A 120085-nucleotide genomic window follows, 5' to 3' on the forward strand; every position below is an offset into this window, starting at 1 on the left:
CACTTACTTTTGTTGTTCTCTCCTGTCCAGAACCTTGCTTGTGATGTATGAAAATCTCATATGTATGTCGCTTTGGATAAAAGTGTCTGCCGAATGACAAATTGTAATTGTAATTGTAATTAACATGTGCTGTTTTCTGCCAGTCATTCCACTGTGACCAAAAAAAAAAGAAAATAAATGTATATAGGCAGACAGAGAGAGTTATGCCACAGAGTGATGTCATTTCACATTATACTGAGAAGTCTTGTAAACACGAGGAAACATAGCAAAGGATGTTTGCCAGGGTGTTGAGAGAAAAGAGGATATTAATTTAAATGACGAAAATTAAAAATACTCATCAGCAGCATTCTGACTATTCATGAGGTCAGAATAGACTTTACTGTCACTTGCATCAGCATGACCAATGATTGTTATACCCTGCACTGATTGCTGCAAACAGCTGAAACTTTTTTACTGTTGCACCATGACTGAATATACTTTACAATTCATACATAAATCATGCTAGTTTTGTTAAATGATTTGTCTTTGTTTTGTACAGTTCTTTTTTCATGTCATCATTACTTAAGATGCTATTGTTTTTGGCATAGTTTGATGAGGAAAAAAGTACAGTACTCTTTTAATTCAGTAAAATCACCGTCAATCACAACATCCCCGATGTCTAAGTACATTATTACAAAGAAAAGTTTTGTAATCAAAGTCCTACTTCAGTAAAAGCGCAAACTATTATCAGCAAAACGTGAAGTATCAAAAGCAAAAGTTGGCTTTTTTTTTGTCAGTTTATTGTTAAATCTTAATCTGAAAGCTAATCAGTAACATCAGCTCATCATAAATGTATGAGTGAAATGTTGAGTGAAAGTACTTCCTCCACTGGATGAGCTGCGAGATAAACAGTATGTACTATCTGCTGTTGCTGTTAAAATCAGATTTACTGGAAATCTTTTGCGGTCAATGCACACACACACACACACACACACACACACACACACACACACACACACACACACACACACACACACACACACACACACACACACACACTTAGGAGGGTGTGTGTTGTGGCAGAGTGATAGAACAGTGCCATGTGAATGCTGTGCATTTCCTGACTGTATAGCATATACTTTGACAAGGATCTGATGTGAGATGCTGAGATGAGCTGATGTTTCTTCCTGCAGAACGAGTTCTCAACCTTATTGAGGCTGTTGATAACATACCTGTAGTTTATGTGCAATGATGGCCAGGAATATATTTTCCCTTGTGAATATTTCACTTTACCAAAAAGGACTAGCAATAAATGGTTTTCATTGGCTAAATGATGCATATTAACACAATGAGGAATTAACAATTGACATTGTGAATTAATGTAATGGGTAAAAGAGCACATTTTGTAACCTGATGTGATTTCCAGAACAGAAATAAAATCAGATTTTATTGGAGTTATACTGGTGCCATCCTCATGAGGACAAAACGCAAGTCCCCGTAATATAAATCATTACATTTTTGTTTGAAGACTTGAGTTAAAGTTTAGTTTAAGGTTAATGTTAAGGTTAGGGTAAGTTTCCAGGAAATGAATATCCCTAAAAATGATGGAAACACAACTGTGTGTGTGTGTGTGTGTGTGTGTGTGTGTGTGTGTGTGTGTGTGTGTGTGTGTGGTCCTCCACAGGCATTTCAGTTTCAGTTCAGTTTCAATTTCTATAATGAGCTTCATTCATGGTTTTTTGCTTTGAGTCAGTATGTTACAGGTAAAAGGGCCGTAGTTTTATTTTGTATTTTTTATTTTGTGACCACACAAGTCCATAAAACATAAGGATTGTACATTACTGTCTAAAAAAATCTCAAAACATGTGATGCTAATGTCTCTATGACACACTAAGGGCATACAAACATTACATTTACATGTATTTATTACATTTCAGTGCGATGCTCAAACCATTCACAACATTCATCTTCTGTGCTAAGGTCAAACACACATCCACAGCTGGGATGTAAAGTGTGCCCTGGTCTTACTTGATCTTTATGCAGTCCGCTGTAAGAGCGAATCCTGCTCTACAACAAAATAAAGTACTAATTGAGGATAAACAGTATGTGTTTTCTTCTTTACATTTGATTTTATTTGTGTTAATAGACCCACAGCTTTTACATTTCCCCAGACAACCACTTTGGACACAACAACCACGACGTTACCATGTTGAAAAATGAATCATTATGATTTATGCCTCATTGTTTTAGGTAAGCACCGTGCCTGGATTTGAACTCACATGATGCGTTTTGGTGAATGGATCCCCATCTACAGGGTATACATCAGCAAGGCCACTAGATGGAGGCAGTGCAGCATATTTGAACGTGTCTTAATTTGACACCTATTTTGTTAAACTTTGTGTCTGAGCCTTAAGTGATTCATTCTTTGTAGAAAGAAATGACAATGAGTTCATGCTTCACCCATTATTTTATATGCACCATTAAGTAATGTCTTTTACAATATCTTACTGAGATTGACTTAAATGATAAGATTAGATAAATTTTATTGATTCCATGTCACAGCAGCAGAAGTACAAGAACAGAAGCAAAGAAAAGCGAGTTAAAAAAAACAAAAAACATTTATAAACATCTATATAAAATGAAATCAACATTAGTCAGGTCAGTGACAACATCTGTATGATTGGCTGTTCGGACATTTTAAACGAGAAATCATGGTCTTTAACAATACAGACACCCATGTACTATACAGAGCATGACAGTCATTCATGCTAACATGTTTTCTGATGTCCTTGAATGCAGCATACAGTCAGTAATACGCAGTCTGTTGAGAGGAACCTATGTTTATTTCCCTAAATAGACTTTAAAATATATTTTCATATATTTAAAGACTTATTGTGAAACATGTTCCCTGCTCGCTCTGGTGAAGTAGCTCTAGATAACATGAACCCTTTCTGTCTGAACTGGGACAAACATAAATAATAAACAACAGCAGGAGCCCGCCTCTGTCACGTGCGCTCCGACTCAAGCAAGGGATTTGCGAAAAACTGCGTCGCCCGTTTGTGTGAATGGGACTCCACTTCCTGCCACATTGTGACCAGTGCTTCCGCTTTGGCCGGCGTACTGGATCTACACAACATGTGTGCTGCCTGCTCCGCCCGCAGGGAGCGGCGTAACACCATCCCGTTGGCTGGACGTCAGTGAAAGTGCTCCGACACGCCGTGCCTGAACGGAACCATTGAATTCAAACCGTGGATCCGGGGACGCTTGTGCCTCTGCGTGTCGACTGTGAACTCCCAGCCAGGGACCCGGTGACTCCCCCACTAGAGGTATTTGGTGATTTCATTCACGAGTTTTGACTTTTAAATTCACATTTCTTGATGATGCGCGTTATTTTGTGGCTGCATTTCCTTGCCTCACCTGCTCAATGCTGCGCACTGTTTCCACATTTACGAGGCATAGCTGCCGCTGTGAGCAGAAACTCCCGACAGCCCTTTATTCACATATTATAACCTTGATTCGTAACATTTTGTCCTGCAGCTTGTGAAAACATGCAGTCTCGTCCGGACTTTACTTCTCTGGGACACCGAAATAGCTGCAGCATTGTTTACTCTCAGTGTTTAGTCATGATACGTCATGGCCAGCCTGCAGCGCGCGGTGCGACAGGGACAGCAGCACTGCTTTACTCTACCATTAGTTCACGTTGTATGTTTAACAAGTTGACAGGGAGCATTTTCTTTCATTCATTCTGTATTAATAACTGTCATATTTTCTAAAATGATGCGTGTTTAATGTTGGAGGGAAAGTTTATTGTTCCTTTATGGAGGAAGGTCAAAGGTCAGGAGGTGCTGCTGCAGCTGATCCACTCAGACTGTGTACCTGCTGATGGGGAAAAGGAGAGTTTAATGAGCCTCACTGTTTTGTGCTTCAGATGAATAGAGAAAATAAAAATAATAAACAATTAGACAGAGTATAAAATAAAAATAGAAATGAAATTCAAAATTACAAGGTAAGAATGAGACAGTGTGTCTGATTCTTTGGGCTTCGGGTTGCTCTCAGTGACAGCGTGTTCTCTGTTGCCACCACCACGAGTCGCCAGAGAAAGAGATCTGCAGCTCTTACACGCACACGCTGAACTGCTATTTGAACAAGTTTTATCCAAAGGAGAACATCACTCTCAGTCCTTATGAGGTGTGCATGCTTTACATTTAGGTTCAGTTGCTCTATCTTCAGTTTAACTTGCAGTTTCACTTCAGGATGCAGTTGTTTCTTCATGGCAGAAACTATCCACCAGACTAACTCTCCATACTTCTTTCTCATTATTGCTGTTGCTGAGTTATTGCAGGTTATTCTTAAATCAATGTGATGTCATGCTCATGTGTCATGGAAACCTTTCACTTCTAGTTTGTGTCATCAGTGCAAGCTGAGCCTGGTTACTCATTGATGTCAACAAGTGCAGCAAGCACAGTTTAGGGGATTATAATATCTCTATAATGTCTTTTTACCTTTTCTGCTGGATGACTTGTGGGCGTCACTCTTTTCTTGCAGACAGCTCCTTCCGTCTTTTTCAGCTTCCTGCCTTTTCACCTCTTGGTTTATTTTTTTCTTCCCTGATTCGACTCTTTAATAGCTTGTCATAACCCCAGGTTCTGCAGATCAAAAGTGCGCCCCCCCCCCCCCCCCCCCCCCACCACCAAACCATCCTTCTCTCCCTCCTCAAATCGCATGTTACCCATGAGCACCTCCCTAGCACCTCCGGCTTGTTTCTCAACCTGTAATGACTCTCCAAGGATATCCATTCCCATACCAAAGAATGGCCGTGGGGACTTAAAAAGGGCCCAGACAAATATGATAATTGTCTCCAAACGGCCTGCAGTCTGACATATTTGATTTTTCATTCCTGTCTCTTTTTTTCTCCTCCATTATTTTGTTCCACTGAGCTCTCTGAAAAGCTGTGAATGTTCACCATATGGACCTGAAATCTAAAACGGTATTCCCCTCGTTCTCTGATTTACTCGGATGGAAGGGGGACCTCACTCAGGATCCTTCAGGGACTTTCTATAGGTGAGATGTTTAACCCAGAGCCAGTGACGGAGCAGATAAAAAAGGCAACATTTATTTTTCCTCCACCTCCGCACATCCTCTTTGATGTAAGCTCCATTTTCTCTCGTGTTTTGCTGCGGGTGTTTCACAGCGTCCTTATGAATATTGCAGATGCATGGGACTCGAAGGAGGCAGGATGGTGAGGCTGTTAGTCCAGTTAAGTAAAGAGGAGGAGTATTAAATGAAGGTTTTTTTAATATGAAAACTTATTGATCATGTATTGTACAGAAACTAATTACACCAGTCTCTTTAATGTAGTCCCAGCCTTTTTCTGATGACAATGCCATCTTCACACAGCTTCAAAATACACATGACAGGCCCATCAGAGCCCCCTCATGCAGATTTTAGTCTCAGTATCCTGGAGCCATTTAATTGCACTTTGGGTTTAAAGACCCAAACTCTCATCTCGTCTCTATTACCCCCCAAAATGATTTTATTTTGTTCTGCAGAGCACCATCCTCAAGCCCTCTTGGTATCCTTAAAATCCCAGTCTCTCAGTCCACAGTGATGACTCAATTCAGAGATGTCATGCAGTTACATTAGCATACAACACACTATGAAACTGTCACACAACTGCTTTTGAAGAGGAGGCGTGCCAAAATCTCAAGACTCCGACCGCTAGCTTGCTGAAGAATGTGTTTGTGACATGAGTGATTAAAATATACTGTGTTGTTTTGTTATTTGGTCATTTGGCCAAGCAGCTGTGTCAAAATAGTGCACCAGCCAATTAGAAATTAGTTTTCTCCATAGCCACGTTGTATTTGTAATCGGCGCATAATGTTGACCTTTACAGTCCTTGCAGAATAACATTTAGATGGGGAGGGGTATCTGTTGTCTCAACACATCTGCAGCAGTCTCTCTGTCTGAGCTGCTTTCTCTTGTTTATTTGCTCTGCTCTAATGAATGGTTTTATAACGACCCGAGGCATGATGAAGCTCCGCTCATCTTAAGATCCATGCCGAGACACAGGAAGTACAGTGTCCACTATGGTGGAGTAATGGAGTCACGGCCTCATAGATTAATAACAGAGTGGCAAAGACTGGTCGAGTGGGCGCAGTGTGCAGGGACTGTTAATGAGGCGTGTCCATAGTAAGACGTGATTGCTTGGGAATGTTTTGGGGAAGCAGGAACTGAGGGAGATATGAAGGGAGAAAATATTGGATGAAAGTAGTTTTTCTGTTCTTAAAAGCTCCTTGAGTGACAGGTGTGTAGAAGATGATGAGGTGTGCACGTGTTGCAGCTCCCTGTTGTTGTCTGGTTTTGATACCGACTGCAAACTTAAATAAAATGTTTTTGTGCTATCATTTTTTTACTGCGTAGCAAAATAAAAAAAAATAAAAAAAGCATATGTGTGTGTTGGTGAGCCCAAAGCCTTTAAAAACGCACACGGCCCAGTGAATTTGAACCTGTCCAGAGGACAGAGATGACTTCATCATTACCTCACCCTGCTCTGCTAGAGGACTTATCAAAAACATGTGGCTCCACTCTCCCTGCACACTGCAAATTGATTGAGTCTCCAATGTTTTTCCTTTGTTAGAAGATGTGTGTGTGTTTGTGCGCAAGCGGGCTTCATTTTATTATCTTGGGTTTTCTCGTCTCTCTCTGGGTTTTGACTTCATCTCTCATTCATTTGGCTTGTTTCAGCGTTTAGCTCTGGGTTTGGTCAGACAGGGTCGAGGCCTGCTGATTTGGACACGATTATGCACCGTGCCTCGTGTCTACGTGTCTGTTAGGCCTATTGAAAGCAGATGAAAAACACTTCATTAATCAGATTCTTACACAACCATACAATACAGTGCTAACTTTGATTTTGTTCCTCCTGGATGGAGCAAAGCTAGCAATTTCCCTCTGTTTCCAGTTTTTGTGCTAAGCTAACTAGTGCCTACAGTAGCTTCATATTTCTGCTGCTGTACAGACAAGAGTGGTATCAATCTTCTCGTCTAACTCTTGGCAAGAAAGTGAATAAGCATTTTTCGTACTCCTGCCTTCAGAGACTTTGTTTGAGCTAAACATCTTTCTGATACGACACCTCAGAGGCTTGAGGAGTCAGGTCTTTGGATCCAAACGTTTTGGCAGGAATTGGTCCAATCACACCAGTAAGTTGTTCAGCAACATTAATCTTCATGTCATATTTGAGACAGACACTGGGTAATGTATTGATTACCTGCAGGGGAAACTGTTGAACTGCTGTAGCTGGCGAGCTAACATGCTTGATGCAAAAATCACATCTGTGGGTGAATCCACTAATCACTGTGATTCCATGGGAATGAATTGATTATGCTGTGAAATTTGTTACCAGGCCTCAACTCATCACAAGATTTCATCCCGGAAAAAAAATCCCCAAATGAATGATTTTGTTTCGACATGCTGTGTACCTGTTGTGTGCTTGTTTGTTTATGTATACCAGTTCTGGTCGACTGCTGATGTTACTGTGATGTTGATGATCTTGATAAAGTGACATTGAGCCGCGCTACTGATCTACAACTTCAGTGTTTTATTTTTTATGCTCTGACTCCTCTGACTGAAGGAGTCAGGCGAAGCTGAACAGGCTCTTGTTTCATGCTATTGTGCAGTCGGGGTGCTGTTTGATGTGATACATGTGTGGGCCGACTGTTTAGATTCCAGAGTTGTTTGGTTGCCAGAGCCAGAGGTCCCAGCGGGGTGGGGTTAGAATAACCTTATTATACACTTGTGGGTGGATGAAGTACCGAAAGCATCCGGCCCGACGTGGAGTACAGCTGACGTCTGTCCAGCTCGGGGAAGTGCGTGCATCCACATGTGCCTCCATATGCCATCACTTTGGATGTGTGTGTGTTGATATGTACACGTGTGTCTATTTTGCATTGACTGTATGTTTGTGTCACACAGGCTTGTCTCTGTTTGTGCGTGCGGGGGCAGTCCCTGGCAGAGCGTCAGCCCCGACCAGCAGAGCGTCTTCCCATGGCAACGGGGTCAACATCTGACCATGGGAGAAGTAGAGGTGCCAAGTTTTGAGCCAAATGAGCTTTTGAAGCAGACAGTGGCTCCTTTGATCCCCCCCAGCCGTCACCTTATTAAAGTGGTTCTCTGAGGGTCAAACGTTTGAGATCAGGAAGGTTCGAAGGAGACGTGAGAATGTCGTCTCCGCTCGATGGCTGGACTTTTAATCATCCAGAGGGTTCATGAATGATGAGGCTGAACAAGTTGTATCTTACTTGAAATCTCACTTTCATTACACAGTCACTGAATGTATGAACTTGTGCAGATGTGAGCTGAAAGTCAACAGTGCAGTCATGTGGAAATACCAGTGACCTGCTCTTTCAATGTCAGATGGTTATGATTATATAAGCAGAACAATCTATTGATTATGTCCTTGATCCATGATGTCTTGAAGCCTTATTCGGCCTTTAATCCGTAAATGTTGATTTTGCTGTTGATGACCAAAGAAATGCTGCCATTGTGAGCAGAGAATGGCACTGACTCGGTATGCTGTTTGCCTGGGCTGCTTGCCAGTCATGAGAATGAGTGTGTTGCCACTGTTTGTGGGGGTGGGGGGTGGGAGGGGCTTCCCCATTACTGTGCCCCAAGGCTCTGCTTAATATGGAGATTAAATCAGAAATCTTCCAGGTCACCTGTCAATTAACTGACTGTCATTTCACATATTTACTGGCAAAGGAAAATACGAGTAGCGTGTTCATGTGAGTTCATTTATAGTGTGTGTGAGAGGGTGTGTGTGTGTGCGAGAGAGAGTGTGTGTCTGGCCATGTGACAAGCTTCTGTGGATGCCTTCATTACGGGTGTTGATCCCTTTGCTGTGTGGGGATCTGAAAAGGATGCACTGTCACTATTTCTGAGTGTGATGGGAAGCATGTGTGTGTGCACATGTGTGCACGCACACACACACACACACACACACACACACACACACACACACACCATATCTAATTCTAATTATACTGCCCGGTCGTCTCTTTTATTTTCCTCTCCTCTCTCTAATTCTCTGCTGCTTTGTTACCCCGCTATAAAAGTCCTACAGAGCAACATAACTCTTCTACACACACACACACACACACACACACACACACACACACACACACACACACACACACACACAGCCTCAGCCCTGAATCCTGCAGTGACATTCAGCTCTGACGGCATGCTTTGTTCTTTCTGCGTGACTTTCTCTGAGTGCACCCTTTATGTTCTGATCATTGTGCAGAAAGGTAAATCACTGTGGAACTGACCTTCTGTGTAATGGTCGTGCTGGTTTGCAGTGTGTGTTTCTTAAGGAGCGCTCTCTGAACTTTCTGTTCTTACCAACCATGGACACAACATGTCATCAGCACTGCGCTAGTCATAAGATAAAATGTGGTGGCACTTGTTGCACCGGTTACCTTCTCGTTTTGGTTGATAATTTTGATCTTATGTCAGGTTGATCCACTGTATTTCAATGTGGATGCATTAATTGGTTGTTGTTTGGTTTTTAAGGTGTGAGAATGTTAAATCTACATCAGATTTAACCTCAGTAACATTAAACTCTACAGTAGTTTTTGTTTTTGGCGTCGGTGGATGTATTTCCTTTTTAATGCTGCATCAGGTTGATCATTTTCTCCTGTCTTAGCTTAGCTGTCGGCTAATTAGCTGGTTGAACTTCTTGTTCTATGTCTTAATAAACCTTTATTTAAATTACAGTAAACGTACATTTTGTGCAGCACAGTACATTAATGTAATGATAAATGTGAGAGTTTTGTGGATGAATTGGAAAAGCTAAAACATCGAGTGCATTCATAGATCTGCAGCTAATGATTATTTTCAGTATCGATTAATCTGCCAATTATTTTCTCGATTAATCGTTTGATTTGTAAAACGCATGAAAACGTTGAAAAGTGCCCATCACAATATCCCAGAGACACGATGTCGTCATTAAAAGTGTTATTGGATATTCAATTCACCATCGTGTGTTACCATGAACCAAGAAAATGAAAATTGTTGCAGGTCTTCATTCATACCAGTTTACTCTTATTCAGCTTTTTGGAAATGCAGCTAATGAAAATGTGCGCGTGCGTGTTTTTGTATGTGCACATATGACCTCTTGTTGGCCTCCTGTGTCCAGGAAACTTGCTTTATTGCATCTCTGAACAAACAGCTGCATTTACCAAATCATCTGCCACTGTTTTAGCAGGCACACCCATGCCTTGGTTCCTGTTTTTGGACACACACACACACACTCACACACACACCATGGTATTGTCACAACACACACCCAGTGACAATCCCTGTTGGCAGTGCTGTGCCTGGCTGGCTGCTGAGTCCTGGTGCTGCTGTGGGTATGTACTGTGCTGTCCTCCTCTGTTGTCTCATCTCTATCTGGGTCAGCTTGTGTACTAAATGTTGATTCTCATCCCCGCTGCCACTGAACTAAAGCGCTGAGTCAGCACTGCCCACTGTGGTCTTAATGTTGTGTTGTGACAATTACTTGTTGTCCGTAGTCATGGTTTTAATTGATTTATCGCTCTTTGTTTAGATGTGTGGTAGAAAACAGTGTTGTTTACGTGGAAGAGAAGAGTGATCACTGTTGTTGTTCTTTCAGTGACATCTGAGATACCGCAGGCTCAATATTCTGGTGTTTCTGCACTCGTGGTCGCCAGAAATCACTTGTCGATCAGTCATGTGTTAAGTTTATGTGTTTTTAAGTTGCAGTGCATCACGAGCAGAGTGGTGCCGGTGGTGGAGTGCGAGCTATGTGTGTGGTGACACTGGATCTGCGGGACCACCGTGGTGCTAATCCACAGAGTGTTTATTTCTCCTCCTGCTGGATCACAAATAGTCACGTTGCCCTTGTGTGTGTTTATTCAGTTACATCTGCTAATATGACCTCTCATTCTTGCACACATGGCCAGAGATACCACACAGGGCATCATGCATCTGAATATAGCCCAGTGGTCGCAGTGCTTGTTTCCAGTGTTGTTGTTGATATCAGTAATGTAGCGTATCACTGCATACGTTAAGATTTGTCTGGATATTCCAGTTCTTTGGTTGAAATGTAAAAGCAGGACTCTTGTGTTCTATCAAAGAGGGCAGACACACGTTTTAAAGTGGCCTCTAACCCTCAGACTACTGGACTGTATATGGTTACATCTGACATTTCAAAGGGACGTTAGATATCTGGAATTAGCTCTGTCATGTACGTAGGCATTTTTAAAGAGTGACTTAACTGCAAACACTGCTGTTGTGATGTAAATTGCACTCCAGGGTATGTCAATACACCATGACATCACAGTTGGGTGTGGTCAGAGGTACAGCAAATACTACTTTACAGCACCGTGTGAAGCTGCTCTTTGAAATTTGCCCCATGTGCACATTGTGACTGAATTACAACGGTGCTGATTGATTGATACGCTGAGCAAAGAGTAGTTTTGTAGCTAATGCGCCCTTTTGTGACTTGATGTCATAAAAAATTATAAGGACGGGGCATAAGATCGCAAACCATGAGTCAACCTGTTGGCTGACAGGTGTGTAAGGCTCAGGCACCTGAGGATACTGTTCAGATGGAGGGAGGAAATGTTGGATGAATGTAACATGGTAATAGCTTTATTTTCACACACAATGCATAGGAAGCAGCATGAGTACAGGTGAGACTGTGCTGATATCACAAAGCAGTGTCTGCTCCATTACGTATTATTATTATTCTTGTTATCATTATTATCATTGTGTTGTATGTTGAGTGATGGCTACTAACTTTAGCTGGTGCAGGCCAACCGTCTTGCAAATCAAGCTATATTTCTCAAATGCATTAAAGTGTGTATAACTAGAAGAAGAAGGATCAGGGAGACAATCCCCTTTATTTGTCACACATTTTACAGACACGCTGAACACGCCATGCAAATTGGTGAAATTTGTCTTCCTGCTATATACAGCCGCCTGTGTTCTCACCTCCGTCCAGTATTCAGGTCAGTGTTTCTGCAGGACAAATCCCTCCACTGTACGTACAGGGACACTTTGTCTTCACACTGTTGTTGACGTCGCTGTGCTTCTCTGCTGCAGGGTCGATGCATGTCATTAGTGACGCATGTTGCATTCTGCTCAGTAGCCCCCTTGGGCATCACCGAGCAGCCTGTGAGTTCATGCGTGCCTGCGGGGTGCGTTTGTTTGTGTGCATAGTGCACAAACTGACGTGTTTTTGTGTATGCATTGTTAACATTTTGATATACAACCAAGCGATCTCCCTTTGGGTGCGTTTGAATTCACTGCCAGTTCTTCTGTGGGCTATAAATGTTTCTCTCTGTTGGTTCTTTTTTTTTATTTGCTGAGTAAAACTGAGGTTTGTGTGAATTTTTTGGGCCCTAATTTTAAACTTGAAGGTCATCATTCCTCCAGAATCTCTTGTCAAGAACAGTATACAAATGTCAGCAGAGCTCTCTCCATCTGTCTCTGCTCCCACCAGCTGTCACTCATCCTCTCCAGCCGGGCTGTGATATTATTTCCTCAGTTATTACAGAGGAGAACCTGCTGAGGCTGAGCAGAAACAAGCAAGCTGATCATCTGATAGCAGACTGCAGCCTCTCATGCCCATTATTCCCTGTATGTCACCAGTTGCGGTTACTCAAGGAGTGATGTTGCATGATATCCTGTGCATTCAGGTGTCAACACAGTCCTTCCTTTAAAGGAAGGATCCACCCTAAGATTATGATTTAGAAACTGAGAATCAGCTTTAAATGCATGTATGACATGTCATACACACATAAGAACAAGGATGTGCGATGAATTAATTCTTTTATAATAGTCATTCCCACTGTAAACTGTAAAGAGAAATAATTAAATCACAATAGAAATTGCCCATTCCTGGTACAGCACATACAACAAAGACAGTTTTAATCTTTAGTTTTATTTTGAAAGGAAGCCCCCATAGTAAACATGACAGTGGGTGCTTCTGAGCATTTAAACACAGATTTTCATGACCAATATATTTTCCGCCTTATCAGTCCCCCGTCCTGATGGATCGCTGCCACCTCAATCACTCAGACTCACAGATTCCACTGAGGAAGTATCTGGTTGGAGTCGGGGAGAGATACCCCGTCAGAGGTGCGTGGTGTCATGTCACATGTTTCAGACTCTTGTCGCAGGATGGGAAGTATGGCAAGGCTCCATTTCCTTTACCTCAGCAGAGGAAATCGCTGGATAGGACCCATCTTTTGTTCTGTCCTTCCAGGACGGTCACTGATACACTTCGGGTGGGAAGTCAGACACACACAATGTGTAGCACAAGGCCATGTGATATCCCCTCATACCATGTTCCTGTGCCCTTTATGGGCCATTTACACAATGTGATGTTTGAGCAGCAGTTGTTGTGCATAACTTGGACGAGTGATGTCATCTGTCTTGTGGTCAAAGGGACTGCGGTGGTGTGTCCTAAAGATGATGTCATCAGCTTGAGCCTGACTTGTGTTCTGGAAAAAATGTGTTTCATGGCCTCTGGGACATGACAGTAAGTGGAAAAAATGACAAATAGGCTTGTGGCGTGGTGTGTCTATATGTGTGTGTGGGTGTGTGTTACGTTTTTCAAGTCCAAAATGTTCCCAACATGAACTGAAGAACAGGATCTTTTTTAAGAAGTTGAGTAAGTGATTGTGTCTTAATGCAGTCTTGCCTCCATTAACTGGGAACTTGCAATCTGTCTGTAACTCACGCGTCGTTGTTGGTGCTCCTGTGATGTGTTGGTATGATTTTCATTGGCAGAGCAGAAATGCTGCAGTGTGAGCCTCAGCTTGTGTGAACGAAAGGATGTGTGTTGGAGAAATAAATGTAGGAACTGAAGGATTTCACAATCAGCCGCAAAGAGAAATCACGACTACAGCTCAACCTCACAAGCTTAGGCTTGTTTATTTTCTTAAAGATACCTGTTTGGCACCTTTTCTCCATCACATCTTCAATTAGTGGCTTCATGTGAATGTTAAGGATTTTTACAGGAATCAGTAGTGGCAGTAGCATTTATAAAACTGGTGTCTGATCAGGAGGCGTTATTGTTCTCTAACAATTTTTGGCAGTATGGTGGGCAGTTGCATTTTTCAACTGCGTGACCCGTGTCACATCGGCAAGCACTCGCCCAGCTGATGTGCCTTTGAGCAAAGCACCGAATCTGCACGAGCTCCAGAGGCTCCGCCGTCGTACGTCTGAACACGACCCCCGACCTCCCTGAAGTGGAGTGTTTGTCCGCTTGGATTAATGGCGTATCTCATTTTCCGAGTTGTTATCATTAATACGACAAATGAAAACAAAGCGGAGTGTTTACTTGGTCTGTGTCCAGGCAAGTCGGGTCATGCACTCCGCCTGAACTCATCCTTCAGCGAGGGCTTCTTCCTGTTAATACAGCTGTCTGGATGATCTGCTCAGAAGGGCTTCGTAAAGAGAACACAGATCAACCTGTGAGGAGGAGACCACAACAACAGACAACATTCAACACTACCCATGACCGCTGAATGCTAGTGTAAACAAACGGACAAGTTATAAATTCACAGTGTCTTCTCAAAGTGTGTAAGTGATGCTCTCCAGTCAGCTTTGGTCAGGGCTCTAACTCGTGACCCCTCGGTTAAAGTATTGTCTTCCTACCCACAACCCCAGTGCTTCTCTGCAGCCTGTGTGGTGTTGTTTCTTGGGTAAACATGCAAATTGGATTATCATGTAGCTGGTCTGGGATGGAGAGGTTCTTGCTGGTCTGGGGTCTGTGTTTGTGACTGTGTATTGATGCATGTGTGTGACCCATTGTTGCCACCAAAAAAGGTAAAATCTGGTTTGATCATTTGCAAATATATGATTTCTCGTGCATTTACAGTATATTTACATTTGCTTTGGGTTTGCTTATGTTAATGTGGCAGTTTTCATCCCGAAGACAAACTCTGTGAGGCTGATCCACGGTGGAAAACATGTGGAGGGGGGCTGCAGCGCTTCAAGTGGCTTTGTGTTTGTTTACGGGCGGGGTTCCCCTTGTGAAACGAGATAGCTAGTTGTAAGAAGTGAACACTGCTGTTTTTTGTGAGGGCTTAGAGATGAAGGGGACAACGCTGCTGTTGCGTCATAGATTGCCTCAGTGTTGTGTCACCAAGATACAGTTGTGTTTATTGCACTGGAGCACTGCATGATTTTGCACAGTTTGTTGTGATATTTACACCTGTGCTGCTAAGAGATCTGCATGTTTGTACATGCATACTCTGTGAACTTATGTGTGCTTGTGTGGACTGTTCCACCTGAGCGGCTGTGTTTATCCTCTTTTATTATTAGTGCCCTGTACTGTTGTGCTGCTGTTCTCTCCAAATTACTGGAAGACAACGTCTCACAGATTCACCTCCTGCCTCGGGCTTCCATCAGCTGTGCAGTCAGTGTTGCAGATTTTGGCAGGCGAAGCATAAACCCCATTTTGTGCAAATAGTAGCAATCAGTGGATGATGAACTATACAGTCAGGTTACTGTGATTGGTTCATTTTGGCTTTCATTTCAAGGAAATCAGTTGGTTATGTTGTTTACGACTATAGAATATTCCAATACATTTGAATAAATCTTGATTTAATTCTTCTTTGCTGACCTGTTTGCCTTCTCTAGTCATTGTCAGTAATTACTTGGTTTATGGAAAGTAGTAACACAGTGGCAGACACACACACACACACACACACACACACACACACACACACACACGCACACACACGCGTCCCAATAAAGCAGAGTCAACAGTAGTCAGATTAGGGGGCTTTCAGTGGGCGGCAGCACAGACAGTCACACCGTCTGAAAAACAGCTGTCACCAGGTGCAGACTGTGCTCTTCAGCCAGGCACCAAGGTTACATCCCATTCACATCCACATCTGAATATTAAAAGAAAAATGGGCAAGATCATAGATCCAAGTCTGAAATGTGGAAGAGATCATTCAGGCTGGATGCTGCACAGGTTAACGTAGCATCTGCTCAAGTTGGACCTGGTTTTCTTGGAGAGTGGTTTGGCTTGCGTCCTTCAGTATGAGCTGGCTTGTTCCACTTCAGGTTAGTCTCGCTTTAACATACTGCATCACACTGAAGTAAAAGATTTTGGAAAAGATTAAAATCAGACTCGCCGTCACACGTATGCAGCTATTGCCTTGTTAACCTGTCATGGCGGGATGCTGTCGCATTCATGTGTGATTACTTAAATGGGTTGATTTTCACACCCGAACAGACTTTTTTCAGACTGTCATCTGCTGATGTTTCCTGCTGAATGAACACAGTCCAGACGCAGTGTCTTATCTGCCATCTGCTCTGTGACAGAGAAGATAAACAAATTCTAACACCTCCTGCATTTGCTTTAGGCTCCACTAAATAGTTTTAGTTTGGAATTTGGCCTCTGCTCTGATCTTGGCTCAGACCTCTGCCTTTCGTTTGGCCATATCCTCATCTCACTTCTCCTCATTCAATTTCAAAGTCACAAGTTACACAAATGAGCTGAATAGCAGTGAAGGGATCACCTGTCATCCCCCTCATACCTCCGAATTAACTGAGTCTCCAACCACCACGCCGTCAGAGAGCGACAGGGCTGAACAGGCCGCACACTGCAACTCTCTGAACCCATCTGACAGAATCAGATTAATGAGATGTTGGGATTGTTGTATAACTGTGGCAAAACTAACAAGACGCACAGCAAAGTTGACTTTCAGCCCATCCATGAGTTTTTTTAAACGGAGTGGTGTCTCTCCAAGCTTAGGTCACATGTCAGGCCACTTGTTGAGTGCTTGAAGGTACATCCTGTCTAGTAGAAGTGACCCCAAGTCCCCTAACGTGGCTTCAGCAATAGTTGCTCACAAATAACACTTTGAATTTGTCTGGACTTTATATGATGAGGCCAGAGGGGGTCATGCTGTGTGGCTGGACAGTCACATCCACCAAATCACTGAGGCCACCACAGCGGTCAGCAGAAAAGGTTGTTATGTAACTGTGCTGGTTTTCCTTGTCTCTCTGCATCTCGTTCAAAGAAAAATAATTAGTATGTCTAGAGCAGTGCCCGGCTGAGTTAATGACTTGGAGTGGAATTCGTTCTGGTTGTTGCAGTTGCTCTGGAACTGGTTTTTAATACAGCAAACAGTGTGAACTCAGGCATTGTGTAGAGTTAGAGGTAATGATGGTGGCCTCGCTGTGTTTCCTGATAGTTTCATGGTTAGAGTGTCATGGATGAGAACACCCGTGTTATTTTAAAGCGGTGGTCAATCCAGGATGTAGGGATTGAAGGACACTTTCGGGACTGTTTATTGGTATGCCACCCACTAATCTGAGCTTCCCAACCTGCTTTATCTCCTGAACCACAACCGCCCCCCTAGTTGTCGAAACATGCTTGAAATTAAGACTCTGATGCTGATGCCAGGTGTGAGCTGCCGCCCAGCTCAGCTAGGTTTGAACAGGCCTTGGGCGCATAGATAACCAAGCTGAGTAGAATCTGTAGTCCACTGAAGATGTATTTACTCTGAAATTCATCCCTGTATTTTTCAGGCATTCACCATTAAACTGAGCCATTTGCTGACTTCTTAGTGCTTTTTATATAAAACATCAGAGCTATGAACGAATGTACGCTTGCTGTCAACAAGCTCGATGCTCCTCACATTTCTCATTGTCATTCCACACCTGAGAAATGAAGGAAAATTCCTTTTTCTGCCTCCGCTCACATGAAAAGCATCCCCACCAGATTCAGCAGGTGCTTTCAATTCTTGTTCATTCAGCCAACCTGGACCGTGTTTCCACAACTGCTGCGCCATCTGGGGTTTTTCATATTTCAGGTGTTCTACAACCTCTTGCACAACTCCCAGAAGCACCTCCACTATTGTGCCTGCAGTTACATAATATTGATTCAGCTTCAGCTTTCAGCTGTTCTGCTAAATAATACTACTAAAACTAATGTGAGTCCTGTGGAACCAAGTCATGTGCACAATTAGCAGTAAAGCTGTCTTTGGCAGTTACTGTTGTTATTGTCAGGTTCTGTCCAAATATTGTCATACATTATGTATAAAAAAGAAAATCAGGCATGTAAAATGAGACATGAGAAAAGGAGAATCCAGACAAACAAAAGACAAACAAAAGTGTGGTGACTACACCGAGTGTGTACAGTAGTAATGAAATAGATAAACTGTAATGTAGAAAGAATGTGCAGAAATGTAGTTATGTATGTATGTGTGTGTGTGTGTGTGTGTGTGTGTGTGTGTGTGTGTGTGTGTGTGTGTGTGTGTATGTGTGTGTGTGTGTGTGTGTATATACACATACATATATACACACACACACACACACACACACACACACACACACACACACATATATATATATATATATATATATATATATACATACTGTATATATATACTGCAATGGTTTGACATCTGATAAACGGGAGTAAAATAAATATATATGTGTGCAGGTATGAACAGACACAAACACACAGATGTAAGCAGGTAGTAACATTAAATAAAAGCAGTATAAAGTGTAGCAGTGCAGTGTGAGTACAGTAACATCATAATGAGCTTCAGAGGAACAGTTGAACAGTCTTATAGCCTGCAGGTGGAAGCTGTCCCTGACCCGAGTGGTGCAGGATTGGACGCTGCAGTACTGTCAGCCAGACGGCAGCAGGCCGAGCAGTTTGTGACTGGGGTGGTCTGATGGTCCTGTCGGCCTTCTTCCTGCACTGCAGGGTGCAGACGTTCTCCGTGGATGGCAGCTCCGTCTCGGTGTTGGCCTGTGCAGTTTTCTCTGTAATGCTTGCCATGTCCTTGTGATGGTTCTGGTACGGTGAGTCCAGGTCAGGTCCACACAAGCAGCTCTTTTTTCGCTGATGTTGACGTGGTTGTTGGCACCAAGATATCAGGGCTCTGACCTTCTCTCATCATCACCAGTGATCGGGTTTAGTGGTGGTGTTGGAGTTCTGGTGGCCAGGCAGTCACGCATGAACGGAGAAGAGACGGAGAAGTTGGCTGTACACACTGCCCTGAGGGGCGCCGACGCCTGACGCCGACGTTGAGAGTCAGGGTGGAGACTGTGGTGGTGCCTCTGCACAGCCTGGGGTCTGCCTGTCCGGAAGTTAAGCATCCAGTCACAAAGAGTGGTGTTGAACCCGAGATCTCTCAGCTTGATGATGGCACACATTCTTTCATCCTTCACACATTTTTCCATTTTTTTTTTTATACACAGATTTAAAATATGTTTTGACGTGTTTTTTTGGTCCGATCCCAAAAATTCCCAGTAGCCAATTATCGTTGTAATGGAATGCAGGCGCAGCCCCCTCAGCAATAACACATCTCACATGCTATCAATAGCTCTCAGTGTTCTCCTACGGTGAGCCACGCTCGCTGTGTTGACACAGTTGGTGTTTGTGCAGATGACATAGATGATTATCAAGGGCAGACCGAGTCCCTAAGGTCGCCTGGCGCTCGCAGCAGCCTCCGGTACAGTACGGAGGTGCAGCCCACTCTCTGTAGTGGAAACTGCTGATCACGTTGACCGAGACCACACACACTGACGCCCATACACTCCTGAGATTTAGCAGGACAAACACACGTACGTGGGCAGTAATTGAGCCACATCCAGAGATGGTAGAGGTTCCTGTAGCAAAGCAGAGAGAGAGATGGACATTTTGACGACATGTCCATTCATCTCCACGGAGTCTTCCTGGAAAAGAGTCATATTGTTCAAGAGGAAGACCGACGTTTAACATTATAAGATCTGCCGCATGTCAAAATTGGCTTGTATGCTTAAAAAGACACCTAAGGCAGGGGATGTATAACATAACATAAAATTACAGGTATTTGCTAACATGGGATATCTTCTTTTTGATGAGATTTTTTGAGTCAGATATGCTGAATTACAGAGCAAATGAAAGAGTTTTCAAGGATAATGAAAAAGGCTTCATGCTATGAAGCAGACTTTATTGTGGGAGCTGTCTTCCTTTAATTCCTGGTTTTTATTTCACTCATTCCTAGCTAATTTGTGTTTTTGTGTCCCGGCATTGCAGACTTCAATAAACACACGATGCGTAAATAGTATTTAAAGCAAAAGAACGCGTCTGCTTCTAATTGTGACAGATTTCTTCTACTCAGACACAGAATATGTCAGAGTTTTAGTAGATAGCTGTTGGCAGAACGCTTGGATGCAGAAAGTCATAATGTGTTTGTGTCTGTTTTTGTCCTAGTTGGCGAGACGTCATTAACGCGAGCTGTCCCCTGAGAGGTAAGAACTTCATCACGCATCATTTCAGCTCCTTCCTAAAACACCTGTTGAGTGCATCAACAGGACAGCTCTGCTCTGAGTAACACTCACAGTTGATGGGAAATCTAGTGAAAAAAGGCTGAAATGTAGTGTCGACTGAAGCTTTGGTCCGTCGCCCTTACGCCTCCGCCCTCCTCGTTGGTTTTCTCAAGGACGCAGAAGGTAAGAGGAGAGTGATGGTGAGCTCTTTTTGGAGAGCCTTGAATAAATGACATGGCTGTGGTCAGCGGTGAGCTTACAAACTGCTTCTGGCCAGACATTTTACTGTGCTGGAAGTTATCCTGTAAAGGAAACAGTGACGAGCCTCTCTCTCTCTCTCTCTCTCTCTCTCTCTCTCTCTCTCTCTCTCTCTCTGTATATATATTTTTATTGTGTTTTTCTGGCATTGTCAAAACTTACATTTTTTTTAACCACCTGTCAGTAGCTCATAGAAAGAGCACGGATGAGAGTGTGAACCACTTTATTTGAAAAGTGCATTATGGATGAATTGCCTGTTGAAGGCAGGGCATGTCGAGTGCCACAACACAGCAGCACTTCCCGACGGCGGCTGTGGCTCTTGCAAAGTACTGCAAAGGTTTGGCTGTTGAAGTACACTTTACCAGCACTCCTGGTGCCTGAAGTAAAGCCTGTGAATGCTTGCATTATTCACACTAACTTTTTGTCCTGCCGAACTCTTTCGTCTTTGTTTTTCATTCCAACGCTTTCAAAGCCTCATCACAAAGCCCATTCGGCTGTAACAGCCCTGCAGTTGGAGAAGACCTGTCGATTTCACTGTCGACTTTTCAGTGTTTGAGAATGAAGTCGCTTTTACAGCACGTGGCTGCACAGGCCACACGTGGCATGCTTCATTTCCACTTTTTGAGAATTGCTACCCTCCCCTCTTCAGACGAATTCACTTGTCAGATTTGAGATATTCCCATTTGTTGCAGCAGCACTCACCAGTTTACTCTGATTTCCTTCTGAGGGCTGGTTTATATTTAACATCTCATTCATTTTTTTAGTTTCCCTATTCTGTCTTTGTGGTTCTTATTTGTTCTGTCTTTCCCTTCCTCACCCCCTCTGTGACTGTCTGTACCTGTCTTGTCTGTCCTGTTTTTTGTTGATTCCCTCTGTGTGTCTCAGTAGTGTCAGTATGTTACCATGAAACTTCAGAAAGGCCTCTGAAAACAAATCTGACATGTTCTCGTGTGCAAGAAAGCTGTAGATCGGTTCAGCATTTTAGTGTCAAGCTGGACTTTGGTGCGCGTGTGTTGCGTTGAGTTAAGGATATGTTTTATGATGCTGGATTCTTAAAGATCCATTGAAAAAGGTGATGAACCAGAACGTGTCTCTCTTCACCCACCTTGTCTCTCAGCGTCAGTCTTATCGTCCCGCTCTCCCTCTTTCTCTGTCAGATACTTTTAGGGCATCTCTCTCGTCGTCTCAGTGCCAGTTTGGCACATCTCCCAGGTGCACGCCTTGCGAGGTCGAGGAGGGACAATGCAGCTTGCTGACGTGTCTCATAATGTGTCAGATACGTCTGGGAGGACTGCTGCTGGTGCTGCTGTATCCCTGCATGGGATCATTTGAACATCACCAGGTTTAGCTGCTAAGGGCTGAAGTTGTGCTCAAGACTCTGTGAGTGTGTGTTTTTGATGACTGCTGTGGCTCCTGTGAGCTGATGATACTGTGCTTTAGATTTTGGTATTACACTCAGCATGACCGGGAATTTGATTCTTTGCTCGTCTTTCCGATGCACATGCATGTGTGTGTTTCATCAGGACACAGAGGCTGATAGCAGCAGCAGCCTTGATGAGGCTGAAATTAGTTTTTTTTTTTTTCCATTTTCTAATTGGCACCATCAAGCACTTGCACCCATATAAAGTTAAGCATCTGCTCCCTGCTCAGATCCAGATGTTGCATATGATACGATTGATATTGGTGAAATGTCTCAGATCGATTCAATAGCAGTGTTCAGATTTTATGACTGAATCTAATCTTGCTGTAAAAAAATGTCACAACTCTTTCGAAGTCATTCAGTGTAATTACCAACAAGGACTCAAGGACAGGATTCCCATGGGAGCTGATAGCTTTGTGATTGGACATGTCTGCCATTAAGTGTGCAAACGACAGCTAAGCCATCTGGCTAAGCTCCTAATGCGCCATTTACAAATTACACCACAATAGAAAGTGGATTAACAGCTGTTGATGTAATCCATTAATGAGTTTGGTAGTGCTTTCTGTGATGTGGTTTATCCTGCACTGAGAGCAGAATCCAGTAATACACACTGTTGTACTGAATTCGGCATGTGGACGTCGTCCAGTGATGCAGAAACCTGGTGGTAGTAAGATGAGAGTGGAGACCTTTGTCACTTTGGGGCAGCACAACAAGCTGTGAACACAGTATTGACATATTATCATCTTGTAAAGTTCATGTGGTGAAACTGTTTACACATCAAGTGGAGCAACATTATCTGTCATTTGGAGTTGAATTTGTGTCCAGCTGGCGATTAGAAGTCCAATCTTCACTGTCTTTTCGCTCTCCTGAGGGAAATATCTGACTCTTTGGCTGCTAAATGCTCAGCTGTGTTCGCCAGCTAGTTGCTACCTGTGTCTGTCTGCAAGCAACCCCAGTGACAGTGGTGAAACCGTGAAGCCATAAAAACCAAAATATTGTGCTGAAAAATGCAAAAATGTCATGTATTGTTAACATACAAAATAGTGATGATAGCAGCTTTAAGTATTATGTATCTCTAAAACGATCACATCCTTTCTCTCTGACTAAACATTTCTCCAAGTCAGTCTTACGTGACTAATGTCTATGAGAGAGGTTGAAGGTAACAAAGCGAAACATTGCATTAAGTCGTCAAGGTGTCCAGGTAACAGAGACACAAAGAGAGGTGGGAAAAGAAGGACGGGACCAGGCATTCCTGAGGCTTTAGAGGGTGTCTGCAGAATAAGGACGGCTGAAAAGACGATTTGAGGGCCAAGCAAAAAATACAAAGGAAGAGGAAAGAGATATAAAACCGCATGACTGCTAAACCGCTCACTGGAGTGGGGACGCTTAGGTCAAAACTTTCCACTGGTCATTGTCTTTCTCTGTAAGTCTTTGGTTTATTCGTCTCTCTCTTCTCTTGTCTGTCTCTACTCTTATTTTTCCATCCTTCTGCAGTATATACTCCTCTCAGCTGTCCTGTCTGTGGCTGTTTGTCACCTGTTCTCCTCTTGCCTCCCTCTCCCTGTTTCTCCCTCTCTCCTCTTTCACATTTCCTTCAGTAAGACAAGCTGTCCTCTACTCAGCGTCTCGCGTCGCCCTCATTTAGAGTCTCCTCATCTTGTGACTTTGTGAATTGCCTCAGCGCTCTGCCCAGTTTTGGCTTCCTGGCCCTGTTGATGTCATGCACCTGATTGAAGTGTCAGTCACAGCGAGTTTCTACAGAAGAAAAATGAAATCGGAGGCTTGTTGGGATCTGCCTGCTCTTACTCAGTAAGGCCCATATTAATACAGAGCGTGGCATGTTTCCATCCAGATAACTTCCTCAGGCTGAATGCGTGCTGACGTTCATCAGCTCTGTGACCTGAGCGGCTGGTTTGACTCGCTGTCTCCTCTGCAGGCGTGTGAACGGCGTCACAGCTGCGCCTATCTGCCGGCTCGTCCAAACTTCATGCACTCAGCCGCCCACATAACCGTCTCCATGAAGAGACACATACGTAGTGGAGTTGGTAAATTCATCAGGGTTCAGTGTAGGTGGAAATTCCTTTGCCAGAAAAGCACCTTGATTTTCAGTCAGGAGTGCACCAATATGGTTTATATGACGATGACATTTTTCCACATGATGACAGATATTAATCTGCTTTTTTACAAAAAATCTCACTTTCAATGCAAACTTTTCAGACATACCTCTCTACTGGCACGTTTTTCTTAAGGAATATTATTTATTTTGATTTATTATTACAATTTTATTCTTTGTTTATACGACTGTTGTCACTCCACAACTGGCCAAAAACAGGCAGGAATATTGAATATGATGTTAAACCCAATACGAGCTGACATAGCAGGTATGCTAACATATCCGTGGTTTATTTAGTTATTTACTGTAATTTGTAGTTTAGCACATGACAGTTACAAATGAAATCTAATTTACCTGCCTTTAATAGTCATCAACTCCCCAAAGTATTTGATTAGTTGATTAATCATCAGAGATGTATCAGGTTTTGTCGCCCAGCAGCAATGATCAGTTCTTGTCAAATAGGTTTCAAATGTAGGCGTGACTAACCTGCATGGAGGTGAAATAGCCTTCACTCTTTACAAAGGAGCCGCGATCTGATTGGACCAAACCTCCAGCAAGCTTGTCTAAACTGGAGAAACTGTTTAACTGCAGCTAACAATGAAATGGCTTTCTTAGGAGGATAGCTGGAGTCCTTCCTTCTCTAAATACCTTAAAGTCATCGACGACTCTGTGAAACATCTTGCTCTGGCCCCAAGATTTCTATCTGCATGTACCCTCCCATTTGAATATTTGTACTTTTTCGATAATGCACTGCAGTTTGAAACGTAAGCATGGCTTTTTTTGGACCGTGTGGTTTTAAACTATAATTTAAAGTGCAAAAATGATGCTTTCTGGTGCAAAACTCCAGAACTCCATTATACCCTTAACAGATGGGTGGATTTGAGGATCTCTGCCCACATACTGTATGTATCTCTTCTGGTTTTTCCCACACACATCCGGAGTCAGACGCGTCCGTGCCACACGCTCACTTGCTCAGCCAGAGACCAATCAGCACACACGCTAAGCTGGCTTCAGTTTGTGGACTACTGGGCAAATCTGCAGGACGAAGGAGGTTTTGAATTATACACGTTTTTCCTGCAGACACCGGAGGCTGTTGGTGGGTACAGGCCCCGATACAGAAAACATAAAAAGAGTATAGGCTTCCAGCCAAAGTGATGGATTTTATAGAGGGTGGAAACAATAAAAGGCGGGCTGCTCTGGGACTCTTTGGTGTAAATCATGAAAGGCGCGGGGCACATCTGACATGAATAATCACATAATGATGTTCAGCCCAGCCCTCCAGCATGAGAGGGCCTGAGTTCATTTCCAGTTTATTCTTGTTAATCTTGTAAAATGTGTCAAATTTATTGACCTTGAGGTATTGAGTAAGTGTTCAAATTCGAGTGAGTAAGACAAACTGAACCATTTTAGCTTATATTTTTGTTTTTATAGAGGTTGGTTCAGCCGCCATGCAAAAGATGACAGCATGGTTAGAGAGAGATGAATGTGGAAAAGGTCAAGTTCACACTCTGATGGACCTAGCAGAACACACACACACACACACACACACACACACACACACACACACACAGATTTGTGGTGACCACGTGGATTGATAATAATTTAAAGGGGTCTTTCCAAGGACTGACACATGCTGATTTGTAGTTACAAACCGTTTTAATTATAATGAGAATGGGTGTCTCCCTGATAAATAGCAGCTGTCCTCTCAGTGACTCATCAGTCTTGACAGCAGCCAGTTTGCTTTGTGTGTTTGTGTCTGTGCCTGGTTGCGCGTGAACTGTGCTTGGTTTGTTTTTTATGGCCATATATGATATGATTTGTTGGCCTCTATTTGTAGTTGTGTTCAGATCTGAGACAGAGTTCTGGTCTTGTTGCAGCGGTCGTATATCTTTAGCTCCGTGGTTGTCTGTCTGCGTGCCGTGGTTTGGTGGTTGAGTTTGTGTTCTGGGCCACGTGATGCGTCTTGTAATCATTAGGCGCATCTCAGTGAAAGGCAGACTGGGTGTATGTGGCCACGTCTTGACCGCACACACACATGCAAACACAAGATATGGAAAAGCTGCAGCTGATTTTAAACATAAATATATGTACACACACACAACCACATAGAGCTACAGTCAAAGTCAGACTTACACACATTCACTTTCAGCTCTGGTGGCCTGTGGGGCTTTTGTAGTGCTGAGAGGCCACAAACGACAGCTTTGTGTTCTGGGAGGCTGGGAAAAGTTGGACCGCAACACACACACACACACACACACACACACACACACACACACACACACACACACACACACACACACACACACACACACACACACACACACACTTTGGCGGTGTCAAAGCCTGTGCACAGTTGTTCCTGGCTCAGTAGGCTGATTCATTAGAGCCTCCTCATGACACCAGAGGAGAAAATGGTCTTGCAGTAATGGGAGGATGAGGAGGAGACAGGAGTGTTACAGCTCAGTACTCCGCTGCTGAAGTCTGACACGACCTGACAGTGGTCAGGTCAGTCTTCAAAGAAAAATCCACACTTAAATACTTGGTTTTTATGTGAGTGTGTGTGTGTTGCATTTCCAGCGTAGCATCAGTTTAATCAGTGTAAACTCTATGAAAATATCTGTCTTGTGTGTACAGTGAGTGGCCTCTTCACTCAACCTCACCTAACCAGGTTTTTTGTAACACTGATCCAGATGTCTAATAGAGGATTTCACGACTCACCTCATTATGGTTATCGTGAAAGTGCACCATGAAAACATCATTCTGTTTTATTTTACTAGCTGTACATCCAAAACCCCCAAATTTTAAAGGGTACTGACAGCCACAATTGCATATCATTATTCGCGATGGAGCCACACAATGATTTAAAAATATTTACGCTCTTCAGTCACTCTGCCTTAATGCATAAAAACACTCAAAATTTCCAAACTCGTTTCTTTCCAATAGCTCATCTCAAATTAATTTCATTTGCTCTGCAGGAGAGTTTTTTGTGTTTTTTATTATTTTTTTTATCTAATATCATCATTACAGAATCTGGCGACTGGCAGTGGAAATGTGCTGTGGAGTGGGTGTTGTAAGTAACGATGCTTGGCAGCGAGCTGTGTTTGTCTGGATCTTACCCTCGCTGTCTCCACTGGAGCCAGGCAGACTTAAAACCCAGGCCTCCTGTCGACGAGGGTCTCTCACAGCCCCCCCCCCCGATACGTGTGAGATTTACTTCACGTCTCAACAGCTCCCTCTTGACCACGCTGGGAGATTAGGGTGAATGTCCATATTTTTACGACCTGTTGTAGGTAGAGGACTTTTATGCTTTTGCTAAACCTGACATCATTATTATGAAGCTACCAACGCGAGCATTTTTCTGTCCAAAGGAAAGAAAGGTAATAGGTGTTTATCTGATCTAAGGTCAGTTTTAAACAATGTGCCTTCATTGCTAGTTTATGCATTGGATTATTCATTTTAGAGTGAACACGGGTTAACCCTGCAAGCATGTTCTACCCATCACACGGAGATGTTGAAGTCCCTGTCACAGCGTGCCTTTTTCCCATAATGAGCACCTCCTGACCTTGTGCCAGCCATGGATTCATTAGCTGAAACACAGTGTTTACCTCTGTCACATGGTGTTACAGTCAACATGGGGAATTAAAGAGGAACCCCTCCCCAATGCAAATAGGCCAAGAGTCTCCACACCCCACGCTGGGAGGGGAGGTCGCCTCAGGACTCGAGGTGACCGAATTCTGCGAATAAATACGGAAAAATAAATCTTGATGATTAACAAAGTGGAGTGCTCTGGGCCTTTTTGTCAGGTTTAGTTATTATAAAATACGACGTATATCCATGAATTATTTATTAAATGTCATATTTTGTTAACATCAAGAGCTATGAAATGTGAAACCTGAGAGACTTCTGAAGGAGTTTAATAAGTAATGCATGAACACAACATACATACAGTTCCACTATTTCCAGGTGTGGCTGTGTGATGATATGCAGGGACTTTTATTACTAAATAAACTATTATCTGAATTACCTGCACAGTTTCACATCATATGGCTCTTATTTCTGTATGAAAAGGACAGGCAGCCGCTGTGATGAAGTCCCTCACTGTTACTGGACGCAGACCAACAGGCCACTGCACGCCGCTGCAGGTGGATCCCAGCACTTCCTCTGGCTTTTTCAAGGCCTTTGAGCTTACGTCAGCAGTTAAATTGCTCCGCTGTCATCTGGTGTTTGCAGGGAGTAGAAAGGGCTTATTTACTCTGCATGCACAGAGTCGAAATCTGGGCACAGACATTATGTTTCTTTTACTACTTTTTCAGATTTTTGGGCACATTGTGTTCTTTTCCAGAAGACTATAGTCCGACAGAGCTTTTGTATTGTTTATTCTTGTTGATGCTGCAGTTCTGATGATATGGCTTTTTCTACTGCTGCAGGCTGCGTGCTTGGTTGTTTTTGATTACAAAAAGCTATTTGTGCGTGTATGGATGTAAGATTCATGTATGGTGTTACTAAATGGAACAAAAGGCAGATAAAAATGGGGGAGAGGGAGGCGGGGGTTGTGTGTCTGACATCGTGACATTCGGCAGCATGTGAAGTCGGGGACATCTGGCAAAAGGATCATCACACATACATGTAAACACAATCGTGGAGCAATGTCACGTCAGGATCAATTACTGGAAGCATAGTGACAGACAAGCACTCCACAACGTGATGATTTATAATGTATGAATCTTACCATGGTGTGCAGAGATCATATGTACACAGCTAAATTAACAAGCAGCCTAGATTTACAACTTTATACTGATTAAGAGCTCATCCTGTTCTACTTGAACTATAATTACCCAGCTATGAGCGCTTATTAACATACTGTATGTATACACCATCTGCCTTTTGCAAAGTGCACTGCTCCGTCTTCCTCCATCCTCTCCTTAGAGGAGTTACTGTCGAAACTTACAACTAGCAGTCCTGCTCATAAATAATCTAGACGTGCATCCCTTTTTAACCCACGGAGACTGCCGGGCCCCTGCACATTTCACTCAAATATGTGCTAATGTTAGACCAGGCATCCAGCTCTGGCTCTGCTGCGGAAGGCCAGAGGGCGAGGTTTATTCTGGGACAGGTATGCACACTCGGAGCTGGAGCTGGAGGGAGACTCTGAGAGGGGATGTGGTTCTGGTTCTTGTGTTTAATGGGCTGTTTCGGGGTCATGAGACAGTGCTGGACTATGCAGGTTGGAGACTTTCCTGCAAGCAGGAGCCATTAGCTGTCAACTACACATCATCCCAGACGAGACTGAGGATGCCGTTTATTCCAACACACCAAGACTGAACAGTTTCCTGGATCGAGCCTCTCGTCTGAGACGTAGTTTGACAAACATAAAACCACACTCACCGCACAGACAAGCAGGGAATCCCTGCCACGGAGAGACTGACAGCTGGGTATACAGGAGCCTGGCCAGAGTGTGTCTCCCATACTCCCCCTCTTAGCTTGAATAATTGATTCTGAATTGATTTAGTCTCAGCTGGCTCACTTGCTTCTTCTGCTGTGTTTGGACAGTAGAATATATTTTTGCTTCCTATAATTACTGTCTGCCTTGTTTCTGTGCTAGTCAGCAATAAAGCCAAGCTTTTACCCTCCAAATGGAAGCGTCTTTGAGGAAGCAGTAATTAAAAATTCATGTGAGATTTGTTTATTGCTCTAACTGACCCTAAATTACATACATCAACAATCTGCCTTACATGAGGGAGTGAAATGTCCTCTGATGCCCATTTTAATTCCTCTAAACAGAGTTCTGAGAAACTTAAGGCCGTTTGGGAATGATTTTCCTCAATATCAATCTTCTCTCGATCTGCTGGAAACCCGATAATGAAATGATGTCCATGAAAGCCTGTAATGTGCCTGATGGGCCTCGTTTGTCTCTGAGAGTGCACAGTGCTGATCAGGGGACATGGAGGGAAAACATGTGAAGGTGCCTCCTCAGCTGCACCATGGACAGCCTGGTCAGTGTGAAGTCAGTGAGTGAGCCTTTCACATGCTAATTCAATGTCATTCCCCTGGCCTCTTTTCTATCGCCCCGGTTAACAAATTGACCAATTGTGACAGCACTGGAACAAATTAACTATCTGTATCCTCCCAAATCTGCTCAAAGTACCCACAATGTGAACAATCACGTAGGATTTAACATTTTACCACTTACATATGTGTTTAACAGAATGCTTTTGGAACATTTAGGACAGTGCACTCATTTGCTGGCTTGCTAAGAATGAGGTGAGAATATTGTTAGCTTAGCATAACAATTAGACCCAGGTAATAGCTAGTCTGACTCTGTCCCCAAAGGTAAGAAAAATCTACCCACCAGCACTGAAACTCACAAAAAAACAAACACATTATATCTTGTTTATTTACTCTACAAAAATGCAAAATCTCCAGTTTATGTGCCAGACTGTTTCTACAAGCTAGCAGTTTCAGCCTGTATGCTGAGCTAAGCTAAGCTAATGGTTTGCTAACTCTCTCTTCATTTACATCTTTGCACGATAGTGAATAAGCATATTATGCGTATATTTGTATTCTGAAGCACAAAAAAAGCTCACAAAATATTCAACATCTTGATTTTATGCAGATTCCCCAACTTCTAAATGCATGAGAAGGTTGTTAAACTGCAAAGTGCTGAATTTCTTTTGTGTGATGGGGAGGGAGGGACCCTTTAATGTAGGGTGCATAGGGGAAGTTCTCTTGTCAGACCTCGCTGAAAGAGGTCTTTCCAAAGTCCTTGTGCCTTGCCAAGGACTTTGGAAAATTTTTCAACAATGATGGAGAGGAGAAATTTAAATGTAAAAATGTCATTTGAAAAGAAAGGAGGGAATGCACAAGAAGGTTTAGCTAAAGAGGGAATGAGAAGAGAAAAGAATGAAATAACAGAAATGGAGGGAAAAGAACCAATAAGTGTTTTTATATCTTTTACTTTTCGTTTCACTATGAATCCTCGATTTGCCCTCAAGAGTCTGAGCTGATGAATAAAACATTTTGAACAAAGGAAAGGCACAAAAACAAAAAGGCAAAAGATCTGTGAAGCACCCCGAGGGGGAAAGACCATATCATGTCACCCCTGTGCTTGTGTGTGTGTGTGTGTGAATTTAAATCATTGACCCTCCCCCCTTCCCCTCTGCAACCCCCCTCCGCCGTCAGCACCCACTGAATCCCCCCCCCCCCCCCCCCCCGCTGCACGCTGGCTAGTCCTCCGCAGCTCGTGCAGCAGACAAGTTGTGTTTTCAGTCAGCGCTGCTCTCTGCACAGAACCAGATCCAGCAGAACGGCTTCTGCTTTAGCAGGGAAGGAAAAAAATAAAGGCAGATACTGTAGGAGGAGCGTGAAGGAAAGAGCCGGCGCAACAGTTTTACACTGCATTCAGTTAGAATGGGAGAGGCGTGTTAGAGAGAGAGGGCGAGAGAGCGAGCAGTACAGGCAGAGGACTCGCTGCAGTGCAGGTGGATCACAGCTGTGTGGTGAAGAGGAAGGTTCAGAGGCAGCAGTTTAACTCCGACTGGCTGTCCAGCAGGTTTGTAGTGCGATTTCTTTACAGTGCGAGCTGATTGTTGCATGGTTTATGCTTCTGTGTGTGTGTGTGTGTGTGTGTGTGTGTGTGTGTGTGTGTGTGTGTGTGTGTGTGTGTGTGTGTGTGTGTGTGTGTGTGTGTGTGTGTGTGTGTGTGTGTGTGTGTGTGTGTGTGTGTGTGTGTGTGTGAGAGTGATATAATAGATGCTGTGTTCTCCACCATCAGGGCTGCTATCTCTCTGCTGTCTGCTCTCGTTGCCTCTGTGCAGTTGTGACATTTCCCAGAGCTGACAGTACCAAGAGAAAGACCATGAATCTGTGATAAACTCATACATGTTTTCAAGCTGGAGGGCGAGCATTTTTATGAGTGTCTCATGCACATGTTCAGGCTACAGGAGAAACTTGGGAGCTGGAAGGAGAATAGAGGACTTTCTGCTTTGATTGCTTTGCGCTAAATGAAAAAGCAGAGGCCCTCTTCCCTCCTTTCAGATGGGCTCTTTTTACTATGGAGAAGAATAGAGCCGGGAGCTGTGAATGGGCCTGAGATGAGGTGCCGCCCTCTCAAGTGTCAGCATGCTTAGTGGCGGGGGGTAGGCACATGGGCTTGTGCTTTATAGAAGACTCTGAGTTTTGTGCATTGAGAAAAGACAGGGTTTTATCTGTATTTAGTCCTCTACTTGCTTGAAATTTGTCTTTAAAGTTCAGGACTTCTAACATTTGCTCCTGTCTCGTGGCTCCTACCTCGCTCCTCACCCCCCGAGGGAGAGGCGGAGTGATACAGTCAAGTGCTTTACTTCATAGGTGTCTGCTTACTATTGACTGAGCAGAGATAAGGAGCCGTTAGGAGCTGCTCGTTTCTATTTCTGGCTGTTGTTTTCTGGGTGTTCCTATGAAAGGCCCCCTTTCATGGTTGGATAACTGACTGACTGATGGGAAAGTCTGTGGTTCGGTTGCTCTTTGCTCACGTTGTTACTTGAATTTGCTGTCTTCAGTTGCTTCACTCTATTCAATTTTCTATATTGCTTGAGGTGTTTTGCGTGACTGACGATACCCGTTCCAGGCCTCGAGGTTGTACACCATTTCAGCTCAGTCCTCTTGGATTTTGAGTTTTGCTGCAATTTTTTTTCTCCTCTGCTGAGCATTTTATCTGACAGCGACCTGAAATTGTATGCTGGATTCGACAGTGAAGTGTGAAGATTTCAATCCAAGCTGATTGTTTGTGCTGCAGCTTTTGTCGAGGTTCTGCAGTGCAATAAAATAAACCAGTGTGCTGAATTGTGATAAGACAACAAAGCTTCAAAATGTCAGTGTCATGTCCACATAGATCAAACACTACAAAGTGCAAGCACAAGCACAGACGGAAATATTTTCCCAGCCGCTGGCAAATGAAGTCTGACTTGCTGTCAAGCTCATCTCGTCAGTGCTGAAATAATGAAAGCTGATGGATTCACATCAGCGACACTGACACCTGCGTCCATGCCGCTGCCTCCTGACGGCTGTGAGCTCCTCGCATGTTGCACACACGCTTTCCTCCTCTGTTGTTCGTGTTGTGTTGTCACCAAGGAGCACATTGCTTTAAGCTCGAGGTTGTCTGAGAATGTTATTGATTACAGCCGTATAGTAACAGGATAGGATGGCATAATGCTACAGTAATATAAAAGATCACAGTGGCATGCAAAAGTTTGGCAAGTAAAAGATGACCTTATTTGCAGACAGCATGTTAAAGATGGCACATTTCTTTAATATTTCAAGTGAGATTCCTTTCTTTATTTCCACATTTTACAGTTTTAAAATAGCAAAAATAGAAAAGAGCCCAAAGCAAAATGGCTGGTATTTAATTGAATCCATTCTTCTCTCGACCAGTGAAATGTTCCCCTACTGCTGGCTGCAACACAAGCCCAAAGCCGGATCGATCCACCCCCCTGCTTGGCAGTTGGGGGGGTGTTCTGTTCATGAAATTCTGCACCCTTTTTCTCCAAACATGCTTTTGCTTATTGCAGCCAAGACGTTGAGCTTCATCAGTCCACGGGACTTGACTCCAAAATGCATCAGACTTGTTTAGATGTTCCTTTGATAACTTCTGATGCTGAATTTTGTGGTGAGGAAGCAGGAAAGGTTTTCTTCTGATGACTCTTTCATGAAGGTCATATTTGTGCAGGTGTGACTGCACAGTAGAACAGTGCAGCACCACCTCAGACTGCTAAATCTTCGTAAAGGTCTTCTGCAGTCAAACAGGGGGTTTGATTTGCCTTTTAAGCAATCCAACAAGCAGTTATCTCTGAAGGTTTTCCTGATCTTCCAGCCCTCGACTCGACCTCCACCATTCATGTTAACTACTGTTTCTTAGGCATGTGTTTAGAGGAGCCCATGGCTGCTGATTGTTGGGACATGGTTTGAGGAGTCAGAGTATTTATAAAGCTTTGAAATTTGCCTCTCCTAACGATGACTGTGATCAAGCCATAGCCATAACAAGCCGATAAAGGAGACGGAGATCTTAGTAAAAGTTATGAGAGCTCAGATCTCTTGGGGTGCCTAAACTTTTACATGGCGCTCTTTTCCTTTTTCCACTCTAAAATTGTGCCAAACAAAATACACTTATCTTAAAATGTTGATGAGGATGTTTCATATTAAACTTTATGCCTTTTGGAGATCAGTTCATCTCTTACTCACTTAACTATTCACAGTAACAGACATTTTGATCTGGGTTCCCAAACCTTTTCATACAACTATAGGTAAAACATTTTTTAAATTAGTTTGACTGAACATACTTTGGATCTTGTCCGAGATTACATCAAAGATTGCTCACTAACTGTGATGAGGTGGTTTGGAATTGGATGTTGACGTGCAAACTTACGGTGCATGTGCATGGTCATTTCAAGTGCAGTTTCAGTAATAGTCTTGCTTTGCAGAGGTTTGAACAGAGTGCAGTATAGTCTGCTTTGGAATTCAGCTCTCACTGCAGAGCAGATGTATAATCTGCGTACACATCCTGCCTCCATGGCACTCGCTGTCATGGTGATGGCCTCGGTCCTCTAATGAATCCTGAAACGTCTAATCAAATATTTGTCCAGAGTTCTTTTGCAGAGAAGTAATAAAATAGGACCCTTGCAACAGGCTTTGTTTGGTCTTCATCTGTAGGCCACTCTCCAGGGTTTTCACATTGTTTCAGGAAAGACTTTGTGTGCGCGGCCCTTCAAGAAAATATTGCTGCTTCAGGCTGAATGATTTGCAGTCACGCTGGCCTTGATTTCCTCTCCTGAGGAATGTCTGCTCTCGGGTCAAGGTTTTTGATATATATCTTTGAGGCAAATTAAGACAGATTTCGCTCTGTTACATGTGACTTATTGCACTGCAATCGTGTGCATGCAGTTCAGTAACATTTTAAAAGCAGCCAAAAGAGGTTACCTTTCCCCCATGCTGAGGCTGAGGAGGTGAAGTATTGTCCCAATCAACCCCAGTGACCCGAGCACCTCTCCTTATGTTTCCACTTTAGGACAGATGATGTGTTTGTGTGTGTGTGAATGAGTGTGTGTTTTACAAAGAGAGGGGAAGGGGTTGTCTTATCGTCCAAGAAATGGGTGTTACTCTTCTTTCTAACTTGTGTTGTAAATCACTGGTTTATGTAATGTGTGTGTGTGTGTGTGTGTGTGTGTGTGTGTGTGTGTGTGTGTGTGTGTGTGTGTGTGTGTGTGTGTGTGTGTTAAATAGCTTGGCTAGCCTGCCTGCAATTATGTCATACAGCATGGTTTCCAGCTGTCCGAGTCTGCTGCATTTAATTTAGTTTTCAAGAAAGTCATCCCCAGCGTGTGTGTGTGTGTGTGTGTGTGTGTGTGTGTGTGTGTGTGTGTGTGTGTGTGTGTGTGTGTGTGTGTGTGTGTGTGTGTGTGTGTGTGTGTGTGTGTGTGTGTAAACTATATATTTGTGTGTTTTAAATGAGTGCTTCATAATTTGTGTGGAGCTGCACACTCAATAAGGTCTGTGGAGTGTCACCTGTTGGCCCGCCAAGCCAAGAAATCGTTGCTGTCAGATTCTGGCTAATGGAACTTTTTTTTTGTTGTTGATTTGGTTCTTTTTGATGATTGTGATTCGGGTCTGATTGAACTCTGCTGTCCAGCTCTAAGTTAAACCAAATGTATTTGGGCTGGGTCCCACTGAGGGGCTTAGATCTGAGCTCCGACAAAAGACTGCACGCATTTCAGCTTTAATGCAGGTGCACACGCAGGGGCCCAGACTCATTGTGATCAGGTTTCTATGCAGAAAGCAAAGCAAGAACATGCCATCTCTACAGTCTCGGTCCTTTTATTTAGTAAACAGTGAGCTCTTTTAAAGTTTGATATTCCCACGGACATGGCTAAGTGATCTTCAATTTCCTCCAGACTTACATTCATATCTGGTGGTTTGTTGACATAGGTTCACTCACTCATTGTTGTCCTCTCCCGTAGGTGGTTGAACCATGTCATGAACCTCAGTCAGACTCCTGGAAACTCCTCAAAAACAGGGATTGATGCTGTGAGGTTGAACTGTTGTTTGATTTACTATGTTCATTATATGCTCCTCTGGATAATGATATCAGATCACTGGCTAAATGTCCAGCAGGGGTTCGACCCTTGTAACCCCAGGCTCCCATTCGGCCTTCACCACACTGAGTTGAGGCTTGTAGGGTGAAACCAATTACGGTTTGAACTTCTCCCGACACTTTATATAGACTGCCCTGGCCAGGTCAGAGTTCATGGGAAAGCTTTGCTGAACCTGTCTTCACCCAGTGGCAGGATCTGCCAACATGTTTCTCTTGTGGCGCTAAAATTGGATCACGCTCGTCTCTACAAGAAGAAGAGAGAATCCGTATGCACCTAATATGCTCACCGTAGGTTAGTTAATGTTGTTTCTGACCTCATGAATGTCACTATGACAATTAGTTACTGAATGTTGCAAGACCTCATGAGTGAAAGTTTCCACCAGATGAAATATTGGTTAATTTTCCCCAGAAACAAGACATGAGTCAGGCCTTCAGGACACGATGCAACAGGACGTTTCTCCTCTTAAGTCATGACCAACTTTCCCTGATGCTTACCTTCCTTTTGTGCTCATGTCTTACTAAGCTCCATATATTACTCCTTTACTGTTCACTCATTTAATGTGCTTGGTCATAAGACCTAGAGTTATACCTCAACTTTGTTCTGAGATGTGTGAAGAACATTTTATCTGCAGATGTAACACATTGTTTGCAGCTTATAAGTACAGTTTGTGTTCAGTCTCCCTTTTGTCAAGGACAGCTTCCCTGCTTGTCTTGGCAGACTAATGCTGAGTCACAGGGACTATCATGTGTCTTACACCAGTTCAGCTGTTTGAAGGGTGGAATTTCAGGGGTTCTTGTTTGTATAAAACCAGCATCAGCCTAGCTTTTTGTCAGCTTTGGTTGAGAATGCTGAGGAAAGAAACCACCACTTGGCATCAAACTGAAGCCGTTCTTGGTTTTCGGTAGCTGTGGTAAGTGCAGAAAAAAGGTAAGGAACAGTTTGAAAGTTGTTTTATGAGTTTTTTTTTATTGTCATGTTTAATGCACCATTAACTTTCACTATAATTGCTAACAAACGCAAGGTAGTAAGTGCTAATTTCTCAATTCCCTGCGATCAAGCCTTCAATAGTAGAGACTTTTGAAACCCTAAATTCTACTGTGTAAGGAAGAAAGACAAGGGGAAGCCTGTACTTTGAGCTCTGAGAGGAAAGTGAGGATTTCAAAGAAAAGGGAGAACTTCTTTGGATGAATCATTGGATTGCTCCAGATGTGACATTTGTCTGTGGGGATTTGCAGCTCTAACGTGATGCATGGCAGGTTGAGCGATTGTAAAAGGAGCAGTGGAGCGCACAGGAGGGAAGGTGTTGCTTTACTTTTGCTGGCTTGGTCACTTCTTACAGAACTAGGAGTTGTACCAACCAACCAGCACAAACACATGTGAACGGACTAAAGTACATCCACAGTACATCCCCGGGATTCTCTGTAAAACCATCTAGGACCTTGTTTATTAAAGTGCAAAAACAATGACTTCATCATTCAGTGGGAAGCTTTTCTGTCCTGGCAAAGGTTGACTGTGATGGTGAGGAGGCTGGGCACACAGCCTCCCAATTTCCCCTCAAATCTCTTTCTCCTCCTTTGTTTTTTTTTCTTTGTATCACTTCTTTCCTCCTTCCTCCCTCCTTCTGAACCAAAACCTGGAAGTCATTTATGAAGTCAGGATGGGGTTTCTCTCATCCAGAAGTGGATATTTGAGTAGAGCCCAGTGAGAGGGGACTCAAGTTTGATGTCCCACACCTCCCATCAAGGGAATTGAATCAGAGTGAAGTTGAAGATCTCAGTGCTGGAACCAGCTGTGGGTTGATGTTTGGATTTAATCAAACCTAGTTACTAAAGCAGAGACTGTTTACCACAGTCACAGTCATCTTAATAATCACAGTCTCCCCCAAATCAGCAAGTGCAAGCAGGTGTTCTGCTGTGCGTCAGTAGCATTGGCATAGAGGCTCTGTACAAGATACCGTGAGGGGAAATTGGGGATTCACCCCTTCATTTTAGCCTGAGCAGGCTGTATTGCATTGTCTCATAGGGTTAACTAAAGCATGTCAACTGACTCTAGAGGGTTAAAGTATAAGCTTAGGAAGTTTTTTGGTCGTAAGAAGAAAAAGAAGAATGACTTTATGGACTTTGAAACATTCTTTTGATGAGTTTGTGCTATGTGTAGGCATGATATTTCAATGGGCAGCCCCTTGTTTTCTGTCTGGGCTTAGCTTAAAGAATGAATTAAGTTACTTCTGAGGGAATCAAATCCAAATCATCTGTCACTCAAATTGCAAATTTCTCATAGATTATCCATGTTTCAGTTCCAGCCTTATGTTTCTGTGAAAGCCTCAGTGTAAGAATTACCTAACTTTCCTTTTGACTCCAACATTTGTCACACAAACTGGATTAGAGCGAGAGGATGACTAGTTTTTACCAACATTGTACACGCTCATCATGATCTGCCTAAACTGGTTTACTGTAAAATACGCTAATTTGATACATCTTAACTCTGTGTTTTGGTCTGAACCTTTGTAAATGAATAAAGTGATGGAAGTAGATGGAAGAAATACGTAAAGTGTCAGGGGAATAGAAAAGAGCGAAGATGTTTTACTGCTCAAACACACAGATATAAATCACTTGATTGTGTTGAGCCATAAAGCTCTGACATCAGAAGTTTGAGGGAGTTCTGTGGCTCCACTCCCCAAGGCCTGCTAATCATGGTGGACTTGAAGTTGGGGAACACAGCCCAGATTCCTCACGCGTGAGAGAGAACAGGGTTTACAGAGGGAAAGGAGGGGAGAAACTAAATCTGCAAGTGTGTGAGCCTCCTGAGTTTGTGCAAGACAGAGTGACGTATCAATTTCATGAGTCAAGGGTCGCAACCCTGCAGATGAAACGAGTAGAATTACAGATTGAGGAGTGGGGCGGGAGGTCGAACAAGCCACATCTACAGAAAGAGACCAGAGTGGCATACATGGATGGAGAAATGGGCAATCGAGTGGGGAGTGTGAGTAGGTGGGAGGAGGTGTTATTAATCTCTGTTGTTTTCCCCCTCATATTGTCATTTCCTCTGCAGCTGGTCTGGGGTTGAGATGGAAAGAAAAACACAACTGAGGAGATCAGAAATCTAAACAGTGATCCTGCCAGTGGGCTGGGTGTTCCCCACCGCTGACACATCTATAATAAAACACATTGTCTGATTTCGTAATGTCCTGCTAATGAAGGTGAAGAGAAGGCCAGGCAGGAGAAAAATGCACAGATGTAACGCAGCCCTTATGTTAAATAAGTCAGCGTAGTGAACCAAAGATTCACAAAGTTACAGACTGATATTAATGGACATGACGGACCAACAAATCTGTGCAAAGCTGTCATCAAAGCAAAAGGTGGCTACTTTGAAGAATCTAAAATATGAAACGTATTTTGCTTTGTTTACAGTTTTTTTGGTTACAACGTAATACTTTATTTGTTATTTTATAGTTTTGATGTCTTCAGTAGTACTGATCCTGGTTCTTCTTTTGTCTTTCTATTTCTTAAATAGATCTCAACATTCACTGTGACAAGAGTAATCCCACAAATTTATTGCCCTGCCCTGGCCCCTGACAGAGATCTCCAACCCCTCATCCACTCTCATGTCAGGTCACTAGAGTTTGACCTGACAGTCTGTGGGTCATGGCCCCATTAAAATACACTCCCAACAAGGGTTTTACCACCTGACAGTGAGCCTCTTGTGGCCCTCAATCACTGCAGGTCTCACTCTCTCATACAAACATATGGTCATGAACAATCATGTACACTCACACACAACAGACCATCCAGAGGAAGGCTATGGTGGCAGGATTTTCACCCCATCTTCAAGATGGACCTTCTGATCAGCTATCAACGCTTTCTCCTTAAAACGTGGTCAGACAGCATGCCATAGAAACCTGCATGTTTCAAGCAAACTATGCCCTTTATCAATATCTTTTACAGCAATTACAGCGTGGATCAGAAAATAGCTCAAAGAAGCAATTTGGGAGTGAGGCTCCAAGACTCCAAACCACAGAGGCTTCCCTCCACAGGACCGACAAAAGTACCACAAGTTGAGCATACGGAAGCCTTTTTTTAAATGCCACTTTCTCTGTAGTTTCCTACCTGACCACAAATGTTGAGCCAATCACTTAAGTGCATTGACACAGCTCAGCTAAGGACAGAGATGGACATGGTTCGGCCCTGCTACCTAGTAGGACCACAGTATCATTGCGTCACTGCAGTTGTTCCCTGCTGTGAGGCTGCACTGGTCAGCATGTTTAGATTAATGTTGTTTAGTTGTAAGCTTTATTTTGCACTTTTTAGCCCATAGATGTGTCTATATGGTTTCTCGCTTGAATAACCTCCGGCCTCTTTTAAAGCTGCTCAGCTCTTCAAAGGATACTACTTGGCTCAGGCTCACAAAGCTCGTCATCAGTGCCGCTAAGCTGGCTCGTCCAGAGTCCACTGTTTCCCTTATGCTGCCTGGGGTTTGGCAGGTAAAGAAGCCAGAGTTATGGAAGTCATTAAAATTCCTTGGGAACATGTGGATGCTTGTTTATTTTTCCGCCTAGGCAGGGAGGGTGGAGAGCTGCCAGGACTCTGCACTGTCCTTCTCTCAGCAGGACGGACCATGGACAGAGTGTGAGAGAGAAGGAGTATCTGATTGAGGAGGAAGGAGATGAAAGACAGATAAGGCGAGAGGGGAGGAGTGAGTAAAGCAGAGGATTGACGGTGGAGGGAGAGCAGAAGTGGTTGAAAGAGGAAAGTTTAGGGATGAATGGAGGGGGAGAGGCAGACACCCTCTACTGGATGCCAAATAAAGAGTCACACAAATGAACGTTGAGGTTTCAGTGAGCCGTACAGGAAGAGGATTAGAGACGGATGGATGCACAGACAGGCTGGAGGCGCGAAGGAAGAATGGAAGACGAGAATGACTCGAAGAGATATAAGGCCACATTTTGTCCAGTTGTCACGTGAAGTGCTGGGTTCTTTCAGCTTTGGTTGGAAAAAATAACTGGTATTCCTGGCCCCACAATACTGCGCATGAATTATACTGCACATTTTCCAGTTTAAAGTGTGGCGGGATGTTCCCCATATCATTTTCCCCCAAAAAATATCAAAGAAAAGGGAAGACACCTGTAGCATACCGCTAAGTCTTGCAGAGGCTGCTTCAGTGAAAGGAATAACTGGCAGTGGCGGCCATAATTCACAGAGTGTATCATGGGACCAGGAATAAGGTGGATATGAAATGACTTACTCCATATTGCTTTGCACTTGTTGCTGAAATTATTGATTCAGAGCTTGTAACAAAACAAGTTGTCCTTTAAGGACCCTGAAAACTTGTTTTCTCCATCAGCCTTTTATTTTGAGGGATGGGCTCGGACATGAACGCACAGAGTTTTACCAAAGTTAGACCAGGTTTGATTGTTTCGCATGAAAGGTTGTTTGTCCTTGTGTGTCTCGCTTGTTCGAAGTGGGCGGGACATCAGGTGTTTTAATGCTAACAAACAACAGCTAATTAGACCATCAGACCATCACCCCTTGCACATATCGGGCCACTCGTTACACACCACTGTCCTCTGTTAAAGCCATCCAGCACTGTCGGCTGTTAATAAGAGACCTCGGATGGTGTTTCATTTTCTGTGATGAGTTAGTTCCTCCATATGCAATACACAGTCACGCTTTACGTCGCCCACCAACTAGCCATAAATCTTCCCTGCCTTCATTTTAAATGTGGAAAGATCCCTTCATGCTCGTCTTTAAACACCAGATCCAAAATGGCCTGCTGCGATGGTGGGCGTTTTTTCTGATTGGTTAAACAGAGGGGAGGAATTGAAAGGGATATTGGTGCAGAGTGTTACTGATACTGTAATATACTTCTGTGTATGTGTGAGAGTGTGTGGGAGACAAAGCAGAAATGACCAGTCTGCCTGTTCTATCAGGCACCTTGTAAACTGAATGAAGCCATGACTTTAAAGAGCTTCAGTACTCTCCTTTTTCTTGTCGGTATTCTGTTCACCATCTGCTCTGACAGTAGCTTGATCGTAGGAAAAACCCACAGTGAGGCCAGCTGCAGTGCTGAGCAGCCTCCCATCCGTTTATCTTTCCTTCATTTTTTTATCTAATAACCCGTGATAATGGATGAGAAGATTGTCAGGACACCACAGGGGATGAGGGATGAGGATGGTGCAGTCAGTCCAGGAGGATGAAGAGGCACAGAGAGAATGAAGGGAGTTGTGGAATTTCTCGGTGCATAGTTGCGGCATCGACTTGCGCAGCTGAAAAATGTATGAAAGCGATTTTTCTTGTTGCTGATACTCCCCTCATCGAGGGCCAGGAGATGGAGATTTCAGCAACAGGGCTCCATTGAGGTCACTTTCCATCTCCATCCCTTGTTTTTCTGCTTTTCCTTTCTCCTTCTCTATTTCCCTGTGTCTGATCATGCTAATTGAATGTGACACTGCAATGTGGACCCCGAGGGTGATCCTAGAGTCTACCTGCCTCGCCGACAAATCGGTGGCTAATTGAAACATAACTTGAGAACCTGCATCTCCCTGCCGCCTGAATGTTCCCTCCCAGAAAGCTGTGGCCTTTAACATTATACCCAAGTATCAAGTATCAGCCAATTTAAATCATTATGTGACTTGTGTGCATAGCTGACACCAGTACCTTGGGTCGGGCTCATTCTTTTATGTTTAGAAATGACAGTGGAATATTGTAAATTGAGGTTATTACTTGAAGACAAATGCCAAGGGTTTGCTGGGGTTGCCCTCTGGTTTCACAAGCATCTTTGAAAAAGCTTCCACTGCCAAGTTCATTTTGGGTGTTTACGCCAAAGATCAGCTTTACCCAAATTGTTGGCAACATCAAACCCACATGCTGAAGTTACTAGTTTTAGTCATCAGTCAGACTTGTGATGTTTATCATTCTCATCAAGGTTTTCCCTTGATCTATGTTAAAACTTACCCAATCAAAGAAGACGGTGCCCAGTTCGGAGGCGGAGGGATCCAGCCAGTAAGAAACTATGATGGTAGAGTTTTTACGCTGCGTTCAAGTGAAACTATTCAGACGGTATAAACGTTGTGTTTTTAGGCGTGGCTGAAAAACTCGTCATATGTCTGTTTGGAAGCATGCTGAGGCTTTAAACTCAGGAAGTGGTTGACTCTGTTTTTACTGTTGCTCTCAGTGAGTCGCTTTAAAGACGTGATTGCTTGGGTGACGATGTGTTCAGCTCCCACTGGTCGTTTTGTGATGAATGTGGTGATTAATACTAATGGGGACAAACCTATTTCATACGTTATGTTTAAAGGCACATAAATGTCTGATCCTTTGAACAGTTTACTTGAATCATTGGTGAATTAAGCTTATTCTGCTGTTGAACTCATTGTCATCCACTGTGGAGTTTAGCAGGTGTTTATGGTTTAACTTTTGAATGTTGGCCATAAACAACTTTGCCTCAGTAAAAGGGTTTTGTCACACAAAATGACTCCTGATTTATCTTTAATTGTTAAACTCTCAGATAAGTGAGCGGAGTTGACGCTGATGCAAAGTGACATGCTCTAGCTGCTTTGAACCATTAGCCTGCAAGAGCTTTTGTTGAGTTAACGTCTGAGTGATCTTTATCCTGGCGGGAAAATGATCAGACATCGATGCTCGAAGGTTGAAGAAATAATCCCTCGTGCTTTTTGATCTGCCATCCGTTGTGTAATCCTTCCTTTGCCTGCTTTGCTCTTGTTCTGTCTTTTCTAAGGTCTCACCGTCTACAGTAGCTTTAAGGTATCTGTCACTAGATCCTTTGGTATGTTCCCTGTCTGTCTCAAGCTGACAGTGACTCGTGTGATGGCAGGAGCGGCATGCTGCAAGTCAGCTGTGGAAAATCTAAAGATCCTGCTGTCAACATGCCAAATAGATGAAAGAGGAAGGCAGCGTTTGAGACAAAACAAACCAGGTGAATAGCATGAGTAAGCACTATTGACGTGTTTAAGCTTTCTGCAAGTTCAGAGCTGTACTGTTCCTTCATTCTGAAAATGAAAAAAACGCCATGTTGCTGGGAAAAATATGGCGCTAAGCTTCGAGCTGCTGTTTATTTTTTGAGGGCTCAGTCCACAGAGAATAATGTGGTCTGTGACATCACCTGTAGTTGTGAAAGGATGTTTCTAAACCTGGATTTGGGTTTTATTGCTTTTCACCACCATTACTGGAGCCTGACCGTTCAAATCTGGGGAGTGAAAGGGGAGCCTTGGTGGAGGTAAGACAGATGCAAACGCCTACAGCCGTAGTTGAATTTGATCGGCTGAGATTCCCTAAAATCAAATAATACATTTTTTTAATCATCACGAGGCATTCAACAGGAAAGCTGCATTTAGCTGTAAAAACAAAGTTACTTCAGTAAAAATGTTCTTGAAGCTCTAGATTTAGCCTCAGTTTTACAGAAAGTGTACTTTAGCGCTCAGCTGTGGTGATTGTCACAAAAAAGTTTTCCTTCCTGATTGCATCACTAGGCCTCGGTCTCCGTGGCAACTGTGAGTCATATAGCACACTGATTGTCAGGAACAATGAGTTGCCACAATGATAAGCTGCTTCTCTGGATATCCTTTAAGCTCTTCCTGACTGGGAAGGATGGCAGTCGTGTGTGCACTGGTGTGTAAGTGGGAATGTGAAGGCTGTGTGAGGAAACAGCTGGACGGACTCGCACAAACATACACAGAAACAGTCATCTGCATCCGTACGATTGGTCATGAATATGAGGTCATTTTTACATTTGTGCTGAAATGTACCAAGGTATATAAATATATATAATGATACTAGTTGGTCGTGGCCATTTGTCTTCCTGACACTTTGTGCTCTTAAGGCCTAAAAGTACGAGTACTACAGAAATGAAAACATCATATGAATCCTCCTGAGATCTCATGTGATGGTGAAAAGACTGCAGTTTTCCCATACAGCCAACAGCCATAGACACTGACTCGGAAATTACATGGTTCTGAGAAAATTAGAGAAAGTGACTCTTAAGTTTCTGAGTGTCATGATGTAAATAGTTCTCTACGTTTTTCTTCTTCCCTCAGCACTTCCCTTAACATCACATTTCATGGCCACTAAAGCATAACTGTTTTTCAGAACATCAAAGGTTGTGCACTATTTTTGCTCTCTTTGTGCAAGTCGGAATGATTTCTATGCATTTCATCTGGCAGAAAGATGGAGAGGAAAAACAAACATGAACAGTGGCGAAAAGAAGAGAGAATGCTGATAGAGAAGGCAAAGGAGATTAATGGAGAGAGTAGACAGAGGAGAAGCCGGCGGAGAGGAAGAAAGGGCCCAGGCTCTCGAGTATTTCTCTCCTCCTTGGTGGTCTAATTATCTGTAGAGATCCGTGAAGCCTTCCACTATGATTGTGGTGTGAGAGAGATGTTGATAATTGGCCTTATTCAGGTTCATCTGAAGCTCCGCTGGTCAGGAGTTTATGAATGAAAGCCCCGCTGCGGTACGGGCCCGAAATCTCTTTGATGCCGGAGAAGAATTTCCTCCAGTCGATGAAATGACTCCTCCGATATGAAGTACGCTCGCTCAGTGGTCAGAGCAATCAAGACACGGACAATTGCACATGAATGCACCGCAAGGACACACACACACACACACACACACACACACACACACACACACACACACACACACACACACACAAATAAACACACACATTACGACACACATGGTTTCAGCAGAAAGTTATGGCTTCTGGCTAAGTACCACTGTCCCCCTGCTGGACCCCACATCCTGACAGGAAGTTTGTCCTTCCTTCACACACACACACACACACACACACACACACACACACACACACACACACACGCACACACACTCTTGTATGTGTGACTGTCACAGAGGGAGAGAGGCTCTGCAGGCTACACATTTGGACAACCATGAAATAACAGTGATAAGGAGACAGGGAAGAAAAGGATGAATAGAATTAATTACGCAGACCACAAATGGGGGGAAATGGTGCCTAAATGACACCAGGACCTCCTATATCGAGAGCTCTGACCCCATGTTGAGGGCCTGGCATTCCAAAAGCATCGCTGCACAATAATTTGGCTTCAAGCTGAACTAATATCTGATGCTACATGAAGAGGACTGTGGGAAACAGATTTGCAAAGCTAGAGGTCAGGTTGAAAATCGTTTTGCTGCTCTCCAGTGGTTAAAGTTGTCACCTTGCTGCAGTGATGTAGAGGTAAACTCGAGATGTGGTCAGCACGCATCACACCACACACACTTGAAACTTGCAGTCAGACGCAAACAGTGAAACAATGCTTTGTGTCATATGTCAGATGAAGGGATATTATCCTTCTGTTTGTTTTAAGGTCGCAGCTGCCAATGATCTTCTCGATTGATCATTGTGTGTAAAATGAAAAACAGTCACTGCAGTTTCCAAAGAGATGCTCAAGGAGATGTCTTCACATTGCTTGTTTTGTCCAGCTAACAGTGCAAAGATATGTCCATCTCATCAAATAATTGATGAAGTTCTTAAGCCCTGCTGTTCAAAGTGTGTCATTTTGTCTGGTGTTTATTCCCATGAAAGAAATGTTGGATACTTACATGTCATGTTCCATCGTTCCTCTCAATGCGGACACAGACTCGTACTTTGGACAGCTACTACAAGCACTAGCTGTTTCCTTATTTCCTCCTCAAAGCTGAAACTCTTTTATCTTCCGCCATGAGTGCTGGACTCTCATGACAGCAAAACTCAGTGAATGAGTTGTTGACGAGGCGAGGAAAGACCCTAGGGTCCCGTGCAGCAAAATGCCTCGATGTCATCAGCATCAGTCGCGGCCACTTTCCTTTCCGTGATGGATGCTTTGTATGGATTTGTGTCGCAACCCCCGAGGCTTGAGCTTGACAGGCCCGGAAACATGGAGGATCCCGTTCATACTCCTCACTGAAGGCTCTTTTCCCGCTGCTCTGACAGCGTGTCGTTGGACGGTCAGATGTGATGGAAGGGGTCAAAGCACAGCACAGTGACAGTGACTCACTGAGAGGAACTCTGCTTCTTTCCTTTCCTGTTGTGGTAGAGACATGCTGAGATTTCCTTTCAAATAAAGCAAGAGCTCATCAAAGCGTCCTGGCCAACATCCAGTCTGTGGAGACCACCCATTTGATCCACAGGTCCGCATGAGTCCATGCTGCAGTCCAAAAAATCTTGCCCAGAGAGCAGCTTTTGGGGCTGAACCCTGCTGTCAGTCCCTATTTTCTGCAGGAAACTGTTACCCTAAACCTTTAAGCTTGCCCCAGCTTTGTTGATTAATCAACTAAATGTCCGTTTTGATGGTGGTTGGCTGCTGACTTGACTGACTTACTGGCATTGCTGCTTCATTTCACTGTCCTTTGTGGTAGGACAGCAGCTTCCTTTCAGCCTCTTTGCACAGAGATGGTAACACTTCTTCTTGTCAAGTGTGTCGCGCACACCACCATCTACTGGCACAGGCAGCTGGCAGTGATGATCTGGGTGGAGATGACGGTGGCTGTCACAGTGCAGGGACATCAAAAAAGCAACTACAGTGGAGAGATGTGGGCGAAGAAGTTGATTAACACGACTTGTGATATTGTATATATTTCTTACTGCCAACAGGCTAAAAACCATAAGTGAATTGATGCTGGCAGGCCGCTTTCAGGCTGGTTCATCATAGACAGCTCATCAAGCTAAGTAGCAGCTGTTATGGCAGGAACACACTGTAGCTGAGTGGGAAGGAGACATTATTAAAACAATGCCTTTAATGCTTATTTGTGAAAAGAAGCATATCTGTAAGGTAGTGCATGGCTGCACAATCAGCAGTGGTCGGTCACAATGTAGGATTTCAGCCGGAGACACTGTGTTTTATGATGACCCCATTGTCTAACCTGGGTCATTTGTTCTTTATTCATATGACCACGAAGCAGTGAAACATATCTAAGTTTTGGCATCTCCCACGCCTGGTGCCCGCAGGTGCTTGCTGCTTCACTGGAATCTAACCCGTGACCTTTCACCAGCAACAGCAGAGTCACAGCTTTCATCCGCTCATGATGGACTTTAGAAAACACAGAGGGAAATGTCAGAAGTCCAAGTGGTCAGAGGTTTCGTCAACCAAGAAAACATCTAAATGCCAGTATCCTTTTAATGTGTGGAAGTGGGCGTCCTCAACCTTGATTGACCTTGGAAGCCACTAATCCTCCATAACCGGCCTTTACTTTGGTACAAAGCTGCATGTCTATTGTTGGTTTGTTCCCTTTTCTGATTGTGGGGCTCGAAGGTGAATGAAAAGGCCTTTTGTGGAAGCTGGTTGTCTGTGTGGTCACTGTGTGCTCAGGCTCCGACCTGTGTGGTGGAGCAACATAAGAGGCCCATGGGATACTGGTGGGATGAAGTTATTTCACCATTCCTCTGTCTTCATGTGAAATCAAGTCTTTCCAAGGGACTAAAAGGGAGACTCTAGTTTTAGGTTGTTACCAAATGTGAGGATGGTTTTAGGAATTTAAATGCCAGTTTTGACCAAAGGTTCAACACAGTTTAGGATTATGGGCAGCAGCAAATGTGTGCATATGTTTTGGGGTTTCTTCTATGCGTGTGATGTTGTGTGAAGTCTCTGCTATGAATAAGACATAGAGCATGCTCAAAGCGAAGCGTATGCAGCTGCAGAATGCCTTTTCGTGTCCCTCGCCTTCATCCCCGCTCTCGTTTTCTGTCTAACTTCATGTCTGTTTTTGCCTCGCTGTCTCCGTTTCTCCCTCTTTTCTGCCGGGGTGGGGTCAGCAAATGCACGGACTGTTTGTTTGGAGTTGCTATAGAAACTCAAAAGCGTGTGGCTCTTTGTGTGTATATGTGTGTGTTTGCGCTGGTGTGACGGGGCTGCAGTTCTGCTTCATGCGTAATGACCTCATCCAGACACAGACCCCGACATATCAAATCCGTCTGCTTCCTCGGATTGTGTAATGGATAGTACCCACACACACACACACACACACACACACACACACACACACACACACACACACACACACACACACAGCTCCCCGGCCGACGCCCCCTCAGTATTGCGCCTTGTTGCTCGACCACAGACGAGCATGATAGCTTGATAATTTGATTTAATATACTTCATAATTGTGGAATTGGATTTTATTTGAATGGCGTTCTGCATCAGACGACTCTTTAGAAAAGAGAAACGAAAGTTCGTGAACTGACGATGAACCCTCGTACTTCAGGGCTCTGCACCAAACTGTATGTGCTGTATTTCAGTGTTTCATGTTGTTACAGAACTGCTCCCACTCCCACCTTATCACCCGGGGTCAAACACTTGACGTTCCACAGCTGCTAATCTCGGGCAGTGTGAAAATGTGGAACAGAGCCCAACTCTTGATGTGCATTTGTTATAGCTGAGAGTCAAGTCAGTGGGAAGAAATCTTTTCCGTGTGGAAAAGAATGCCGCTTTCTCTGAGGGGAAAAGTTCTGCTTCATTGCGCAAAGATTTCTGGTAGATCTATTTTCCCCCAAAGCGTAAATGTACACAGTTATTAAAGGCCTTATTATTGATCCACCATGTGACTGTGGTCTTCCACAAAAAGGCTGTATTCACAGTAATAGAGGGCACATTCACAAACACTGCCCCGATGCACGCTCGACTTGATGGACCATTGCTGCTGCTTTCAGTTTGGCTTCTCGGTGGTTGTCAATTCTCCTTCTACTGTGTTTAATAAAGCTGGAAAATCAGTTACATTTGTATACACACGACTCCTGATCCTGTTATATGCAGCTTTACAAGACTGATTTCAAATTTGATTCAGTTTTCAAACCCGTCCACTCTGAGAAGTTGTTGCAGGATGTCAGGGATTACAAGCAACATGCATCAACTCAATAGACAACATTCAAAAAAATCCCCCAAAGCTAATACGGTGCAGCGCGGATAATTTGTCTATCTGTTCCCTCATGTCAGTTCAGGCAAAGTGTTTGCTCACCTGGTGCAGACAGGGCTCAGATTGATGCGGAGGGATTGGCACAGAGATCATTTGCCTTGGAAATGAACCGCTAAGCTTTAGGGCGCCACAACCTCGCTGTCTCGAAGCCGCAGTTGTTCGTTTTCATTTGCCTGTTTGGGAGCATCAAAGACAAATTCCCTTGTATTAGCTGGTGCATCCCACACGTTCATTTATTCCCAAACATGCAGAATGAAACTTTTCACTCCAGTATGAAATATCTACTGTGTCTGTTACAGTGACACACAATTCTTTTGCAGCTTTTGCCCCTGAGACCGCCAAGAAGTAACTTCAGCTATCCATTGGAAATCCAGGGCAGAAATATATTTTTGTCCTTTACTGCAGGGAGTCTGTATTAGCTGCTGCAGCATAGAGAGGGATATCTCCAGGGGCTTTGTAAATAAAAGGAAAGGTTAGGAAAGGTTTCTCTGCACAACCTTTGTTCTCACAGCCAAAGAGAAACTGCAGTTTTGGTACAGCCCAACTTTTCTAATACATTAGTCATGTATGACTAAACTACCCATCAAATTGATTGCACTTACTATTTACATCCTACAAAGCATTATGGGAATTAAAATTCCATTTGGGTTTGTATGTCTTCTAACCCCTGGGTGAGAGCATTGGCTGCATATACAGTATTCTGAGAGTATGTCAGAGTAATGCAGGCATGAGAGTTGAGAGACGTGCTTGCAGGCTCGCGAACTGATGCCAAGTGACGGACCAGAAAAGTCATTTGGAGCTACTAAATACTGCTGTACGTCTCTGCAACACTGAGTGCTACTGCGCCTGTGAGCAAAGCGGCTCAGCTAAGTATGTTTGTCCCTGGATAGTCGTGCTGAGGCTGAGTGACACACAGACCTACGGAGCACAAACCTGTGATGTGAATCTAAAACAGGTACCGTGAAAAGTTTTCTACAGTGTGTTTGGTTGTAGAAACCATCAGGGCATAATTAAAAAACAGTGGAGTCAAGTTCAAAGAATCTCTTTCAGTCCAGCATTGATGCCAGTAAGAGCTTTGAGAAAATGTCAAGTAATTCACACCGCAGCTAATTCAGCATACAGCTCCCCTGTAAAAGCGTATTGTGTTGTGTAGCCATGGAGCAGCTCGGACCGCCTGGCTACAGAGCCAGTGTCTGGACATACGGTAGCAGTTAGCAGCTACGACACCCGGCGAAGGATTGTTTTTGTTTGTGTGGCTAAAGCAACGGGGTCCTGTTAAACTGTCATTACCGGCTATAATTACAGGGTGATTAGCGGCCAGCAGTGTGTGTGTGTGTGTGTGTGTGTGTGCATTTATTCCTACTTTTTACTTGGGTGTGTTTGTGCAGTCCGTTTTAAAATCAGTGTCATAATCACTTAGTTATCAGGATACTTTATTTAGCTTAAATGCAACAATAATAATCGACCTTCAGCCAGTTTTGTAGTAAACTAAAGTAATATTCAATTAAATATTTCCATGTCATGTTAGACATTCATATTGCAAACACTCCATGATATTGATATGGTTTTTACAAGAGCTCCAGGCTTCATATGACTTTTACAAACCATTACAAACCCACACACAAAATCAAGTGTCACAAAAATTATTACTCACTGCTCAGCAGCTTTGGCTGATAGTGATCATTGTGTTGAGATTTTGGACATGCAGACACACAGGGACGTGCATACACACACATTCTCCAGGTTTTAAGGTCATTGGCTCCTTTCATCCTGGGTGCACTGTGCCATTCAGTGGCAAAGATGAAAGTGGGTGATCCCCCCCCCCTTTCACGGCTTTGATTCAGAGGAATTGGCCAATGGGGATGTGACAGTGGTGTGGTGCAGGGTATATGCAGGTATACAGCGTATACCCACTTATATTTTGAGTTGGGCATTGCATATACCCACTTACAAATCCCCCCTGTTGTGCACCATTTAATAGTGTGCAGAAAAATTATTTTTTCCTAGGATGGCAAAGGCATGACCTACCTTACTCTACCTCTGATTAGCTACTACTTGTTGTCTTCGTTGGTTGGAGTGGCAACATGAAAACCTATGAACATTTGGAAACCTGTAGTTGTGATATTATCTTAAACGTTTGTCCTTTTCTGTTGACTTAAGGAGGGTATGACATTCTCTTGTAAACAGGGAGTGGAAAAGGTGTGTGTGTGTATTTGTGTGTGTGTGAGGTTATCTGGTATGCTGTTCATTTTATGGGAGTGAGGGCAGTATGGTAGGGTCTGTGTAGAACGGGTTTCGGGACTCCACATGAGAAACAGAGCACACCTAATGATCCCACCTGGAAACCTAACCCCAGTGCTTTACAACAGGCCTCCTCGACAAACCATAAATCCCTCAAATATTTTAAGCCTTAAAATATTGCGAGAGATATGTAATCTTTTAGTTTCAATGCAACTCCCGCCTGCTTTTCTTCCAAATCTGCTGAGACATAGAAATGTGACACACCATTGTTTACTGGAAGCTAACCTTTGCTAAAGCATCACTGACTTCTTCCACACTCCGTTTTTTGTCAGCACACAAAACAACTCGCTTACGCCTTCATGAGAATTTAAACCGAAGCTGCTCTCAGTCTGCTTCGTGATCTGCTTTTCCACAAGAAACCTAATAGAAGAGAAGCTTCATTTGTACTGTCACATGTGGTGAAGTTACGTGCTGAGTGTTGTCCATGGCCGACGTGTGACCAGGACAAGAAAGAGTGAGGAGAAATGAATTGGTCCTTATCGTTAGCTGTTTCCGTCCTTATCTTAGTTTTAATTATGAGCTGTCAGAGGTGAGTCATTGTTAACTTTAGGTTCTAAATTAGCTTGTGGGAGCACAGAAAAGTTCCTGTTTATTCTATAAATTTCCTACAGAGAAACACTGTATTTCCTATGCGCTCTGTCACCGAGGAGCATTTCGTTCAACTCGACCTGGAATAGCACATTTGACCGAGGTGGCGACTGGGCGGTGCCCTCCCAATGTCACTTCCAGGCCTCGTTTCATCTCCTTCGACAGAGGAAATGAAGGGCTAACGGTCTAACTCCTCAAAAAACACACACACAGTTTCCTAGCTCGCTCGCTTTTGTCTCTATAGAAGTCTGTTATCTCTCTACCTGAACCCTTAGACAGAGGCAGACTTCCCTGGTCACGCTTGACTACATCCCTGCAATGGCGTGTGCGTATGTGTGTGTGTGTGCGTGCACGTGTGTGTGCTCCTCGCTCAGTAGCACAGCTGCTCAGACAGTGACAGCATTGTTCTTGGTGAGCGCTCCAGGAAGTGAATCTGAACACGTCTTAGTGCGTTAAACATTAGCTGCTCTCTAAATGCCTCTTTACCCCTCAAACATGGATTAGAGGCTACTTATGATCGTTCCCATACAAGTGTAAAACTAGACAGGCCGTTAAGAGCCGGATAAACAGAGGAGTGACAGCGACACAGGTTTTCTGTGTGTGTGGGCGTTCATGTTTGTGTGTGTACACAAGGCAATGGGAACGGGACTTTTTTTTCAGCCCTGCAGGCTTTAAGTGAATGCCAATGGATGTTGTGTATTTTCCCGCAGTGTCTACTGTTTCAATATAGTGTCGCCTTTCTGCTAAATTCACCACCTCCAAATAAATTGTCCAGCCCGATGCCGTTTCATTGCGAATGTCAGGAAACGTGTGAAAACCTCGAGGTGAAGTTGAAACGCTCCATGGCAGATGTAAAGTCAGTCTGCTCTGTAGGCCTGCTCGTCCTCAATCTTTCCCGCAGGTCGACTGGTGACGCAAAACGTGATGTCGAATGTGAAGTGACGCGCTGTTGCCAAGAGTTATTTTAGAAGCCATTGTGTGACTCTAAACTGTCCTCCAGGAATCGACTTGACCTCGGCAAAAGGCGTTTGAAGTGAAAGTAGTCAAAATAAGCTTCGTGAAAAAGTGCTTCTCTTATGTCGGTGTGTGTGTGTGTGTGTGTGTGTGTGTGTGTGTGTGTGTGTGTGTGTGTGTGTGTGTGTGTGTGTGTGTGTGTGTGTGTGTGTGTGTGTGTGTGTGTGTGTGTGTGTGTTGGGGGGGGGGGGGGTGCCTCGCCTCGCCTCGCCTCACAACTATTAAACGAATCAGTTTTATTTTCTTAAGCATAACCACGTCTGTCAATTGTCCCACCGTGGGGTCTCCAGCGCCAGTCGGGCCATTTTCTCTGTTCTTGGGAAAAAACTTGGTCGTCCCAATCATGAGCTCGAGTGTCTGTACATTCCTGAACGGTTAGCGTCAGTGAACGAGCCCCCTCACTCCTCTCCTGTTACTGCTTGGCGTTTGGTGGGAAACGCTGACAGGAAGCTGATGGCGGTAAATGGAGAGCAGTGTGCATTTAGGCCAGCGCATGCTCAGGTCTCCTCCTCGGTTGTGTTTTTGTCCACAGCTTGTGACTTCGACTGGAATTAAGGATTGCTTTAAAGCGCCGCGGTGTGCAAAGGACTTATTAATCATTAGACTTAATAACAGTTGCGTGGAGATGGCAGAGGATCAAGCACACGTTGGACCGCCTGGCTTTGGTCTAACCTTGTCTGTAACATGTCACATGAGTCAGTTTAAAGCAGTAACAGTAATATGGGTGTCCACAGGGTCGTGATTAGCTACCGTTAAGAGACGAGCCTGCTGTGAGACGTAGCTGCTTGGACACTGTCCTGGGACTGTCCCAGTACGATGGGTTCCCTTTGCTCTGGCCCTCTCTGCACTCGCCGTAGCAGAAAACCAAAGATGCAGTGAAGTTCGTGTTAAAGTTTCGTGATTTCAGGTGGTGTGTCGTATTTCAGAGTGGTTGTTCACAGCAGTCCGGGCGGAGTGAAATGGTTGGTCATTGGAATGCTTTTGTTGTTTGTTGTCTAACTACAGGCTTTAATAAATATACAGTACAAGAGCAGCTGGGGCCAAACATACTGTGTCAGTGTGACAGTGTCGTGTCTTTATACTGTGGCCTGTGTTTAGAGTCTGCTTTAAGTGGCCGCATTCGGTATTGTGTGCGTACGCGCGCGTGTGTGTCGAGCTCTGTTTCCCTGAGTCAGGCCTGGCAGTGACAGCTGGGGGTGATGTGAGCGTGTGTGTGTGTGTCTGTGCGCGAGCCCATGTATAACTCACGTTGAGGGGACAAAATGCAGGTCCCCATAATGTAGATCGTTAAATTTTAGGGTGAGGACTTGAGTTAAGGTTAGAGTGTGTGTGTGTGTGTGTGTGTGTGTGTGTGTGTGTGTGTGTGTGTGTGTGTGTGTGTGTGTGTGTGTGTGTGTGTGTGTGTGTGTGTGTTTGTGTAGGAAAGTTGGGCCTAAACTGCTGAGTGATGCACCAACATCCAGGAGGAGGGGTGTCGGTGGTGGAGGTGGTGGTGGTGGTGGAGGGACATCAGTCTCCTTTCTATGCCAGTCTGTACTTGGCATATTCACTGCACTGCGGATGAGAAGGCTTGACAGTACAGAAAAACCCGGGTTATTGCAGTAATTACTAAGTAACTATGTATCTTCTGTCAGTAGTACTGCAAACAGACTTGTATTCTATGCAGAACATTTACAGCTTAGAGTAACACACTTCCTCAGCAATGACTGCATTGAAAGAAAATGAACAGCAGTGAAGTATCGTTCAGTCCTTTATAAGCACAGAAAATATCTGCTCTGTCAGCATTTGACTGGACAGAAAACCTGCACACTCTCCATCCGGTGTGTATTTCTGCTGCACTTTGTGTTTCTCCACCAAGATAAATCTCTTATCGCACTACAAGAATGTTTTCTTTAAGACGGCGCTGCAGAGCACAAAGGGACATTTTCTCTAACTGCTGTTCATAATGTCATATCATAGACCAGCAGCTCAAGGGACTCCTGGCAGCTCATTTTTGGTCCTTGTGTTTTCCAGAGGAGATGGTCATGGGGCACTGCAGGATGATAGCTCTTCTTTGTTGGTAGGAACCAGCTTCAGCCCCCCGAGCAAACACTCTGCTGGTTTCCTCCACATGCATGTGATGCTGTTTAGAGGAATCAGCCTGCTTCACATAGCCAGCAGCACCCAGTCCTCCCATGTCCGTGGGATGCATAACACAGTGTGCGTGCGTGCGTGCGTGCGTGCGTGCGTGCGTGCGTGCGTGCGTGCGTGCGTGCCCACATGTCAGCACTGTCAGCCAGTATCACTGGGTATATGATCTTCCTCTGCTGTAAAGATAAGCTCAGTATTGGACGATGTAGTCCTGCATCACAATATAAAACCTTTAATAGTCTTTTGTATTTGCGAACTGATATTATCAAATTGGTTATTATTAAAGAGGTTATTATTATAGTATTTTTAGACATGTTATACTCAAGAGGAGAGACAGTTTGACAAAGAGAAACTTAAACTTGAATAATAATAATAATAATAATAATAATAAGCTTTATTTATACCGCACCTTTAATACAAGAAATGTAGCTCAAAGGGCTTCACGACAAAGAAACGACATGCAAAAATATGCACAATGAATAGAAACATATAACATAAGAACAAAACAAAATCAATCTACAGTAAAACAACATATAAATTCAACATGTCAGTCTCTAGAATTTGCTCAATGTCAGCTTGGAAAAGGTTGGCAGGTTCACAGCTTCAGTGCTTATCATCAGAAGGGTTCGGTTTGGCGTCTGTTGTAACAGTGTTGTTACAGTTTCTCTTCCAGGAGTCTCAACAAAAAGTTTGTTATCATCTCCTCTATCAGGTGATGGCGGCCTGTGTGCACTGCAGCTCTTTATTGCACAAAAGCTCTCAGCCAAAAAGCTTTGGCACTGAAACCTGCAGATCTACTCTGGTAAATTAGTAGCTACATTTTATGACAGAGTTTCGTGCCAAAGAGCGATAGTGACATGTTTTATAAGACAGTTCAAAGTTCAAAATTAATCCTTCTAAGAGAGACGGCAAATTCACATACCAGCTCTGTGTCCTACGCGAAAGCGGGAAAATAGAGTGTATGTCACGGATATTTTTCGGCATTTTGAATTAAAAGCACCTGTAGGTGACTCTTCAGCGCTGCCATCCATCACACCCGTGTGTGTTATCTCTCTCTTCACTATTGAATCTGGAACAATCTGAGTCAGTGTCACGCAGTGTTTGTGAGAGATCAACTTGTACATTTGCATAACAGTCGGGTTGAAGTGTAATGCTGTGAAAGCCAAACAGCATCACTCACGCGTTGGCTGACAGGTTGTTGACATCTTGCCGGCTGCCTGGATTATTTGTTTTTCTTGTGCATGTGTGACTTGTAAATTGTTTTTTCTCCGGTGGTTCAGTCATCTGCAGCTCAGCTTCTTCTCCTCTGGGTGGGTTCAGATTGTGGGCTTTTGTTTTGCGGTTGTGCAACTTCACTTCATTTCCTGCTCTGGTGGATCAGCAGATGGAGGAACTTCCCTGTCCTCACTGTACGCCCTGAAGCACAAAGACCTTGATTTCCATCCTCTCAGTCAGTTTGAAACACAATCCAAAAATCAACCTTTAACACAGTCTGACATGTCAGTTCGGCTCGGTAATAATTTGCTATTCAAAGCCTACCATTCAAAGAAGCATTTTTTATTTTACTTGTTCAAATTCAATAAATCAAATGCTCTGACAACAAAAAGAAAAAATCTGGTATCTGTGGCTTTGCAGGCCTGTAATAAACCCATCCAATCATTTCACTGGGCCTCACTTTGAACTGATTGGATGGCCTACCTGCCTCCTTCACAGCGCGAGACTGGAGCCAAAATTCCCCCAAACTAACATGCTAGCATGACAGCTGTGAGTGCGAACAATAGCCGCCTTCCTTGTTTCCGTTCATTGTGAAAATGTTAGCTTTGTGTTTTCTTACACGTGAATGAGTTCGCGATGATGGCAGCGATGTGCGCTGTCTCGTGGACTCGTTCTCCAGCGGTCGTCAGGCAGCGCGCCTTCATGTGTTTTGTGGGAGTGGCTTTGGAGGGAGGGGATGGGATTTTTTTTCAGGTGGATACATGCATACATTGCATTCACACTACCTTAACAATATTGGTATGAAGGCAGTGACGTAGTCATATTGCCCAAGTTATCGGTGTCATCTTTTCATCCATGTATCTGTACTGTGTGTCAGTCTAGAGTGCAAGAAACGTTTGAGCGGTTTTGTGGTTGTTTTTTGTGGGAATCTGCAGTAGAAAAGCAAAATGTAAGTTGGACAGTAGTCGCAGCGTAACAAATATATATGCAGAAACACGGCTGGGGGAAGAGAAGCCAGGTTTATAATGGGGTTTTTGTTTTCAGCTGTTATGTGGCTTATCCCGACCTCTGACCTGGGATGTGACCTTCAGTCATTTAACTGTAATGTTTTCATTTTAAAATCTTGTTTTGAGAGTTTCCTGTGACTTTTTTTTAAGGCGTCTGGTATTGCAGTTCTCCACAGAGCCAGATATCATTGAATCTGAGGGGCCGAAGTGACTGAAAAAGCCGTGCTGCTTGTGTGGATGTTGTTCCACTGCTGCCACAAACTCATAAAAACAGACCTTTAGTACGGTCGCCCGCAGAGGTGGCGAGAAAGCAGGGGGTGTGAATGAGGGACATGAAAAGATAGAAAATGAGAGAGGATTGTGGAATGTGGGAGAGGGAGACCAGAAAGTGAATGGATCAAAGAAAAAAGACAGAAGAAAAAAGATGACGAGGGAGAGAGAGAGAGAGGGAGAGAGAGAGCAGGCGAGGGAGGAGGAGGGGTGATTAGTGTTTGTGAGCCTGAGCCCTGATTGGTCTAGAAGCTTGTATGTGTGTGTTTGCCTGAATCTGTGTGTGTGTGCGCTTCTAGCCAGTGGGCGGGGGATTAAGCCTGCATCACGTGGTCCCTTTAGCTTCTTTTCTACACAAACACACACCCTCATTCGCAGAGGGCACGCACACACACATACACACACACACACACACACACACACATATCCTCTCACATACACACTCACAGCTGTTGATACTCCTCTCTCTGATGAGCGCCGGGGCAGCCGACGAGCAGAGCCCGTAGGAATCTGGGAGAATCTGCTGGCAACTCGACCAAAGAGCATCTATGTGGAAAATCTGGACAGACGAGTGACCCGACTGGTTTTCTGATCGCAGCCTGGCTCTCGCTCTCTGCCGTTCGTATCCCGCGCTCTTTCCCTCTCTCTCTCTCTCGTCTTTCCCGGCTCTTCTCTGGGACTCTGCGCAGACCGTGAGCAACAGAGGAAAATAGAGACATGTGTTTTGCCTCAGCCGCCTGCTACTCTTGCCTGTTCTCTCCCATTCACTGACTAAAGAGGAAGTACAAGGTTGGTTGGGCTTGGATTATTTGTTTATGCGCTGGTTTCTTGTGTCATTCCACCTGGTTGGCTGATTCTGGTTCCTCTGGCATAAATATATATTTTAAGTATTTGTGTCTTTTAAAGACACAATCCTCCCATTCATTACTTGTAAGAATCCAGCTTGTCGTCTGTTTTTGTGTTCCCAGCAGCCAAAGCATGCGTCCAAAGATCACCATCCCTGGAACTGATTTTGTAGTTTTAGGGGAATTCCATGGTAGTATGGATGCTTGGGCACACACACACCCACACACACACTCCTGCACTATAAACACACTTGGCAGTAACAGTGCAGTGAGTGTGAGCACCAGGGAAGATTAGCTCTGGCTATTATCTCTCGTGTGTACAGCAGAGGCTGTATGTGAAGGGAGACGCAGTTAGGTATTTCTGTTTCAGCAACACAAATCAGCCATCAGCATGCTTTCCTTGAACATATAAATCAAAAGTTTAGAAGGAATGCCTGTCAGAAGAACCCAGATCAGTTTTTGGTGTGTTGCAAGCTGCACAAGACGCAAACGCTGCATTGAAATAAGGTTGCACAAGAAAACCAAGACCCCAAACTGCAACCAGCCGCTGCCATGTGTCACTTGCAGACAAAAACACTGACTGCTGGTGCATTGGTGGTCTCAGAAGAAGAGTTTTCTGTGTGTCGTAGTAAAGCCGCGGGAGGATCTGTAAGCTGCTGAGCATTTGGCTCTCACACGTCCTCCAGCTCCACTGCTGGATCTGTCATGCTGACATCTTTGGACACACCTAAACACACCTTGTGTATGTGTGTGCCCGAGTTGTCTTCACAGGGTTGACACTGCAGGTTACTTGTGTGCAGATTTGTTTGTGTGCGTGCATGCGTGCGTGCGTGTGTGCTCACTGTGCCATTTACAGTGTGTGTGTGGGGTTATAATTAGCCGACATACAGATTCTTTCCTGGTATTGTTGCCGTTGGGGTTGTAACACAACCCAAAAGGCGGCGTGTCTATTTTTATGGGTGGCAGCTTGGAGAGACACAAGCAAGCCACGCTTTGAAGCTTCCCCCAGGCAAGATAAAGATATGAGGTGTGTGTGAGTGGGTGGGTGGATGGGTGTGTGTGTGTGGTGGTGGTGGTGTTGGCAGGTGCCTTATGCAGCGTGTTTGTGTTTACCGCCTGTGATATTAATCAGCATCATTGTGACGTTTGTCGTACAAAGTTTTCAAGGACAGAAAGCAGAAGGTGAAGCGAGAGATAAAGTCAGAGACAATGATGGGCAGAGAGACGGAGCAGACGGAGAGATGGAGCGACAGATACACTGGTAGACGTAGGTTTCCAGATTAGCTGGCTGTCATCAGATGAAGATGAGAGCTGTGTGTTGTCTGAGCTGCTGGCTCTGCTCCAGCTCCAAATATCAGATGACGACTGAGGCATTATGAGTGAGCACTCTGTCGTAGAGATATACAGTAAGCTCCCATAATAGAAATGAAGGAAGGGACTAATTGGATTGGACTGGAATGCATCAGCGTGATTTCACTGAGGTTTCGCAAGACAGCTGCAATTTAAAGTTGTTCAGGGTGTGACACGTTGGTAGAGCTGCAACAAGTAGTCAAATAATTGAGTATTTGATTGAAAAAATTATTAGATAGAAAAATTATTAGATAGATTAATCAATCAGTTGATCACTAGGAAATAAATCAGTAACTGTTTTGATAATTTTTAATAACCGTTGTTACCTCTCATGCAAAGATACCAAACATTAGTTCCTGCTTCTTAATTATAACAATTTGCTGGTGTTCTTTGTCTCATGTGGCTGTAAATTGAATATCTGGCTCACGTCACACATTTGATTTAAAAAATATGTAATATATAATGAACATAATTAGTGGTTAGACAGTAGTTTCATCTAAACTCATGTTTTTTTGCAGCCCGGTTGTGTTCAAAACATAGAAGAAACCCGCAGAGAGCTATAAATCTCTCCCTCTTCACAGCCCATTGTTAAGGTTAAGGCCATTCATCACACCATTCATCATGTAACTCTGAGTAACCAAAAGCACGTTAAGCATGGCAAGTTTTATAGCGGTAATTAGTTTTATAGCACTCTTAAAATAATTGTTTATAGATGAGAAAGTTTTCATGGACAACTTGCCCACTGATGAAGACGGCTTATGTCTGCAGAGCTGCTGAGCATGGGAGGGAGGGAGGAAGGGGGGAGGTCACTACAGGTCACGGGGTGAGAGGTTGTGGTCACCTTGCCCCAGGCTGCGGTCGCAGTCTAGCGCCCTTCAGTAAACACAGCCAGCCTCATCTATCTGCCACAGATTAATGGAGCTTAAATCAATTACAATACAGCGCTCTCCTCCAGTGGCGTATCGTTAAAGGGCAATTGTGCCTCAAATTTCCAGTCGGTCAGTGAACTCAATCTAAACTTCTGGCATTGTTACGAAGCTTGAATGTGTGTCATTCAAGAAGTGTGCAAGCGAATCACAAGAGAGCATCTGCCGTGGAGCATGAAATTTGAATTATAAACATTGATGCTGTGATGCAAGGATCAGATTTCATTCTTACTCAGATTAATTGTGCACACTCTCACATGCAAACCACCAACACCACTCTCCCCCCTCCACCCTCCCAAGCCTCCCAACCGTCGATCTCTCTGGATGAGACCAGGCCGAGGGGGTTCTGGACGGGGACAATGATCTATTGACAGAGGCAGGGGGAGGGAGGGTGGAAGCTCATGCTGGGGACTGCTGTAGTTGTGTGTCTTGTGACAGAGCAGGGATGGGATGGTGTGCTGGTGTGTGAGTAAAAGGAGGGTAGAGGCAGTGGTTAGAGCTCGGAGGGGGGGGTGTAACTTTATTTTGGTGATGCTACAGCTGTTGCATTCGGCCGCGCAGAATTCCACTCATTCAGCAAAATTTCAGGCATGAGCCTTTGCTGTCAATCACATCTTGTCATATGTGTTTCAGAGCGTTGTAGCCGATCTGACCTTTCATTAATGCTGCAACAGAAGAAGAAGAAGAAGCACAGCTTGTGACAAGTTGATGATCTTCATTTTTATAGTACAACGCTGCTCCCGTCACCAGTTGTGTTGCAGTCTGATCCTGCCTGTCCAGTGCAGGGTTGCTCAGTAAGCAGAGCAGAGCAGAGCCGGCAAGCAGGAGGATGGATTCAGTATCAGGTTGCATAACCCTGCTCTGCCCAGATGCCTTCAATTAAAGAGGATTTTTTTGGCCGGCTTTTCTTCATCTTCATAGTATAATCACAGCTTTAGTTGTGGGATCAGGTAGAGAGCGAGAGCTTTCCCGTGTTCCTGTTCACAGATAACATGGATGTTTTGGTATTTTCAAGCATAGGGATTTTTCCACAGTAGAGGTGGACTTTTTTTTTTCTACTTATTCCTAAAACTTGTAGTTGTATGTCCCTGACCTGTCACGTCTATAAAATGCAGGCATCATCTGCATAGAGAGGTTGTGACAGGGTTACCAGGTCAAGGTCCCAACAGTAACTTCAGCTGGTAATGCTGGTATTGGAGTAAGATTTGAGAAATTGTTCATTTCGATAAGTGTCACCAGTTATTTTATTGAAAAACCTTGAATAAACGTTACCATGTACATTGGAAAGGCATTTTTTTTGGTCTTTGGAAAGGACGTGTTGACCGCTGTTGCAGGCTCTCTTTCATGTTTAAATTGGTACAGGAACAAGTGAAGGCATGTGGTCATGAGAGGAAAATCCCTTTAAAAACACACAGTGCACCTTCATCCACTTGAAAGGATTTCACTGTTTGTTTGGTCTGAGTATGACTCTTCCATACACTGAGCTTTGTGCCACTTCACTAATCTCAAACATCTTTTTAGGTGCCATTTGACCCGAGTGAGTAGCTTAGCAGCGTGCGCACACCAAATCACCTCTCCAGCCCCCTGTTTCCCATCATACAGCGTTTAGAGCAGAAAAGGCTAAAGGGGAGCAAGAGTCACTTCTGGCAGAGTATCCCCTAAATTTTGATCCCCCTGCTGTCAGATTACCACTGGGCTTTTGAAGAGGGAAGCAGCGGGATGCCTTCCTTAAACTCTTGCTCTCTCTCGCTCTTGTTCCTCTGCTCTTCAAGCCAAAACACCATCTGGTGGAGCTCCCATAAGCCCCACCTCTCCCTAATACACCACCAGCTTATCTTTGGCTGCTACAGCAACAGTGTTGCAAGGGATTGTGGAAGATGCAGTTTTCTGTGTTTTGTCTGTCTCCTCCTGTGAATTCCTCTTTTTAGCTCTTTCCAAGGAGTTTATGTATTTGATCTTGTGTTTGCCAGTAACATTTCAGGATATCTAAGAAGAAAGTGGTGGAAAGTTTGAAGTTTGATTTTGTTTTATTATTATTTTTATTAAAGTTTATCTCGCATCACAAAGTCAATTCTTTCACATCCAGAAAGCAAGAAACTTTGGCACATTTTCAAACGCATTTCCTTTGTGTCCCTTGGCGGGACAATAAGGCATTGAGAGGGTCAGTCACACCTGTTGCTTTTACTGTAACAATTCCCGTATCCTGCAAAATGCTTGTTGTCATGCCAGCTGACCTGAGAATGAACGGCAGGAGTGAATGGAGGTTCAAACAAACCTGCTCCTGTCCTCCTTGTACACTTTGTTGGGCGGTGTGTCAGTGTGACCTGACTCATGCCTGTGTGCGGCTGTGACACAGTGTGTTTATGGAACAAAAGTCGGCCGTCAGGACGGTGCAGGCGCTTGTTATTTGCGTCAAACCAAAGAGCTTCACCTCTCTGAAGTCCACCAATAACAGGGCTGTGCTCTTCCTGTTTGACAAACACTCACTGTGAACGAATGATAGACAGTTTGTTTTGTTATCTGTCAGTAAATTGGATTGGAAAATTCCTGATGTTTTGCATTAGTTTTGAGAGTAATATATTATTTTTGCATACCTGTTGAGTAATTACTTGTGCTAGAAAGCTCTTGTTGAAAGAATGACAACCGTCATTTAACTGAAAGGTGTGGGTGGGGGGAGCAGTGGACACTGAACATCAGTAGTGTGTTCTTTAGTGAAGACATTGTTGTTTGTGTGGTAGTTGATTTGTATAACGTTGATGTTTAATATCATTTTCTAACGTGTCCTCCCTTCTGCCTTCTTCTCAGGAGAGAGTCAGAGCGGCAGCCATAGAGTGAACCAGTGAGGTGAAGCAGGCATGAGTGTGGACAGCCATCAGGAGGTGGTGACAACCCCTCCTCCGCCCAGTGGAGGGACTAAGGAGCGCTACTTTGACCGGGTCGACGTCAATGATCCGGAGTACATCAGGGCCAGGAACATGTCACCCGACCTCCGGCAGGACTTCAATGTTCTGGAACAGAAGAAACGTGTCACACAGATCTTACAGAGCCCCGTAAGTCAAAGGAGGAAAAAGGGGACGTCTTGTCCAGAGAACATCCATTTATACTTTTGGCCTTCAAATGAACTGGACTAGTGGTCATGTCTCAATTTTAGACTTCATTATTAGGGTAATGCATGCAGTTGCTTTCTGAGGGCAGATTGTCTAGAGGAGAACAAGACCTACAGCTGGTGAACTACTTAAATGTTTGGTGAAGAAGACAGTATAATGCTATCAGCTAAAGCCACCATGATGTTACACAATGCATGGAAGAGATGGGAATGGGTGTTGAGTGCAGCTTTAGATGCATGCTTACAACACAAGTCATACACAGCCCTGTTAGGTTTGAAAGGTGCTTTCTCACTTAAAAGGTACACTGCATTGAGCTTAGAGAGTCCTGAAAGTCAGGTGAGACTGATCGTGGAGGTCCTGTCTAGAGTGTCTTGATCACAGATGCAGCACTTTCCTCTGAGGTCCTACAGAGCTGACAGGCGCTCCTCAAGCTGAGTTGAACTTTGTGGCAAGCGAAAGTTAATTGCTGTGATTAGCAGAGTCACGGCACAGCATTAAGGTCCTGGGTTCTAATCCATTGACTGGCTCAAGTCTTGTTGTCTCTGGGTGCTCTGGACTCTTGTAGGGGTGAATGTAGGAGTAAATGTGTTTGTCTGTCTTGGCCTTGTAATGACTGTTGACCTGTCCAAGGTGTACCCCACCAGTTCCTCAGTGTATGTTGGAACAGCCTCCAGCCCCCCATAACCCTGAGTAAGACATGGTTTAATTGAAGGACTAAATAGTAAAGTGTGAAAATTATCTCTATCGTAGAGTATCTTTTGCCAAAGAAGCCGACGGTTGAGTTTGCACAATTACAGAAGACCCGATGGAGAACTTGCTGCAAGCGAAGAACTTTTCACCTCACTGACTACTAGTTTGGGTAATCAGTTCCCATTTTTTCTTTCTGTCAGTTATCATTCCCCAATCAAGTGATTTCTGAAGACGCTACAGCAGCGAGTGCATCACATCTGCTTATGTGTTTGTGCTTGTGTTGCCGTTGTGACACTGGCCACAGAATCACAGCAGTCAGCGGCTTGCTAAAACCCTAATATAACCAACAGCTACCACACCCTCGCTCAGAGAGAGCCACTGCTGGAGCTCTTCAAGTGCCCTCCAGGCCAGAGGCTCTCATGTTGGGTCAGGTTTTGCTGAAGTAAACAAGTCTGTGAGTACAGGGCATATTTCAGCCAGCATGCACAATGTTGTGGTTTGATTTTCTTTCCCTGGAGGTCTGGAGAATTACTGCTGCTGTTCTCGCCAAACTTGACTGCACTGCTACAGTTAGAGGTTTAAGCCCCTTTGGGAACTCACACACTAATTACTCAGGCACCAGGATGCTGTATCTTTGCTGTAGGTTTGTCATCAGCTGCAACCACTGCAAAGATCAGAAAGCAGTGCAAAGATTGTGATCAGAACAGGGAGCACAAGCTGCAGCAACAAAGCTGTGAGCTCACAGAGAAACACAACAGATGGCATAGTTTTCTTCCATTTGCTGAATATTCGTAATGCTTCATGGATCAGCTTGTTTCCTTTTTGACCGTGAATGCATTTGCCTCACTGTTTCATCACACAACTCTGATAATAATACTCCAACTCACTCTGCTCATGTAGCTATAAAAGCCAAGCTCATGTAAAGACGACACAGTGTTGTCCTGTCGGGCTCTTTGTATTGCGCCCTTTGAACAGTTGCGTCACCTTGTGCACAGATTTTACAACAAGCCCTCTGCCTTTCGGTTCAGCCTGCAGGTATTAAGAATATTTACTCTGCACTATTGACTCAAGGCTGCTCTCTAACTGAAGTACTCCTCGCTGTTTACAATGTGGCCTTACATTTGGAGAAGCAAGGTGTGTGCCTGTTTGCCTTTGTACTTTGACAGACAAATGTCTGGTGAAGTCAAAGTTAGGTAAAACATATGGTTAGATGTCGCTTCAGCAATGAACGTCATGAATGACCGTTGCTCACAGGTAAAGTAAGGTTAGCCTGTGTGTGTGTGACTGTCGTAGCTGCCGTGATCTGACTCGTTCTGTTTAAGCTTTAAATGTGATCTGCATTCTGCACATGCCCTGTGTGGTTTTCTTGGCAGGCTGTGTTTTGTGCCAGATGTCTGGGAGGGCAGCAGCGTGGTGCTGCTGATGCAGGTTTCCACTTGATACTCTGCATATGCCTGTGAATGTCTGTGTGTACATGATTGAGTACCGCAAGTGCGGTTGGGGTGAGCAAATGAGTGAGTACATTTAAGGGCCCTGCTCGAAGCCGCCTGCAGGACACTGTTGGGTCGTCATTGAGCGTCTGTGGCTGACTGATTGTTTGCCGTGTGTCTGGCACAGTTGGCTCCAGTGTGTCCTTATCAGCAGCTCCGACTGGCTTTTGAGCCACACGCAGAGGGCCACAAACTGACAACGCCAGTGCAAGGCAAAGCAGGAGAGCGCCAGCCACAGTGCTAGTGCTGGCTAGTTTGTTTTGTTTGTGTATTTTGTGATGTTTTTGTATGAGAACAGAAGCCACTTACTACTTATTATGAGTGACTTATACTAGAAAACACATGGATACTGTCTGATCATAGGTTCTAGTCTTTGTGTTTGGTTCAAATGCCCCATTTAAGCCATGTTCTAGTTCCTGTTGGCTGTAGTTCTTGGTTAAAATGTATAGACTAAATTTATGCTGTATATCAGAGTAAATTAGAATATATTAAATTGGCATGATGTTAAATTGCATTCTAGCTGCTCTAATCAATATTTTTTACTATATATTAACAGTAGATCAAGTGATCATATGTAATGTGAAAGACATTGCTAGTAGAGGTGAACCCAGAGAGAATTATCACTCACACTGCAGTTCCCAGCAGCTCTAGAGTGTTGTAGCATCTTTCAGCTCATTGTTTCGGTGTTAGGACCCACGACTTTACTGTTCTGGTTCACTCTCACTGTTGTCATCAACCGAATTTGCTGTCTTGGCAGCTGTACAGCAAAAACGCTCTGATAAAACTATGGACTGTATGCTACCTGCTCAGCAACACACAGACAGTGTTAGCGAGTAGCTGGTGAACGTAGTGGAGCATTTAGATGCCAAAGCCAGGTGTTTTTCTCAGGCGTTGGTGGTAAGAAGGCAATTGTTAACACTGTAACAACTTTATATGATGATGATTTGCCAGTATTGTACCAAGGAATGCTGCTTTAAGTATATTTTTTGCTCTTCTCTCTCTGGTTTATACCACGTATACCATTATGTCGAGTACCTTTTTTTGACAAGTAAAGGCCATTTGCTATCACCAGTGATAACTGTAATTTCACCAGCTGGACATTAGAGGTTACCCACTGCTGTGTTACACTTGCGGTCATACAGTGTTATGTATATTACTCCCGCTTCATGTGGTTTTGGGCGTGAGCCAACCAGCCCTCAGTCAGCAGTAACAGGTGGCTCCCTGCAGGCCGCAGACGGTTTCCAGCCTTTACATCAGGACGGTTGGCCTCTGAGCACAGGTTTACTCATATTCAACAACAACAATAACAAGTGTGTGTCACCAGCTGGACATGCACATGTGTGCCTGTCCCCCGTCTCTTTCTCTCTGCTATTATCTCCATTTCTGTCTCCATCTTTCTCAGCCCGTTGTTTTGTCGCTGTCATGTTCATCTCCAGCAACAAGTGTGTCACCAGCTGGGTGCCCACACATGTGCCACCTCTCTCTCTCTCTCTCTCTCTCTCTCTCTCTCTCTCTCTCTCTCTCTCTCTCTCTCTCTCTCTCTCTCTCTCTCTCTCTCTCTCTCTCTCTCCATCTTCATCCCTTATTCTTTATCTCTGTTTGTTTTCATTCCAGTGTTATGGGACTAGTGGCGGCTCCAGATTACATGTTTCTAGTGCTCAGATGGCAGGTTGTATTTAAAGTGGGACCAATATAGACCAGGCAGGACTAGATCAACTCAGCAAACCTATCCACCCTCTTCATTCATGCAGCAGTGTTTACCTTTAGAAGTCAAAGGCTACAGCTGAACCTTGAACCCCGTCGAACCCTTTTTTTTTACCATCTAGTCCCACTGGCCTGTGTGGACACTGGCAGTGCCTTGATGTATGTGTTTTCACCCCCTCTATAGAAATTAGAACAAGATTTTAGATGCAGTGCAGTCAAGAAACCTTGTGTGTCAGTCTGCTTTCAGTGTTCATATTGCTTGATTTATTTGATTATTTTAAGTCATGTGAGGAAGCTAGAAAGAGGAAGTGATGGATTTTTCAGAAGGCTTGCGGTGGTAATGTTGGTTAACACAAAGCGCGTCCTGTATGACATGCAACGATTGAAATTTGCCTTGAGGTGGTTTGGGAGGCACGCTGAGATGGTTTCCCATTGCATTTTGTACGCCAGAAGTAAGTTGGATGCAGATTTTGGCTGCAAATCCAAGTCTCATGATGTCATGGATGGTAAATCATGATATTCATTTGTTGCTGTTTAAGTCTGTGGTTAAGCGTCTCTTTGTGTTTTGCTGCTTGGAACTGTGACTTTATCTGCAACCTAAAAAGTCAAAAGGTCAAAAGCTCTCAGAAGCTTGAAATTAAATCAGATGAAATTGAATTTGAGCCATCCGTCCACATGCTGCTTCTATTTTCTGCACCTCCGCTCATCTTGCCTTTTCCCCTGCTATTAGCTTTTCCTCTCCTCCCTGCGTCTTGTGGCACAGTTTGTTCATCTTCCATAGAAATGATTTAGTGATGCCAAGCGGTCAATTTACTCAGCCTCATTTGCACTAGTCCCGTGGTTTTCAGAGGAAGTGCACATTTTCTCCAGCACCCCCTGCCAGAAAACACAAGTGGATAATTTATGGTGCTTCGGCGGGTTCTGCTGAGAACCCCCTTGCGTGAGGCAAATGTCACGGCTGCTCCGTACGCTGTTTCCCTTTTTCTTTTTAAAGTCCTGAAGGGCTCATTTGATAGAACATTAGTGGCTGAACTCACTCCAGAGGCTCTTTTTTTAAAACCACTGTCTTTCCCCTTGGAGCCTTGTCTCGGCAGCTGTGTTGCACTTTGGCATTTCACGACATCTCTTGGGTGCTGAACTTAGCAAAACCTCCAGCAGTGGAGCAGTGCTCTCAGGATCAGAGGGCAACATACTGAAATGTTACTCGGTCCACTTTAGCTCATGCAACCTCAAAAGCATCATCAGTCAAAAGATTCCCCTCCGTGCTTAGTGTGTTCATTTTATGCTATTTTTGTCATCTGGCAGCTGAAATCAACTTTTTTCCTTCAAAATCAGAAACAGAAACATTTTAGTCACTAAGCAAAATAAATGTAAAGATTTTTTCTTGCTGAGACTGATGCATGAATCTGTCTGCACCCATTCAATGAGGCCCGATCCACATCAGTGCAGTACTTTCCAGATCAATGTCATTTATCAGTGACATTCAGTCAGTCGCATCAGAGTCAGCCCTCCACACACATTATACAGGTCATCTGCAAACACAATGTGATCAGTGCAAACGATCTCCTGCGCTCCAATTTTCCCGCACTTTCTGTGGGGTTGAACTAGTTCATCCCTCAAGAAAAAGAGCAGAGAGTTCATGCAGAGTAGGGAGCCGTTGCAGCTGCAGCCGGGGGGCCGGTTTCACTGACTCTTAGGTGAGATGAGGACAATCAATAGCATTGGCAAGATTGTAGGCAGGCACTCTCCTGTTTTGTAAAGCTGTCACGTTGGTGGTTTGAAAGAACATCGTTGTGCTGTGGCTGAAATTACAGGCCTCACGCATCACACGTGTGTTTCTACACGCTTTAGGATAATGTGTGTGTGTGTGTGTGTGTGTGTGTGTGTGTGTGTGTGTGTGTGTGTGTGTGTGTGTATTTGTCTTTTATCTGCCTTTGCATGTATGTTTCTGTATATAAGAGTCCTTTCATGCCAAGTATGCTTGACCAGTTGAGATTGACGTAATTCGGCCTTGACAGCTGAAAATGCAGGTCACTCTTCTTCCAGATGAACTGCGGTGCAGTGTTGTCGGAGTGAGAACGTAATCTTAACCTGCTACGGGAAATGACCCCAAAACACAGTGTGACATTTGATATTCAGCTGATGAAGCCTAGTTTCAGCTCTGCTTACTAAAAGCTGCTCCTGACTCTTGTTTTCGAGCCCCGGTTGCTAAACAATAACCAGATTTTTTTTAAATGCACCTAATTAAACTCTGCTGTTGTGAGTCAGATAATGCTGTTTCACATGAGGACACGAGTGTGTGTGAGGTAATGCTGAAACCACCAGGAGTGACACGCACGTCTGTGTTGTGCACTGATCAACAGGATCATCGGCTTCGCTTGCAACAAAGTCATAAAACGTCCCGTCTTCCTTTCCCACAGGATGACGCACGGCAGTTTAAGTGTCACCTGTATCTGTGACAACCAAACCAGAAACGTGGGAATCACGACAGAAAGAAAGAAACTGGAAGTTATATAGCATGAGCTCTTGGAAAACCGGAAACTTCCTTTTGTGGTGTGAAATCGAAGAAAAGTTTCTTTTGTCTCTGCGAAGGTGACCCAAATGATCGAAAGTATCCATGGGAAAATGTGTGTTTGTTCACTGTTGAACTAGTAAAGCCTGATAAAGAATCAGGAAGCTCTGCCCTGATGTAATGTCCTTCAGCAAGGCATGAATCCTGACGACTCATCCAGACTGATGTGAAAGAAAGCGAGGAACTATTCCCCACCAGTGGCCATGTTTTCCTACCCTCCCCACTCTCAGGCTCCTCCACTGAAGAGTTGGCTGAGCTCCAATCTGAATATCACCTTAATACGCTCAAGACTGCAACAGTTCCATTTCGAAAGATTAGCGCTTGCCGTTTCGGAGCGGGCACGGAAACACTTTTTCATTTCTTTGATTGGATCACATTTTTCCCTGCAGTAAGTGGAGAGACCTGCTCAGCCTGCTTGCCTGTGAGTGATTTTAATCTGGCAGGACGGAGGATGGACGTTTGTGTTATTTTTCTCTCCAGAGGTGAAAGTGCTGCAACCGCAGGGATGTAACGTGGTGTCATTTTGAAAGTTCCCTTGACTTCCTGTCTTTGGGGTGCTAATCAGAGTTGAGCAGTCACACCACAGCAGCTAAAAAACACACTTGATGGGTGATGTTATTTTCATTGATGCAGATGTGGGGGTTGCCCTGAAATATTAATGATAGGATCCACATTAGGCCCCAGGATTAATCTGTTTAGATGATGGGAATCAAATCCCTGCTGTCATAATCTTCTTGAGAACACACGCATACACAATATTTTTTGTGTGTGTGTGTGTGGGGGGGTGCGTGTCAGTGTTTTTGAATGTGTGTGCTATTGTGCTCATGTGTTTTCTAATAGGTTTCATTCCAAAAACACAGATGTGTTGAAAGTTTGTCTGAAAATTGATTTGTCTGTAATTGATTGAACCGTATTTTCAAAATAAGATGATTGTGAGGGAAATCTACTGCTATATTCAAGCAATAGGCTTTTTTATTTCCAAGGTGGCTTATACTACACCGCCGGGCCACAGCTTTATTGTTTTGGTTCAGTCTCACCTCTTGCATAGTGTCATTTTCAGCCATAGGGGCTGCTTTCAGCAAAAAGCTCTGAAAGTCCACTGAGCACAACCTGCTCAGCTCCAGACAGCAGACAGACACAGTTAGCAACTAACTGGTGGACACAGTGGAGCATTTAGCAGCTAAAGGCAAGGTATTTCCCAAAGGAGCTGGTAGAGACCGAAACAGAGCTAAAAGGAGATAAAGACTTGGTTTTTGTAGTTTCATCTTTGCTGAATGAGTAAATAAGCAACTGTCAAGAAGGTCTTAAAAGATGTTAACATGACAGTATTCACAGCTCGTATCACTGAACCCAAGTGGCCAGAGAAATCAATGAATGCAGGTTCTAAAGGACCAACTGATGTGATTTTCTCTTGTGCTTGTTGTTATTTTGCAAGAGCAGCCAAAAAATGATGACTTTGACAGAAAGGCCAAGCTGGGCTAGAAACAGTGTACTATTTCTAAACAAATGTGTTTTGTTTTTGTTTTTTTTGAAAGGAAGTCCTTGTGAAATATTTTTTAGGAGAAACCAGTGAGTAGCTAGTAGCGGACAGGGTCAGTATCTTCACCACAGACCCAAAACAAAGTCAGGAGCACAGAATCTGCCTGAGGGTCAGTAAACTGCATCTTTAGCACTGCGGCTTCAATGATGGCACAACAGTCTGAAACAGAAACGCCCTGAACGGCAATTACAGCCGAAAACCGAAAACCCTGCTGACCCACCACTGTCAGATACCCGCAACAGGCTGGTTGCCACAGCAACCTTGCCACTAGGGACGGAGGAATGTCTGGCTTGGGTTCAGAATCAGCGGTGCTCCGGGACTCTGTGCGTCCTGTCACGGGGGGTGCTCCACTTTAACAAAACAGGCCCACATGGGCATAAAACACAAAGCCCAGACTCCATTCGCACAACACTAATGGAGCATCCCATGTGGTGACTTGATTGGGTGGGGGGGGTGGGGGTGGGGGGGCAGTTTGACGAGGGGACGTTTAGCGTCAGAGGTGTTTTTGTGCTCCGTCTGGAATGTGTTGACTGTTACAGGAGCGCCGAGATGAAATAAAGGCATGAATATTGGATGTGTTGAACACTGGCCTGCCAGAGGAGTCATTGCATGGAAACAGTGTCATGGCCTATTTTCAGGCTCACTGTGCTGATTCTGCCACAGATTTCCATCAGTGGTTTGAAATTTCCACCAGGAAGTTAAAGTGAACTCACAGTCAGTTAACTCCATGATGAGGTGAAGAGTCAAGACCAGATCCAATGAGGGTAATGTGCACGTCTCTTCTAATGATACTGTATGTCCCTGCAGTAGATCCGCACTAAACATCAGGGTTTTGATGAATCGGCTCTTAAAGGTTTGCACTGGTGAAACATCCTAAAAAATCTTTCTTAAGTGGGACACAAGTTAGGGTGGACCAGATGGAGAAAACATAATTAAAGTGTTCAGGAAAAAAATTATCAAAGTGCACTGGCAGACCAAAAAAAATTAAAAAAAAAAAACTGCAAAATAAAGTGTTCTTAATGGCCGACTCATTTATATTGTCTAACAGTGAGATGGTGCAGATGGTACGATTGAGCCAGGAGATGTTTGAGTTTCCATTCGCTTTTCTATATTTTGAGGTTATTATGACAGCTGCACAGAAGATACCAATGTCTGACTGTGAACCGAGGAGAGGATGAAGGTTTATAGTGTACGTTTGTATTAACCAGTGCACAGAAAACCAAAGGCAGACATGAGATCAATGCTTCTGCTGGATGCTGCTCGGCCAGTTAACTCTCTCATCAAATGGAACTGATCGTGTGATGAACTGACTACAGACAAACTTAAAAACAAGTGGATGACGATGCGAACAGGCAGTGCAAATCAAGACGTCTGTACTGGTCACAGCTTTAATTACATAAGCCAGCAGGTAAAGGTGACTGTGCCTCCTGGGAGGTTAACAGCCTTATTAAGATTATGAGCAGCAATGCATTCAGTATGGCCGGCTGTTCCCCTCTGCAGCCTCAGTTTGAATTAATATCACATGTGTGCAACAGTTACAAACCCTTCATCAACACGTCCAGACTGTCCCGACACTTTGTGTCATGATCTTCATTCTGAGAAATCTTGAGAGGACTTTGTTGAACATTTGATTTATGAGCCGCTGCGTGATGAGGAACATTTGCTTTGAAGGGAACTGGAAACGTAAAACCATACAGCACTTTACATGATGTAACAGCCAGCTGCGTGTGTGTGTGACAGTGTGTGTGTATGTGTATGTGGGCTTGCATAAGAGCAGGTTTGCATATACTGTATTGTGTCTGTGGGTTCATCAGATGACCAGAGTCTGGACATGAGGATTAGCCACACACACATTCTCTCTCTCTCTCCCAGTCACACCAAGCAGCCAATCACAGCACAGGCTGCAAGCTAGCCAGACAGCCAATCCTGACTCAGCGTGTTGGGTAGCCAGCCTATCCCGATCCAGCTTCATAGAGCGCATTGAGGACGATTCAGATTGACACCCGAGGAGCCTGTCTAATCTGTGATTAACTCGTCTGCCTCGTTCTTCCTCTCTTTATTCCCACTCTTCCTGTCTATCTTAATGTTCCCACGTTTTTACTCTTTCATCCTTCTGTCACCACTAATCCCTGGCTCTCTCTCCTCCCCTCTACTCTAATATGTCTCGCCATCATCTCTCCCCATCTTTTCATTTTTTTTGAGAAATATCATTACAGTTAAAGGAGGTCATTTTCTTCACTTTGAAGATGCCTCTGAGTATAATGTTGTTGATGTTTTTTTCTTTGCCAGTGGAGTTCTTTAAGTTCTTCAAAGGCACAACCTGTAACATTACAGTATTAAAATGTTGAAAAATGACAAGGCCTGCTGTATTTATTTTGTTGAATTATGTCCTTAAATTAGTCCAAATGTTTACAGCAATGTTAAAACTGACATTACAAATTATAAAACGAACATTAATCCGAATAGCCTTTTTGGTTTGGTGCTTTCCCGTCTCAGGAAATCTGTGGATTGAGTTTCTTTCTATTTAACAAATGACATTTCTCAGTGTCACATTGTTTCCTCTCTCAACTCTTCTCTCTCCTCTTCTCTTCCAGGCCTTCAAGGAGGAGTTGGAGAGTCTGATCCAGGAGCAGCAGCGGAAGGGGAACAACCCCACCGGCCTGTTGGCCCTCAGACAGATCGCTGACTTCTTCATGGCCAGCTCGGTGGCCGGCTTCAGCACCTCCCCCCTCAGTGAGTACTCACAGCGCTGTGGCTCATTACCCCGGGCAACCAGACACTAACATTCAGCACAACATGCCACCCTTGCCCAGGGTACAGCCGCTTTGAACTGCGCTGAGAAACAAAGCCTCGGCATGTGAAGAGAGGAGATACATATTCAAACATGAGGTTTGTGCACTTCGGGGCATAAATACCCCGAGACGACCCAACCCCAGACTCCGGAAGAGCTGTGCATATTTCTCTGGGGTTTGATCCTTTGTGAGTTCTGTCCAGGAGTCCATATGTGAAGTCTGCTTCCAATCACGGTGCTGGAATGCACGACTAATGCTGAATTACACGTCAAAGGCACTATGGCAGTTCACTTTAGCTCCTTCCTTAAAATATACCCATAATGAGTAAGTGTAAGGAGGCGTTGGCAGTGAACAAAGTATTAAAGCTTGCAGTGTTGTTTACATCACCTCAGTGTGGAATTTAGGGCTCGCGGAGCCAGATGTGTCAGATGCATCATTAGATAGAACGACAGATGTTGGATTATGGTCCTGTGTGGCTGATAGAAGTGTACAGTGTGTGTCCTCTAACACGCAGCTGAAGTCACAAAGTCACTTTGTTCCTGTAGACTTGAATGCAAACTTGATCTGCAACCAATGTGCAAGCTGCATTCTCTTTAATGTATTTTCCCTTTGATTTAACGCTGATCATGCCATTATTGTTCAGGTCTGGGGATGGTCACTCCCATCAACGACATGTACGGAGTGGAGTCCACCACGATGGTGAAAGGCGAGAAGCTGACGCGCTGTAAACTGGCCAGCCTCTACAGACTGGTGGACCTGTTCAGCTGGGCCCACTTCGCCAACTCCTACATCACAGTAAGACGCTGCAGCCAAGAGCACGCCTAGATCCCTGTTTCACGACACAGTGCACTAGATTTACTTGACTTTTGCCTCGTCTTAGGGTCGAGTCAGTAAAGAGCAAGACCACATCCTCATCATCCCCAGAGGACTGTCATTCGCTGAGGCGTCCGCATCAAACCTGGTAAGACAAATGAGAAGCCGACATAGTTATTGAGTTATATACCCAGCTGCACTAGGCAACTTCCCTTCATCAAAAACAGAACTGTAACAGATGAAATATTCTGAGTAAGGAGATGGATTTCTTTAAATATGATCGACAGTTCTGTTTTATTTAAGGGTTTCTGCAGATTTGGAAATAAAAGACAAAATAAGACACACAACAAAGAGATTATTTAGAAGTGGTTTGACTTTAGCAAGCCCTTGGTCAGAGTGACACAAATGAAATAGGTTGTAAATGTCTGTCAGTGTCCAAGTGCGTTCGTCCTTCACTGGACAGGGCTAATGCTCTTCCACTTTGCTTAATCAACCGTTTACTTCCTTCAATTTACTTCCTTGAATTGTACGAATGGGATAAAATAGTAATTGGACCTCATTTCAGTGTTTTTGAGCTTCACAAAAGACGGCGCGCCTCCCTTTCTCTCTCTGTTTGTCGTGCTCTCCGTCGCTGGCTCTGCTCATATTGACACGAGTCTGACCAGAGCGTTCCTTCTCTCAGTCGGCTGCGTCCCCGTTTCAAGTCAGCAAATATTGTGGTTCTGGCTGTTTGTCCGTGTAGTTTCGGTTCAAAGAGTGCACATGTCGTCACGGTGCTGGGCATGCCGTGTCAATAGACGTGTGCTATAATCTGTTGGCAGCTCCGTTTCCTTTTAACTCCCTCTAATTCAGTTTCTATTTCTATCCGTTTGTCTGTGTCTCTGTTTTCCTCTTTCTCGTGCTCTAGTTTCTCCCTCTGGTCTCCATCCAAGTCTTTATATTTGCTCATTCCAATGTATAAACTAATGAGCTTCTCTCAGTGTTAAAAAGAAGATTTAACACCCTGTAACAGAGTTTATGGCCTAAATTGTTTTATAGACAAACTGAATGGCCTGAATAAAATAATGCTTGGGTGATCAGACAGGTGGATGCTTCAGTTTTGATCTACAAAAAGCCCTTTAATGTTATCTTTTCCTTTAAATACTTTTTTTTTTGGTGTCAACCACAACATATGAGTTTTGCATAACTTTGCCTCCATAATAAAACACCAGTCTGTATGTTTGCATGTGCTTTTGAGTATTTCCATGTATATATTTGTTGTCCTTTATTGTAATCCATAAAATCTTACATATGGAAAACATGAACCGACACTAAAAATATACCAACTTACAGAGTAGTAATACATTCTTGGAATGCTTTTCATCTTATGGTGGATGTGGTTTGTTTGATATTCAGGACGCATATTTATTTGCACCTACCAAACTAACCCCCCCCACCCAATAATTTGCTTTTTATGTTTTGTGACACTGCAAACAGTTTACTAATAGTCACTCAGCACTTGAACGATATCGTCTTTTTCTGTTCTCTGCTTTGTCATAACTCTCTCGTACTTTATCTTCAACACCTGTGCAAACACAACCACACACACACCTGTGTAATAGGGCTGCAGGTGTGTGTTGACAGCTGGATGTAGTAGCTGTACTGCTGACAGGTGGATTTCACTGTTTGACCTGCCAGTGTGGTTGGAGATTTGCAATGAAACTCATCTGAAGTTTAGTTCCAGCTGCTTTCTGCTGGTGCCTGATAGCCAAGAGAGTGAAGAGGGGATTTTTAATAAAAAAAAAAAATCTGCCACTCATTGCCAGTCCAGATTGGTTTACAACTGTGTTGGGTACAAAATCGCAAAGTCAGTTTATTAACTGAGCTGCTTTTGCAGAATGATCTTTCACAATCTATTCTCAAGAGAAATAAAGTGATGTGCATGTGATGTGTTACTTGGAAAACAATTCAAAATTTGACCTGGCTAGTTAAAATTTATTCTGATGCAGATTAAAATGCAGACGATATGATATCTGCTGAAGAGAAGCCACGACCTAAAATACAAAGAAAGTTGATATTAGTTCATGTATTTGTTCATCACTTCTTCTCCTAACGACCTGAGTTAGATTAATCAGAGAACAGACACAGTGGTTCTATTACCCTGTCGAATAAATAAATAAATGGATTGTCTGTGTAACATCTGGATCAACATTACAACCCCAAAAAGATGTAGTGGCTGCAGTTAGCAGCCTCAAAATAAGACCAGATGCTGCCCTCTTCTTCCAGCATGATACTGTAGTTAATCTTATTTTAATGCCTCACACAGGAAGCTCACCTGTCATAACTCACTAACTGCATGCCAAAACAAAACAGTATGTTTTAGGAGATAAAAGACTGCAGCACAGCTTTGTGATATTAGCTCATATTGGTTAGCTTAGCATTTACTGACAAAATCATCTTTGCCATCTATAGCAAAAAGATTCAAGTGAAAGAATGACTGACTGTGTGCCACAGAAAAAAAAAGGCCAGCTACTGAAAACAGTATCCAAATGTGTGATCTAAAGTATTGTTAAGATAATACAAAAGCCAGTCAAAGACAGTATTTAAGCAGCTCATGATGAAACTTTTTGCCAACAGCTACTTCCTAGAAAACAGCGGGTTAAAATGTCAGCTCAAGTCATCATTTAAAGTATTTTTAGTTTGGACCGCATCCATCTTTGCTGTGGTTGTCTGTATGAGAGCGATGCCCACAGCTCTGCAGCTGATGGGAGACACAACAAAATTAAGTTGTCTGGCACTTTCTAATTGCCCTGACTGCATTTTTTCACTCTGTTGTGTTTTGATGCCAGCCTGTCGCTGCCGTCCCTCCTCCTCCTTCTTCTCCTTTCAGCCTGTTTTCATCCTGTGATCTCCGTGGTTACACATGGTTGAGTTCAAGTGTTCAGAGAGGTGAGCAGATTGACGAAGAGGAAGTCATCCAGAATAAAGAGTGCAAGAGGTGGTGCAGGGGTCAGCTGGGTGGAGGCTGCGTAGCGTCGGAGAGTTCAGTTGACTTTGGTCAGTTTCCATCTGCCTCTCCCTCTCAATCTCTCTGCTTGAACTCTGAGATGAAGGTGGGGTCATTTGAGTTCGTAGAGTTTGGTTCATCCGACTGTTTTTGGCTGTAGGTAACATTCATCGTCCAGTTTAGAGTTCGGTTAATGATACGATAGAGATCGACCTCGCATCGGGAGGTCGGAAGATTAAAGGCAGGCTGTTCAATTTGCTTAACTTGAATTATCTTTGAAGAAATTCAGGTTCAAGTTTCAGCTGCTCGCACTTCTTCTTCAGGGCCAACTCTCCTCTGCGGACTTCTAATCATCTGCTTTCTAACCAGCCGAGCCACATTTCAAAGTCTTTCTGACACGTCCTTTGACATCTTTTTATAATTAGAAGTGCTGCGTTGGTATGAAGGGGCTTTCAGTGGCGGACCGGCTTTGACTGACAGGCTGCTGCAGTCTGAAGGACGTGACAGGGTGAACTGATACTGTACCGGACATGTGATGAGCGAACCCATCGATGCACCATTCGCTTGGCAGCTGGCTGTGTGTGCAGACAAAGATGGCGGTAGTTAGTCACGCTCGGCTGGTGCCATTCACTTCCCTCTGGTGGGTGAAAGATCAATAGACAGTCATCCATCCAGACATCCCTATGGCTGTTTAAAAGGCAGAACACCATGTATTAGGATTTTCAGGCTGAGTTGCCCCACCAGCAAGCTGTGGACTCCACCCTGGTGTTTTAATTCGTCAATAATTGTCTATCAGTGCCAATGCAACACCTGAGTGTCTGTTCTAATACCAAAACATGTGTTACTCTGCTGAAATAAGGAATGTTCCACACTTGTTTGTATGTGAAGCCAAACACACTGATGCAGCAGTTTATGATGCTGTTAATGACCACGCAAAAACACAGAAGAGAATTAATGCAAAGTCATGGTATGCAATTTAAATGTTTGTATTATGATTATCACTGATAACCCAGAGAAAGGAGCCTTAGGTCTTAAAAGACCTCCACTGATGTGCCTTTTCTCCTTATTTTACCAGAGATGTTTGGATGCACCAGTTACTCCTAATGCAGCTGTCTGGCTTGTCATTGCTTTGCAGCAGCCCTTCCCTGATGTACTCCTGCTTAATAACTTACTCCTGGAATACAGTTTTTCTCAAGGAAGGAGCAAAGTGCAGCAGAACTGAGACACACGAGTAAAAAATGAGAGCTTGTACATATTCAGCCGACTCCAGCCGAACTGGGTGTATTTCATTATGCTCAGAATGGATGATGGATGCCCTTTCTGGTGTGATAACACACGGTCAGGCTTTGCATCATGAAACGGAAATGTGAGCCTGTAGGTTCTGGTTTATATCACAGGACATGTGGTTACAGTGATGGCAATTTGTAGAAGCTCTGCAGGCAAAGCCGGTGCTTGCCGTTGGTTTTGTAGCGAGGGCTGATCTGCAGTTGGCCCTCTCTTCCTTCAGGTTTAAACCTCACTCCCTTTGCCCGGTTGTCTTGTCTCTATTCTCTCTTTTCCTCTGCTTACCCAACTCTCTTCCCTCCTGGTCTCTACGTCTATCATTCCCTCCATTGCTCGTCTCCCAGTCTTGTAATCTAATAACTACTAACTGCCTGGTAATGAAGTTGTCATAGTAAAGAGCATCATGTCCACTCCCTTACTATATTTGGTTTCCTGGTAAGGCTCCAATTCATTTCCTGGAGGGGAGGAATCATTGATAATGCGATTTCTGTCGGCATGCTCATTGATTTGGACTCGTGTTCATGCCTTCTTAGTTAATGTTGACAGTTTATCAGCCCTGTTTGTGTCTATCTGGTCATGTGTCAGTCTCCGGATGCACTTTAGTGTCTGAGCATTTTTGATGGCACTGATCTGGGCATGGTTATTTTTACAGTATGTATCCCCCTGCTCTCCTCCAGCCTCATCATATTCCCTCTTCTCAGGAGAGCCGTCGAGATGATGCTGCTGTCAAGTTTTCAAAAAGCTTGTTTAGTCTGTGCTTTGCACCAGTTAAGAAGTAGAGAAAGGTTTGGGGTAAAAATGATCAGCGCTTTACATCCATCAGCTCCAGTTTCATGAAGCATCCACTGACTCTCCTCTCCTTGTCCCGGCAGGTGAAGGTTAACATCATCGGGGATGTGATCGAACAGGGCTCCACCAACCTGAGGATCGACCCCGTGGGGTTCAGCCCGCACGCTGCCATCTACTCCATGCGTCCAGATATCCGCTGTGTCGTACATGTGCACACTCCTGCCACCGCTGCTGTAAGTTCACTTTACACTACGAGGGTTTCATCCCCGCCCTGCAAGCAAATGACCGACGAGCCTCCTGATCAACCTGCAGAACATCCAAAGCTTGTTTTGACGGAGATAATCAGGCACTGGATTTTGAGTTGAGTTCAGGGAGGTTTGGAAATGTGAATGGTGTAATTAAATCACACCTCAGCTGACAAAGGATAATTATCTGTAAATAGGTGCTGTTATCAAAAGTGTTTGTGATGTGCAGCAAAGAGGCTCGTCTCTGCAGTCTTTAGAGAAGGAGTTCTGAGTTACTCCTCCTGTCAAAGCTTCTTATCTCCCATATGTCTCTACTGTCTTCTTTTCACCTTCCTCTTGCTTTAGGTGTCATCTATGAAGTGTGGCATCCTGCCCATTTCCCAGGAAGCACTGATCCTGGGTGATATCGCCTACTACAACTATCAGGGCAGCCTGGACGACCAGGAGGAGCGCAGAGAGCTGCAGAAGGCCCTGGGGCCTACGGCGAAGGTAGGACGGCCAAGAAAAACTAGCATTGAGAAAGGTCTTCCAGCTGGACAGTCCCCATCGTTCTGTTAGAGAGTTTAGAAACCCTGGTGCGCCTGTTGATGCATGGACATGATATCTTGAAAGGTATTTTTAACTTGCTTAAGGAAGGGCTGTTTGTATTCTTTGTTCTTGCAGTCAAGAAAGAGAAATGGACTAATTATCAGGGTGTGGTGTATTTCCAATAGGAAACAGTAGCAAGACAGTCAGGCCAGCACGTCCTGTTGAAATATGAGGGGTGTTTCCTACCTTCTGGGCCTTCTTATTTCTGTGCCTGCGTTTGCTTCCCAGTATGAGCGCACTCTTGCTCTTGGCTCCTTTTGAAATGATCACAGATCAACAAAATTTAAATTGGCAAAAATTCAGGCAATTCAAGGGAATTTCCACCACCGGTCTGTTTCCAGGTCCTGCTGTCATCATCCAGTGGCCCAACCCTTGTTAATGCATGGAATCAGAAATATTTTGGTGACTACTTGTTAATTACAGGGCGCACTGTCACATAATTGTAGATTCACAATGAAAGCAGGTTAGACCAGTGGACCTCTACAGACTGTGTGATCTGATTCTTCTTCTGTTCCTGGTTGCTGTGTGTGTTCCAGGTTTTGGTGCTGAGGAATCATGGCGTGGTTGCTCTCGGGGAGACCATTGAAGAGGCCTTTCACTACATCTACAATGCCCAGTATGCCTGCGAAATCCAGGTACGCACACACACCAACTCACACAGACTGGCTAGCTGCTGCTGTTTTGGGTATCCAGCAAATTCCAGCTCCACTCAGCTTCCCCTGCACAGGCATTAGACCAGCAGGGCGGCAGCTTTCCCGCTAAATCTAATCTCTCCACAGCGGTTTTCACATTTCCCCGCTCTCACTATTTTAACAACACTCCATAAGTCCTAATCTCTTGCCTTGTGGAAAATGTTGGCTAAACAGCCTTAGAGCCTGGCCGTTAGTGGTTTGACGACGGGAGCAGCAAGCTGATGTGTTGTTGTTGATGTCGGTCCAAAGCAGCATTTAGAGAAGGGTGGTGTTCTTCCTTTTAGATACTGAGCCAGTAAGTAATACTGAGCCAGTCAGGCAAGAGAAATTATTGGCTGATTAATGGAGTAATGAGTAATGGATAAACAGCTGAAATAGTTAGCTAAATTAATGGATGAGCCATCGAAATAGTTAGCTTAAAGTTGCAGTCAGCAATACGAATCCACACTTCACCAAAACTTAACATCAACAGTTTGACTGTAAGAAAAAAATACATATTACAATAACACATAGACATTTTTGGGGAGCGCTAACATCAGCAGACGTACAGTTATCTGGCGTTTCAACGACATGTCGTCACCTCTGTTGCAGAGCGATGGCACAATAGTGTTGTGTGTGGTGTTCTGTGGTGTTTTGCTGTTGGATTCTTGCGTGTCTTGGTGTTCACTTGTGTGGAGGATTTTAGAGATGTTGTTGTGGCCTTGGATGTAATAGGCATACCAAATCTCCTGATTGACTCTCCCTGGTCAAGCAAAAGAAAACATTAATCCATCCTGCAAAGCCCAGCTTAATTTCTATAAATAAATCCCCCAAACATGTAAATCTGTGGTGCTGCGGTGGCTTTAGATTGAGGGGTATCTCATTGTGGTTTTGGTAAATTACGTCTTTCTCCTGCACGGAAACTGGTCAGGAAGCATTTTCATTTTAGGTGGACCATCCAAAGCCACAGATGTTTGGTGTTTTGTGTTGCCTAAGCCATCAGTCAGTCGAGGCTCACATGCCTACTTTTACCATTTGTCCCATGTGATTTTAGGTGAATGCAATCTCATGTGCTGGCGGCGTGGACAACCTGATAGTGCTGGACCAGGAGAAGTACAAATCCCGAGTGCACGCCTTGTCCTCGGCGGAAGCTGTCAACATGGCCGGCCAGTACAAGTGGAAGATGGGCGAGCTGGAGTTTGAGTCTCTGATGAGGATGCTGGACAACCTGGTGAGTCCATAGACATGAGAGTGATAAGATCTGTACATTAAGCACAATCACAGCGGTATCGTGAGGCCTCAGGCTCATTAAATGACTAGGCATGGACACGCAATCCTCTTTTTTACTTAATTTCTGTGTGTTTTCTTTGTACAAATTAGCTCAGAGGCAAATATTATGCTTACATGTAGACAAGGGTACTTAAAAGATTTATTTTTCTTTCTGCAATCTGAGCAGATTGTGGACTGGTGACAGGTTGTTTTCCTCCAAAACCAGTCCTTAAACTGGTAATATGTGTAATAAATGACAAAACCTAGAAGCGTTTCATAAATGATTTACATTTGCACTGATGTGTGCTGGACGGGACTGGGTGGGGTGAACAGAGTTAGAAAAGAGCGGCCCCTCCAGAAACCTAAATTGTATTAATAGAAAATGCATTGAAAACAGCTGGATGCTGCTGAAAGGACAAAAGTTATTTGGTAAGTACGGTGTGGACACATTTTAAGGAAGGAGAGATGAATGTAAACACAGACATCTGGGGGAAGACGGTGAGGCAGAAATGCATTTTGAAGAGGCTGCTTTGTTGTTGGTCAGTGTACTTACTCTCTGTCTGTCTGAGCTTCCCCCCCTGCGTCACTCTACACCCCGCACTCTTCATCTTCCTCACCTCTGTGTCCCCCCTGCCACCCTTCTCTTCTCTCACACCTCATAAAGACAGCCTTTGTGTCAGATAAGCTCTTGGTTTCAGTACAAGATCCAGACACAGTGATGAGGGTGAAGAAAATAAACTAGTTAGCAACCAGCATACAAATGCAAAGAACGTCTTGATGGGAATGTGTAAAAATTGTGGGAATATGAAGCAGGACATTGCTGGAAAGGAGCACGGCAGCCCAGCTGACTATTTCTGAATAGAAAAAAGGGGTTTGAGTCAAGTTGAAAGTTCAACAGCCGTGGATGAATAGAAAAGGACCAAACGGAAGAGAACGGAACTTCATTGTCAAGCCAAGCGTGGAAAAAAGCCTGAAAAACATCAGGATCAAGTGAGAGTTCAGCAAAGGGGGGGAGGGGGCGGTGGCAGTGTGAGAGAGGAGGGGGATGAGGGGAGCGAGAGAGAGGGGCAAGAGAGAAGGGGTCAGACAGGAAGTGTCTCTCTGACTCTGTCCTCTGTGCTGCCAGAAACCCTGCGGTCACAACACTGTTTCTCTCTTTCTTTTCCATTCGACTAAATGTGAAACTGGCAGCTCGACCAGCATTACAGGAAGGAGAAGTCACAGAATAAATACTAATTTCTACTCTGCATTTGGTTCAGTTCAATCTCTGCTGGTGTAAAAATGACACACTGAATCAGAACCTTATATGTGTGTAATGACGTGAGCGATGATGTAGGATCATGTAATGATCCTCGTGGGGTAAACAGGATGCCACAGCAGTGCAAGGAGTGGATGGAGGAGGAGGAGCCGAGTGGGGACAACATAAACGTGAATTAGCCTCCCGAGGCCACGAGGTGGTCTTGTTTCCTGGCCATTGCACATGAAACTAAACAAACCAAATAACTTCAGATCACAGAAAACAAACTGTATGTGTGATCTTGCTGCAGGGCTACAGGACAGGTTACGCCTACAGGCACCCCATCGTGAGAGATAAGCCGAGGCACAAGAGTGACGTGGAGATCCCCGCCACGGTCACGGCGTTCACGTTCGTGGAGGACGTGGACGGAGGTGCCACGCGGCTGCCCTTCAAGTTCCTGCAGCAGCGGCAGCAGAGGGAGAAGACGCGCTGGCTCAACTCGCCCAACAGCTACACCAAGGTCAGCGTGGAGGGTGGAGACGAGCGCTACAACAGCCGGACAACCACGGTGAGCACAGTGTGTGTGTGTGTGTGTGTGTGTGTGTGTGTGTGTGCCAGCCAGACTTGTCATTGAGTTCATTTTCAGTGAACTGGAGTTGTTTCCCAGTGTTTTAAAACCTGATACTATATCGCCATCTAGAGGCTGAAGGGAGAACTACATTGATTTTGCTTCTGTTGCACTGAATCAGAATCTGCAGTCCAGGCTTCCTGATGATAAGTATTTAGACTAGATCCAGGACATAATAGATAATAGATGTGTTCCTGTAATATATAGCAGTAAATATAAAAGGGAACCTTCATCGTTTTCATAATAAATGACAATTAAATTATTACAGTTGAGTCTTGTTTGATTGTACCTGGTTTTAAACATTGTTTTTAATGCACTGTATGTGTAAATAGGGTTACATGCAATAGCCACAGTAGAGTTTCACATACTTTTACAGTGGTGTGCCGCTGTCATTTTGAGCACACAGTTTTGATCTCACCTGTTTTCACCTGCTTTCTATAGTGGATGAAGGCGGAGGAGACGGGAACCCCGATCCGGATCGAGGACCCCAATCAGTTTGTCCCTCTCAACACGGACCCCAGTGAGGTGCTGCTGAAGAGGAACAAAGTGAGTCTCAGTCTTTCCTCTCCATCTCTGTGAAGGATTGTTAGATGTCAAGTCGCAGCATCATTTGATGCTGTTGTTTAGAGTGACAGCAGAAGCCTGAAGCTGATGTTACATCAAGGTGATGAGTCTCTAAAAGCTAAAGACTGTAATTAGCTGAATGATTGTTCTTGACTGAAACAGCAGAACGGTTGAATCAAAACTGAACTGAGATATTTTGTGCTTCTGTTTGAAAAAGCAATTAAAGGTTAAGATAGAAGTGTTACACCCGAGGAGATGACTGGATGAACATGTGATTAGGGATTAAAGACATCTGTAGAAGCTTTAACTCTCCACTCTTTTACATTTGAGCTCTGAATTGTTTTGACCAAAGCTTGAAATCGTTCAAAGTCACACTTGATGGTGATATCATCATACGGTTTGTCCTACTGCAGATCAGAGAGCAGAACCGGTTTGATGTGATGACATCAGGACCACGCTCTCAGCACCTTGCAGGCATCCCTGATGATGTACCGCGACGGGTGAGAACGTCCTCTCTCTCATGTTCAGGTCTTAAGAAAAAGAAACCTAAATTCACTTGGTTCGCCAGCCTTCCAGCCTGACGGTGTTCTGTTTGAACACTGGTGCCAGACAGTGGGCGACCCAGGAATATTCGTAAGAAGTAATGATAGAAATTTGAAGAAAACTCAATTTTACATTTTCGTGGTGAATTTTTACCTGTTTTAAATTTCATAATGCACATCAGCTACAGCATAAACAGTGGCTGCTTTTCCTTTTTCTCCATGCTCAGAGTCAGAGACATTTCCTTTTCAGGATTTTGGAAAATGCACCAAAAAGGTGGTCCAGCATGTCTGTTTATTTGCGTGCTGTGGTTTATTGCAGGATGCACAGTCTGTTGAACCACTGGGGCTCCCTGCTGCACTGAGGGAACAATACAAGCTTCCCTAATTGCTGGTTTATTAAGCAGTATAACTCAAAAGGTGTTTTCAGTTAGTCTGGCTCATCTGCTCAGGCTGCAGTTCGGTAGAGCTACGCTAGAAGTTACCTGGGGTCGCTAAACTTCATGAACCTAGAAGGATGACGAAGGTGTAAACTGTCCCAGGTGCAACAAGACAAAGAGGAGTGCAGTCAGTAAACACCCACAAGAAGAGATTCAATCTGTCAAACAAGTGCAAACACCTGTCCATGTTCCACTGATGTAGTTTAATGACACCTCTTGACCACTAGATGGAGACAGGTGAGCACATTTGCAAAGGCAAAAGGAACCTGCATTAAGTTCAATGAGAAGCAGACGACTCTAAACACAAAGGAAAGATGAAGAAAAAACATCACATTTAGACATTTTGATGCTGATGCTTTTGTGGTTGGTGTCTTGTCTTTGAAGGATCTGGTGCAGATAAAAGTTCTGGTAAATATCCACAAGTGTTTAGTGTTGCTGTATGCAGTGGTGTTTTTTTTTTGACACTTTTTTGTCCTTTCAGAGCAGAAAACATTGCATGTGTTTATCAGTGTTGTGCTTTGAGATCGACACCAGTTTTCACCAGTTTACTTTCTGCCTCAGACAGAGTTGCACCGCTTGTTTTACTGTGTGTGACTTCTTGAAATGAGATGTTGCATCGGAGCATGATGGTTTTTAGGATGTATTTTCACACAAAAGTCTCAGCAGACACCTTATAAAGTGTGTGTTTTGTGTGCATGTGTGTGGCTTGTTTTATGAGTACGACTCTGAGAGTAAACTGCTTTCATACACGTCACATGCTTTCATTTCTTTCAACAGTCTGTTAAAAACATGTCGGGGACTAATTGGTTGAGTTTCTGTGTAGAGTTTGTGGTTAGATGAGTTCTGTGTGATGTGGTCGTCACTTTTATCTTTATATGAGCAGCCTTAGTTACGTTGTAATGAATGATTGTCCTCCTCAGATAAAGTGTGTGTTTCTTTTTCCATTTTCCATTTTAAATAAGTCTGAGAGGCAGCGTGTGTGCTCCTGTGTTTGTGCTTTGTTTTAAGCATTTCAGAGTGTGTGCATGTGCCTCCTGACTGTTTCTGTGTGGGCGTGTGTGTGTGTGTGTGCGTGCGCTCCCATGCTCACCCTTGTCCCTGTCTCCTCCCCAGCCATACGTGCCCACAGAGGAGGAGCAGATGGCTCCCCTGCCTCCCAACCCCTTCAGTGAGCTGTCAGAGCAGAACATGGAGGAGTACCGCAAGAACGTGGAGAGGAGGCACCTGGGCCTCAGCGGTACGCCGCACGCACACACACTCATACTCAAAACACACTCACATAATCAAACCTGCAAACTGATACACACCAGTCTATAAATCAGTGTTCATACATGTGCGGACTTTATTAATCTGAACGTGTTCACGCTCAACTTGCAAAACACCACACGAGCCCAGTCACACTGAGAGACATATGGACTGGACACACTGGCACACACGCGCGCGTGCACACACACACACACACACACACACACACACACACACACACACACACACACACAGTGGCATGTATTCAAAGCCAGAGACGTGTCCCTCATTGTGAGCAGCAAACAATCCGACCGGTCTGTCAAGGTTTGTTTAACAACGAATTACTGAGCACATTTAAAGCAATCAGTCAATAATCAATCTGTTAACCAGTCTGAAAGTACACAGGAAGAGATTAGTTTGAGGCAGCAAGATTTGTCACTAGATCTGTGTGAGCAGCAGGTCTTTGCTGCCTTCAAAGGTGGTGCTTTGTATTAGACCCTGCTCACGTGTCAGAGCGATATTATCAGCCAGTACCAGCTTATCGCAGACATCAGTGTATGTTGGCAGAAGTCAATTGCAACAATATTTGTTTTATAAGAAGCAAGTAGTCTGGGTTTTTTTTAAGCTCAGTGTCTATTTAGTTGAATACATTGTGTTTCGGTTTTGAGTTATTAATTATAGCTACATTCTTAATTCATACATACAGTGTCTAAGTCACAACTCTAATAACAAAACCTTTCAATCTGAAAAACATTCATTCAAACAAATAATATTGTCACACCGTTATCTATTATCTATATATATCTATATACTGTTGTTCGGAGAGGTTGATATCAACCTCAAAAACCACCAAATTTCTGACACACTGAGAGTAAAATCTGTTGAATGTGGCCTGGAAGTGAAGTCTCAAACTCGTAGTTCCTCCTTCTGACGTGTCAGCGCGCCCCGTGAGCCTTTTCAGTCGTCCAAGAGATTTTCAGCTGCAGAAAAGACACGATCCTAACAGCCAGATGAGGACATGTCCTGCTGTAGCCTGTTACAGCTGTTAACAAGCACCATCTGACATTTTCAACCGCTCAAGTCGGCTAAAACAGCTGGAGCAGGTTTCAAACTGAGCTCGAACCAAATCAGGATTTCTTAAAACCTGCAAATCTGCCCCCCCCCCTCCTCCTCCTCCTCCTCCTCCTCCCCCTCCCCCTCCCCCTCCTCATCCCCCCCCCCCCCTCAAATCTTGACTTGCGGATTGATTTCTGTACATCTTGAGTTCGGGTCTTTGGGGCCTCAGCAGTGATCCCAGTGGACACACATATTCTAGCACACACTGCCTGTGATATGACACACAAACACACACCTATATATCCTTTAGCATGAGGGCTTGCCCCCTTGGGGTATGCCTTCATCTGCGTTAACCTCACACACAGGATAGTCAATTCTAATCATATTAGCCCTCTGTCCCACTGCCTTTCAGAGAGGCAGCGGAAAAATCAATAGAGAACAGATAGCGGAGAGGGGCCGTCCACTCGCCCCCCTGCACAGGCCCCTGCCACGTTGGACCAGATTAAAGTGTGTATTTTTGTACCTACGTGTGTACATCAGCAGCCACATGTGTTCATGCATGTTTACAGGATCATCCAAATGCTCTTAGTATGTGCATTTGAAACATGGCGCAAGTGTGTGTGTGTGAGTGAGGGGCTGGTGTGACTAAGATGGCAGACCGAACAGACAGCAGGTCTTCACACCCGCCACATGAGCGGAGCCCGTTGCTATGACACTGTTGCCCCCACAGCCCCATGAATCCCTGGTGGCCAATCTGGATGCAAGCTGGAGACCGTCTGTAATGGCCTGATATATGCCACACACACACACACACACACACACACACACACACACACGCACACACGCTTATAGGTTTAGGCTGTGATTAGTCACGTCCACTCTGTGTATTCATCTTGCAATGAGATTATTTTAAACATTAAATTTCTAAATGATCCAATTGAAGTGCCGCCACCAGATGATCGCAAAAGGTTTTATTTAAGATGTGCTGACTTCAAGCTGAGCTCATTCCTCAAATCTCAGCTCAACTTGTAACACTCGATGAGCACATAAGAGAACATAATGAGCACTTTCACAGCACAGATCAGGCGGTTATGCAACCACGTTCTATATGCTGCGCATGAACGAGTTGTGAATGACGGCGACGCCTCAACCCAACGTGTAACTCCTTAATGTGTTCAAGTGAATGTCACTCATTCACACTAATCAGTGTTTAAGACTAATGAGGCTACTAACGCTCAGCAGGACAGTAACATTTACTGTGTGTACAAAAGTTGTTTTTTTGTCATGTAAGACAAAAAGCCAAGTGCTCGATAAGGTTTTAATTCATTAAGAGTCAGGAACCATATGGTGCTCTTAGAGATTAAAAAAAAAACCTGATGATGAAATAAATAATTAAATACTCTCCGTTAAGCATATGAAAGGCATTAAAAGTCTTATTTTTAAAAATGTCGCCGGTTCTGAGGTGTACATCAGGTGAAGATAACATTCAGCTGATATGATTGATATCAATTCCACAGTATTAGAAAAAGAACATTTTCCGGTATCAATACAAGCAGCTTCACGATGCAGCAAACATTTGTAAAATTCTACAGAAAGTGATCAAACTAATGACTCTTTCAATTAACCGTGTTAACGATGTGTGCATTCAGACAAAAATCTTGAGGCACAGCAAAATGCTCCAGTGCTCATCCACCAGGAGACACACATCACAGTGGAGTCGTGGTGCTCCGAGAGCCGGATGATCAACAGACAAGGATTTAAGAAATTTTGTGGAAAAGCAGCTGTGCATGGCCTGATTCTAACATGTGTGTGTCACCACTAATCTCTCGAACCCTCCTCACCCACCCCCCCACCCCACCCTTCTGACCCTTCATCCCAAATCCCGCCCCCCTCTCATCCCACTCACCCCTGCTGTCATCCCACTACTTCAATCCTCTGCACCACCCTGCAATCCTCTCATCCATCCTTCACCCCCACCCTCCCTGCAGATGGAGAGCACGAGCTAACCTCCGACGACGGCTCCACTCTCTCTCAGTCTTTGTCTCTCACCCAGTCCCCGCAAAGCACTCCAGCTAAAGAAGGTATCACTCACTCAGAGAGAGAGAGAGAGACACTTTTTTGAATGATCTTCACTGCCTTGCTGTGTGTCTATATGATCTGATGTGTGTTTGTGTGTGTGTGCATGAGAGCTCAGTCTAAACTGTAGCTGCACTAATGATTTTTCATGTAAGAACTTTCCCGTCAAGATCAATGAAAGCGGTCTCCGCTGTTGGTTTAAAAACTCATCCTCACCCACCAGAGGTGATGGAGCTAACCTTTAAAGCACTCACGGACTCATTTTACATTACTGCTTCTCAAAGCACAGGACGCACTCTGGTACATTTCTTACCTTCCACAGATTTCCCTTCATTTCAGTTCAATATGAGAATCAAGGAAAGACTTCTTTATGATAGCTAATCCATCACAGGAGCAATGTTCTGACCTTGCTCCAACAGCTTTTAAAAAGCTCTTCTTGTTGGTGTATTCAGGTGCAACAAAGACCTCAGATGTTGTCCAAGCCAAAACTTTATAATGCAAGGAAAGACCAAATTCACTTTGTGAGTGTACATATTTGCTTCTTGCTAACCGTCTTTTGGGTTTAATTTTAAAGGAATAGTTATCCATTGCTTAGACGTGAAGATTGGTACCATTCTGATGTCTGCTCATTGAGTATGGAGCTGGAGCCAGGAGATGGCTTAGCTTAGCATTAAGACTGGAAGCAAAAATATGCCTACTAGCACCAGCAAAACATAAGAATTCAAATGTTATGTGTCATAGTTTAACAAAAGAAATGTATAAAATGTCTGTTCTTCTAACTGTGACGTGAGGGACAGTAGTTTTTTCTGTACACTCGGAAACTCTGTTTTTATGCTAAGCTACGCTAACACCCTCCTAGCTCTAGCTCTGTAGTTAACGCTCAGATATGTGGGTGGTATCAAACCATGCCTTTTAAAGAACACAGCTAATTCTCAGTCTTGACTGCTTGAGCGTCCTTGTCCGCACCACTAACTTTAACTGTCGACACAAGCTCACATTAGAATGAAATCTGTGGCGTACAACATCTCAGACCCGCCGGCTTGGTACCATGAGCATGTTGTGATGTCATGTCACATGACTTGTGGATAATGAATTGTCGTCTCTTGCTGGATCTACAGTCTAAAAACCTTGTGTGTGCCATTTGAAGCCAGTTGACGTCCATCCAAGAGAGACAAAGATCACACGCCCCTGTACAAGTTGTAAATAATGACACTGTAGGATTGACTTCCTGTCAGCCTCCCTCCAGCACAAACCACACAATGAGTAACAATTAACCCACGGCAGCACATTGGCTCAGGGGACCCATATTTTCTGACACCACCACTATGAGGTCAGCCAGTTGTGCTCCAACCAGGTCAGCTGTTGTGTGAGGTGCTTTTTAATGTCGCTGTGATGAAAATACCAGGGAAGACCTCGCTCTCTCCGTATTTTAGCGTAGTAACATGAAGCCGCTGCCCTGCTTTCCCGAACCTGCATCTGCAAGCCGCAAAAAGGGACGTGACACGAGCAGACCTGTTACGTGAACAGTCATTAAGGGAGTGGGTGTAGTCCCATTTATTCGAGGTGAAAGGAGGACAGATTCTGTAGGCTACGAGGTCAGTGGAGTTTTACGCCGGGATGTTATGAAATATGTAGAGCAGAGGGACAACATGCCTCTCAGTGGGAGTTCAGATGGTATTAGTGGGTTTGGTACTGCAGGGACAGCAAAGTGTCACATTTACTGCATGAGGAGAGGGGATGGACACAATAACATGAACACCTGTAAAATATGATGCAGTCCAATACAGTATTCCTGTAAAAGAAAAAAAAAACCTGAACTTTAGAGAAGCTTGTGACATTCTTCTTCTGCAGAAAAACAAAGGGCTTGACCCAACTGGGTAGAACTTTTTCCTATATTAGTACAACGAGCAATATGTTTATTTATTTGTTGTGAGAGTTGTCCTTTGATAAAGTGCGTCTTGCAGAAATAAGTGACGTGGCCGTCCTCTGTCCTCTTCTTACCTGTCCTCAGCTAACCTCTGTCCCCCTCCCTCAGAGAACCACACTGGCCTGATGAACGGCAAAGACAACCACGGCGACATGGACGAGGAGCTGTCGAAGCGCGTCAGCCAGATGACCACCAGCGTGGAGAGCATGGAGATCACGGTGCGCTCCGGCGAGAAGATCGAGGAGGCGCTGTCCCCCGAGAGCTCGCCCTCCAAGTCGCCCAACACCAAGAAGAAGAAGAAGTTCCGCACCCCGTCCTTCCTGAAGAAGAACAAAAAGAAAGAGAAGACGGAGGCCTGAGAGCGGAGAGGTAGCAGGAGGAAGGCGGTCAGGGAGACCGCCTGCGCCGAGGAAGAAAGAGCGGCGGCAGCCACCTTTTCTGTTTAATGTCTGTGTTTTTATTTCGTCTCTGTTTTGAAGCGCTTTTTTGTTTTTAATTTTTTAACAAAAAGGTTTTACGTGCAAAAGGCAGAAGAATGGATAACATGAAAATTGAATTGGTTTGTAACACAAAAGAAAGCTGCCAGGTGTTAAAAGTCTGCGATAGGTATGTGGGTCCACAGATTACAGTTGCAGCAGAGGTAGGGTGACTCGGGTGGGTGTCTGGTGTCTACACACCCGATCACCTGTGCAGAGCTCTAACAGGACTCCTTAGAAGCTGTAAAGTGTCATTTGAGGCCATTTCAATCCTGAAAAACTGGCTCCTACTGTGTTGTTTCACAGGCTGAAAGCAGAACTTGAAACCACCTCGAGTGTTTCTTCTCAAAATCCAGTTTTAGTAAATGATTGGATTGCAGCAAGGGGGTTGCAAAACTGCACACGTCGAAACGAAACCTTTTCCGTCGAGATTCCCGCCGTCTTTTAAGGGTTTGTTTTTACATTCTGGTCGCCTGACTCTGCGTAGGGAACCGAGAGGCCGCATGAAATTTGCAGTCACACTGGAAAACTGGTCTCAGAAAAGCAGCCACAGGGTTTGTGTTGATATGTTTGCTGTGAGGGGAGTTTCCTCTCTGCCTCTCACGCTCTTCAGGCTTCTTTAAGTGCAGGCTTCTGATACGAACCTTCTCCTCAGCTGATTGTCGTTGAACTGCAGTTGAGTAAAGGGTCACTAGACTGGACGAGATTGTGAGGATGAAGGCCGGCGGTCTGTCACAACCAAGCTGACATTATCTCAAAGAGCCGCTGACTCACTCAGAATATTTATGTAGCGTTTTCATATCTCCTCCTCTTCATCTCAGCGTTTTTGGGGTTTTTTTGCCAAACTAAATGCAAGAAAAGACGAAACAATCTCATTTTAGTAAAGCGTCACTGTTTGTGTCTCGTTTGTCATCTCATGAAAATTGATCTCTTTTTTTTATTGAACACAAATTTGGTATTAGTCAACTCTGTTTTGTACTCATTTCTAAGCTTTTGCAGAGATTACAGATGTTACGCATGTTTTCTCTTTTTGCAAGAACTGAATTTCTATGGCTGACTATGTTCTGTAGTGATGCCTGATTGCTCAAATTATATTCTAATCTTCAGAGTACACAAATTTACTATATAACACAGATATATGAAAACTGGATATGTTGGCTATAGATTTTTAACTATATATTTTTTATTTTATTGTGCTGCACTTTCCTTGTGGTATATAACACATTTTGGTTGCAGGTGGTTTCACCAGTGAAGGAGATTGTGAAGTATTTGGTTAAAAGTTGTGCAAGTAGCAAGCAAGGCATGGTGTCGGAGAAAGGTCGGGACCCAGAAAGTGAGTCGAATGACAAAAGGGAGAGTAGTCTTTCATTGGTGTCACGCGTGAGAAATGATCTCTACTTCTCAACTCAACAAAAATTAAAAGAAAAAAAAAAACAGGAAGTGTAGTGCCGATATACGACGTCAAACTATCTGCAGTCGCCAGCCGAAATGAGAGCCGTGGGTCATGGAGTGTGGCGTGGTGACATCTTTTGTTTGGTGTGTGCGTGTTTTTAAAGCCATATTGTAATTTTTTTTTCCTCCATCGTTTTTAATGATGAGACAAGGGTTGCGATTCTCGTCTGCCTGCTCGGGCGTCAAGGACCCTAACAAGACCTCTGTTAAATCACCCCAGTGACTGCATCGACACCCCTCAGGCTCCCAAAAGCTCAACTTTGTGTTTTTGGGGGGGAGTTTCCCCCTCCAGTAGCTACATTAACAGCAGCTACGCTTCCTCGCTTAATTTGCCATTTATCTCCTCCTGGAACTGGAACATTATAAGGAGGTCACGTGGACATTTTATTTGATTTGATCGCTCTGCGAGCCCGGTCATCATTTCAGCTTTTAAAGCCTCCCCTCATGTAATTTCGCTAGTAAACACCATCGTGTTGTAGCTGTCAGATGACCCACAGTTGAACTCTGCAAAGCCAAAGTGTGATGGGTTGCCACATATCCTCCCCCCGCAGTTTAACCAGATGTACCAATATCCCAGCTAGCAATGTGAAGTATTGGATTTGAAGGGAGGGCAGGAGGGAGGGAGGGTTTAGAGACACATCTTTAGCTGTGTTAAACGATAGCTTTTGGCTCTGGGCAAAGAGCCGAGGTCACACAACTGAAAGCTGGAGAAGGGAGGTGTGAGTTTGGAAATGGAAGTGCATATGTGTGTGTAGTAGAGAGGGGCAGGGGGTAAGGACAACCTGACACTAACGCACCATGTTTTTATCACTCAGACTGTCTTTTTTTCATACCATCTCTCCTCCTGGAAAGTTCCCTTTTTTTCATCCTCCATTTGTATCGCAGTACGCTTTCTCTTTTCTTTTAGGTTTCAGAGAGCTCTAGGCTTTTTTTTTATTAACCATTTTAAGAGCATAAGCTGCTCCCAAATGAACTGAATGTGCATTGCATCCTTTTTATTTTCTCCTCTTCTGTTTCCGACTGTTTGCACCTTGCTTTACTAATGCCTCTCTATCCACTTTTTTCTGTTTTTAAAAAAAGAACGAGTTTTGCTTTGGCATGCCAGAATGAGCCAAGCTACTTTGTGACCTGTGAAAATCCTATATAAATGGTTATCTAATGGAGTTGCTTTTAGATGTATTGCTAATCAGTGTAAATTCACAAATAAAACTATTTTAAGAAACGGAAGCTCATTTTTCATGTTTACGCATCACAAATCACATCAACTGCTTTTAAGTTCAACATAATCCATACACACTCATTTTACTTTATGCCATTACCATGAACGGAGCAGGTGTGTGATGAAGTGTACAGATTCACAGATTCACAAGCTTAATGCTGCATTTTTCATCCTAATTTTATAGTACTGTAGAACGGCTTCAAAAGATGGACCTATGCTGAAATACTTCAGTGTTAAATGAGCAGAAAAATACAGTAACTGGTGCCTTTTTTATCTTCATCCATGACGTTAAAAGATAAGAATGTATGAATAGTTCAATCAAGCTGTTAATGCAATGATTGACTAAATGCAAGTAAAAATGTGACGGCAATCCTAGCAGAGGTGCAGGGAGTGTGGAAGCACTTGAGCCGACATGCTGTCATGTATAGAGTGAGCACAATGACACTTCCCTCGACATACTGAGATATGCATTTCTCCATGACCCTATGGCCATGACTGTAGAGGCGGTCTGCCTCTGGAAAACAGAGCAGTACGTAAGAGATTATTTCTCCAAAATGCTGTATATTCATTCAGGAGGTACTTCTTACACAAATGTACCCCTCAATAGGAGACATATTTTGTTTCTGATGTGCCCTAAATACTGAATGTCAGTGTGTTTACCTGTAAACTCATGTATCCTATAAAGCAGTGGTTCCCTACCTGGCAGCCAGGAACTCCACGATGGGTGCTGGTGATTATTGGTGTCGGAAATAAGTGTTAGTTCTTTATTTCTTGAACTTGAATGAACTGCTGCTTTACCCCTGTGAAAGATATCCAAATAAAACAGAAGCATGCAGCTCACTGCTCATAGACTTGCATCCTGTGATGAGGGGTTGCATACATAGATAGTTATATGTGTATATGACATTTTTAGACGCATGATGGGTTTTCAAGTATCTGCAGCAGAACCAGTGATATTGTCAGTTTAAAACCTGGTGCCTACATTACCCACAATGCAGCTCAACCACAGTCAGTTCAGTCACATGTGTTATGCTAGTAACTGCTAATGTAGCCTCAACAAGAGATGGGGAGCAGAGCCACAGAGGTCTGACTAATCCCAAACCTCCAGATTTTTTTCAGTGTCAACTCGTAGCCTTCAGGTCCAGCTGACACAGACTGAAGTGGCATCACTTGAAGCACTTTGTCAGATTTCACACAGCTCCCCCTGGAGCCACAAAAGCTTTATACAGCTTTCCTAACATATGCAGTCGTACTCTGCAGGACATGTAAACACACTTTCATGTGTAAAATCTGTTGAGTTCCTGTTCCAGGGGTCAGAAGCATCAAGGTTGGGAACCACAGCTTTCAACAATGCTCATTATGTTGTGCTAGTGTTTTGTGCATGGGACGGTGTGATTTTTTGTTGACGTCCCTTTGATGTGTCTTCGGATGCTCACTTTACCCCCGAAAGAGTTTGCTTTAAATCCAAATCAGCTGCTGTCTTTCCAGTCACAGCAGGGATGTCTGTCTCATGGCGTCTGTGCTGCACAGTGAGCGTGGACTGTCCAGTAGAGCATGCAGGCAACTGAGGGACTTTCTGTGCATAGGAGCAGCCAATGTGCCTTGACTGCATTTATATTCCTAGATGCAAAACAAAATATGCAAAAATCTATATCAAGACAGCGTGTGCTCTGGCTTTTCATTATCTACCAATTGACTGAATATTTAGATGTAGAACTAGCAGAGTTTTCAGATCCACACATTCTCCGTCACGCTGTATGATGTCTCTTTTTAGATAAGATTAGAAATTCAAAGAAATGATGCCTTTCTCACTTTGGCCTATTTTCACCTTCTCAACTCTTTGCTGAGTCGCTATCAGCATCTTGAACTCAAACAATCCAACTCTGCTTCCACCACTGCTCTGAAAAATGACATTTTTAAGATACTTACACACCAGATACTCGAGTTTGAGCATTTGATAAACGCCTGAATGGTTGGAGACAGAGATATTTGAGTGTTATTTTAGTGGTCATATAAGCAGGTTAACACAAACATTAAGAATCATCAAATCCTGTTTGACTCGATCTTTGTCTCCGCTGATGACACATCAGAGCGTGTTTGTGAAAGGACAGAATTACATGAGAGAAACTGGACTGGCCCCATTTTTCTTCTCCCCATCTCCCTTGTCTTTAACTGGGATCATTAATGTTTAACATATTGCTAGATGTAGCTTCCATATATCGTATTAACAGCATTGTAATCCTGTCCTGGTGTCAGTGAATGTGAGACCAGTATGCAGCACTTTACCTGGAGACGTTCCTGATATGAACAATAAAAGCATATGAACGATCCTGTGATTTGGTGCATTTTGTGTGAGATCATCATTTTTTTAGATAGTTTATTTAGTTTGACAAGTAGGAGAATTTTCTCAACACATAAAGGAACACTTCATCCCTCAGTTTATCACAAACATCCACATTAGAAATTAATCCATGTTGGAGATACATGTTTTTTTTACTCTACAGGAGGGGTAAAAAAGTAATTAAAGCTGTCTGACAAATGTAGTAGAGCGAAAAGGAAAATATTTACCTCTGAGATGTCGAGGGATGGAGGTTTAAATTGCATAAAATCGCAGTGCAAGTACCTTGAATTTGTACTTAAATACAGCACTAGTGCAAGTGAAACACTGCACACATCCTTTTGCATCATGTTCAGTGCAGCAGAGGTGGAGAGGGGTTTCTCCGCTCCTCTCCAGACAGCACCACGCTGTGAGTGTCAAAACAATGAGCCTACTTGCGTCCAGATGGATGATCTGTTAGGGGAGTGTGGAAACCATGATAGGCCTTTTTTTTTTCAGGGCAACCCCCACACCCCTTCACCAACGCATACATACATGCACATGCACACACACTCAAGCACCCACCCCACCCCTGCATCCCCGACTAGACACCCCACCATCCCAGGGTTCACAGCCACCAGAGACCGCAGTGATGCCCAGATGCCACTGGGATGAATTAAGGACAGATAAACAACATACGGGGTCAGTTAGGTCTGAGTCCAAATGCATACCCCATGGGACCACCCACACACACACACACACGCACACAGTCATACAACAAGCTTGTGGCAATTTGTGTTCATCTGGGATGCTTTTCGTGTGATGAGTGAAGACACACTATGAGTGAAGAAAGGGGTAAAGGCTGGATCTAGACCTGTTGGCAGGCCATGAATTAAATGTCCTCAGATTGTCGTCACCAAAAGACCAAAGTTCTTCTTTGATTCTTTACCTTCCTTATATGTTGTGACATTTCACATAGCAGAGGCTGTTTGGTGTGGATGCTTTTATCCAACATGTATTACCACAAATACATATGTCTTTAGCAGAGTGGTTTCAGTACGGATTAAAACCTTGATCCATGCTTTACCCTACTCTATGTCTTTAGCCACAAAGGCCTTTCATAGTGCTAAATTAAAGCTAGTATAATGTTTCCAGCTGCAGCAGGAAGAAGTTTTCAGCAAAAAGGTTCTAAAACCCACTATATGCTACCTGCTTAGCATCTGCAAATGTTCAAAAGACAGTTAGCAACTAGTTGGTGAACAAAGTGGAGCATTTAGCAGCTAAATGTCTGATATTTCCCAGAGGAGTCGGTGGAGACCAAAACAGAGCTAAAAGAGATTCATCACATTCATCAGGTGGACACAAACACAAATACAAATGATTCATGATGTTGATCCATAACTGCTGGATGTGCAACTGTTTGCTAACAAGTCCGTTAAAAATCAGTTAATGCAAGTTTAATAGTGTATTAAGTAATCAGTGACCTTGATTGAACTTTTCTGCAAGCACTGTTTGAGGTCCCAGTGGCCCAGCCAGTTTCACAGCTGAGATAGGTTAGCTGAGTAATTAGAGCTGCAGCAAAAGTGTCTTGTGATGAGGTGATCTCAATGCATTAAACTGTGATTATGATACTGCTGTGTTATTGGCTTTGTTGGCTTGAGCTCATAATGGTCCCCTCAAAGCCCGGCCCTCCATCACTGAGCAGGTGAAAAGTGCAAGTCAGTCTGTGTGTGTGTGTGTGTGTGTGTGTGTGGGTGGGTGTGTTTGGGGAGATTATTTTGGGGAGTCACTGTTATTGATCAACTGCTCTATCCAATCCTTGAAGATGTATTATATTCATTTTGTTCTATGGGCCAGTAAGGATCTCACTTATTGCCCCTTAATCTTAAATTCACTGAAGGCCGTCAGACAGACATAGATGCTGTTCGCGAAACCAAGACAAGGAAATCTGCTGTGCAGCATTATCCTGGTGTGTTATCATTCCTCTCCCAGCAGACAACCCACTACCATTTTTTAGCATCGGCATTCAAAGGCAGGGGACACAATGGAGTCCTCAACAACAGCCTGGTGGTTAAAAAAAAAATGTTAGTGTGGGAATATTGATTAATGTAACTGTAAAACAATGCAGTTCATTAAAGGCAATTGGCTTCCAAGGAATAGACTCCAAAAGTACAGATTACTAAAAAGACTGTCAACTAACGGTGCAGAAAATGAGTGAAAACAAGATGCAGTGGTAGAATTACAGTGTGGAAAAACACAAATACAGTTTACAACCCAGCACTACAAAAAAAAGTAAATGTTTCGGAGCACTAGGACTAAAAGAACAGAGAAACAATGCCCAGCAAACAGGAACAGTGGTCACACACTGCAGCTAATTGTTAGTGATGTATATAAAACGCCATTTAACAAAAACCATGCAGGAGCTCCCACTGACTTCAGCTCTGGAAACAGATGGAAAGCTGCCTTATACGCTCATACAATTAAGAGATCCACGTGACAAATGCAGTGACTGCTGAGAGGAATCAGTGGCATGGATTGCCTTTAGCCACAGTATCATTTGTTTTCCTTGCTATTGACTCCCTGCTATGGGTTATATATAGACCACTCTGTCACATGCCCCTCCCTTTGTAGAATGAGACCTGTATCGTTCTCCCATTGGAAATCTAATCCTCCACTGGGGATCAATAGCATCTTTATTCCTCTTCGCTTGTGAGGGATTCAATACAACACTAGTGTGGACTGTGGACTTAAAAATGCAGGACTATTGGTTAAGCAGAGGATTCTCATGTCATACGTCTTCTGACAGATGTGTTCTAAGTATAGTGTTTGGGTCTAAGTGCCATATACTCCTAACTGCACAGTACCAGATCACCTTAATCAACCTGACCTGATCATTTGTTAATATTGCTGTAAACGATTCAGGGATCAATGTTGCTTCACAATGGAAGTGATTGAAGGACATGTTTGTGCATCCTCAGCAGAAAAAGGAAGAACGACAACCACTCATTGTGATCTATAGTTCCCTGTCAACCACATACACACGCTGCCCTTTGACCTCCTTATCGCATGAAAGCAGGGATGCAGGAAGGAAGAGACAGAGAGGGGTCTGAAGTGTGCTGATCTAAGATGGGTTTGGCAGGGCAGTGCTTGTTTTGTCATGTAGGTTAAGATGAGGGCATGAACTGGCAGGAAAATTCCAGAGTCAACTGGGCCAGACTGCTGGGTTGGACAGGAGTGGAGTAAAGTACTGTAGGCTAAATTGTGCCTGATTTGATTGCCTTGAGCGTAACTTCACTCAATAACATTGAACTGAAGAGGGCTGGACTGGACTAGTAGAGTGACAACAGCTGAACTGGATTTAACTGGACTTCACTGGACTAGACTGGTCTAAAAGGAGTGTGATTGGTCCGAAATGTACTTGACTTTAATGACATTAACAGAAAAAAGATCAGTTGAATTCATTTAGGATTAGCCAGATGTAAAGACAGAATCCATCCTCAGATGCGGTTAGATATCAATAGGTTATAGCTGAAGTCCGTAAGATTTTCATTAAATCAGTTCCTGGTGTTCATACTTTTTATGATTGCCATTCAATGTGTTTACATTCTGTAATTAATTTCTATATTGCGGTTCTCTTCTTTAGTGCTCCATCAAATTACCAACACATTCTCACTACCAACTTGTCACACACTAATTTTCAAATACACAGAGCACTGTTTTAGGGTCACTGTTCAACGTACAGGGCTCCGTGGTCAAGTTAGCGATCAAAAATATACAATGTCAGGTTGGCAATGTGTGCTTAGACTTTCAGAATAAAGTATACAGAGAAAAATATTAAACATGGTTAACGTAATGAAATGGTCACACTCATGGTTTGACTTAACATAAGTAGGTTAATAACATTATGTTACTTATGGACACTAAATTATGGATATTATTACATCCCACCTTCCTCCAAATGTGGACTTTTCTCACTCTACATAACATCATTTGACACGCTGGGAGTGAGACCAGGCTGTCTATAGATGTCTATCGGACTACTGTCAGGTTTTAGGACACACCATAACACAGTCTGCTGTGGGTGATAAATGATTTGTTCTTGTCTTTAGATTTAGGAAATTACACAGTTTTAATTCTTTTAGATCTATCAACTGCTTTCAACACAGTCAACCACTCCATCCTCTTGGACCGTCTGAAACATATTGTTGGCATTCTTGGACAGACCCTTCAGTGGTTTGCTTCTTACCTCCAAGACCGATCAGCCCTCTGATAATGGGTCTGATAATTAAAACTGATAATGCATCCTCTTCAGTCTACACTCATCTCCTATGGAGTACCACAGGGCTCCATCTTAGGCCCTATTTTATTTTTCCTACACATGCTTACTTTAGGGTTATTTCCAGAAAATATAATATCTACTATCATCGTTACACTGATGACAACCAGCTGTACCTCCTGCTGAAACCTTGTGATCCACGCAGTGCTTGTTCCTTTCTAAGCGCTTTCCTAAACAAGAACACAACTGAGATCCTAATCTTTGACCCTCCAAAACCACAATCCAATGCCCTCAGGCCTCTGTCACTGAATATAAAGTCCTACTCAAGAAATCCTGTGGCTTAAAATTTGTTTTTTCATACCACTTCATCATGAACATGTGCCTGAACACAAGCTGGTTTGTGTTTGTGCGTTATCTGTTGTTTGTGCAATGCTGTTATGGTGTTATCAATGTATTCTATGCTTATATCCTCTTATGCCTGTGTTTATATTTGATCCTCCATTTGTTTTTGTTTGATTGTAATCATCAATTGAACAATCCGGTAATTCAATCTCTCTGTAAAGCTCTTCGGTCAATGTTTGTTGTTTTTAAATGTGCTCTATAAATAAACTGATTTGACTGCAATCCACAGAATTATTGATAAATCCAGGAGCCTAGCACTGCACCCACTGAGGATGTAATGAGATTGGTTAGATCAAGCCAAATCTATTCAACAATAAAGCAAGACACCAAATATGATCAAAACTAGTTTTGGCTGCATGTCTAAGCCAAATGTGTGTTCTTTCATTTGCAGTATCATTTAGTTTTCTGATCCATAAAATCAAACCAAAAGACAGCATAGAAAGTCAGTGTGATGCCTGATCTTGACACAACTTTAATGTATTTGGGTCCAATATACTAGACACTGCTGCCCTAATGCCTCTAATACTACCTCTTAAACAAGAAACTTTTGAACTTAAAAGAAATGTTACTGAAGGGCAAGTCTTTGTTAACGGAAAGTTGGCTGCTGTGGCCCCAACAGAGACCCCTCAGGTGTACGCATCAGATAATTAAAGATCAGACACCTGGTTGTTAGGCTGATTACCACACTGGCAAGGCTCCAGGGTTAATGAGATGAAATGGATTTTATGTCTCTGGCCTCCTTTGACCTGTGTTGGACTAAGTTGAGTAAAAGCACCCTTTCCTACCAGGACTCCTAGAAACTATGCAATTGTTCGACTCCTGCTGGCTAAACAACTTGTGGAGTGTGTGTCTGCGTCTGTGCATGCGCGTAGTGTGTTTATATATCATCCCTGCACTAAATACTAAAGAGTCGCGCTGCATCCTCACAAGAAGCATACATGTTTGCTGACAAAAACTTAATAGACACTGTATGCTCTTCTTTTTTCTCACTATTCTTCTGTCATTACTCTCTTCTTTTCTTTCTCCATCCACCACACCCAGTTGAAGAAAAGGGGGTGTGAGCGAAGCGCAAGACAACGAAAACAGATGCCTAACTCCCTTATGGAAGGGGTGCATTTGCCATAAAGAGGGTCAATAAGCTACAACCAGGCTACTGTGAGTCGTGTCTTGTGGGTTGATCCTCCTCTTTTGTGTCAGCCACTATCTCTACAATGGAACGCTAATGGGAGGCTTGGATTTCCCTAAGTGACACTGATTAATGGCTGAGAATGAAGGCAGATCCTTCTCCCCCGTATCAGTACAAGCTCATTCTTATCTGGCCTTGATGTATGAAGTGAAGTGTGCCTCTGAAGGAATGTTCAGACTTTTTGGAGAACTGTAGAGTCAGGTGATGATTCTCTGTGGGTTTAAGACTTCAGTGTTGATGCAAGTGCTTGATGCTTCTGAAGATGATATTTATGGGAGCCGCTTGTAAGCAAGAAAACCAAGACAAAGAGATAAAAAGGCTAAAATGCTCAGTACAGCTGAAGAACACTGCACTGCATAATTTGCTGTGAGTTTGACTGCATATAAGACTTTTCACATTAGGCTTCATGTACTGATTTGAATCATTGCTAATGTAAAACTATAACTTTAAACTTTTACAGCCTGGTTAAACTGTGGAAGGCCAACAATGCTATCATGGAAAATAATAGGAAACACAGCTGATGTCCCAAATAATTAAACAAAGTAATTTTAAGTAAAATTTCAAGTCACCGATTTGACTGGATTGTCATGCAGAATTATTTGGACATGTAGGAAACTGTGTTTCATTCAGTCATTTATTTGTCTTGTTGGAACCAAAGCTTTGTGAAAGGACCATTGTAAAAGGGGGGGGGGGGGGGGGGGGGGTCTTGCCAAAGAGAAAAACTTTGAAGCTCATTGATGTTATTCATTTCAGGGGATACCAATGGTATCCACTGGGCAGCAGAGACATACTGTGTGAGTCTCATAATGCTATTCATTTCCAGCACTCGAGACGTGTGTTATGTACACACAGACACCATATCGTCCCCCTGGGAGCCGCCAATCGTTTTGTCTGGCCTGGATCCCTCTTTTGTCTCACTCCTTCTTTCCCCCTCTCGCCACTCCTGCCTCCTTACCCCCCCTTCCCAAAACCTGATATTAAAAAAGGATTACTGAAAAACAACATGGGTAATTTCCTGCCGCCCTGAGAACTATCCCCCAGCTGAGAAGACTCCCAAACCTCTCTCTCCCTCCCACCTACCTTCCCTCTTTCTCTCTCTCTATCTTTCTATAGCCTGCCAGCAGAGATTTGGAGGGGCGACAACAACAGTTGGGGGATGGGGAGGTGAGGATGGTTTTGGGGTTGGGAGGCAGAGGTCTGTTTCTTTCTGTCTGCCTATCTCGCTCACTCCATAGTCTGCCAGCAGTGATTTGGAAGGCAACAACAACAACAACAGTGGGGGATTTTGGAGGAGGAGGGAGAAGAGATAGAAATGTGACTCCCCGGTGACCATCTCTCTGCAGAGGAGAGAAAGAGGAGAAAAAGGGAAGAAGAGGTGGATGGAGGCGGTGAAGGACACAGGGGAGGAAAGGTGTAGCAGACAGACAGAGGAGAGATGTAAGATGTGGAGGAGAGCTGGGGGACTGCAGCGAAGGGAGAACGTGGATCAGATTAAACTTCCTACTTGTTTATATCACACTACAGAGGAGTTTGAGCTCCTGCTGGCGGTGTGAGAGGCATCACAACAGAATAAGGTATAGAAAGAGACAGGAAGATGAGAAATGGTGTCCATTTTCAAGAAAACCTGCACTTTAAAATGCATCCCTCAAAAGAAATAGACATTTCCATCCAAAGCAAATAATGACTGTAATAACTTGAGCAGTTTACCAAAATGTGTTTTGCGATTGTCACTTTTCAAATAGTACATATCTCGTTTTGACAGCCAATGACTCAAAAATGAACATTAATATATCAGAATCAGCTTCTCTCCCCAGAACATTTGCATGTATATTACCCTGACGTTTAGTTGATGTAGAGAGACTCACGGTGCAGGAAATATACAAGCTGGCATGATAACAGCACTACAAATAAGAAAAATATAGGCAATATATTTCTTTTTTATCATACAAAAACAAGAGCAGCAGGTTAAATATTAAATATTCCTCTGAAAATGTACTCAGGATTCTATGAATTTCATTTGACTGGAATCACATTTGCTGGCCCAGTTTGCCCAATTTCATGCTTCCCACAGGGGACAGCATCTCCCTGTGCTGATGAGACGAACACCACTTTCATACCAAAAACACTGTTTGATGTGGGATCACGTACAGGCTTTCAACCCACATTTGACCAATCCCTCATCTTGTTCATCCTCTCATACCAAAGCTGAGCAGTTAGTGACCCGCATTGCACACAGGTGTGGAGCACAGGCATGGGTCACTTTAGATGTTGACCCCTTCACGCCAGCGTCAAACATCCGGGGTCACGTGCTCTGCCCTGAACAGGGTTTAAGAGTCTGCTGGAGTTTTGTTGTGCAGCTCAGAGTTAAATTATATTATATTATATTATATTATATTATATTATATTATATTATATTATATTATATTATATTATATTATATTATATTATACACTGATCTTGTAATAGTCTGTCTGTCTTTCTCTCCTCTGTCTGTCTGTCTGTCTTCTGCAGGGTGTGGCTGGCAGGTCTGGTCCAGCCTCCTCCTCTCCTGAGCTCACCTGGAACCAATCATTCAATCAAGATCCATCTGCTTGCACAGTATAAAAACGCCAGTCTTTCACCCCGTATTCAGCGAATTGTCTGTTCACCTTGGTGGTCATGTTTCTTAACTTGTCTGCTTCTTGTCTTCCTGACTCCTGTCTTCTTGTGTCCCGGTGCCTCGTCAGTCTGTTGTTGTGAGTAATTTGGAACTGGACTCTCACCTGGCCTGTTCACTCTCAGTAGACTCTCCAGACTCCTTGTGTGGATCTCCTGGAGTCATCTTGTTTCACATTGTTGAACAAACCATTAAACTGTCTCCTTTTTACACATTGAGTCTGAGTTACAGCACTTGGGTCTGTTTACTGCAGCACAAAACTGCTCTCAGTAATGGCACATTTTGCATTTCCATTTGAAAGATACATCTCATATTTCTGTACACCGTGTGGAACACTGCTTGTGGAAGTGTCCTCCTTGCTATTAGGTTATTAGGGGGAAGTTCTCTTGATCCCTGAATGAAGTGAATTCATGATGTGAATTGATGATTTCCAGCAGCAGTGAATGCTGGCAATAATGCACTGCAGTAACTTTAAATTAGATCAGTGAGGTTATAGTTGTTTTCTGCATTGTCCTGGTTTATGTTCATTCATTTAAGTTATGCACATTCACATGTAACAGTAAATTACCAGTTCTTTATTGCTGATATCAGGCCAGTTCTAGTCTACAATGCTTAGAGAGAGACAGAGAGGCGAGGAGCTGTTGATTCATCCTCTATCTGTCATGTTTTCCTCTCTCTTCTGTACTATTCAGTAGTTACACTGACCTCCATTCACTGGCTACTAACGAGGGCTCCACCCCTACTCACTGTAACGCTACACTCTGGGACTCTACACACACACACACACACACACACACACACACACACACACACACACACACACACACACACACACACACAACCTTTTCTTACACACTTCTATTCCCTCATCCCAGTTACACACAATGTTTTCATGCACACAGTCTTGACAACAATCTGTCCTTTATCCCACCCACTCTGCAGCACACTACACACAAATGCACACAAACGCACACCGATGCACACTCACTGTATAATACATAGAATTGCAAACTATCTGCATCTGGGTGCGCATATTTCTAAATGTTTTATATGTATGAGCATGTCCTCCTTTCGCTTCAGCAAGAAGTGGTTTAAACAAGCATGTATGCACTCACACACATGCACACACACACACGTAATGTCCACATGACACTTAAGCTTTCCACATCTTCTAAGAAAACACACGATGCACACGTTTGCACTTCAGGCTTTTCTCCCTTTTCTTTACATTTCACATACACACACACTCACACACATACACAGATGCCCACAGGCACTCATTTACACAATGTATGCTGCACAATACATGCCCCTTTTGACTGGCAAACAGTATCGTCTCCCGCCTTTTCTGTCTTTATTACGCACACACACTTAGACTTGGAAACAGTCTTCCCTCCCTCCCTCCCTCCCTTCCTCCATGAGCACATACACAACCACTATGCATTCTGTACAGTGTATGGGACAGCTGCCAGGGCGCTTACATACATCCCACTGCCCATTATAAAGCACACATTGTGGACAAATCCCCCTGGATCAGGAGTGGGTTGACAAGCGCCTCACTGTGCCTGAGGTCCCTCTAGATAAGCCATTGTAAGCCTTTCAGTATCACAATATAGGCTCCCTGTTCTACAAGACAGGATATAGGTCATTGGGTCAAAGGGACTAAGGCTGTGTATTACATAGGAATTATGAATGTGTCTCCCCTCTACACTTCCCTATCTGCCACAGATAATCACCTGCAGATTATCCCTCATCGAACGCTGCCCTTAATCAAACTCCGCTCAGGGAAAGTAGAGGATGTGTGTTGACATGTTTTTGGTGTGGTCTAAACATGAGCGGATCTGAGAACGGATCACAGCTAATAAGCCACATCGAGACGGTTTCTATAAACGCAGCTGACCGGAGAGATCCTATGAAACCAGAACATGCTCTCTGGAGTGGGTTAAATTAAAAAAACAGGGCACCCAAGTATTGTTGGTCAAGTGAAGGAGGGAAACAAACCACCTCCTCCAAAGATAATAAGTATTTGAGATACATAGAAAGATACTTATATCGTGCTTTTTTAATCCTAATAGAATCAAAATAGGCTAAGCTAACCACCTGTTAGCTCCAGCTTTAAGTGTACAAATATGAGATTATTAAGAATATTGATTGTCTTGTCTGACTTGTGTGAAAATGAATCAGCGCATTTACTAAAATGGCATTCCTTTAAAGTGATGGATCTGCATTTTGATCACATGTATTTTGTCTGCCACTATTCATTTCATGATAATGAAGCTGCAAATAGGTTATTTTAATCACATGGGCTAATTTGCTGCTAAAATTGTGAGTAAACTCGTGTGTAGGGAACTCCTTGAAGACAAGGCAAGAGGAGGAACTTAGAGGATGTTTTATTCACGTCATCAGGCCCTCTTACAGTATAGTAACATATTTGATCATTAGTCTCTGTTCTTAGCAAGCTGTCCTGTTTGTCTGGCCAGGTTGAGTTGTCTGTCTCACTCCCCGTCTTTCTATTCTGCTTTGGCATTCCTCCCACCTTCGTAACTGTGCATGTGACCTGGTGAGGAGCAAGGGTCATGGGCCAGTGGTGAGGGGGTGTCAGGGTTTTGGGGGGTGGGGGGGGGATTGGATCAGGGTCTCTAAGCCCTTCTTGTTATAAGCAGGGCCCCCCTGTCTGCCGTCTCTTTCAGTGGGGAACTGAAATGAACTCCATGGGAGGGCACGGCGCTCTGTCGCAGGCGTCTGCTTGCACCACCCCACCCCGAAGCTGAGGAGGGCCAGCCATCTGCGTCCTTTGTCTGAGGAGGGGGATAGCCTCCCCATTTCTTTTCTGCACACCCCTTCACACACACACATGCACACAGCTCACAGGAGTTGGGCAGAATTAAAGATTTTCAAGGTGCAGGAGATCCTACCCCTCTATCTGTCTGCTTTTCCTCGTCTGTCTCCATCTTAAGAAAGAAAGAAAGAAAGAAAGAAAGAAAGAAAGAAAGAAAGAAAGAAAGAAAGAAAGAAAGAAAGAAAGAAAGAAATATTCTCTTTTCCTTTGCAGTTGCCTCTGTTCAGCTCTGCCCCACCTCTCACTCACTCCATTTGAAATATCAACTTTTCCCTCTTTCCTCTTCATCTCTCCCATCACTGTGGCACACAATAAGAGGCTGTGTTTTCCTGGGAGTTGCCAATTGACTTGCTGAAATTGTTCACATAGCTCATTGTCTCTGCCCAGACTCTTTGGGAAAAAAGACCAGACACCCCCCCTAAAAGATAATGTTTGAATTATTCAACGGAGCAATAACTTCTCGCCGGAGTCGTTCGTTTTCAAGCAGCGGTGGATTAAGATTTGTATATTTGAATATCAAACATGTTGCAACGGCAAAAAGAAGAAGAAGAAGAAAGGAACGCCTCCCATGTGACAGCCGAAGCTTAACTCATAACTCATTTTAACGTCCAACGAGAGGCAGAATGGATGAAATAGTGGAAAAAGGTGACACATGACATGTAATCAGCCATGGAAATGGGATACTAAAGGCCCATTCCACTTTTTGTAAAACCTCCCTGGGAGTAAAATATCACGGAGCTGGGTTCATGACCAGAGGGCTGAACAATACACATCAAATCACCATTCAGGGACTATAAGAGTGGGAGATGAATAGAGGAGAGCCATTTGCTTTTGATAAAGCACAGATGTTCAGTAGGGAGACATATTTAGACTGCACAGGACTGATATTTGGGTTGCAAGGCTCATCTATAGGGTCTCCCTCTGTCTGTGTTTGTGTGCATGTCGCTCATATAAGTTAGTTCACACACTTGCACACACCTTAAACATTAATAAACATGCTTGCCTGCCACTGGCAATCTCAGCATGCCCATAAAGTCCTCACTCACTCACTCACTCACTCACTCACTCACTCACTCACTCACTCACTCACTCACTCACTCACTCACTCACTCACTCACTCACCCCCATCCAGCCCCATTGTCTGTGGAGAACAGCTCAGTGAATGGAAGACCTAGTTTTGGCTGTAGAGGTTGGAGGACCCTCTCCACCACTCTTTCCCTTTGGCTCCTTTTGTTTGGCTGGCCCTCCTCCTCACTGGAGGCCCATCCTGGACCTACTTACCCAAAAACAGCCAACTGCTAAGGTCACCCTATTTCCACTGTAGGTCAATGGGAGAACAGAGAGTATCTCTAAAGTAAATTTCATATTATTTTGCAAATAGTTAATACAATATCATGATATATTCTAAAAAACATTATAGTAGTGTCTAGTTAATTGGAGTTGAGATGAGGTAACTTTATATTATTATTACAACAAATGCTGTTTGAATGTTAGGAATTTGCCTTGGTGAGTTTATTGCAGTATGGTTAGACTCAAAATGTTTTCCATAATCTTAGTTAGGCTAAATTATATCTAGCCATCTAGCTTACCTTTAAACTCTGTTTTGGTCTCCACCAATTCCTGGGGGAAATATCTGACTCTTTACTAGCTAAATTAGAGTCGCTGACTGTGTCTGTCTGCTCTTTGGTGTTGGGCAGGTAGTGTACAGTCTTTTTATCTGTGCTTTTTCCTGAAAAAGCCACCTGCTGTTGCTGCTGCTGCTGGAAATGGGGTGGTTAACAGTGGTGACACTGAAACAAAACAGTAAAGTTGCAGGCCGTAAAAACAAAACAATGGCTACAAAGGACCTACAACGCTCCACAGAGTTGAGGGGAACTGCATAGTTAGGAGCCACTCTGTGTTACTTCCTGATTTGTCTGGTTCTGTCTCAAACAGAGAGTGCAGGTGACATTAATAGTTGAACATATTTACCAAATTGCCATTGTAGCATGCGTGTGAGGGACAACATCATTTGCAGAGATGGCATGGACATGTGCATAGATAGCAAATAGTGGTCAGCGAGCTAGCCCAGTTACACAGCGCACACCCACGGAGCTGAAGAATGAGTGAGAGCTGCTGCTCTGTGAGAAAATATTTTCTGCTTTTCCGTCTGATGTCCATATGCCGTTAGCTAGTCATGCAGTTAGTGGTCTATTTGCTGACTCTGCCCAGGCTGGGAGCTCAGAGCACTGGGGGAGTGTTGGTGTCTTACACTTTTGTGACCGCTAATTTGCTTGTCTTTATATGGCTGTGGCATGCCAGTGTTTGATGTTTGCTTCTTGCACATGTAGGCAGTTGCAGCATGATGAAATGCAGAATTTAACTTCACAACAGTAGTCAAGGCTCATGGACATATACAGCATGAAGTCGCTTCACTTCTTCCAGAAAAGGGTCACCTGATAGGGCCGTGATGAATCAGGGAAGGACATATTGTGACTGATAAGGCATGATCGTGGCATCCTGTAATACCACGCATGTTGCACGAAAGTCATTTATTTTGCTGACAGCAACATTGAAGTATTCAGCTTATAAGGATTTAGGAGCTACAGTCATGTGTTCAAGGGTCAGGCGTCTGTTTGGACTAAAGGCCATTATAGGATGTGGGAGCAGTTATGGACTGTGTCTGTGTATCTGTGGCAGTGTGGCTATTTAGTTCATGAATATGCCTGGTGTGTAATACATGCATATGTGTCCACATTCCTTTAAGTTTAATTGAGGCCCCTCAGCCCTTCAACCACTCCTGCGCCACTCCTACACACACGCACACATACACACACATACATCCCACACAAAGGGCGCTAAATGGGACATTAAAGCTGTCAGGGTGATGAGCGCAGGGCAGTAGTTCGGCTCCAGATGATGATGTTGTAAGGAGGCCGTTGAGGTTCACACCCCCTCACTTTCATGATGATTCATGTAATGTTATGTTCCTCTGCTCTCTCTGAGCTTCATCAGAGTGAGTGAAGAGATGTGGCTGTACATGATACTTAAGTGAGGAATTAGCATTGTCTGCCAGAAAATGATAATAAACACTGCTCCCAGATTCATTTAGAGCGCTGCGGTTATCTTGTAAAATGCAGTGCTGAGACATTTGCTCTCTTTGGCTCTGAGACTAGACAAGGTACTGCCAGAAAAATGGCCAACAGGATGATTTATCATATAAGATAAAGAAGATAAACAGAACTTTGTGACCATGGACCCTCATCAGATAGTTCATTGTATGGCCCCAGGTGAAAGGTCATCCGTGTTAAGTGAATTTGGCTTACTTTGGCCAGTCAAATTTTAAAAAAGCGCCTTTCTCCTGGAGCCATACTTGTATATATGAAGTATTTGTACCTCATTTTGAATTCCCTGTTTGTGTACCCTTTGACGGAGACACATTGGTTTGTATAGAGATTGTACCCATGTCTGTGCAGCCTCTGTAAACACCAAACTTCAGCCCCTGAGCCAGCCGTCAGTGACTCATGGACAACCACTAAAGGAAAGCATGCTTTATCCTCACAAGCTCATGAAGGGCTTCAATGGACGCATAGGCTGGCTGAGAGGTGGCGGGAGGTATTGACTTGCATTTCCGTTAAATGTCCTGCACACCCACGCAGGTGTTTTCAATTACTCTGGCTGATTAGACTTTTAGTTGGGCTGAAGTTGGGTGAACTTCAACAGATGATCAGATTGTACTGTGCTTCCTGTTCCTATCCCATTGCACTTCTCAGGTGCAATCAACGCTTGGGCTACTGTAGACCACAGCAATTTATGTTACAGTGCAAAACCCTAAGGAGGAACATCCAAACTTTTTTTTTTTTTTTTTTTTTTTTTGTATGTTATCCAGCGGGCTGCACGGTGGCGCAGTAGGTAGTGCAGGTAGTTCACAGCAAGAAGGTTGCAGGTTCGATTCCTGGGTCGGGCCTTTCTGTGTGAAGTTTGCATGTTCTTCCCGTGCATGTGTGGGTTCTCTCCGGGGACTCCGGCTTCCTCCCACAGACCACAAAAACATGCTCATTAGGTGAGCAAATTAGGTAAATTGCCCCTAGGTGTGAGTGTGAGTGTGAATGGTTGTGTGTATGTGCCCTGTGATCGGCTGGCGACCGGTCCAGGGTGTACCCCGCCTCTCGCCCGTTGACAGCCGAGATAGGCTCTGCCCCCCCGCGACCCTGAAAGGGATAAGCGGCATAGAAAATGGATGGATGGATGGATGGATGGATGGATGGATGTTATCCAGCAGCAGTTTGCATCTTTAAAGATATTTTTGTGGTGTGATTCTAGTGTTTTCCCAGAATGACACAGTATATTTTTGGGTTTTCATCAGCTTTTAAATTCAGTGTAGTTGATTCAATTTCCTTAATTTTCCATTTACATTAATCGAATAACACTTGATAGTTATACATATTAGTTTTTTTTGTTTTTTTTTAATCAAGCATTAAGAGCAGCATAAAAGGTTTTGATTATGCTTCCCTAGAACTTCCTCATAAGAACTAAGTCTAAACTTGTGTTTCAGGCTGTGCTGCTTGACTGAACTCTGTTAAATTCATCATGTATTCAGGTTGATCGTTTTGGTGAACAATACAAACAGTTATTAAAGTTGAACAAGCAAACATCACAACTCAGACATTTACAACTTAGACCCCCTAACAATCCGGGTAAATGCAGCCATGCTTAAGTTTAGTCTCTTATCCTGCGGGACCCCCATGCCATAAACTCACATACACACACACTCACTCGACACCCCCAGGCAGCGCGCCCTCGCCTGCTGGGCCCCGTCTTATCCTAATGGGATTGCCACGGTAGAAGTCTCCCAATAATGAAAATAATGAAATCAGCAAAGACCCAAAGAAAGGTTACTGCTCCTCTCGCAGTCAGCATCCCCAGCCAGACTGCACGCTCCCCCCACCGCCTCCGCCTTACACAACAGACAGAAAACCACAAGAGAAGGAGGGGAAGGAGACGAGGAGGTTCGCAGACAGCCCCTGGGGGAGGAAGGTGAAGGACTGCGAAAGGAAGAAGTAACTGGGAAAACAAAAAAACAGAGAAGGCAGGGAAGATAGAAGTACGTGAGGGGGAGATAAGATGGAGGGGGCATGTGTGTTGTTCAGTGTGATGACCCACTCAGGTCAGTCATTTGCTCCTGCATAGTCAGGTCATTTGATTGGTAATCATGGGAAGGATTTTAAGAAGAAAACACAGAAACTACATTTTTTTTCATATATATTTATATATATTTTTTTTTTTATCACATAAAGACAGAAGAAGACAATAACACCGCAGGTGTGCCCTCCGCCTCCATCAAAAGATAAAAAAGCCTTTAGCAGACCAGGAGAGGAAATAAACACAAACAAAGGAGAGAATTGTGGGATGTGAGAGCAGAGGAATGAGGCGTTCCTCTGGGACAGGAAATGGGAGCAGTGACAACAGGAAGCCACTGTGAAAATGACAGAGGGAGGATTCCCACAGCATCTCCCCTCCTGTCTTCTCCTCTGTTTCCTCGTTGCTTTCTCCCTCTCCTCCAGCACCTCTTCTCACCTCCCCTTCAGCTTCAAGTGCACACAATCATCGCTCCGTGGTGCCTCCGGGGGTCTGAAGCTACTTGTCTGCAGCTGCAAGGAAGATGAGAGCAAGAGTGTAATTGTGCCTCTGTGTGTGTGTGTGTGTGTGTGTGTGTGTGTGTGTGTGTGTGTGTGTGTGTGTGTGTGTGTGTGTGTGTGTGTGTGTGTGTGTGTGTGTTGGGGACTAAAGCCATGTTTGTGGTTTGTGTGTCAACACTTTGTGCTTTGTTGTTTTTTGAAGGCCGTCTTATGTTGGTCACCTTTAATACTTCACATCTGAAGATAGAACAAAGAAATGCACTTGGTGGCATTTTAATGTACAACTGAATGACCATGCAAACACAACTGTCCAATTATACTTGAAGCAACAGCTAAGATTTCTGTTAGACAAAAGTTTTTCAGACAATCTTCCACCCTGAGGTCAACAAGCTTCTGCACACATTAGTCTGACACTATCCCTGATGTCAAATCCAAGTGATCAAGTCTCCAGGCATTACTTTATGAAGAAGGCCACTATTCTCAGTAATGTGACCTCCCCACCCTTTGGAACTGAAAGAGATAACTCCCTGTGGTGTAATGGCAATGAGATAAGAGTACTTGAAAAATCTCAGATTTGACTCAATGCTCATTCCGAAGCAGTCCACAAACATATGTTGCATGCTGCCTTGCAAGTGTAGCGATGTTGTACTCTCTTTCTCTCGTTGCGTTGTGTAATTTACCTAACGAAGACCCTCACTGTTGGCAACTCGCCCTTTATTTCGTATCTGGCAGAAAAAATGATATACAGTCAGCCTCAGTCCGCTCTCTCACACACACATATACGTCAGGAAGACAGCAAGGTCCGACTGCTCATCCAGTATTACAATTAACATGAAATAATCAACAACAAAGTATAATGGAAAAAAAAAGAGAAAAACACTGTCAACTTTTTATAAGAAAACAAAAGAGATATGCTCAACCTTACGGGAGCTATATGTTTATATAAGACAACGTAAATCACCCCTTAAAATTAAGTAATTAATATGGCACATGCCAGAGCTTGTAACTCGTGCACCTACCAGGAAGACAGCAGGTCCGACTGCTGCATTTAATTGCCCTGGGACAAATAAGTTCCCGTGTTGTGTGATGAGTTTATATCTGGCAAGTGGAATCTCACCACATAGTAACTCCATTACACAAGCAATGTGTCTCTGGCCAGCGCCCCAAAGGGCTGAGGTGTGTCAACAGGCACATCAGAGTTAAGAGGAGCATCTAAAAGGAGAAAGTTTTGGCTTGTCTGTGGTCGGCAAGGGAAGAAGCTGCATCAGCACACCCATCACCACAGCAAAACATAAGAATAGTACTTGACCTTCATGTCATCATCTTTCAAGAAATGCTCATCTATCTCTCTGTCCTTCAGTATCCTGTTCTGCTCCAACAAGTGTTTCATTTTGGCATGCGTTTGATGAGAAAAACTGCATCCCTGCTGTCCTCAGTGTTGTCCTTTGCAGCTTCATCCAACTCTGACCACTGACCAGCCAGATCCAGAGGTGTCGCCTTATCCGTTTGTGCTGCAGGTGCAGTGTTGCTCCGGAGAGCTTTCTGTCTTTTTGTCCCCCAGTTAAACCGCTCACTGCAATGCTTTGACTACTGTCCTCTCAAGGTGTCATGAAAGTACCCAGTCAGGAGGACATGAGAGCATTTCATAATCTGATTTGCCTGAAAAAGACAAAATTTGTTTAATAAGTTATGTAGTATGCAGCAAGCTAGTTGTGCAAAGTTAGCTGTGCAGTAAGAATCAAACTACGATTACAACAGCTTGTAATGTTAGCAGTAATGTTAGCTTTGACTTCAGACTCTATGTTGTGGCCGATGCCCATCGTTTGTTGGTGTTAGCACACTCCATATCTAAGCTAATGTTAGTGAGTGTTGCACACTATTGGTGCTGTAGGGGAGTGGAAGGCAGGCACTCAGAAGCTGACATTAACATCACATCCTTTGGCTTTTCCTGAAAAAATCTTCCACTTTACATAGAAAATAGTCCAGAGGCAGGTGTATGCAACTAAGAACGCCAAGCAAACCAAACAAAGCAAATTAATACGTGCAGGTTGCTTCACATTCTTACACAATGTACCTTTAAGAATACATCATTTAGCCACACTGTTGTCCTGGCTGACATTTTTCTTCATTATGATGAACACCTGCACACTTTATTTGTAGCTGTTAATACCCACAAGACCAGTAAATGTGTTGAACTGCTGCTGAAAATACTCATCTATTCTCTATACTCCACTATTTACTCCCATTACTTATTAATATTACCAATGATTATTTACCGCCCAGCTGTTTTACTCAAGTCTAATGGACTTAGGGCTGAGAGCCACAGAAGTCAGGCAGTGTTCAGATACAGACTAACACATTGTCGGTTCTGGTCTTTTCTTCAGATTTCTTGATGTTATGAAAACATGAATTATCGCCATTATCTCTCCCCTTCATGTCTCCTGTCTGCCTCTTCACCAGTCACTACAAAGATTTGTGGATTTGTTCCCATAAACAAAGTAAATGTGTGGAGTTTTAACATAGAGGAGTTCAACTTTTGTGTAGTTTGACACACAAAATCATACATTTAATGAATCAACCATGTTGGCATATTCAATCTCTGAGGACGCCATCATATTAGGTGCACCACACCAAGTAATTTCGTCTCCACAGAAGACGGGTGGCGTGGTTTGCAATCAGTTGTGAGATGGAAGTCACTGCGTCAACAAGCTCCCAGTCTCATGGGGGTGCTCAGCTGAATGGCATGTCTGTTTCTGGTCTGATCAGGCTCAACCAGCAACAGGGATGAGGTCATGTCTCTTTCTCGTCCTATTTCTCCACCGATTCCCTTTGCTCAACTCCCATTACCGCTCCCCTCCTATGCAGGTCATTAGCTCTTTGAACCTGCAATGTCTCTCTTTCTCTCTCTGGCCCGTGCACACCCTCTCTCTCTGGTCTTTCTCGCTCTCTCTCCTCTCTAATTTGCAGAGGAGACACACTGCCCCAAGGCCCTCCTGGCTAATTTGGCAGCATCCCCACATCAGAGACACAGGGTAGAGGCGGGTGACTGCAGGGGGAGTTGCTGTAATGTTTAGGGGAGTGCGGTGCCACACCTCCAGTGGGGCTGTGGAGACACAGAGACAGCAGTCTGAGGCTCCTGTGGATAAATGACAGGTTAGCATGGGACCTGAAGAAAACGACATTCTCATTGGTGTGTTGGCGCTGGACCCACTGACAGCAGAGAAAGGACGTGCTGGATGTGTGTGTTTCCCCTACTCTGCCCATCTGTCTAACTTTCCCCTTTAACTGAGTGTGTGTCCATGTGTTTGTCTGTGTGTGCTGATTTTATATGATCCTTTAAACTCTTAATAAGCATTTACTCATCTGACTTGTCTGTGCATTATTTTGTACAGCTCTGCATGGACCGCTGTGTGTGTGTGTGTGTGTGTGTGTGTGTGTGTGTGTGTGTGTGTGTGTGTGTGTGTGTGTGTGTGTGTGTGTGTGTCTACGTGTCGCACTCTGTATTTGGGCCCTCCTATGCCTTGGAGAGTGTGTGTGTGTGTGTGTGTGTGTGTGTGTGTGTGTGTGTGTGTGTGTGTGTGTGTGTGTGTGTGTGTGTGTGTGTGTGTGTGTGTGTGTGCGT

At 43.9% G+C, this 120085-nt stretch overlaps 1 protein-coding gene across 9 annotated transcripts; it reads left to right on the top strand.

Annotated features, from left to right (window-relative positions):
• The first annotated feature begins 3064 nt into the window (after nt 1-3064).
• add3a (adducin 3 (gamma) a) lies at nt 3065-97172 on the top strand. 9 transcript variants are annotated; one of them, XM_070988029.1, is made up of 17 exons: nt 3065-3305; nt 20237-20274; nt 64576-64820; nt 75468-75606; nt 76309-76460; nt 76546-76626; nt 81621-81770; nt 82128-82271; nt 82907-83005; nt 84096-84272; nt 85858-86115; nt 86617-86721; nt 87153-87239; nt 88103-88126; nt 88832-88955; nt 92008-92100; nt 94131-97172. In XM_070988029.1, the coding sequence occupies exons 3-17, from the start codon at nt 64626-64628 to the stop codon at nt 94379-94381; spliced, it is 2079 nt and encodes a 692-aa protein (XP_070844130.1). In that variant the 5' UTR covers nt 3065-3305; nt 20237-20274; nt 64576-64625; the 3' UTR covers nt 94382-97172. The 9 variants fall into 9 exon arrangements, with proteins under 9 accessions (XP_070844130.1, XP_070844158.1, XP_070844175.1 ...); XM_070988057.1 differs by lacking the exon at nt 88103-88126 and having other exon boundaries at nt 3214-3305; XM_070988035.1 differs by lacking the exons at nt 3065-3305; nt 20237-20274 and adding an exon at nt 31484-31632.
• The last annotated feature ends 22913 nt before the right edge of the window (nt 97173-120085 follow it).

The sequence above is a fragment of the Chaetodon trifascialis genome, chromosome 2, assembly GCF_039877785.1.
Source record: "Chaetodon trifascialis isolate fChaTrf1 chromosome 2, fChaTrf1.hap1, whole genome shotgun sequence".
Lineage (NCBI taxonomy): Eukaryota > Metazoa > Chordata > Actinopteri > Chaetodontiformes > Chaetodontidae > Chaetodon > Chaetodon trifascialis.

Bases quoted from the DNA above. Each gene is read 5' to 3' on its own strand.
- add3a (XM_070988029.1), top strand. From the start codon at position 64,626: ATGAGTGTGGACAGCCATCAGGAGGTGGTGACAACCCCTCCTCCGCCC. The intron at 64,821-75,467 runs GTAAGTCAAAGG...CTTCTCTTCCAG, and splicing joins CACAGATCTTACAGAGCCCC to GCCTTCAAGGAGGAGTTGGA. The intron at 84,273-85,857 runs GTGAGTCCATAG...ATCTTGCTGCAG, and splicing joins TGAGGATGCTGGACAACCTG to GGCTACAGGACAGGTTACGC.